Source organism: Hyperoodon ampullatus (genome assembly GCF_949752795.1).
Source record: "Hyperoodon ampullatus genome assembly, chromosome: 20".
NCBI classification, from domain to species: domain Eukaryota; kingdom Metazoa; phylum Chordata; class Mammalia; order Artiodactyla; family Ziphiidae; genus Hyperoodon; species Hyperoodon ampullatus.
The window spans coordinates 29,986,476-30,110,023 of record NC_136933.1 but is presented as its reverse complement, the minus strand read 5'-3'; the positions used below and the strand labels follow the sequence as shown (position 1 = coordinate 30,110,023).

At 46.2% G+C, this 123,548-nt stretch overlaps 2 protein-coding genes across 2 annotated transcripts; both read right to left on the bottom strand.

Annotated features, from left to right (window-relative positions):
- Nucleotides 1–42,570: 42,570 nt before the first annotated feature.
- XKR5 (XK related 5) lies at nt 42,571–64,386 on the bottom strand (the record flags this gene model as incomplete). The annotated part of the gene is made up of 7 exons (XM_079726549.1): nt 42,571–43,700; nt 47,634–47,745; nt 51,999–52,168; nt 53,951–54,160; nt 54,949–55,133; nt 62,012–62,195; nt 64,329–64,386. 7 exons carry the CDS (start codon nt 64,384–64,386, stop codon nt 42,571–42,573), a joined length of 2,049 nt encoding a protein of 682 aa, XP_079582675.1.
- A 15,287-nt stretch (nt 64,387–79,673) lies between these two features.
- Nucleotides 79,674–94,908, bottom strand: LOC307068596 (putative protein FAM90A23; the record flags this gene model as incomplete). Its single annotated transcript, XM_079726548.1, has 6 exons — nt 79,674–80,375; nt 80,974–81,079; nt 81,519–81,718; nt 88,967–89,034; nt 93,111–93,237; nt 94,897–94,908. The coding sequence occupies 6 exons, from the start codon at nt 94,906–94,908 to the stop codon at nt 79,674–79,676; spliced, it is 1,215 nt and encodes a 404-aa protein (XP_079582674.1).
- Nucleotides 94,909–123,548: the final 28,640 nt, after the last annotated feature.

Genomic DNA, 123,548 nt, shown 5'->3' with positions numbered 1-123,548 from the left:
GCGCTGTGTCGCCAGCCAGCGTTGGTCCTGATGCGGAGTTGAGCCAGTTAAGCTCTCGTGAGCAGCCCACCATCCACAGCAAAGGCATTTTGCATTCGTCTTATGTCAAGAAATCACCTTCCTCAAGCCAGTGAAGTACAGACTTAATCCATCAGGACGGAGTGAATTTGTTTCATTCTCATTGGTGTTAATGGGGCCACACAATTCATCTGTATCACCTGAAAAGAAGAGCTTTGTTTCAGGAACCAAATCACACAATTTTCAGTCATGGAACAATAAATCCCCTAGAAGAGGACCTTTTTTAAAGTGTGATCTGCTCGATTTTTAATGTTACGATTCAAGCTTGATTGCCTGCTGGTCATTTAAGATACCAATTCTGCTTCCGAGTTATGGATTTTTATCACCATTTAAATCATGATAAACAAAATGGAAACAAAAATTAAGGGAAATTTGGTCTGATTTTCCAGAACCAGAGTAAGCCATTTCAAGTAACCCCTCTGAGGAGTTGGGTGGTATGAATTGGCTTGTGTATGTTAGTGTGGGTATGTATCGATACACACATTCCCACAGGATACAGCTGGCCTCATTATGAATGGGGGTGCAGGTAAAACTTTTGTTCTCATGCCAAATTGCAATTTTCTCTTACCCTGTAAAGTGCAATTTAGATCAATCCCATGTCTTCGTTAAATAGTCTTTTTAACAGTCCTAAACTTAGAAACTATTTCTAATTAGATCACAATAAATGTAAGTTGTGTAACTTACTTTGAATGTCATGGATGTGTTCTCAATTTAAATTTTAAGAAGCAATACCATTGGAATCATGTTGATTATAACGGATTTGGAGAAGGCCAAGTGAACTGCATACGGTCACTTGAACAGCATGTTTCTTGTAACTATCCTTATATTCTTCTCACAAAAGGTCTATAAAATATTTTAAAATTTTTTGTATCAAAATATTTGGAAAATTAGAAGCTTCTTTTTAACATGTATTGATATGACTTGAATTATTTTATGAAATTAAGAGCCCTGTATACCTGTAAATCTTTTCACATAATATCATTTAAGCTTTTGTTTGTGTTACTGTTGATTTACAGCTTAACTGGTATTTCATTTATCTTTTAAAAGAATGCAATCAATGTGCATGCTTTTACGTTTTTCGCAGAAGGGTATGTTTGGATGAAAGTAAAAGAAAAAATAAAATCTTTCACTGTCTCTAATGTCTGTGCTATTTTGTGACCCAAAAATTCACCAACAGACTCTTATTCCATAAAAAAGGCTTCATGGCTGGCCTTGTGTTCTGAATATATAAAACTATCATAATTTTTCTTAAGTATTGGGCAAGGTTTTTTTAATACATTAAAATCTTCAAAATAGTGAAGCAGTATATTTGGTTAACTCATCCATATACTTTATAAGATGTATGGCAAATATTAATTACTTAACAATTCTGTAATAATTAGGATACCTCACTGAAACATGTCAGATGCCTAAAATTAGCCAGGTTGGTGAGTCAAGTGTGAATCTGACTAATCCTTACATCACAAATACCAGTGATTTCTTTCATATGTATCATTTCTGTGTGATTTTTTTTTCATTTAGAGTGGTACAGTTCTCCTTTATATCCAGATTATGTAAACTTTATCATTTCCTTAGTAATATTATGGGGTTTATACTTAACGTTCACTGAATAGGTCCATGTCAATAAAATGATCTGAATAAATTGACCATTAAAACAAAGAAATAATATATAAAATTTGCCCATCAAGTATAGGCACAAAGTAACTACCAGATATACATCAGACTCCCATTTGAGAAGATAGAGCAATGTCTATCATAGGATTTCGTGTGTACAATTGCAAATTTATATAGTAAAATTAAACTGTAGCCCTAATCATATTTGTTCTTGAAGTGTCAGATGAGGAAGAGGTTTCCTTGGCCCCTATTCCAGATGTCATCTTTGCTTATAAGTAGGTTTTCTTTTTTGGATAGGGGCGTGTTTTTATTATGAATTACACATATTTTTAGATTAAAGATTGGCTAACTTGTAATATTATGTTACCATTTAGTGTAACTGGCATTATAAACACACTAACTTAACCTAACACCTAAGCATTAGACTGAAAATCAGTACTTGGCCAAACTGATAATTGGAAATATTCAGGTATTTGATGTTATACAGGTAAAATCTGCATTGACGGAATCCAAAACTTTTCATTCAGGTATTTTGGAGTGCCATGTTTGCAGTCACTAATTTATGTCAGTTTAGAGTAGTTATGATTTGACATTATCCCTAAGATTTCATTGACACCTTTTCCAATTTGTGGATGATAAAGTAAATCCATTACTTCTACCAACTGGGGGGTCATTTTTTACCTCATTCATGCCTGAGGTCAAAGAGACAGATTCCTGGTTTTTATCCTGAGCAGAAAGAAAAAAAAAAAAAAGGCTGTTTTTCAGAAGGCCACTCTAAATAGAAAGCTCAGTACCTTCTGTGTGGGAGAAAATCTGATACGGGCGGCAAACTCTCAATAAATGTTTACTGATGGGGATGAGACAGGTCAGTCATTCATCCAAATTAGTGACAATTGATGATCTTATATGTGAATGTGTAAGAAAGACATGTTCTACAATTTTATTTTTATAAATCTTTACATCTGAAAAAAAAAGTGGAAGAAGATGCTATTGATGTTCTCTGTGTGTCCAGCAGGAGAGAATATTTACTAAGAGTCTTGTCTCCTTATGGTATGTTCAGAATAAATGCTGACTTATATTCTTGGGCTTATTGGTGTTTCCTTATTTCAACAAAAAGGAAAATATAAACCTCAGAAATTATTCGGTGATATATAGGATGATAAAGGATATATTTGGTTACAGTTCCTTCATATATATGTGATACGTAGGTATGTTTTATTGACAACTGTAGCGATAGAGTACTATATATTGTTTTAAAAGCTCATTTTGCTTTTATAGTTGCCAAGACTTGTTGCATGCTTACTATGCGTTGGGCACTGTGCTTACCCACAGGCATGGTCTCTAATCCTCACAATAGATCCCGTGCAGTGGGGATCTGTTGGCCTTTGAGAGTAACAGGTCTGTAGGCGGACTGCCAGGTTTTGGGTCCTGGTTTTACCACTTGATATCTGACCTTGGGCGAGTTAAAGTTTAAAGTGTCTGTGACCCAATTTTTTCATCTGCAAAACAGCGATACTAATCGTGTTTACCTCCAAGAGTTGCTGAGGACTCAGTAGGTCAGTGCATCTGAAGCACGATATGTTGTGCATGGAATGTAGCCGGTGCTAAATAAGTCTTGTTCTTGGAAGGTTCCTCCTGCCCCCAGTTTTACAGATGAGGAAACTGAGGCTCAGAGTTTGAATAAAATAATACAAAGTCACATAACTAATACTTCAGGCAGAAAAACGTACTCCCATTCTTTTCTGCTTGATGAAGATGTAACAGTACTTGAAGCTACTTAAGTACCTTTAAAGGTGGGTGATCGTAACTATGATCATAGTTATTTAAAGATTACAGGTTTTGTTTTAAATCTAGATCAAATAATCCAGAGATCACAAAAGGAAAGATTCTCCATATTTTCATAGGAAAGTCTCATGGTCTCTCCAAACTGACTCCACCGTTGGTCCTGAGAGCCAAGGAGGTGCCTGTCCTTCAGGTTGGTAGCACAGCATCCTTCCCACGTTGGGAAAGGTGAGGTGTAACAGCAGGTTCAGAGGGCTTTCCTTACAGTGGCACAGAGGAGCGTACTGTTTGAAATTATCCCACCTAAGGCCCCTTACTAAGGGAAATCGCAAACTGTACAATAATCTGTGCTTTATCACCACGTTTATAATCTTAGAAAAATTACCTTCTCTGTTCGAGCCCTCCTTTATCTATAAAATGAAGAGAATACTTACTTACCTCACAGAGTTTAGTAAGAGTCAAATGGGATAATAGTTGTAAAAATGCATTCTTACACGGACTTCCCTGGCGGTTCAGTGGTTAAGACTCTGTGCTTCTACTACAGGGGGCCCGGGTTCAATCCCTGGTCAGGGAACTAAGATCCCGCATGCTGCACAGGGCAGGCAAAAAAAAATACATTCTTACATAAAGTTCATGAGTGAGAGATTCTTATAATTCTTCCTAACTTATTTCAGCTTTACTTACTGTATAATGTGTGAATAAATAATTATTTTCTGATGCACATAGGAAGATTTATCATTAAACATTTTTGAGTCACTCAGGATCTTATTTATGTTGTGTTCATGCATCCTGGAGTTACTTTGCATCTGCATCACAGGACAATTAGCCCGTTTTCATTTGTTCACGACTGTGTTCATTCTTTTCTCTCTCTTGCACCCATCTTTTACGAGGTCTTTGGAAGTTCATTTCAGGGAAGGTGGCAGAGAAAGTTGTGTTTTTCCCACTCCCCACCCCATCCCAGTGTCTTTATCGCTGCCCAGCATGGGAAATACCAGCAAGCGCATTTGGAGATCATTGCTTGCTGTATAATGAAAACCAGGATGAAGAAAGAAAGAACCCAACTTAGAAGGAAGAGCAGTTTCAAACTGAGGACCCGCTGAAGAGAACTAGAAGTAAAGGAGCATTTCCCTGTCGAGCTGCTGTCTATGGGGTATGGGGAGCTGACGGAGAACATTCTGGAACCCTGGAAGGTGTCTGAAAAATACGGGGCTTTGTCCTGTGCCTGCTCTGGCTGATTTGATTTTATTCTTGGTGGTGGTGGTTACAGTTTGACCTTCTAGCTGAAAGGCGATCTCAAGAGCTAGCAGCGCAGTTAACTGTCACTTAAAGATTTCGGGGGTGTGATTGTTGTTCCCCAGATTTTCTACAGCTGCAGCCAGCATTGCACGTTCACCTCACGAAATACCACGGAGCACCTGCGAGGGCTGAGCTGACACAGCTCTTTCCAAAGGAGCCCACTTAGGCTGCAAGGAGAGATGGTGAAGAATCCAGCGAAGCCAAAGACATCTTAGGAAGTAGGTGACAGTACCGGACACGGCCACCCTGCCACGCCCCTCGTTCAGGTTTTTTCAGAGCATGATGATGCTCTGAGGACCTGCACGGATGACAGCTGTTGGTGACGCCATCCATTGCTGGCGTGTTCTTCCGAGAGGCAACTCACCTGGAACCAGGAAGAGTAAAAGCAGTTGCTGCTCTGACCTCGGGGATCTTGAGGATGCTGGCACCTCGGGGGGGGTCACAGCACCCAACACCGTCAGGTACACACTTCGTGTCTCTTCAGAGAGTGGCTTTGTGTAGCTCTTTAGCATCCATTCTGTCTTTTAATGCTTTTTGTTTGGGGAGATTTGGGGAGGAGTGGGGGTGGGGGGGAGTGAGTGGAGAGGCCGGCGTAGGAGCATGGACTCCGGAGCCAGGCCACTGGGGTCTGAACCCTCCAGCTGCTCACCAGCTGGGCGGCCTTGGTCCGCTGCCTAGTCTCTGTGCCCCCGTTTCCTTACTTATAAAATGGCAATGATGAGAATGGTCCCTACCTCATACGGCGGTTGTGAGGATTAAAGAATAATTAATGATGAATGAAGTTTCTGGATGATAAAGCGCGCCTGTCACGTTCTAAGCGCTTGACGTGAGCCGTTGTCATGACTAGTGCTCTGAACATTCAGAGCCACGAGGATGGCAGCCACCCTCCTGCCCAGGAATCCCAGTATTAAATTGGTAGCGAAACTACATACAAGTCTGGTGTACCTGTGCCTTTTATTGTAAACTACCTCGAATACTTTGTCCATATATATGTCCATAACTGGTTCTGCCTTATACTAGAACTAATAGTATTCTTGGTTCAGGTTTTTGGTATGTTGGTCTAATTTGGCATGTGACAGACACACACTTCACATTGTGAAATGAAATAAAGGATATTGAAAAGGTCAACCCAAAAATGTATCCCTCTCTTCTCGTGCACTAATGTCTTTATTCTTTTTTTTTTTTTTTTTTGTCTCTGTATTCCTTCCCCATTCTCTTTCTAGAAGTTGAGATAAATAAAGGATTTTAGATCAGAAGTAAATCCAATACAGAGCATCCCTCCATGGGTCCTTTTCTCGGGTACCTCCTGGCTCTGAGGTTGTCTTTGACATACTCTTCTTCCTGCGCTCACTCTGGTTACCTGCTGGTCCTCTAACTTTATCAATTGTGGCATTTTTTTTCCAGATATATTTTATTACTGACTGCCGGCCTCACTCTAACGTGCGTATGTGTCTGGCGTTGGTTTCTATTGGACAGACTGGTCTACAAGATGACAGGGGCCGGGGCTTGTGGGTCCTGAGACCCCACCCCAGTTCCCAGCACATTAGGTACCCAGCAAGGTTTGCTAAACTCACTCAATAGGTCCACATCCGAGGCTCGACAGTTTAAGGTTAATCAGCGTGACATCAGATTGAATATCAACTGAAGGTTTTTTTTAAAGCAATTGTGTCTTAATTTTATAGTCTGAAGTCAACAAATTCTTTTTTAAAAGTAAATGGTATAACCAACATTCAGTAAGTGATAGGGAAGGTACTATTTGAAAGGCTCATCCAGGAATTGATGTTCAAGACAGGGAAGCACAACCGCGGAACAACAATCTGAGGCAAATAGGACGGTATTGAAATGTGTTCATTCTGGATTGGGCTCAGAGTGGATGCTACATCAAACCATTTTCTGTGTGGGGAGAGGGATTTTTTTTTTTTTATCCTTAAGTTTTTCCAAATTAGAAAATGTTAAATTTTATCAATACTAGGCACATAGGTTATTTTGTTTAGCAACATTATCTGAACATGATTCCATAGGGTATCATGATGACTAGTTAAATGTCAACACTTTTTCATCATTACTAATCAGTAAAGTCTTAAAATCTGCAGTAATTGAAAAAGCCTCTAAATGAATATAATGTGTATCTAAATGAATAGAATCAGTGAATGCCATGTGGTACAGTGTTTCCAAATAGTTATTGGAAGTAGGTGTGTGCTGTTGCATCGGCTTCTCATGAAGAGCTAAAATCTTGTCACTTCTGTCTGCTCCTTTCATTCTTCCCAGAGGGAATTACTTGGGATGAATTGTGTTGAAAGGCAGTGTGTTCATAATGGCCTCAGAAGACACATAAAAAATGCTGACAGCAAAAGAATGAGACTTTTTAAGAAGGTTGCAGTTAATTTCCAGAAGTGTATAGGAAACAAGATAATTCCCCCGAGTTGTTAGAAGAACAGTCTTGTAATCTCGTGAATAATGTCCCACTGTAGGTTAAGATTAATAGGTACAATATCAGATCAGTTTCTAAATAGCTCAAGGCAGTGATACAATAGGGAAGCTTGAGTTGGAAAAACCAAGGAGAGAGAGAGTCAAGCACTCTGGCTCACTTTACAGAAATGACTGTGACGACCACGGAAGCATGGGGACTGGATTCAGATCTCACAGGCAGAGGGGCGAGTGGTGATGCCAACCAGAGCCAGTCTGAACTGTAATCATCAATGTTGGTGGGACTTTATTAGGAGTATAATATGTTCAAAAGAATGTATAGGATGTAGAAACCGGAGTTCACAGTAATGAGATGTATGTGTGTATACACGTGCACATGTATAAAAAAATATGATTTACAATCGATGATCAGGATTCTCAGGCAATACTGAATGACCTCTCTTCACATCTTTAATGTTGAATCCAGAATCTTGGGGACCTTCTCTGAAGTCCTTTCACACTTTTTGAGCTGGTGACCTCCTATTCAATGGCATAATAAACTCTTTAACCAGCCTCTGCCCTGAAGCCTCCTAGTTAATTTGGAGATGCTGACTTTGTTTTGTTTTTTTTTTACATCTTTATTGGAGTATAATTGCTTTACAATGGTGTGTTAGTTTCTGCTGTATAACAAAGTGAATGTTATACATATACATATATCCCCATATCTCCTCCCTCTCGCGTCTCCCTCCCTCCCACCCTCCGTATCCCACCCCTCTAGGTGGTCACAAAGCACCGAGGTGATCTCCCTGTGCTATGCGGCTGCTTCCCACTAGCTAGCTATTTTACACATGGTAGTGTATATATGTCCATGCCACTCTCTCACTTTGTCCCAGAGACGGCTGACTTTGATACATGACTTCTTGTGTTCTCTAATATCCACCCATGCCCTGTTACTGTCTCTCTTACCTCATAGAAATCTTTCTTTACTAAAACATACTACATTTATATGTATAGTCATGCCATGTGTATCTGTCTTCGCTAAACTAGGGCAAAAATGTTTAATCAATAAAGGGTTTCACAGCTGACAAAATTCTGAAATTATCAGCCATACCCATATTCAAATAAAAGCTCCATTCATAATAATTAGAATAGCTCCGTTATTGAGTATTTACTATCTGATAGACAGCGTGCCAAGTGCTTTTCATACATTCTACTTAAATTCTCACAATAACCTTGGGAAGTAGACAGGGGTCCCTAAAATGTCCTAGTCATAAGAATGAATATTTCTTACCTTTGAAAAATCTCATCCAAAAGCAGAGCTGGGTCCTGAGAGATGCCTGACGTTTGCTCTTATGTCCATAGAGGGTGAAACAGGTATGCAGAGACAAGGCCAGCTGGCAAAACATCTCCCCTGGGCTTCCCTGGTGGTGCAGTGGTTGAGAATCTACCTGCCAATGCAGGGGACATGGGTTCGAGCCCTGGTCTGGGAAGATCCCACATGCCGCGGAGCAGCTAGCCCCGTGAGCCACAATTACTGAGCCTGCGCGTCTGGAGCCTGTGCTCCGCAACAAGAGAGGCCGCGATAATGAGAGGCCCGCGCACCGCGATGAGGAGTGGCCCCCACTTGCCGCAACTAGAGAAAGCCCTCGCACAGAAACGAAGACCCAACACAGCCATAAATAAATAAATAAAATTAAAAAAAAAAAGCAAAAGAAATCTGAATGAAGTATGGTCTTAAAAAAAAAAAGAATAAAATTAAATTTAAAAAACACATCCCCCGCCTCTGGGAGGGCAGGGGTTTACAGGGTAAAAGAAGTCACCAACAATTTCTTTTGAAACCGTAAACATGTAAGAAAAGAAATGGCCTAGTTCATAGACAGTATTGCACAATACCTTAGATTTTCACGATACAAGTTACTTTGAAGCCTACTTCCAGATACCCTGTGGGTGGTGGTGGGTTCCTCTAGGTTCATGGACTTTGGGGTAAAAGGCGGGCATCGAGTCAAGTGTAGACAGGGTGAGCGGGAGCCCCGCCCTCGGGCCTTTGTATTCCAGCCCCTTCTCCATGATTGTTCGTCCCCCCGCCTTGGTGGCCACTTGCCGCCAGGAGCCTCGGGGGAGGCATTGGCCTCGTCCTCACTCACGCTGACGTCGGGTCAGGAATGGCGGCGGCCCCGTGCCTTGGTTGGGGTGCCTTGGACAGCACCTGGGCTCCGGTTAGGTTAGGGGTGATCTCCTGCGGCCAGTGGATAGACTAGGCCGGCAAGGCTTTGGGGACCCCGCGGGGCCACCTCCGAGCCGGGCAGACGGAGTGGAGGTGCCTCTCAGGTGAGAGCCGGAGGCCACGTGGGTGAGAAGCTTCCCCGGCTCACCTCCTCCGGGGTGCCCTGGACCCCGCGTCCCTGACTGTCCTGCGCCACGTGTGCCACGGGGACGAGGGCACAGAGGCCTCAGCCTGGCCGGCAGCCGCTCAGCCCGAGGGTCCTGGACGCCAGGGTGGCAGCAGGGCCGTCCCGCTCTCCTCGGCGGCCCCGGCGGGCGGCGGGTGAGGTCCCGTGTTCCCGGCGGGAGGACTCGGCTCCCAGGCGCCGTGTGGCCCGAGCCACCCCAGGAGCGATGGGGAACGTTCGGGCGCTGAGCACAAAGCCCGGCCTTCCCGCCCTTGCGCCTCAGTCCCCGCTTTGCACCGAGCGACCAGAGGCGTGGCCGGGCTCCGGGCGGCGGGAACTCCCCGGGGCGGCAGCACCCCCGGGGCCCAGGCCCGAGGCTGTGGCCCCGCCTCCGTCCCCAGGCGGCGTTTCCGGGCTGATCTGGGCCTTCCTGTTAAACCTGGGGAGAGAGCAAGTGGGCAGACGGGGCGTTCTGCCTAATTCTCCGCGGCCCTCAGCCTCGACCTTGCCAGCGTCCCCCCGTCCCCCCGAGGCAGGACCTCAGGCACGTTCCTGAATAACAGGAGGGACAGGGTGGTGGCCCCTCACCAGACTTCAGTCCCACTGGAAGGGGGACGGACAGTGACGCCTCTGGTGACACTGCTGGAGAACGGGCTGGCGGCCCTCAAAACCCTCTAAACGTCTCTCAAAACGCAACTCAGGGGTTTGTCTCCCCCAAGCTGAAATGACTAGTCCCTTCTTTTTTTTTTTTTTTTTTTTTTTTTTTGCAGTACGCGGGCCTCTCACTGTTGTGGCCTCTCCTGTTGCGGAGCACAGGCTCCGGACGCGCAGGCTCAGCGGCCATGGCTCACGGGCCCAGCCGCTCCGCGGCATGTGGGATCTTCCCGGACCGGGGCACGAACCCGTGTCCCCTGCATCGGCAGGTGGACTCTTAACCACTGCGCCACCAGGGAAGCCCTGACTAGTCCCTTCTTAAAACTATCTCTCCGTGTTAAACCTGATGACCAGGTCACTCTGGACTGAATGTTTGTGTCCCCCCAAAATTCATATGTTAAACCCCTACCCCCCGAAATGTGATGGTATTTGGAGGTGGGGCCTTTGGGAGGTAATTAGGTTAGATGAAGTCAAGAGGGTGGGCTCTCAAAACGGAATTCGTGCCTTTAAAGGAAGAGAGCGGAGCAGGCACGCTCTCTACCCTGTGAGGATACAGCGAGAAGGCGGCCGTCTGTGAACCAGGAAGCAGGCCCTCACCAGACACCTGATCTCAGACTTCCGTTCTCCAGGCCCCGGAGAAACAAACGTGCGTTGTTTAGGCTCCCCCAAGTCTGCATTTTGTTACAGCCGCCCAGGCTGACTGAGATGGTCTACGGGGACCCCTGGTGGGGCAGGAGTCTTCCTCTCTGCATGGGGCACAGGCGTTGGATGGATTTCCATTAACACGAAGTGAATTAATGAGTCGCCAGGACTAGGGATCCCGCCCGCGAGCCTGGAGCAACCTAGGAGGTGATGTTATATAAACGTAGGGCCTCGCCGTTTCTATTCCTTTTACTTCAGAGGCAGAAGCAAACGAACTGGTGATGTTTTAGGAGGCGAGGAAAAGCCTCTATCCTCTCCGTGATGAGAAGACCACGCTCAAAGGTGATCAAGGTGAAGCTCAGGGAAGCTGGGAATGTTGCTTCTTCAGGCCTCTGCCCGGGCCTTCCTGTTGCTCCTGGGAGGGCAGCCTCCTGCGGGCGCTGACGGCCGGATGCAGGAGTCACAGCTGCCTGAGCCAGTTCCCCTGCCGCCTGCGGCTCCCAAGGGCCCTGCTCAAAAGTCACGGCCCAGAAAGGCAGTTTCCACAGGACGGGCCACAGATGTGGCAGCTTTCTGCTCATCAGGGGATGAGCCTGCCCGAGGTGCTAAGGGATTCACAACCAGCCTGGTGAACACAGGAGGCCGCGGAGCCTGTCCTGTGGACGCAGAGGCACCAACAGCTCGGGTATCCTGCAAGGGATGGAGCGGCCGGAAGGACCAGGCTGATGGGAACACAAAACCAACCGCCTGCTTCTGAGCGGAGCCCGGGAGAACCCAACTGCGGTGGAGACAGGGAGTCAGGGAGGCCCGTGGGCGGCCCCGCGGCTTCCTGGCGGTGGGGGGCCCCCGTTTCATGTAAGATTTTCACCTTTGGGGGCCTGAGACGATGCTTCCCATGGAGAGCATCCCAGCCTCTGTGACCCAGGAATTATTTTGGCTCCATACTCTTTCCCAGACGGGCTTCCAGATGCAGCACATTTGCCTTTGGCTCTTTTTTTCCCGGATGCTTTCGAAATTCTCTCCTGGATTGGACTCCCCTGCCCGGTTCTCCCCTCTAACCTGCCTTCCCAGCCAGGGTGGGCGCTGGCCCTCAGCTCCCGGCAGGCGAGGGGCAGAGATCGGGATGGGGCGCCATCTAGTGGCGAGTGGAGAGACGACTGGGTGACTTGGTCCTTTCGCCGTCTCCCTCCTGCCTCCCAGTTGCTGGGAGGACAGAACTGACCTTCTGGCAGGACAGCTCCCCAGCCCTTAGCAGTCACCCCTGCCTCGCAGTGTGGGGAGAGATGGGGTGGGTCCCGGGAGGTCTGGTCCTTAAGCTCCCAGGCCCATCCTCCAGAGACGGGGTCAGCAGGTCTGGGATAAGCCCAGAAACTCACTCTGTTCACCACCTGTCGGGCGATTCTGACACAGGTGGCCTTTGGATGTAGGAATGCGGCCCGTGGAGGAGGGGAAATGGCTCATATGATAAACGCCGTGGACAGAAGATCCCCTGTGTACTGTAGACCTCATACCTTGGGCCGGAACCTCCCACTTTCACAGTCTCGCACACCAGTAAAGCAGGGCCCGCTCTGCAGTTAGGATAGAACCCCGCCTTTGGGTGGCTGGGGGCTTCCTTCTCCCCGGAGGAGAGCTGCTGTTGCTGGTACGTGGTGGAGGCCCAGCTAACACGTGCTGGGGAGACTGGTTTTCCCTCTGTGGAGAATACCTATAAGTAGAGATGTCTGCTTTCTCTTTGGACACCAGAGGAAAGATATTCACTGCAAGCATAGAGCAAGGGGACAGCTTCCAAGAGCTGCAGAGGGGGGAATCACAGAGAGCCTGGCCTCAGAGGCCTGCGGTGCTCGGGGATTTCAGAGGCCAGGAGACACAGAGGAAACACCCCTCGGTAATTCCCCTTCCACGGACTAGTGGAAAATCGTGCCCCTAAATGCACACGGCAAGGTCTGAAGAAGGTCTTGGGAAGAAATGCATCGTGGAATGTTATTAAAATGCTTAGGGCCCCATGTCTAATCTGCAACAGATCCTAATTCTTGGGGTTACTATTGAAATGCGTTCCTTTCCAGGCTGAACGAAGCTGGCGTAGGCAGGAGGGTCATGGAGTGAGGACTTTTGCTCCCATGTCTGGTGTCCAGTGGTCATATAAGCCTGGGCCCCCTGCCCTTACTGAGTGGCTCCGGGGAAGAGTCTCTCTGAGGCCTGGTTTCCTCATTTGCAACAGCCGAAGATGACAGTTCCTTCCCCGTTGGATTGTTGGGAGAATCAGATGAAACGGTGCATCAGGGCTGGCATATAAGTGCTTGATAAATGTTTGCAATTATGACCTGAAGACAGTATAACATTCAAAGAAGTTCATGGAAATCAACGTAAATTTTAAGCTGGTGTGTTTTTCAGTGACTGGGAAGCTATCATCTTTAGGCTAAAAAAAAGAACCGTGTTATTTTTCTTTTTTGGTTTGGTTTTTCATGAAAAAAAGTTTAAAAAGCTCTCCCCAAACTTAAACGAGCCAATGAACTGAAGGAAATTTACAATTGCAGGAGCCATTACATTTCAAGGCCTCCCTGGGGGCCGGGGAGAAGCCATTGCTCCATTGCTCCAGCTCATGGAATCATTCGAGAGTGCCCTTCCCGGGACTGGACAAAATGATGCAGGCCAATTTTCCATCTGCAGTGCTGTGAGGACAGTTCCCACTGGCCGCTGACCAGTCTGAGGCCTGTGACTAGGTGATGGCTTTCTTTCCACATGGAAAAACCGCATTTAATGGGAGAGATCACATCACAGTCGTGGAATCCTTTGCATCTCACAATGGACAGAAGCATTTCCTAGTTCATTTCCCTGGAGTCCGACCGCCAGAAGGCACTGACCCCGTTGCAAACACGAAAGTCCACCTGATATAACGAGAGTTTTCCCCAAGCCACGGCCACATCTGCCTCAAGTTGGGAAGCATCCTTAACGTTATTCCTACGGGGGCTGCTGCCCAGGGTATGAACAGGAATGGCCTTCACACAGGCCGCTCGTTGAAAGAGGGCTGGATCCAGCAAATCCAGTCTTAAATCGGTTACTTACAAACTGTATGATCTTGAGAAATTCTTCCTTTTCAGCTCCTGTATATTCATCGGTAAAGGAGGTGATTAAACTATCTCACAGAATAAAACCGAGGGAAGTGGCATTTTGTTATACAACGCTCGATGCATAGATATTAGTTGACTATGAGTATGTGGGAGGGGAAGGGTTGACGTGTTGCTGAGGATCAGGTAAAGAAACCATAAGAGCAAAAGCTTGTAGAAGGTTTGTAACTAGATGTCAAAGGCATATAGTCATTTATCCAGTAAGACAGGTCAGCACCAGGCAACGTGGTCCGTATGGGTCCAGGAGGAGGAAGTCTGTTTCCTGGAGACTTCCAGAAAAGTCTCTGAAACATTAGATGCATGTTATATTATGAAAAATATGCAAGTCTTAATTGTATTTCACGTACATAACGATAAACGCACGTGCAGCAGGAAGGTGAAGTGAAGACACACAGGAGACACACACAATCCTCCACGTGAAGCCGGAGGGTTGGAGACTGGCGCCCACAAGCCAAGGGACGCCAGAGCTCACCAGCAAACCACAAGGAGGGGCTTCAGGGGGGTCGTGGCCCTGCTGACGCCTTGAGTTTGGATGTCCAGCCTCCAGAGCTGAGAGACACTGCATTTCTCCTGTTTAAGCCCCCAGTCTGTGGTTCTTGGTTATGGGAGCCCTAGGAAATGCACACAGGTTTGGGGTGGGAGGTTTAACTGATTTAGTGAGGAATTCTAACTCAGAATAAAATTAGGTGGAGAAGTTGAGATTCTCGTAGGTCTGATCAACCATTCTTATGTGCAGCAAAGTTGTTGGACCAAGCAGTTAGCCCTACTTTCAGGTGAAGTTTCCAAATGCAGATAAACATGCCAGCTGGCTGGGCAGACCAATCTCTGTGAAGGGAGAGGATTCGAACATATGTAGTTTTCTAGATGAAGTAAAACTGGTAAATTAGAAAATTATTGTTTGCTTTCAAAATGCTAGCCAGTGGGGCTTCCCTGGTGGCGCAGTGGTTGAGAGTCCGCCTGCCGATGCAGGGGACACGGGTTCGTGCCCCAGTCCGGGAAGATCCCACATGCCACGGAGCGGCTGGGCCCGTGAGCCATGGCCGCTGAGCCTGCGCATCCGGAGCCTGTGCTCCACAACGGGAGAGGCCACAATAGTGAGAGGCCTGCGTACCGCAAACAAACAAACAAACATAAGTTTGCTAAAGAATCAAGATTACCTTGTTACAAATAGTATTTTATCTATATACAATATTTGAGTTGCATGTCTAGTATATTTTTTTAACATCTTTATTGGAGTATAGTTGCTTTACAATGGTGTGTTAGTTTCTGCTTTATAACAAAGTGAATCAATTATACATATACATATGTTCCCATATCTCTTCCCTCTTGCGTCTCCCTCCCTCCCACCCTCCCTATCCCACCCCTCTAGGTGGTCACAAAGCACCGAGCTGATCTCCCTGTGCTATGTGGCTGCTTCCTACTAGCTATCTATTTTACATTTGGTAGTGTATATATGTCCATGCCACTCTCTCACTCTGTCACAGCTTACCCTTCCCCCTCCCTGTATGCTCAAGTCCATTCTCTAGTAGGTCTGTGTCTTTATTCCTGTCTTACCCCTAGGTTCTTCATGACCTTTTTTTTTTTTTTAGATTCCATATATATGTGTCAGCATACAGTATTTGTTTTTCTCTTTCTGACTTACTTCACTCTGTATGACAGACTCTAGGTCCATCCACCTCACTACAAATAACTCAATTTCGTTTCTTTTTATGGCGAGTAATATTCCATTGTATATATGTGCCACATCTTCTTTATCCCTTCAGCTGTAGATGGACACTTAAGTTGCTTCCATGTCCTGGCTATTGTAAATAGTGCTGCAATGAACACTGTGGTACATGTCTAGTATATTAAGTGCTGAATATCAGTGATTCAGTTCAGCAGGGATTTGTTGTAGCCCTCACATGTGTCTGGTGACTGTTTCACCTGCTCTCATCTAGAGAAAAAGGCAGAATTCATTCAATATGGTAACTCTAAATTTTTCTGTATCTATTAAGTGTTTATCTCAGGAAACATGTAATTGTGCCAGTTATTATGAGTACCAATAATCATAAAACTTCATTTTTAAAAGCATTTGATACAGACTGAGAAGAAATTACATTAGGACAGGCAGTAGAACTGCTTGAACTTCCAGCTGGCAAGTTGAATCCTTTCCTATAAATCGCAGAGAACAGAACGCTTTATCACTCAGTTATGACTTTTTCTGTGAAAACAGGATCCTTGTGCTAGATCAGAATTTGCCAACGTGTAGCAGGAAACCCCTCGGAAATAGCCCCCCCACCCCCAGATCGAAAGTATGCTTTGTACAGGCTGTGAAGTAGTTCCATACCTGGAGACAAAAGTGATCACGATGCATCAATTTCTTTTTAGTCTTCTAAAGCAAACTGAGGAGACTCAGCCTTGCCTGTTCTTATCTGTGTCCATGCAGAGAGAAAAGTGGAAATAGAAGATTATGAAGCCAGATGTCTCCACCTGGGTCATGTGCTGATAACTGAGCAAACACTAGGAGAGGATTTGGGGTGGAAAGCCACACTGTCTCTGCTTTGAGAAGTTGCTAATGATGTGAGTCTACTGATATGTTCACCTGACATTCATCCACTCATCCAATCATTCATCCATCCATCCATCCATCCATCCATCCATTTATCCATCCATCCATCCATAAATTTATCCATCCATTCATCCATCCGGTCATCCATCCATCCATCCATCCATCCATCCATCCATCCATCCATCCATCAATTTATCCACCCATCCATCCATCCATCCATCCAGTTGGCATTTCTTAAGCAATTTCTCTATTTTGCCTGATACTTTCTTACCATCAGATAATTTCTTTCTCTTCTTCAGCACGGAGGAAGTCCTTGCTGGGCACCTGTGGACAAGAGCAAACTGTCTTTTGGCCACTGAGTTGCCTGCCCACTCTGGACCAGCCAGCTTCAGCAGAGATGTTTTTTCCTCAAGTTCTCCACTCACCACCTTAAATAATTCTGTCTGGACGAAGAAAAATGGCACCCCTTACGGGGTCCCCCAAAGGTGTCTGGCAAGGTTCTCTAAGTGTCGGAAGAGACTTGTCAAACTGCTTCCAGGCTACTTGTCTCCCAGTGAAGGCACCAAAGGCCACAACATTTTTTATGAGGCAGCTCAGGAGGAGATTCAACTGTTATGGAAAGGTGGTCTAGAGGAAGATCAGAGAGATGGTGTCATCCTGGAGGGTGACAGGAATGCTGCTCCATGCAGGAAACTTTCTCAGAGAGAAGCTGATGGAAGCTGAGGCAAGGCTGGGGTCCAGCTCTCCTGGAAGCAGGTCTCCTGGTGTCTTGAGTGCTATAGAGACCCTGCCATGTTGCTTCCAGGAGCATTTTGTTGTGCCATTTGATGCTGCTGTTTTGACCCAAAGGAGATCATATTTTCTTATGATATAAGCCAGTGTACAGAGGATAGACTGGACTTCACACAACAGCAGAAACTTTTTTAAAAACTCATTTCTTGGGCTCCCCTGGTGGCTCAGTGGTTGGGAGTCTGCCTGCCGATGCAGGGGACGCGGGTTCGTGCCCCGGTCCGGGAGGATCCCACATGCTGTGGAGCGGCTGGGCCCGTGAGCCATGGCTGCTGAGCCTACGCGTCCGGACCCTGTGCTCCGCAACGGGAGAGGCCAAAACAGTGAGAGGCCCGCGTATCGCAAAAAAAAAAAAAAAATTCATTTCTTTAGCACTCCCCGCAGGTGGTATAGGTTATCTCATTCAATTATCTTAGTATTTGTTACTCTTTCCCCCATCGTTTTTATTTTATTACTTTATTGTTAAATAACTTTATTGACATGTCATTTACATATAAAAATTGTGTATATTTAAGGTGTACAACTTGATGTTTTGACATATGTATGAATTTTGAAAACATTCGAGATTGGCTAAATAATTTATCCATCACCTCTGCATAGTTACCGTGTGTGTGTGCACGCGTGCGTGGTGAGATGATGTAAGATCTATCCTAACCATTGTCACCGTGCTGGAGGATCTCAAGAACTCCTTCCTCCTGCATAACTGAAACTTTGTACCACTTGGCCAGCACCTCATTTCCCCCTCCCCCCATTGTTTTAAGTAAATGACATCAGAGAAGCTGTGAGAGATTAAAGACCTTGCACAGAATCACAATGTTACTAACTCTTGGAGCTGCCAAAGCGCTTTGCATTTTAGTGTAAAGGGAGGGTAAGAGGTGAAACAATTTCCCAGTTTTTACCCCAACTCACATCCAACGATATACCTAAAAGCATTTGTCCGGAGAGGGTAGTAGAAAGGACTCAGAAACCAGCGCTGCACAGATCCCAGGCAGTGGTGTGCAGAGCTGGCTAGCATCTAGTGTTTACCCTTAATAAAGCTTCCGGTGTCCCCCACTTTGCTCCGTTTCCCGGGGCGGGGAGGAATGGCTCTGTAGGGAGGAAGGGGGTTGGGAGGGGAGGAGCCACAGGGCATACACCCGCCCGGAGGGGGCGTGGTACCCAGAGCCAGGTAGAGGGTGGTGTGCGGTGAGCTGGGGCTGGTACCACTTTGAACTGTGCATGGCCTTCCGCCTGTGGTACCTGCTCGGGGAATGGGAGGAGGCCTTCCCCAAAGACCAGTAACCATGTACCTTTCTTTCCTTACTTCCTTTAAAGAAATTATGGTAAGACGTACATAACATAAAATTCACTCTGGTAACCATTTCTAAGTGTACAGCTCAGTGGCATCGGTTAGATTCGCATGGTTGTGCGACCGTCACCACCACCATCCCTCTCCGGAACCTTTTCATCTTCCCGAACAGAATCTCTGTCCCCATGAGACACGAACTCCCCTCCCCCTCCCCCAGCCCCTGGCCCCCACCACTCTGCTTCCTGTCCCTGTGCATCTGATTCCTCTAGGGACCTCTCGTAAGTAGAATCATACGGTATTTGCCCTTTTGTGTCTGGCTTATTTCATTTAGCTTAATGGCCTCGAGGTTAATCCATGTTGTAGCGTGGGTGAGAATCTTCTTCCTTTTTTTTTTTTTTTTTTTTTTTTTTGCGGTACGCGGGCCTCTCTCTGCTGTGGCCTCTCCTGTTGCGGAGCACAGGCTCCGGACGCGCAGGCTCAGCGGCCATGGCTCACGGGCCCAGCCGCTCCGTGGCATGTGGGATCTTCCCAGACCGGGGCACGAACCCGCGTCCCCTGCATCGGCAGGCGGACTCTCAACCCCTGCGCCACCAGGGAAGCCCTCTTATTTTTTTTAAGCCTCATTAATATTGCAGTGTATGGATAGACCATATTCGTTCATCTGCCCATCGTCTGGTGGACACTTGAGTTGTTTCCACCTCTTGGCTGTTGTGTAGCTTTCTTAAAGACCTCACTCACCCCAGGACCAAGTGCTCTAGGGTATGCCATCCTTTTCACAAATCATCACGTATAGTCAGTCACTAGTCAACTTGCCGTTTATAAACAATGCTTTTTCCTTAGAAATGACTTTAGCTCGTGAAACTAGAAACAGATGAAAAGCAAGAGAATGATAAACCCAGCATTTGTGAGTGGAGTCCTGTCTGGGGTGGGGGGGCAGTGGGATGGGTGTTAGTGGGTGGTGATGACCTAGTTCTCGGGTGAAGCAGTGGCCTCACCACGACCACTGTTATGTACACACCCTTGTTTTCTCTATCAAACACAAAAGCAGTAATATAGGAAATTTTTCTCCAGCCTAGTAATTTTCCACATTGGCTCTGAGGTGAGATGTAAATGGTACAAATTACTGGCAGACTTGGCTGAAGTTCACCTAGTTTTGCTTCGGGAAGGGACTACCCCGAGCTCAGTGGCAGGTGGGTGGAGCAGGGAGGTCTGGGGGTCTCTTCCCTCCCAGCTGTCTCTCCCTTGGGGACCGTTGAGCCTCCAGGACCCGTGTGGCCAGGTTCAGGTTCAGTCTCAGGCTGGGGTCCTCCAGAGGATCAGCTCTAATCTCTGTTGGCTCCGGAGGGTGGCCTCTGGGGTCACCAGCGCCCACCTCATGAGCGCCCACACGGCCCCGGCATCCCTCAGTGCCATCCCTCTCACCCTGTGTTCTTGGCCTCAGGAGAGAAGCGGGACCGCCACGGCCCTGGGTAGTGCTGGGACGAGCCCGTGGTCTCCAGCCCTGCCTTCCTCTGCAGCCCACGTGCCGGCCAGTGAGCAGGTGTGATGCTGGCAGGAAGTTTTCTCCTTGAGGACACCCCTGACTCCTGCTTCCAGCTCCTTGTACAGCGATGCCTCCTGCTTGCTCCAACTTTCCCGTATCTGCGGGCTGTTAGCACATGCCCTGCCCTCTCAGTCCCAGTGCAGTGAAGTTCTGCAGATCTAGTCACTCCGCCTTCCTTCAAAAATCAGTCCCTCGGGCTTCCCAGGTGGCGCAGTGGTTGGGAGTCCGCCTGCCAATGCAGGGGACACGGGTTCATGCCCCGGTCCGGGAAGATCCCACATGCCGCGGAGCGGCTGGGCCCGTGAGCCATGGCCGCTGAGCCTGTGCGTCTGGAGCCCGTGCTCTGCAATGGGAGAGTCCACAAGAGTGAGAGGCCCGCGTACCGCAAAAAAACAAACAAACAAAAAAATCAGTCCCTCCTTAGATAAGGACTGACACATACACACTACTATATACAAAATAGATGACTAATAAGGACCTGCTATAGAGCACAGGGAACTCTACTCAATACTCTGTAATGACCTATATGGGAATAGAATTTTAAAAAGAGCGGATATATGTATATGTATAACTGATTCATTTTGCCGTATACCTGAAACTAACACAACATTGTAAATCAACTACACTCCAATAAATTTAAAAAAATTAAAATTCAGGGCTTCCCTGGTGGCGCAGTGGTTGAGAGTCCACCTGCCGATGCAGGGGACACGGGTTCGTGCCCCGGTCCGGGAAGATCCCACATGCCGCTGAGCGGCTGGGCCCGTGAGCCATGGCCGCTGAGCCTGCATGTCCGGAGCCTGTGCTCCGCAACGGGAGAGGCCAAAGCAGTGAGAGGTCCACGTACCGCAAATAATAATAATAATAATAATAATAATAATAATAATAATAAATAAATAAATAATAAAAATTTAAAAAAAATCAGTCCCTCCTTGTTGGTTATGTAGCACAGGGGACTCTGCTCAATATTCTGTAATAACCTAAATGGCAAAAGAATCTGAAAAAGAATAGATCCATGTATATGTATAACTGAATCACCTTGCTATACACCTGAAACTAACACAACATTGTTAATCACCTCTATCCCAATATAAAATAAAAGTTAAAAAAAAATCAGTCCCTCCTGTTCACTCATCGTTGGACTGTGTTTTGGTCTATCTCCACCACGCGCACTCACACACACACACACACACACACACACTCTCTCTCATGCACACACTAACATGTACACACACAGACACACTCCCAGTCACTCTCAAACCCCGTGGGGCATGCACTATCCATTATCTCACTTCTTCACACACTCTTCTCTCCCTGTTTCAGAGTCAACACAGGTCCCTCACCAGCCGAGAAAACTGTGATTTGCCAATTCCACTAGACTTCTTCTCATCAAACAGATTTTTAAAACCACAATTCAGTCTGATGCCTTAACTCCTTTATTCTCACAGATGCTGTCATCATTAGGACGAAATAGTTATTCTTAGTGACTAATTGGTGATGCTGGGGGTCATAAGAGGTTATCGGACAGCTTATCATTAGCCTGGGAAAAGACTACAATTCAAAATACAAGGTGCGGTTTGTGCTGAATATCTATGGCTGTTGCATCATCGTAAAGTCAAAAACTTTTAAGTAGAGTTGGGTACCATCTTTGTACATATCTATAGATAGAAAGATAGATAAGTTTCTTTCTCCATTCATCCGCTGACGGACACTTAGGTTGTTTCCATGTCTTGAATGTTGCAATGAACATGGGGGTGCGTGTATCTTTTCAAGGTCGTGTTTTCCTTTCCTTGGGATAAGTACCCAGAAGTGGGATTGCTGGTATATGTGGTGTTGTATTTAGTTTTTTGAGGGAACTCCATACCGTTCTCCATAGTGGATGCACCAATTTACTTTCCCACCAACAGCGTACAAGGTTCGCTTTTCTACACATCCTCACCAATGCTTGTTATCCCTTGTCTCTTTGATGATGGCTATTCTGACAGGTGTGAGATGATATCATTGTGAATTTGATTTGCATTTCCCTGATGATTAGTGATGTTGAGCACCTTTTTTATACCTGTTGGATATCTGTATGTCTTCATTGGAAAAATGTCTATTCAGGTCCTCTGCCCATTTTAAAAATCAGATTGTCTGGTTTTTTTTGCTATTGGGCTCAGCGAGTTCCGAGTGGTTGCTTCCTCATTTCTCCTGCCGTAAGTTTTTTTTTTTTTTTAACATCTTTATTGGAGTATAATTGCTTTACAATGTTGTGTTAGTTTCTGCTATATAACACAGTGAATCAGCTATACATATACATATATCCCCATGTCCCCTCCCTCTTGCGTCTCCCTACCACCCTCCCTATCCCACCCCTCTAGGTGGTCACAAAGCACGGAGCCCGATCTCCCTGTGCTGTGTGGCTGCTTCCCACTAGGTATCTATTTTACATTTGGTAGCATATATATGTCCATGCCACTCTCTCACTTGGCCTCAGCTTACCCTTCCCCCGCCCCGTGTCCTCAAGTCTGTTCTCTACGTCTGTGTCTTTATTCCTGTCCTGCCCCTGGGTTCATCAGAGCCATTTGTTTCTTTAATTCCATATATATGTGTTAGCATACGGTATTTGTTTTTCTCTTTCTGACTTACTTCACTCTGTATGACAGACTCTAGGTCCATCCACCTCACTACAAATAACTCAATTTCGTTCCTTTTTATGGCTGAGTAATATTTCATTGTATATATGTGCCACATCTTCTTTATCTATTCATCTGTTGATGGACACTTAGGTTGCTTCCATGTCCTGGCTATGGTAAATAGAGCTGCAATGAATATTGTGGTACATGACTCTTTTTGAATTATGGTTTTCTCAGCGTATATGCCCAGTAGTGGGATTGCTGGTCATATGGTAGTTCTATTTTTAGTTTTTTAAGGAACCTCCATACTGTTCTCCATAGTGGCTGTATCCATTTACATTCCCACCCACAGTGCAAGAGGGTTCCCTTTTCTCCACACCCTCTCCAGCATTTCTTGTTTGTAGGTTTTTTGATGATGGCCATTCTGACTGGTGTGAGGTGGTACCTCATTGTAGTTTTGATTTGCATTTCTCTAATGATTAGTGATGTTGAGCATTCTTTCATGTGTTTGTTGGTCATCTGTATATCTTCTTTGGAGAAATGTCTCTTTAGATCTTCTGCCCGTCTTTGGATTGGGTTGTTTGTTTTTTTGATGTTGAGCTGCATGAGCTGCTTGTATGTTTTGGGGATTAATCCTTTGTCAGTTGCTTTGTTTGCAAATAGTTTCTCCCATTCTGAGGGCTGTCTTTTCAGTTTTTTTATAGTTTCCTTTGCTGTGCAAAAGTTTTAAGTTTCCTTAGGTCCCATTTGTTTATTTTTGTTTTTATTTCCCTTTCTTTAGGAGGTGGGTCAAAAAGGATCTTGCTGTGATTTGTGTCATAGAGTGTTCTGCCTGTGTTTTCCTCTAAGAGTTTTATAGTGTCTGGCCTTACATTTAGGTCTTTAATCCATTTTGAGTTTATTTTTGTGTATGGTGTTAGGGAGTGTTCTAATTTCATTCTTTTACATGTAGCAGTCCAGTTTCCCCAGCACCACTTACTGAAGAGGCAGTCTTTTCACCATTGTATACTCTTACCTCCTTTGTCAAAGATAAGGTGACCATATGTGCATGGGTTTATCTCTGGGACTTTTATCCTGTTCCATTGATCTATATTTGTTTTTGTGCCAGTACCATACTGTCTTGATTACTGTAGCTTTGTTGTATACTCTGAAGTCAGGGAGCCTGCTTCCTCCAGCTCTGTTTTTCTTTCTCAAGATTGCTTTGGCTATTCAGGGTCTTTTGTGTTTCCATACAAATTGTGAAATTTTTTGTTCTAGTTCTGTGAAAAATGCCATTGGTAGTTGCATAGGGATTGCATTGAATCTGTAGATTGCTTTGGGTAGTAGAGTCATTTTCATAATATTGATTCTTCCAATCCAAGAACATGGTATATCTCTCTATCTGTCTGTATCATCTTTAATTTCTTTCATCAGTGTTGTATAGTTTTCTGCATACAGGTCTTTTGCCTCCTTAGGTAGGTTTATTCCTAGGTATTGTATTCTTTTTGTTGCAATGGTAAATGGGAGTGTTTCCTTAATTTCCTTTTCAGAATTTTTATCATAAGTGTATAGGAATGCAAGAGATTTCTGTGCATTAATTTTGTATCCTGCTACTCTACCAAATTCACTGATCAGCTCTAGTAGTTTTCTGATAGCATCTTTAGGATTCTCTATGTATAGTATCATGTCATCTGCAAACAGTGACCGTTTTACTTCTGTTCCGATTTGGATTCCTTTTATTTCTTTTTCTTCTCAATTGCTGTAGCAAAAACTTCCAAAACTATGTTGAATAATAATGGTGAGAGTGGGCAACCTTGTCTTGTTCCTGATCTTAGAGGAAATGGTTTCAGTTTTCCACCATTGAGAATGATGTTGGCTGTGGGTTTGTCATATATGGCCTTTATTATGTTGAGGTAGTTTCCCTCTATGCCTACTTTAGGATTCTGCAGTATACCTGGATCAATCAATGTGATACACTGTATTAACATATTGAAGGATAAAAACCATATGATAATCTCAGTAGATGCATAAAAAGCTTTTGACAAAACTCAACACCCATTTATGATAAAAACTGCTGTAAGGTTTTAATACAGGCAACGCGACAGCCCCTCCAGCTGATGCCATTCTTCCTAGAAGCTGCCATGGTTCCAGCTCATGCAGGGCTGTGCTCCAGCAGACACCCAGACCCCCACCAGCAGGAATTTTTGGTTAGGTTTTGTGAGGGGAATTCAAAGGCCTGTCTGTGTGGTTCTCTGGCAAAGGTCCCAGGCCCCAGGGAGGCCTTTTAAACTGGGGACCTGGCGGGAAATGAAGCACTGAAAGCAATTACCTACTGGCAGAGAGTGAGACCAGTTGATTAGAGAACCGAACATACAAATCCATTTACACCTGGTCTTGACGCTGACCAGGTGGGGCTTCAGCAGTCAGGGCCGCTGGGGCAGGCATCACTGTGGAAGCTGTGTTTTGCAGCAAGCGTCTGGCTGGGGTGAGGGACAAGTTAAAACCCAACCAGACAGGGCAGACTTTTCCTGCAGTGTAGGACGGGGCGACAGGAGCTGGTGGCGGTGAGGGCGGGGGACGTGGAACCAAGTTAAGGGCTGACAATCCAGAGAGAGGAAGAAACTAACATCGCGGAGGTTTACTGCTACAGTATTTCAATTTAGGTTCTCTCTTTCTTCCTTTTTTTGGTAATTAGTATGTATTGCGAACCCCACATGCCAAACACCATGGTAGGCCCGTTCCTTGTGTGACCTCAAAACGGCTTACAACCTCCCTGCAAAACAGGCGCTAGCGTTCAGCCCACTTCCTGGAGCAGCAGACTGAGGCAGGAGGCAGGGACCCCGGCCGAGGTCACGGCGGGCCCGCTTGACACAAAGCCAAGCACTGCCCTTTGCATTTGCCTGCCCCTTGTGGAGGTCCAGGTCCTGCTGCTCAGTGATGCATTTATTTTCCACCCTGAGTTTATAGATGTTGTGTACATTTTCAGATAAAAATAGAATCTTTCTGGGAGATGGCCAAAGCATGATGAGAAAGTATCTTGAAAATTGCCAAGTGTTACAAAGAAGGTATTTTAAACAACCTCATTATACATTTCTGCACAAAGTGTTATTGTTTCTATTATTAGGGTGCAGTGGACAAGTCTTAGAATTCTTCTTTCTTTTTTTTCCAGCAGGACTGTCTTGGGGATATCTGGGGAGGGAAAGGAAAAAAAAATTTCCCTGACTAGCTCTCTAAACAGAGGATGTCTACGTCTTATGCAGCAGGTACGGTGGTGCTGCATCCAGCATATCTTCTACCGGACAAACGTACGGTGGTGCTTTAACTCAGGACTTTAACTCAGACAGATGCGAAAAGAATTTGTTGAGGATGTAAATCTGCCCTCTGGAAAGAGAACTATATTCTGTTGAAAGGAAATTATGAAGATATTCACATTTAACAAACTGATCATTGGATAGTAAATTATTTTAAAATGTCTTTTGCCTCAACCCTTTTCCCCACTGTCCAAGGAACACGGGCTCTGTCTGTTTACACTGTCTTCATCATTATTGCAGAAACGCAAGGAGATGGGAGAGACTCCCCACCTCAAGAGCAGAGCCTGGAGAAGTAAATGCAGAGATCTGGTTCCCTGTGTTGAATCACAGGAGGAGAGAAGCGCTGGCATCAGATTGAAGTGGAGGGTTGGAAGGGCTGGCTAACGGGGAGCTTGGGGGTTAGGGTTAGGGTTAGTGTCCAGATGGCAGCATCTGTGGGTCAGTGGGGAAGGGGTGGGCAGGGAGGGAGCCAGCCCAAGCAGGAGCCTTCGGAGAGGCAGGAAGAGAAGCCGGTGAGCTGTGGAGCGGGAAGTCAGCTGTGCTGAAACGTGCGTGGTCCCGGGGTGGGGAGCTGAGTGGGAGTGCAGAGTGCTGTGAACGGAAAAGGGGGTGTCAGGGTCCGGATCCTGAGTCCACCTGAACGCCTGCGACTCTGCGCCAGTCATGTCACCTCGGTTGTCTTTCAGCCTTGAAAGGAGAGGGTCAGGTTCCATGGCCCCTGAGACTTCTTCGAGACCAAATACATTCTCTGTGTCACCTGGAGGCCATGCATCGGGTTAGGGTTAGGGTTAGGGTTATAGGGTTAGGGTTAGGGTTAGGGTCACGGTTAGCCTCAGGGAGAGCCCGAGGATGGGGGCAGCCTCAGGGGCTGAGCTGGACTTGGGGACGCAGCAGGGAAAGGAGAGAAGGTGGCCTGAGGAGGCAGCAGGGCCGGGGAAGGGTTAGGAGCAACATTTCTTTGTGTGGACACTCGGGTGTGTTTCGAGTCTTAGCAGAAACATCTAGAGAGAGAGGTGGTGAGGATAACTCATGGAGGAGGTCGGGGCAAGCAGGAAGGGATGGAGGTGCCAGGGTGGGAGACAGGGTCTTATAAGGAAGAGGACAGGAGATAGAAGAGAGGGTGCGTGAAACTCCCAACCCCTTTCCAGGGGAAAACATGGGAAGTCAAGAGGGCTCCGCTCGACGGGGTCCATCTTCCCAGCTCGGTTAGACTGAAGCACAGAGGAGGGTGTCAGTCTCGGTGCCGGGGGTGACGTCGCAGGGAATAAGGGAGGTGGATCAAGCATTTCCGAAGCAGCAGCACAGGGAGCCCCGCTCAGAGTGAAGCGGGGGGATTGATGGTGAAGCTGGCTTCCTGCTTTGCGGGTTTTCCCCCAGAGCCTAGATAACGGCCGTCAGTGTCGGAGGGTGAGTTAAAGTTGCCATCAAATCTCTCCAACCTCTGGGCCACGGTCTGGCCTGTGGGGACCAGGGGGAGGTGGGGAGGGTCTGGGGTCCCTCAGCAGCTGCACACGCATCCTCTGGAGAGGGGAGCACAGGGGCCCCTCGACAGCTGCTGCCGAGGGCCTCGTCTCCTCAGGCCCTGGAGAGGCCCTCACTCCAGACTCACCACGCCAAAGGGGACCAGCTGGGGCCTCCCTGCTATTTCACTGCACAGACAAAGACATCGAAAGGTCATTTATTCAATAAATGCATATCGAGTAGTTAAGGTATTAGAACCAGGCAGGGTCCTAAGCCCCGGGGTGCAGTGCGGGGCGAAGCCACCCCGGGCCCACGTCTGATGGGAGAGATCAGAGGCCACGGTCACCACCTGTGCAGGGAAACAGCTCGCGGGAAGGAGGACCTCCAGCGGATCTCCTTCACCCGCTGCGCCCCCCGGCCCTGCACTGAGAGGTGGTTACAGATCCCTGTGCCGCAGGAACAGATTCCAGGAGGCCAGCGGGTCCTGCCTCGCTCACCAGCTGGGCTCTGGCCAGGCTCTGCTCGCCCCCCAGACGAAGCTGTTTTCCGTCGGGTGAGGCTCCCGATCGTGCCCGTGCAGCGGCTTTGCCCTGCGTCCTGCTCTCAGCTCAGCCTTGTAGGTGAGGACGACAGGCAGGGGGTGGGTCACAGCTGTTGGAACAGACACGCCACCGAGGGTGTCAACAGCTTCCCTTGAAGAAAGGGGGCCACTGCCCAGCCCCAGTGCCTTTGCTTCGGGCGCAGAGCCTTTCCAAATGTTGGGGAACTCTCCGGAGGAGGAAAGAAAGGAAGACACCAGGCACCCTCATCACCATCACCCCTGACAGGGCAATTGGTTAAAAGCAGGAGACAGTGGACAGGGGGTCACCTTCCCGCCCAGACTGGAGCAGTGCTTTGGGGACGGGCCACAGCGAGAGCACCAGTGGAGGCCGGTTTGGAATCTCAACTGTGATGCCCGAGACCCCTTTGCCTGGGCAGGAGCAGCGCCATCCAAGCTGGGAGCGGGGACAGGGGGTAAGCTGCAGCCTCAGCTGGGGCCACTTGGACTTATCATGTTTTCCTCTAACCCCACTGTGGTCCCCACCCCCGGAAGCCTCTAATCTGGAGGCTGTGCTCTCTGGAGCAGCTCCCAGGAGACCGAGCTTTCTCCCAGGGCTGGAAGACTTTCCTCTGTGTGTGATGCTGGAAACATCCCAACTGAGGCGGGAGGAGTCCCCCCCAGGGCCCGTTGGTCCTTCCTTGCAGACCCGTGGAGAGTGTGGTCCCTCGATACCTGCCACCCGGGCCCTCAGGCCTCTGAGGAAGGAGGGAGGAGAGACCATCTGCAGTGCTGGCTGAGAACAAAGCGTTTCCTGTGCACTTTGCTGGGCATGTTCTGTGAGACTGGTTTGTATTCAGTGGGTATTTTCCTTGGCTCCTCTCCAAAACACAGCTTGCCTGGAGGTGGAAGAAACCAATTTGTTAACAATTCTCAGAAAAAAAGAGGCCAGGGCAGATAGCGGAGGAATCTAGAGGCAAAATCCCAGGGCAAAGACCACAGCCAGACGAGTGAGAGGCCCTGGTCCAGGCCCGGCTTTTGCCTCCTATCCAGCCATGGGCCCTCATGCCCTGCAAGGCCTCCTCCACCAGGAAGCCTTCCTGCCAGTCTCCATCTTGTGACCAACACCCTTTGCCCTGCAGGATGCGTCCTCCACAGCAATGAGCCGGATTGCTCATTCTGATTTGCTTTTATGCTTGTTACGATGGTGCAACCCTGCTTCAGGGTGCCTGCTCTCAGGCCACTGGGGTCAACGTTCCCTGAGTCCAGGGCATCTCTGATCATTTATTTTTGTTTTTCTTAATAGTCTTTATTTTTTGAGAGCAGTTTTAAGTTCACAGCAAAATTGAGTGGAAGGTGCAGAGATTGCCCATAGATCCCCTACCCCCGCCACACACAGCCTTTCTCACCAGCCACATCCTGAACCAGGTGCTACACTTGTTTCAATCAATGAGCCTCCACTGGCAGATAGATCACCGTCTCCCAGAGTCCGTAGTTTACATTAGGCTTCACTCTCGGGGTTGTACCTCCTATAGGTTTGGACAAATAGATAACGATGCGTATCCACCGCTATAGCATCCTACAGAGTATTTTCATTCTCCTAAAAAGCCTCTATGTTTCACCCCTTCATCCTTTCCAACCCCCAACCTGTGAGGACCACTGATCTTTACCATCTCTATACTTTGGCCTTTTCCAGAATGTCATAGAGGTGGAATCATACAGTATGAACCCTTTTCAGATTGGCTTCTTTCACTTTGTCCTATGCATTTAAGGTTCCCCATGCCTTTTCATGGCTTGACAGCTCATTTCTTTTTTTCTTTTTTTTTAAAATAAATTTATTTATTTTTATTTATTATTTGGCTGCGTTGGGTTTTCATTGCTGTGTGTGGGCTTTCTCTAGTTGCGGCGAGCGGGGGCTACTCTTCGTTGCGGTGCGCGGGCTTCTCATTGCGGTGGTTTCTCTTGTTGTGGAGCACGGGCTGTAGGCACGTGGGCTTCAGTAGTTGTAGCACATGGGCTCAGTAGTTGTGTCTCGCAGGCTGTAGAGCGCAGGCTCAGTGGCTGTGGCACACGGGCTCAGTTGCTCCGCGGCATGTGGGATCTTCCCGGACCAGGGCTCGAACCCGTGTCCCCTGCATTGGCAGGCAGATTCCCAACCACTAGCACCACCAGGGAAGTCCCTCATTTCTTTTTATCACTAAATAATATCCCATTGTCTGGATGGACCACGGTTTATTTATCCATTCACATACTGAGAGACATCTTGGTTGCTTCCAAGTTTTGGCAACTATGAATAAAGCTGATATAAACATCTATGTGCAGATTTTTGGGTGGATGTAAGTTTTCAACTACTTTGGGTAGATACCAAGGAGCGTGATTGCTGGATCACGTGGTAAGAGTGTGTTTAATTTGTAAGAAAGTGCCAAAGTGGCTGCACCATTTTGCATTCCCACCAGCAATGAATGAGAGTTCCTGCTGCTTCACATCCCCATCAGCATTTGGTGATGTCAGTGTCTGGATCTGGCCATTTTCATAGGTGTGTGGGGTATCTCACTTCCCATATGATGTGCAAAGCATCTTCTTTCATGTGCTTATTTGCCATCAGAGCATCGTTTCTCCCACACAATGACAGCATCGTACTGGACAGTCATTGGGATCTGAGCACTGGCCTTGGTCTCATGTTCCTTATTCCTGAAATTAGGAAGAGAGCTTACTGAGGGCAGAGTCTACGTCTCCTAGGTCGGAGCTTGGTCCCGAAGAATCTGGGCACCTCAGGGCGAGTAAGAGCATGTCTGCTTGTGTGATCAAGGAGAAGCTGCTTCACCCACCTGAGCCTGGGAGAAGCCTAGGACCTTCTTTTTTTTCCCTTTTTTTTGCTGCATTGGGTGATCGTTGCTGCGCACGGGCTTTCTCTAGTTGCGGTAAGCGGGGGCTACTCTTTGTTGAGGTGCATGGGCTTCTCATTGCGGTGGCTTCTCTTGTTGCAGAGCATGGGCTCTAGGCACACGGGCTTCAGTAGTTGTGGGTCGCGCACTCTAGAGCGCAGGCTCAGTAGTTGTTGCACACGGGCTTAGTTGCTCTGCGGCATGTGGGATCTTCCCAGACCAGGGCTCGAACCTGTGCCCCCTGCACTGTCAGGCTGATTCTTAACCACTGTGCCACCAGGGAAACCCCAGGGCCTTCTTTAGAGGGTTGTTTCCAGTGGTAAACCTGCTGATGTATGTAGCGTAGCTCAGAGCCTGGCACATGGGCGACCCTAGGAAAGATTAGTGGATGGTGATGAGGATTGTTCAGTTTGCATTTTGGAGGAATGACCAGATTCCATTAATCCAAATAATAGCTGAGCTGCGATAAGGGAGCTGAAATCATTTTCCAGGAAATCTGAAGCCAGCAACCAGGGTGCCTTCTTGTGTTGTTTCATTGTGAATATTTTGTTCTAAAATGGGTGCCTAGGAGTTTGGGGGTGATGAGTAGATAGAAAAGGTTAAAACAAAGCAACTATGCCGTGGCCACAGCTCAGTAAACTCCAACTCCTGAAGCACATATTTGGATGGAAAAACACAGTTATGACTTGAGAATTAAAACTAGAGATTAAGAGAAATTACCTATTGGGGACTTCACCCAGGAGTCAAGCTCAGATATCAGCAAAGGGGCAAATAGAAGGGGTTAATAGCTGGTTAATAGAAGACTAGTTCCCGCATCCCTGGCTCACTTTCTTGACTCCAGCCAAGGCCAGTCCTGGCCTGGCGTCTTTCCTCACACCATCAACACACAATTAATGAAATGCTGGAACAGGCCCAGACAAAAACTTGTTTAGAACACTTCCTCCCCACTTCACCAGTACAAACATCTATTCTGGGTTTGGGCTATTTTCCAAGTTAGGTTACATGATAATAAACAAGTTTTTTTTTTTTTTTTTTTTGGTGAGTGAAACTTTAACTGGGTACTTTGCAAAACACAATTTAAAAAATTATTTGGAGAAACTATTAAGTGGAAAAGTTCGAGACGTAAAGAATTGCATGCAGTTATAAAAATGTTTTTCTCTAAGCTCTGTTTATTCCTTGGCATTTGGAAAGACCTGCTTGGACATACTTCTGACCAGGAATATGTGTTTCCCATAGATGCTGGGACTTTCTTATATAGGCTATCAATAATTACCTATCTTATTTTAAGGATAAAAATGGGAATTGAAAAGTTCAAAAAATCAACGAGCTGGCTTAAAGTTGATGAAAAGTTCAGAATTCATGACTGAAATTTACAAAGTAAATCAACACACTGCAAAGAAGTAAATTAACCCAGAATGACAAAATGAAAGGATGGTTCCCATGTAACCTCATAAATTTCCTGCTTGATGCATTTCAAGTCTCTGATTTCTAATAAAATTCTCATGAGAACATAGTATTGCTCCATAAAAACTCCTGAACTCTCCCCATGAGAACCGGCTGGTTTATAAGGGCACATGGGTTCAAGCCTGTGGTTTATTTATTAAAAATTTCTCAGTAAATATATCATGGTCCACTGGAGAGCACACCACGGTTATGGGACGGCCGTGTGTCATTTCTGCTGTCCCCAAGTATGAAGAAAAACAAGAAGAAGCACGTCAAAAGCTCTGAACCATGAAAAAATTGTAATCTTTCTTTTCCCCCTAAAGAAAGTTCTATGTGAGCTACTCCTGGCCTTTATCTCTGGCCCAAAAGACCCTGTAGGAGTTTCACCCTTGCCTTATGAGAGTCTGAATGGTTGACAGCAAGCCCGCAAGGCACAGGGTGGAGTCTTGGTGTCCTTTCCCTACCATGGGGCATCCCTCGTGGGCCACCCCTCCTGGGGCATCCCTCCTGGGTCACCTCTCCTAGGGCTTCTCTCCTGAGGCATCCCTCCAGGGCACCCCTCCTGGGAGCACACGGTAGACAAAGTCTGCCAAGTGGGTATTGCACATTTCTAGGGATTTCAAACGTCTCAGAGAAAAGATATAGTTTTAAATGTAGGCAAGAAAATAATGAGTTCCACTCTCCCCACATGCCTACCACCTGGGAAAGTAATCTTTAATAACCTTGTGTTTTTCATCTGTGCCAAATACTTGGCCACAAGCTTTACGGGTCTTACCCCACTCGATTCTACACATGATCCTTTAACACGGGCTGTTCCTATCACCCTTGTTTCAGAGTGAGGGAAACTTCACACAGAAAGGTTAAGTTGCAGGGATCACATGCTCTCTGGGATGGAGAAGGGACTAGAACCCAGCTAGGCTGACTGCAACACTGACCGCTAACTACCAGGCTGGACTTGGAGGGGATGCCCACCAGGGAAAGGGCATGACTCCTGGGAGACTTTCCAGGTTTTATCTGACTCGCCCCAAGATCCTCTTTAAACAAACTGGCAGGTTTTCAGATCTAACATTTGCAAAGCATCTGTAATCGGTTACAAATTTTGCTGACCTATCCACGGGTGGGCTGCGTCTGATGCTCACAGCCAGCAAAGGAGACAAGCCCTCCACCTTTTTTGTGACCCTCTTCGCCTGACTCCAGTACTCGATCACTGGACCTCGTGTTTCCAGCACGTGGTGGAGGGCCTGACACATGAAGGTACTTGATGAAACGTTTGGAGAGATAAAAATAGGTTCTGCTTCATGGCTGAGAAGAGAGAATAATTAAGAATTTTTAAAATATAGACTTCGAGAGATGGACTGGGAGGTCGGGGTCAGCAGATGTCAGCTTTTATATATGGAATGGATAAATGACAAGGTCCTACTGTAGAGCACAGGGCACTATATTCAATATCCTATGATAAACCATCATGGAAAAGAATGTAAAGAAAGAATGTCTATGTATGTATAACTGAATCACTTTGCTGTACAGTAGAAATTAATGCAACATTGTAAATCAACTTTTGTAGATAAAAAATATTAAAACTGGGGCTTCCCTGGTGGCACAGTGGTTGAGAGTCCGCCTGCCGATGCAGGGGACGCGGGTTCGTGCCCCAGTCCGGGAAGATCCCACATGCTGCAGAGCGGCTGGGCCCGTGAGCCATGGCCGCTGAGCCTGCGCATCCGGAGCCTGTGCTCCACAACGGGAGAGGCCACAACAGTGAGAGCCCCGCGTACCGCAAAAAAAAAAAAAAGAAAAAAAAAATTAAAACTGAAAAAGATAGACTTCTTTTAAAGAGCAGTTTTAGATTCACAACAAAATTGAGAAGAAGGTATAGAGAGTTCCTATTTAACTCCGGCCCCCGCCCATGTACAGCCCCCCGTTATCAACATCCCCACCAGATGGTATGTTTGTTACAACTGATGAACCTACATGGGCACATCATAATCAGCCAAAGTCTATAGTTTCCATTAGGGTTCGCTCTTGGTCTTGTACATTCTATGGATTTGGACAAATGTATAGTGACGTGTATCCATCATTATGATGTCATGCAGAATAGTTTCACTGCCCTAAAAATCCTCTGTGCTTCACCTATCCATCCCTTCCTCTGCCCCCATCCCTCGGCAACCACTGATCTCCATAGTTTTACTGTCTCCATAGTTTTGCCTTTTCGAGAATGTCACGTAGTTGGAATCACACAGTCTGTACCCTTTTCAGGTTGGCTTCTTTCACTTAGTCATATGCATTTAAGGTTCCTCCATGTCTTTCCATGGCCTGATAGCTCATTTCTTTTTAGTGCTGAATAGTATTCCATTGCCTGAGAAAAGCATACTTTTCACTGCATAGAAATGAAAAGCCCTTTCTAGGTCCATGGGATTTAGCCTGAACCTGGGAGCTGGGGACACCTCAGAACCGATGGCACATCACAGAACTCACTGTCCCTGAAGGGACACAGAAATGACTTCTTTTTCCTTAATGACCGTAGCAATGGGAGCCTGACTCATGGGTCCCCATAATAAAAAAAATCACCCCTTTGGCCCTGTTATATGAAATGCGGGTGAGGAATTGTGTACGTCTGTCCCATGAATGAACTCCATGAATAAGTCATTTCGTAAGTGCTGACTTCTAAGTTAAGGGCACTTGCTATTGACAATGGACATTTATTGTACTCCTTCTATGGGAAATGGCTCTGCCCTTAACACTTAATTATCTCAATAAACCCTCAAGCCTACAACTTACAAGGGCAGGGCCTCAGCCGGCTGGGAAATGCAAAGGTCCTGCACAGCCTTTCAGAGCTGCTGGTACCATCCACGCGGGGGGGTTGTGTGCCTCACTGAAAGCAATGGATTAAAAAATCAACCAACTAAACTTATACTTAAGGGACGAAAGATGAAGCATTAAACAGAACAGGGTCTCCAGGCCAGGATGCGGGTTGATGGAGGGACAAGGGCGCCACCTACTGAGCCCGCGCTGCCCTGCAGGTGCGGGGAGCCAGCCTGCAGCTGCAGTTAACAGTCCTCTGTCCGCTGCCCCATCTACCTAGGGATGAGGATCATGTGAGATCACGAGAGCGTTCACTCTTAAAACAGAACATGGACGTACAGTATGCTTCAATCCATAACATACACCTATTGAAACAGCCCGGCACAGCACGTGGTCATTGCAAAAGTCAGTAAGATCTATGGGCGCTTAATGCATTAACATGTCATGGGATGTTGATCTCTGCATAGAACGGGATTCTTGCAACTTAGAATTATGGCTAAGGCTTGTCATGAATTAAGTGAGAGAAGAAGGCAGTTGGCCATTTATTTCAAACCCAAGTCAAAACTAAGCCAAATTAAGCTTTTTAGCTGATAGTTATTTAAAATAAATGACCCAAATCCTGAAAGTTTTTATAACCTTACAAAATGCCACTTGGACCTTTGTCCACCTAACTCCATTACTCAGATTAATCACATTGCTTCCTGATTGCTGGGAAAAAAAATATTGACCTCCAAATTCTTCAGATGTTTGAGAAAGGAAGGTGGGGTCTGAATATCTAAGGAAAACTTTATCATTCACTTCGAAATGGCTGTGATTTAAAGCAAACACAGGATTGGCAGCCAGAATCAATCTCTTTCCCTCCCGTATTCCTAGAAGTTCTGGGGTTATAAGAGGGGAAGGCTGGGACCTAACATTTTGGGAATTCCTGTTTTGTTTGTTAGTCGTTTCCTAAGGGCCATTTTATCATTGGTCCTGACGATAACCCTATGAGCCTACAAGGCCTGAGAAGGGTCTCGGCCCCTGCCCAGCAGGACTCTGTGGAGGAAATTTTTGCCCCTTGTGCCTTGCAAGGTCACAAAACCGTGGCAAGATGCCCCGAGATGAGTTTATGGCTTTGGAGCAAGTACCGCAAAACTTTTTAGTAAAAACAAGCTTAAGCTTCCATCAGGATCCAGGATGCATTGGCTCTGGGGTAACTCAGTATCCCAGGGGTGGTGGTGTCTCCCTCCTTCCACGGTCTGAGGGACAGAGAACCTCCACCCACACAGGGTGACTCAGGCTCCACTCTCTCTGGAGGGTGGCTGGGACACTTGGCTTGGGAAATGGGACAAACAAACAGAAGAACCCTGTCCCTTGGGTAAGAGAGTTCATCTCCCATGGGCTTTGAGGCCATACACAAGAACTCTGTAACTTAGCCAGACCAACAGACAGTATCCCCGATTTACAGAAGAGGAACCTGAGACTCAGAACGATGAATTGATTTCCATACAGTCAGAGAGTTAGCTGGAAAGAGAGCTGGAAGAGGACCCAGGTCTCATGCCCCGCACCATCTCCCCAGCTCAATGCTTCCTCAAAGGCACAGTTGGCCAAAGCTCGTCTCTTCAGCGACTGACCAAACTTCAGGTATAAGAAAAAAAAAAAAAAAGCAAATCTCTATTCTCTCATCGAATGCTCCATCTTTTAAAGTGAATTAAAGACAAAATGTCACCTTGAAATCCAGAATTTTCGGATCTGGATGACATCCTCAGTTGACACTGGTTGGTTATTTTCTTGCTGGTCTCTGTTCTCCTAGTTTCAGCTTAAAGGACACACTAAGAACAAAAATCCATATTGCTTATTCTGATCCTCTCTCTCCCTTCCCCTATCCCCAGGCAATTTGTAAACAAATCAGAAAAATCCCCAATGGGCTGGAAACCTGTCCACGGTTTGCTCCAGCTAGAATGAATTGCGTTCCACCAAGATTTAGACCCCATTGATAATGGAAACCCTGATGGGCAGTGCTGTAATTATAGTCTTGCCATAATGAAGCCGTCAAAGTCATGGATTTTTCCATAGTATTTTTCCACTGGAGGTTTCCTTCCTGAGAGATGTTAAATTAAAATCTGGATTATAGCTTTGACTTCAGAGCAGGACCTCTCCTGGCATTGGTAGAGATTAAAGTTGACCATTATGTTGGCTTTGGTAGTCATGATTAGCAAGGGGGACAGTAGTCAAACGGATTTTTGCAAGATTGATCGGGGTGTGGGTTAGGGGTTTGGTGCTGGAGGACCTTACTTCGGGAAACTTGCACTGTCGCCCAGATTTTTAACCAGGGAATGTTTTCTCTGCTCTCTGAGTGGCTACATAAAACAGAAAAAGTGACTAGGGTGAACAGGTATCAGGGTGACCAGCCGTCCTGATCAGCCTGGGACTATCGGGTTTTAGCCCTAAAATCTCAGATCCCAGGAAACCCCCTGTCTTAGGGAAACAAGGGTGGTTGGTCATCTTTAAAAGTATGAAAATTGAATCAAACTCTGGAGGACAGAAAAGTTAACAGTCTATTTTATTTTTTAACTCTTTAATTTTTTCGCTGCGCCGCGCAGCATGTGGGATCTTAGTCCCGCAACCAAGGAACGAGCCCTAACCCCCTGCAGTGGAAGGGTGGAGTTTTAACCACTGGACAGCCAGGGAAGTCCCTATAGTCTATTTGAAAGAGAACAACCAGACTGAGTTTTAAGTAAAGTCCTTTCTTGGTGCTTAAAAGAACTTAACCGCCTGGAGGGGTGGGATAAGGAGGGTGGGAGGGAGACGCAAGAGGGAGGGGATATGGGGATACATGTATACGTATAGCTGATTCACTTTGTTACACAGCAGAAACTAACACACCATTGTAAAGCAATTATACTCCAATAAAGATGTTTAAAAAAACAAAAGTATAAACCATAAAAAGATAAAAATAAAAACTTCAGTGTCATCAGCCTTTAGCTTGAGAACGGATTCAGGGCAGTCTCAGAAGGAATGTAGAAATCTCACGCTTGGCATAGCAGAATATAATCTGAAAAACCAAAGACACTGCTGCTCTGCCTAGCAATTTCTTACGCTAGTTTACCCTCCGGCCTCTGGAGGCGTGAACAGAACAAGGCAGTTCTTGGTGTGCAGGCCTTCCCAGGAGCTGCTGCCAGGGCCCCTCTCCTTCAAGCCTGTCCTGCAGGCCCTCGACTGCTTGGCAAACACCCTTCTCTCTGCTGGGAGACAAAAAGGATGCAGGAGAGAAGGAGCGCAGGGGCCAAGATGTGAGCTGGGGTGACAGTGCCCTGCCCCAGAGGGTGGCTTTCTAGGTCTTCTCTTAGGTCACTCTGATGGCCATCAGAGTGGAAACCTCCGACTTTTAGGAACTGGTAGGCTGACTGCGATAGGAAGAAAGGAAGGAGTATGGAATCAAAACGAAGGCAAAAATGGCCAACACGAAACCCCCAAACATTAGACACTTCTGCATAGGGGTGAGAGGAAATGTGCATCAAAGCTCTTTTGGACTTGTAAAAACAGATGTCTCAGGGCACGAATATTAAATCCATCTTTGGAGTTATAAATGCCGCGACTTCTATGAATAGAAGCTGTTTCTGGATTTCTAATTTCAGAGCCTTTGGTAGGTGTGTGTTAACTCTTTCTGCTGTTACAGATTCTGTAGCTATGAGGTCCAGGATCGTGAGATGGAGAAACAGGACAGGAGTGTAGGGAGGATGTTGACCTACTGCGGAGATGGCTACTCAACCCTCGCCCTACAGAACTGGGGCTTGGCCGTGTGGCCTGTTGAGGCCCTGCCCCTCTGGGAGTTCCTGGCTGGTGTGCCCACTGCCCCTCAACCCCAGGATGTGGAGCACACATGACCTTGACCTGCAGCCTGAATGGGGGACCCATAGATGACCCACAGACCTGAATGAAAGATAAGCGCTTGTTGTTTTATGCCACTGAGATGTTATGCTGTTTGCTTTGCATCCAAAGCTGACGAATACACCTGCTTTTAAAGAAGGTGTCGCCACGGGCTTCCCTGGTGGCGCAGTGGTTGAGAGTCCGCCTGCCGATGCAGGGGACACGGGTTCGTGCCCCGGTCCGGGAAGATCCCACATGCCGCAGAGCAGCTGGGCCTGTGAGCCATGGCCACTGGGCCTGAGCGTCCGGAGCCTGTGCTCCGCAACGGGAGAGGCCACAACAGTGAGAGGCCCGCGTACTGCAAACAAAAAAAAAAAAAAAAAAGAAGGTGTCGCCTCATTACGTCACATCTGATTCTCTTCCCCTTGGACCAGTCCATGTGTGTCAGGTCTTCAAAGTTGCCTTCATTCTAGGGTCTCTTCTAATGTCAGAGGTGGCAGGAGATGTAAAGCTTCCATTCTTAGTTTTCTGCTTCTGTTTTTTTTATTGACGTATAATTGACATATAGCGTTACATTCGTTTCAGGTGTACAACATAATGATTCGCTATTTGTACATATTGCAAGATGGTCACCACAATGACACCACCCATCACCGTACACAGTTCCACATTTTTCTCCTACTTATGAACAGAAGAACTTGCAATGAACTTTGTCACTGTGCCTGCAAAGGCCCTAGAAAGATATTAAGCAGCAATCCAGAATCTAAGTAAACTAGACATATAAAAATAAATTGTTTTATTTTCCTTTTGCATGAGGAGTGAGGAGAACAGCGAAACGCAGACGCACATTGAAGATGGCCACGTCACAGCGCGGGGGTGCGGGGCTTAGAGGCAGGTGCTCGACAGCTTGTGAAAGAAGCTGAGGGCATTGCTGTGGGCAATCGGGCGGTTATGGTCGGTGCCCCCCAAGGCTGGCCTCCCTCTCTGCCGGGATAGGGGCCCCCACTTTTAGAGACTGCACGGAGAGCCCGAGTCCTCTGCCTGCCCGGTGGGTCCGGCTCTGGCAGTGCCAGTGGAGAGTGGGGACGGGGCCTTCGCCCCTTTGGCCTCCTCCTGCTCGGTCACTGCAGGTCGGCATTGGTCCTCACCTACAGCACAGCAGACCCAGGACCCCACTGCGGCTACAGGTCCCCCCTGGATCTGGTGGCACACCCCTCTCTTGCCCTGAGGGACAGCAACAGAAAGCTGGGGCGCCCTGCAATCCCTCCTTGGTTCCTGGAACTCCACCCACAATGCCGCCAACAGTCCCCTTGTCAGACTGACAATCACCCTGTGAGCGGGACACAGAGGCCCTCAGGTTCTGAGATCTCAGAGGCCTCTGCTAAAAAGGCAGGCATGCGCAACTGTTTTACAAAGACCCACTCCCCAAGTGGTTATTAAGATGCTGTGCTTATGAGAGGGAAAATCCCTCGTCATTCAGAAAAATCTAGAATTGCAATTCCACTTACGCGTGTTTACTGAGTGTTTGCTGTGAGCTGTCCGTCAGCCAGGCCTCACCAGGCAACAGCTGAAGAAAATAGGCTGCCGCAAGGAGGGAAAAATCACTATAGAAACATTCATGGAAACCAGCCCTAATTTCCTGCAGGTTCTGGCTAGCCGGCTTTCCCCCTTTTGTGTCAATGGCCTGGAGGGGACATGCAGACAGCCTGTAGCACTGAAGGATACTAGGAGTCCTTTTGTTGCTTCCTAGGTAGCTTCATGGGAGAAGAAGGGAGTGAGGTAGCCGTAAAAAAAAATTAAGAAAAGCAGGTGTGACAACAAATATAAGATAAACGCCCTTAGAGTAAGTACCATGGGGGTAGCAGACACTTTTGAAGTTCTGGGTGAAGGCCACTTACTGAGGCAGTAACATCAATAGGATAGATCTGACATAATGACACTTAGCCTAACAAACAGCTATTCTGAGGGAGAACAGAGCAGCCCCTGACATCTGGGGACTCATCTGATGCTCCCAGCCAGGCCATGTGTTCTGTGGGACACAGAGCCTCTCGCAGGATATCAGCCTCAGAAGAGGCCACGTGGAAATGGTGATAGAGACAAAAGCAAGGTCACCTCGCATTCCACACCCCCTTCTACCCAAAGGGGCAATGGCTGCTGTTACCAAACAGGGCTTCCTTCTCACGCTGGTCCCCGCCCTCTCTGCAGGTAAGAAGGATGCTGATGCTCAGTCACAGAATTGCACCCAATCCAGAGTGAGCCCCGGCTCCCCGAGGTCCTGAGACGCCCCGTGGGTGCATTCTCCCTCGCTGTGATGTCCTAAAGCCAACTGGTCCAAGTTCAGTGGGTTCCCGGTGGTCACTGGCACTGCCATCTCCAAATGTCACACTTGTGCTCCGAGGGTCCCGGCCATGGAGATTCAGACAAGGAGTAATGTAGATGCTTCATTCCATAACCCTTTTCTCAAGGTTGCAGTGAGCATGCAGTTCCTGGTGAGCCTTTGGCGTGGAGGGGAAAGGCCAGACGTCCTGGTGAGACAAGGCTCTTCTCCTGCCCTGGTCAGAGCCACTGATGCCGTTCTCCACGTCCTCCTGACAGAGTCTCTCCTTGACCAAACCCTGCTCAGGCTCCCTTGAACTTTTCAACCAAGTCTACTTCCACATTCCTCCCTGCATTGTCCAATTTTAGCAGGAATCCTCTTAAGTCCATTTTAACCAGAAACCCTCACCCTCAATATCTGATTACCTTCCATATCTGATCAGGTTCCTCACCCCTTTCCACCCCGCAGGTGATGTCTGACCTCCCTGGCCTGCCTTCAGCGAGAATCTGTTAGGTCAGTTTAGCAAGAATCCCCCTTTACCCCGCTGCTGCTTCTTAGTAATTTCCATCCACTAAGCTCCACCTGCTCCTTGGCTATAAACCCCCACTTGTCCACGGTGAGTTCAGAGTTGTGCTGGTTTTATACTGAGGTCTCTTTCCTATTGCAATAGCTCCTGAATAAAATCTGTTTTCACCACTTTAACTCTGTCCAGCTCTGGTTTTTCTCTGGCTCTGCTTCCACTGGGCAGAGGCCTGAGATGTCCTGAAGTTTACCAAGGAATTTCATAAAATAATGCAGTTAAAATACATTTAAAAAAACTGGATTAATAACCAGTGTCAGGAGCTAGCTGTATCATGAAAACCCAGAACAAAATAGGACTCTGGGTTTTACCTTTGAGTTTCCTAGGAACCACAGTGGGGGACACAAAAGGATCATAGAGTTTGTAAATGGAAGCAGTCAATTTTGATTGGAAGCCTTATCTCTACCACCTTCTACACTGTGTTAGAGAATGACTCCTATGTATATGTGTGGCATGTGGTGTTTGCAGGGGATCTTATCTAATCTAATCTGGTTCTCTCATTCTGTAGCTGTGTGGACAGAGGTCCAGAGGGGATGTGATGTACGCAAGGGTGTAGGTGTCAGAAGTGGGATTCCTCCTCTCCCGACACCAATGACCAGCTCGATTCGCTGGCCTGTTGCTTCACCTCACAGTGACTGTGGTCAGATGAAGAAACTTGTCTCGGTCTTCAGCCTTTCCCCCCCGCTGCTGTCCCTGTGGGTGGACTCAGACTTGGGGGTGGACGTGAGGCAGGGCTCCACAGCGGGCCTCGGGCTCACCTTCGGCCATGGCATCTGTGTGCCGGCAGTGGCAGGATGGTTCCGGTCCCTCGTGGATTCCTGCTGCTCCCCATGCCCTGAGCCACCCAGGGCTCTGCCACTAGGGTGGAAGCTTCTACCTGGGCCGGTGCCTAAGATGGGGCTGATGTTGGCCATGGTGGCGGGAAAGGGCTTGGTGGCCAGCAGAGGTGAGGCAGGCCGGGCAGGGCTGCCCTCCCCCAATCTCCTCCCAGAGAGGGACATCGTCAGAGTTGCCCTCCCACCGTCTTGGTGTGAGGACATGGCCCCTTCAGTGGTGGCACTGAAGTAGAGTGTGGAGCTCTCCTGTCCTTCCCCTCCACCCAGCCACCCACCTGCACCCCTCCCCTGCACCCCAGAAGCAGCCCCGTCTCCTTCCTTTGGGCTGCCGTCCTGCTGCACAGCTGACGGCTTCTGGGCAGGAGTTTTGTCATGATGATCGCTGGCAAAAGAGACATAATTTGAAGTTTCGTCAGCCTCTGCTCTGGGGACAACTCGAAGCTCAGAGCCTTCCTCTGAGGTTAGGGGGTTGTGGGGTGACGACGGGGGCTCTTGCTGGGAGGATGGGGGCTTCCTCTCCTGGTTGCAGTGTTGGCTCAACCCCCATGGAGGGGAACAAAAGAAGCCAGGGTTGTCTTCTCCAAAGAGTGCGTTGATCTTTGACACATTTCCCGTCTTCAGGGCAAGCTTCACCAATAGCCAGTGATGATGGCTGAGAAAAGAGGCCTCCCCAGCCACCTGGCTTTCCATCCCAGCCTGTGGGGGACCCCACTGTGGGCTGGGGGGCTTCCCCGGGCTTGTTAGCACATCACTTTCCTCTTGGCAGGTCCCCAGGCTCTCCGGCCCCTCCCCAGCTGGCCCCGAGGCCCGGGGAGGAGAGTCTCCCTCTGCTTTATCGCCCCCTGCAATGCCACAGGACTTCCTCACAAAGCCCTGCCAGATGTCTGTGGATTTAGGATGTAGCAGGCTGTAATAAATGACCAGCGAGACACTGCCTGAAAAAGAAGAAGAAAAAGAGCACAAGGTTATCTTCTTTGAAGTCCTGCGTCCTCGCTGTGGTTTGCAGAATTCCAGGTTCTGGAATTTGGGATCCAGAACAGGACTCATTGGAGCATCAGAACTGGGTATTTGGGGGGGCGGAATTTAAGTCTTTTCCAGCTCCCATAAGCTGCAAATGTGTCTACACTTGAAAATCTAAGAACAAAGTCTAAGTCCGGTGGATTCTATGACTTCTTCCTTGAGGGATGCTCCAACTGAGTCCTCTGGAGGTGTGTGTGTATGTGTGAGAGACAGACAGAGAGAGGTTTGGTAGAAATGATCATTTTGCTTTCAGAAAACGGGGTCAGATACTCAGAAGTCAACCATCTACTCACCGGTTGATGGATTCCAAAGCAAGGGGAGGGGGAGGTAAGGACTCATTTCAAACACAAGACCGAAGCAGAGGTTAAACATACGCATCAAAAACCTCGTATCAAGGAACCTCCACGAACAGCAACAATACTTCCTTTGTGCATAAACATCTTAATCACATTGTTGTCAGGTTCATTTATTGTGATCAGACGTGTTGGCTGCGGCAATAATTCATTTAACAGAGCTTTCCAGTAATCCTCCCACGTTATTTCCAGCTTCCTGTTGTACTGGACCAAGCGCCTGGTTTCAGGGCGCCCGGTATAAACAGCATGAAACCTGACATAGGCGGGGCACGAGGGGGGAGAGCATCGGAGGGGCCGGGAAACCGCAGCAAGGATGGAGCTAGAAGGAACCTGCCAGACGTCCCCTTGCATCCTCTCAGAGTATCTTTGGGGGAATGGAGACAGCATTCCTATGGGATGTGACCGAGTGTTGTTTCTGCAGGGGGCACGGCTCCGGCCGTTCCTATACATTGTTCCAAGTTCTCCCAGTCAGCGTGAGGGAGGTACTGTCACTCTCCTTCTACAGTGAGTCACCCGAGGCCAAGGAATGGGAGCTGACCCCCGTTCCCTCCATCCTGCAAGTCCCAGGTACATGTGTTCAGCGAAGGTAGACTTTCCTTGAGGCTGCGTGTTTCACCGGGTTCTTGGTTGCAGCCCCAGGCTGGTATGCAGTAGGTACTCAATAAATGCTTATCAAGGGAGCTCAAGATGGCAGCCAGAGCTGCTGCTTTAAAGTCTGTGCTCCGCTGACTATAATTCATGCCCCATGTTCCCACTGAGGACTCCCTCCAGCACCACAGGGGAATCAGGAGTTCAGGCTGCCCCGGGAAGCCGGGGAGAAGGACCAGCAGGCTGGGCTCTGTCTGAGCCCCTCGGGTCTTCTGAGCCCTGGGTGCCGAGCCTCGGACCTGGCTCCCGGCTCCCTGTGGCCTGGGTCAACACCCAGAGAATGAAAACATCTTCTCCTTGGAGCAGCACTGGGTGGGTACCCAGCATGGCAGCTCCCAGGAGCCCCACACATTTTAGGAATGGTGTCAGACATCTCTTTTCCAACTGGAGTGTAAAGCAGATTGGGCGGGGAGGACCTTTTTACTTTTGACCCCGCTGTGCTCAGAGGACTCAGTGAGAACTGGAAAATCCGAATGAGTGGTTGGGTTGCCCAGCTTCACCGTCCCTTCATCCCAAGTGTCATGGTGCCCACGCCCCCAGGAAGGATTGCTTGAGCAGTGCCAGGAGCACCAGACCCAGTGCCATGTGAGAGAGCCCGGCCGCTTCATGCCTGGGCACTGTGGGCACTTACCTGCACCCTAGCGCCTGGCATATATATTATTACTTTAAAGAGGACCAACCAGCTGTCCTACAATGGCCAATGGTTGCCACACTGAGCTTCGTCCAAACCACGGACCAGTCCTCAGCAACAAAGGAAGGGACATTGATACATACTAGGGCCCAGAAGAGCTGCCAGGGGATGGTGCTCAGTGCACCAAACCAATGCCCAAAGCCACACATTGTACAATTCCAGTTGCATAACATCGTTGCAGTGACCAAATTATAGAAATGGAGGACAGGTTAGCGGTCGCCGGGGGTTACAGAGGAGGTGGAGATAAGAGGAAGTGGATATGGTTTTAACCCTTCTGGTCCTTATGGCCACGGAAGAGTTCTCTCTGCATCTTGAATGTGTCACGTCAGCATCCTGGTTCTGCTGTTCTGCTTGTAGTTTTGCGGGAAGCCACCACTGGGGGGACTGGGGAGGGATGCAGGGACCTCTCTGCGTTCTTTTTTCCCCTCCCTCCGTCCCTCCCTGCTACCTTTCCTTCCTTCCTTCCTTCTATTCTTTACTCTCTCTTTCAAACTCCCTCTTTCATGCACAATTTTGAAAATTTTCCCTGTTCTTTACCGTAATACCTTCCATCCATCCTCCTAGATCCGACTCTCAAGTTATCTTCTCGGTGAATTATTTTCATGCCTCTCCAGTCACATTAGCCATCCTTGAATCATTTCTCACTTTACACTCTTTAAAATGTATTTTATTTTATTTTTTTTGCGGTACGCGGGCCTCTCACTGTTGTGGCCTCTGCCGTTGCGGAGCACAGGCTCCGGACGCGCAGGCTCAGGGGCCATGGCTCACGGGCCCAGCCGCTCCGCGGCATGTGGGATCTTCCCGGACCGGGGCACGAACCCGTGTCCCCTGCATCGGCAGGCGGACTCTCAACCACTGCGCCAGCAGGGAAGCCCCTAAAATGTTTTTTAAAAAACATTTATTGATGTGGAGATCTCTGTATTATTTCTGAAAACTTCAATCATCTCAAAGGTAAAAGTTTAATTTGAAAGAGAAGGGCTGACTTGGCCACCGGCATCTCTAACGAGCCTTGGTTCCTGACAACGGAGGGGGTCGAGCTTAAAGGCCACCGCTGGTTCGTGGCCCTCGAATACTTGTTTTATGGCCACGTTTATGAATCTGCTCCGTCCCTGGAAGAGTCTCTTCACGTCTGCAAAGGCTGGAAGCTCCGGGGCGTTTCCTCTCCCTGGTCAGTGCTACCCCGACGGGCCAGTCCAAGCCCTGGCTGCTGGCCAGTAAAAGGACCCTACTCCCAGCCACCCATCTTCCTGCGTCAGGGGTCAGGGCTGCCCGGTGGTGCCCCGACTCCCACGCGCTCCGCCCGGGACGTGGGTGGTCAGAGGCAAGGCCTTGGGGCGCGCGCAGGAGCTCGGGCCCCGAGTTGCTGCGAACAGCAGGAGAAGCCTCTGCCCTGGACCGTGTTTCAGAAGCGCAAGGACCCGCATGGAACCTTCGGGTGCTGTCCTGGAAGCTCTGGCAAAGGCTGCAGAACGAGGCGCCGCCATCACCGGGCCAGCGCGTGCTGGGGCAGGAGTGCGGGGAGGAGGCCGCCGGCAGGGGTGCGTCTTCTGTTATTTTCCAAGCGCAGGAGAGGAGCTCACACCCGATCTGCTGAGCCGGGTCAGCGTGGTGGGCACAGCGTGGACCTTGGAGCCGTTCCCTCATCACGAGCCGTAACGGATCATCTTCAACCGCCAGGCCCCGTGGCTCTGCCGCGCCCAGACCGCCTGACCTCGCAGCATCGCTTTACCTCGCCTGTGCCTCACCCCAGGCTGGGGGAGGCTCACCCCTCTCCTAGGGTTCTTGTCGAGATACCGCACGTGTGTGGAGTCAGGAAGGTCCCTGCTCTGCCCGCTCTGAACCCAGTGCCTCGATGCCGGGAAAAGAGCCGGAGCTTACGGCCTTGACCCCTGCCAGCGCGCCAGAGAGGGTCCCACCCCCGAGGCAGCCCCTGCCTCACCAGCAGCTCCTCTGAGCACAGCCAAGCAAGGCAGACGGAGGCTGATCCGGTGTCTCGTGCCCCGATGGGAGCGGCCTTGCCGCCCGCAGGGCAGGGAGCTTCCCTGGTCTCCATCCAGTTGCTTCTGAGCACCGTTTCCTGCCCTCGGAGAAGCTTATTGTAAAGAAGCAAGTTGGGGGAGGGAGGGAGGGGCTAGGAAGGAGACGTGGGGTCTTACCGATCAGAAATCCAGACAAGACTCCGGCTACAGTCCACAGGCTGGTCCACGACGCTCCCTGGAGAAAATCCGTGGCCAGCAGCACGAGGACCATGTTCTCAAGCAGCATTACCTAGGGCAGCAGCGGGAGAGTCAGCACACTTGGCCGGGTGCAGGCGGCCTCGGCACGCTCCCGGCCTGCGATCTGCTGCAGCTCCCTTCAGGGCTGGGGGCTCTGTCTTCGTGCCCACGGGGGCTCCCACTGCTGACGGGGCCCTCCTGGAAGCAGGCTCAGGGGCGAGTGAGCCTCTCTAGCAACGGGGGGCTCTCCCTGTTCTCGTGCAGCTCATTAAAATGTCTGCAGAATCATAAACGCACCGGAAATGTAAGGGCACAGCTCCCAAGGCTGGGGGTTTCCCTTTGGTGAGTCAGGTTGGGCTGACAGAGACTTTTATTTCCTACTTTATATGTTCCACAGTCTCATGTATGCACCTGTTGGCTTTACCATGCAGTAATTAAAAGTATCTGCAGAGCTCACAGTGACACTGAATTCCAGTAAGCCAGACTCAACACACTTCCGTAACAGCTTCAGCACTTTTTTTCCGAATATTTACCTCTTTAAAGGTAAATCTGGACCCCGGCCACCAGGTGGCAGCAGGGGAGGTATGCGTGCTGGCTGAGCAGGGAGCCTTGCTCCCTGGCCTGAAATAAGGGCAGCTCTTACAGAAGGCTCTCCCTCCGTACCTCCCGTCCAGGCAGGCTTGTTAGCTAAGGTTTCCAAAGCTAATAATTTTAAATATAAATATAAATTAATATAAAAATATTTTAATATAAAATATATCAATATAATACAAAATATATTTCTTAAAATAAGTAAATAAACGGGATGTAATTCAAAGATGATGTATTTAAACACTGTGTAGGAGGCATTTTTTAAAAACCCTGAATTGTCATACTATTATGCTAAAAGTCTTCCAAGGTCTGCCATAGCCATTCACTGACATCATTTTAACTCTAGAAAGGTCAAATAAGGAGAGAATAAAAAATAATATTAGGGGCTGCTTAAAAATCCTAAGAATACCCACCTCCCCGTGCCTTAGGCTCTGGGCAGCTGTGTTTCAAGGGTCCAGCAGGTGTTATTTCGGTTCTAAATGGCACTGCCCAGCAGCCCAGCCTGCAAAGCTTGGAGGTGCCCTCTCTCCTTAAATCAACCACAGCTCATCAGCTGTCTGGCCCTCTTGACATATACAAACTCTTAAGTTTGTATATGTCAAAACAAAACAAAACAAAAAAACTGGTAGTGCACACTGTGGAAAAAAAAATCCGTCTCCTTTTTCCTGTCCTTACCGCCATTTCACAGTTCTGAACTTGCTACTTCCTGTCAGGGTTCTACTGCAGTCTCTCCCCCCCACCATTGTCGGGGTGACCAGTTTCACCTGCAGATCAGGCCTTGCCATCCACCCTAACACACCCGGAAACAGCCCCACCTCCACCCAGGGTCGAGTGTCCACCCCTTGACAACGCAGCGGTCCTCTTGACAGTGTGTCCTGACTCTCCGGTCCAGGGTCATCTTCCTACAGGCTGCCCCCAAAAGGACTGTGACTGCTGATGTTATGTGTCTACTTGACTGGGTCAAGGGATGCTCAGATGCTGGTAACACATTACTTCTGGGTGTATCCCGTGAGGGTGTTTTGGGAAGAGATTAGCATCTGAATCAGTAGTCTGAGTAAAGATCACCTTCACCCATGCAGGTGGGCTCCGTCCAATCTGTTGAGGGTCCGAATAGAACAAAAAAGAGGAAGAGGGAATTCTCCTTCTCTTCCTGAGCTGAGACATCCATCTTCTCCTGTCCTTGGACACCGACCTCCTGGTTCTTGGTCTTCTGGACTTGGACTAAATTACCACGGGCTCTCCTGGTTCTCCAGCTTGCGATGGCAGACCGTGGGACTTCTCAGCTTCCATAATTGCATGAGTGAATTCCTATAATAAATCTGCTCTTACGTTTCCATACATTGGTTCTGTTTGTCTGGAGAACACTGACAAATGCAATGACTTTCCACTGACAAAGACCCTCTTCTTGACCAAACGACTCAGACAGGCTCCCCTAAGCCCTCTTCTGGACGAGGCCTCAGCCTTGGCCTATAAAAACTGCAGACTCGTAGCGGAAACGATCTTGCCCACCTCTGCACATTAAGAGACCTGAACCAACACTACCATAGTTTCTAACAGCTCAAGGCTGCACCCCTAGCATGCTGACCCCAGCCACAATTAAGTCCCTGCCTAAGAAAGCTCAGCGCTGCCAGGAGAATGTACTGTTCATTCCAGCCAAAATCTGGTAATAGGCAGATAGGCCCCGAACCTCCTCTTAGGGGGCGCTACCTTAGAAAGTGTGCGATTATAAATCCTTTCTCTGTCCCTTTGAAATGTACATCTTTTACCCCCCAGAGCTGTCTTCTCCAGGACCTGAGGACCATCTCTCTGAAATCCACACATCCCAGGAGACGACTCTCCCGGCCCGTGAGCTCCTTGCTCTAAGGTGTGTAAACACTGCCTCCCGTCGTGCAGAGACAGGAAGTGTGTCTCTCATTCCGAAATTGCCAGCTAACACCCCAGATGGTGGGGTCCCACTGACCACACCCCTTCACTCCCAGACTCTGCGCGAGCCCACGCCGTCCCACGCCATTCTCCCTTTAAAATATGCAGTCGCCTCTGCAAAATTGAGGTCGGGGTCCGTCCAGGCTGGACCCCTTTCCTTGTTGCGACCGACTTAATAGAACCTGTTTTCATCGCCGTCAACTGGCGTCCGGGGTGTGTTTAACTCGGTACTGTCCACGCTGGCTTTCCCATGGCCTCCCCGCACCCCGTGGCCTGCATTGTGCTTCTGCATCTTTGCGACTCCACGCTCAAAACTTCCGTAGCGTCTAATTTCTGTCTTTTCCTATTCAGTTACTCCGAACTCAGTGGGCCGGTGACTGGAACAGCTGCAAAGAATTAAGCATTTGTTTCCCTTCCTTATGTAACAGCCCCTAGAACTCCTGGGACAAGGGTGTGAACGTGACAAAAACAAAGAAAGAAAAGCAGCAACTGTGAAACGTCTCCTTACGTAGCACTGCTTCTCAGGGCGCCCATGGGCATCGGCACGTGAACACGCTGCTCTGGCAAACGGAGGATGGAAAAGTGACCCTCAGGTTTATTCACGGTGCGTGGGGGCGGGGCCCTGCCACACACTCAGCCCTCACCCCCCCGCAGTGAGATGGGCCTTGTTACTCCCGGTTTCCAGATGTGGAAACTGAGGCTTGGTGGGGCTCTGTGACTCGTTCAACATCACAGGTCCTCTTTGGTCTGTGGGCCCCGTGGCCTATGGGGTCACCAAGCTCTACGGCGCTCTCCTAAAACCAGGAGGTGACCAATGCCGCCCACCTGCTGCTGGACAGGAGCTGCACCTCCAGGCTCTTCCCTTTGCTCCACCCTGGAGCGCCTGCACCCCTGAAAGTCTCTTCAACTTTTTGTATTAGTCACAGCCACTATTTGTTGGTTATTTCAGCCCAAGTTGTTTATTATTTAATCTTCTCAGGGACCCTGAAAAGCAGGTAGGTCTTACATCACTGTCACAGGGACACCGAGAGGTGGGTGGCTATGTCCTGATGTGCTGATGAAAAAATAGGTCCAGAGAGTTTAAATTCTTGGCCACGTCATTTGGTGACAGTTAGTGGCACAGCCAGGGTCCCACGTCAGCCCGTCTGATTCCAAAGCCTGTGCTCCGAAGCCCTGGCTGGTCCTCTCTCCTTTGCCGTTTGCAATGCAGTTCAACTTCCCCCTTCTCATCAAAAGTGTCCCTGGTCATCCCAGTGGGAAGTGACACTCCTGTGAGATTCAGACGCTGCTTTCTCTGCCAGCATTTGTCCACGTTCTGCCTCTTTTTAAAACTTGTTTGGGTAGAAGTTTATCTCCTCCAGGGGAGCAGAAGCAGCCTGCAGACAGGCATTACGTCATCTTTGTGTTTCTCACACTATCTAGGACCACAGCTGTAACTCAGTGATTGAGCTGATTAACAAGGGCATCACGTATATGACACAGAATAGAACTGTGATTGTATTTTGCAGATGGGCCGATGTAGAGAGTGGCTGAAAAACATCGCCAAAGGCGCCACAGTAACCACGGGGAAACGACTGGACGTCAGGTTGCTATTTTCAGAGCCCATCATCTCTGTTCAAGACTATAATTCCCTTTAGAAATTTTCCTAAAATTAAGCTATTCCTTCTTAATAGATATGTGTGCGCAAGTGCACACATGCACACACACACACACACACACACACGCATGCATGCACACGTTCTACGTATACAGTAAAAGCTGGGATTCAGCAAGCCCGTCATCACCACTTGCCGTGTAGAACGTGGCCATCCGGCTTCGGGAAGGGCTGTCCCAGAAGTTGAGGTAGCAGAGGATGTACATGGCACCCATGAGCAGGTTGAACAGCCTCCAGTGGCAGGTGCTGTCCACGATGTCACTCTGCTGAGCCACGAGCCAGAACGTCATCACCAGCCAGTGGGCACCTGCAGAGAGCGGCCTCGGAAGTCAGGGTCCTCGGGGTGGGGGTGGGGGGCTGAGGGAGGAGATGGGTGCGGGGAGGGCAGGAACTCGGAAACCAGGGCCTGTAGCCCTCCTCTCTGTTCTGACTGCATCTGACTCGGCACCCAAGAAAACAAATGAAAGCCCAGAAGAGATTCAAGGGGCACAGGAAACCCACACTTTTCGTTTTTGCAAGTATTATCTCACTGGATCCTCATAAAGGGTAGCTGACCTGATCTGGGGATGAGCAAACAAAAATTAGCTTCAGTAACACTCACTAAATATTGCCTACTTAGGCCTTTTTAGTTCCAGAAACTGTTTAAAGAGCCAGTGACAAAACGGATCGCTCACTGTTTTTTTAATCCCTGCTCGAAGGGCTAAAAACCTCCACATCCAAAAGAAGCATCTGTATGCAGTCCAGCTGTAATAGTTGTTCCTATAGTTTAGGAGGAATAACGTCATACTGGAGTTTGAACTGAAATTTTTTAAAAAAACGAATTCAAAAAAGCTAACATCTCATTAGGAACACAATTTCTTTCACAGATTTCTGCTTTCTGCCAATAAATGTATCCCTGCTTGTTCTAGGCTCAAGTCTAAATATCTCTCAGTGCTTCTGGTTCCTTCTTGTAGAGGGTGTTCCCTGATGACCGGAAGAGATTCCTCACGGGGCAGGGACACACAGGCCCCCTGCAGGCATCCTGCATCGTCAGACAGACTCCCTGTCATCACTGGTCAAATCAGGCGCGGCTAGACTGAGGGCTGAGGGGGGGCTTGGGATTCAGTGGAGATGTCCTGTTTGAAACAGAGAAGATGGCCAAAACTCAGCACTTGAATAACATGGAGGGCTTTGGGAGGCTATGAGCAACAGCACAGTATGTCCCGCACATTTCTCTATTGTGTCAGGGCACGTGGGACCCTGTGCCTCCCTCCCGTTTCAGTGTCAGTTTTACTAAGGATTTTCAGCCCACGATACAGAATGTGGAGCCCTCACAGCAGCTAAAGCTGCGCTCTGGGGTGGCTGGTCCTTTGAGGGCTGGGCTCTCTGAGCTGTGGATGCGTATCTCCAAAGAGACCCTCCATGCATTCCTCCTCTACCTGGACACTCAAGGGCTCAATCTATTCCTCCACATTCTTGAACTTGGGCTGGCCGAGACCGCTTTGCCAGGCAGAATACGGCAGAAGCCATGTTGGTCCAGTTCCGGGCCAGGTTGAGGAGGACTGGCAGTTTCCACCCCCTTTTTTCTCTTGGAATGCTCAGCTGACACGTCCAAATCCAGATGGCTTTGCTGAAGAGAAAGGGTGGAGGAGCCCTGGGTGCCAGACGTCTGTACAGCCAGCCCAGTGGAGCCTCCCTATGGATCCAGACACCTGCTAACCTACTGCGATGGTGCCAGGATGCCCTGTCCCAGGCAAGAACCCCCAGCGGAGCCCAGTCAGCCCTCAGAACCGGGGCTGTTGATCATGAATGGTTCTTTTTTTTTTTTTTTTTTTTTGCGGTGCGCGGGCCTCTCACTGTTGTGGCCTCTCCCGTTGCGGAGCACAGGCTCCGGACGCGCAGGCTCAGCGGCCATGGCTCACGGGCCCAGCCGCTCCGCGGCATGTGGGATCTTCCTGGACCGGGGCACGAACCCGTGTCCCCTGCATCGGCAGGCAGACTCCCAACCACTGCGCCACCAGGGAAGCCCCATGAATGGTTCTTTTAAGGCATTAAGTTCGGGGTGGCTTGTCAGGCAGCAAGAGACAGTCGGAACGTACGCTCAGCTCACCTGCAATAACCAGAACCCAGACGCGGTAAACTTGGAAGAACAGAACCAGACTCAGAACGCGGGCTCCCACCATGCCCATCCTCCAGAGCAGCTGGCAGCCGAGGGCCGTCCACGGCATGGAGAGGTGACCCGGCTTCACGGAGCCCATGGCACGAGCATAGCACACCAGGGCCCAGGACAGCACGGACCAGGAGCACAGAGCACTGATCCCTGCGAGCGAAGCGGACAGGACAACCTCGTGTTTACAGGACGTCTAACCCCTAACAAAACCTGACTTCTCAGAGGGCATCGTCACCTCCGGGCACACACGCACGTCTTTCTCCGCTCTGAAGAAATGAGGACGTGCAGGAGAGGTGTCCTCTGCTTAGCCCATGGATGCTTGTGCCCTCAGGTGGGCTGGGCTCTCCGTGTTCACCCTTTAAGAAAAGCATCCCAGTCACTGCTCCTCAAGCACCTCTGGCTTATGACGAAGCAGATCCTAACGGCCTGAACGTGCTATTTCATCCCAAACGCACTTTGCCATTCAATCCACATAAAGGAGGTTTCATCAGAGAAATGAGACCAGGACATCAAATGGTTCCAGGCCCACAGGAGAGAGCCTGCACCCCGGAGTGAGAGCCGGCAGAAGATGCACGACTGCTGGGGCCTGAGCTGCTCTGTTTCCATGGCTCTCGAGGTGTGAGGCTCAGGCTGCACAGTTAGTCCCGTGAGAAACAGACACACTGATTTCGCAAGAGGCAGCACGTGGTACCTTCCCAAGGTGCTTTCAGGGTCATCTGACTATCTGCAATTTCTGTCCCATGGACTGAGCCCCATGAAGGAAGCCGACCCCCGGGAACTCAGCGCCCCAAACAAAAGCCAGTATTAACCATGCCCTTGGCTGTCCTAATTCTCCCAAACAGGAAATCTTAGGTTGCCGGGTTTTGCTAAATAAGGCGTTTCTTTCTGTCCCCCTTGAGAAGTCGGACGGTCTGAGGTCAGTGGTAGGAGACACTCACCCGGCACGATACCAGTGAAGTCCGAGGCGAGAAAGACGTATGTTTGAACCAGCAGGTGGGGCCCGACCTGCAGCAGGGCTTCCAGGAGGCGCAGGGCCGACAGGTCGGCCTCCTGCATCCGCAGCTGGCCCCAGGGGGAGGCCTCCCCTTTCTTCCGGAGAACAGGGGCCACGGCGTCCCAGTGCCTGAGGAAGAGGAGAGCCCAGGACTCAGAACCACACCGTGATAGCTTAAACAGGAACCCCCTTCTCTGGCTTATCGCGTAGAGACCGATAGCTTTCCAGGGGTTAACCGATCGCATCTACACCCCAAGTCCCTGAGCTCTGACTCCAGAGTGAAGGTGGCACGTCTGACCCAAGTGCTGCAGCAGGTGACCTTGCCCAGCAAGGCCCGGCCAGCGGAACACACTCTGGCCACACGTGGAAGGGGTGCTAGGCCGGGAGCCTGGGCCACACAGGTTTGCTGCGGGCTCTCTCTGAGCCCTGCAAAGTTTAGAGCTAACCCTGAACTACCTCCCCGGCCCCAGGGCCTCTCGGGATGGGAATGAATCCACTTCCGCTGGACAGCAGGAAGGTCAGGGTGCCCTTGTGGGGTGTGCAAGGACGGGCTGCCCTGGCTGCAGGGACACACATCCAGGAAAGGGAGTCAGTGCAACAGAAGAAAAAGGAGGAAATGCGCCTGTTTCATTCTACTTCCCCCAAAACCCACCCTAGAAACCTTTCTGATGCTTCCATCTTATGAAAGCCGTCTGGAGGTGCCACGGGTCGCTGTCCCGCGTCCCCAGGAGGGTCGTGCACGTATAAAAACGACACCGTTCCCCAGGCACGTGTGGGCTCTGGGGACTTCGGGTTTTCACAGCAGTTTCCCACTCACGCGCCCAGAAGCAGGAACACGGTGACCCCTACACCTGCCTGCAGCAGGGGCTGGCGTGCCTGCCAAGTCCGTGTGCAATTGTGAACTTCTGTCCTGTTCAAGTTCAGAAAAACTGGGAATTGTTTTAATTTACCGACTCCTGAAAGAGAGCTGGGTGCGCCTTTCAAGTTACCCCGAACGCACCCCGCTCTGATCTCCAGCCAACATTTCTACGGCCAGAGCAGAAGGGGGTCCTCTTTGAAATGGCTTTGTTCAGGGTACACAGGGCCCAGGAAAGACACGTAAGAAAGACAGCTTTCCTCTTTCATGATTTGGATCCTGGAGTGAACTGATTTCTTACTGAGTCTTTGAAGCCGTGATCTCTGACCCAAATATAATGTTAAGAAAAAGCATATGGGGCTTCCCTGGTGGCGCAGTGGTTAAGAATCCGCCTGCCAAGGCAGGGGACACGGGTTCGAGCCCTGGTCCCGGAGGGTCCCACATGCTGCGGAGCAGCTAAGCCCGTGCGCCACAACTACTGAGCCTGAGCTCTAGAGCCCGCGAGCCACAACTGCTGAGCCCATGTGCCACAACTACTGAAGCCCGTGTGCCTAGAGCCCGTGCTCTGCAACAAGAGAAGCCACTGAAATGAGAAGCCCGCGCACTGCAACGAAGAGTAGCCCCCGCTTGCCGTGACTAGAGAAAGCCTGCATGCAGCAACGAAGACCCAATGCAGCCAAAAATAAATAAATTTATTAAAAAAAAAAAAGCATATGAAGCTGAATATGGTAGCTTCCCTTTCAGTCCTGAATCCTCCATTCTGGGACGTGCCTATCTCCCTTCCTACCCTCCCAGCCTCCTCCATTCATTTCATGTGCATCTTTATTGGGCTGCTCCCACCTGCTGGAGACTGCAGAGGCTGCAAACGAAATTGAAGACCTTCTCCGGAAGCCCAAGATTCAGTTGTGGAAAGAAAGCCATACACACGCGAAAAGTTTTAAGCAGGAAGAAAGACGTGTGAAAACGAGCGGGGCGGAAGGGGTCCCGGGGAGAGAGGAAAACATATTCAGGGAAAGGAGGGACGGACATACTCAGGACAGGGACAAAGCCTGAGGGAGCACGGCAGCGTCGGTGGGGGCAGGAGAAGGTGGTCCTTCCTGGGGCTGGACAGCGGAGGCCTCTTCTGGCCCAGCTGAGGAGTTGGGTGTCCCTTCTGGACCAGTGGGAAACGGAGAACCAGTGGGAATGCGATTCACCTGGTTTTCTGAATCGTGTTTCTGGAACCTGCTGCAGGGGGAGGGACTCAGGCTGAGATCCCTGGTTAGGGGGGTTCGGGGGGCCCAGGTGAAAGCGGAGGTACGGGGCGGGGAGTCGGGGGAGGAGGGCGGAGGTGGGAATGGATGCTCTCCTTCCAGGTCCTCACCAGCTCCTGCCCGGATTTCTGGCCTTGACCCTTGGACTCTTCCTTCTCAGTTCCTTTCCTGTGCTGTCTCTAAGAACCTTATCTGACCAGGTTACTCCTTTACTTAAACCTTTCCGGTGGCTCTCAAACCCCTTACCTGGTGGACAAGTTCCTTCATGGTCCAGCCCAATCTGTCTCCATCCACATTGCTCTTGTCCAGAAAATCCTTACCCTGCACTCACAGCACAACAGACTTCTAGTTTTCCAAAACCACCACTTCCAGCACTTCTTTCTGCAGCGGCTTTGCTGTTGCCTGGGTCAGAAGTGCCTCCCCCTCCCACGTGCATCCAAGTCCACCTCATCCTTCAGCCCTCACACGACGGCCCCTGTGTCCGGACGGCGGTTCCAAACGTGAGCAGCGTCAGAGTCACCAGGTGGGCTGTTTAAAGACATGTTGCCCGGCCCCAGGCCTAGAATTTCTGATTAAACAGACGCGTTTGGAGAATTATGAGGAGTTTGCCGTGATGTCATGTGGGTCCCGGTGAAGCTTGAGAATTTGCATTTTTAACGAGTTTCGGGTGATGAAGACGTCGCTGGTCCAGGGGTGCACCGTGGCAAACCTGGGGCCTCCCAGCATCCTGTGAACTTCTCTCTCTTCTTCTAATTCACTGTTCCAGCTTTGTTCCCAATTTGGCCTCCGACTGTGTCTTAATCACGTGTCTCCAGACCCTTTGGTCACACAAGGTTAGTAAACATGAACGAATAAATACCGAGCATACTGAGCTGTGCTGATGATGATCTAAGATTTCTAGTTGCACTAAGAGCAACATGCACTAAAAATTGACGTTTGTTTAACACGTTTAATTAAACTAACTTGGTCTTTGGGATGATGTTTCACAGCAAGCTCCACTGAACAGCTTAAATAAGAAACCAGACTTATCTGCTTCACCCGGAATAGTCTATCGTAGCCCCACAAGGTGAAGAATTAGTGATACTTCTCTCCATCTTAACACTTTATGGTGACGTGAAAGCTGAGACAGTGAACAGTTGAGGTTTCCGCTAGGACTGTACATTTTTTTCAACTTTTAAAAATTGCGGTAAAATGCACATAACATAAAACGTACCATCTTTACCGTTTTATGAGTACAGTTCAGTGACATTAATAATTTAAATTCATAATTTAATAGATTATTGACAATTTGCAATAATTCATAATGGTGTGCAACCATCACCACCATCGTGCTCTGTAACTCTTTTCATCTTGTAAAACTGAAACTCTGTCCCCATTAATCAATAAGTCCCCGTTCCCTCCTCCCCCGGCCCCTGGCACCCCCCGCCTCCTACTTTCTGTCTCCATGAACTTGACTCTATGAACTTGACTACTCTAGGTGCCGCATGTAAGTGGAATTATATATTTGTCTTATTGCATGGCTTACTGCATCATGTCCTCCAGATTCATCCACGTTGTAGCATATTACAGAATTTCATTCTTTTTTTCCATTGTATGTACAGACCACATCTTGCTTATCCATTCATCTGTTAATAGACACTTGGGTTGCTTCATGTTTTGGCTACTGTGAGTAATGCTGCTGGGAACATGGGTGTACAAAGATCTCTTCCAGACCCTGCTTTCAACTTGTTTGGATATATACCCAGAAGTGGAATTGCTGGATTATATGGTACTTCCATGTTTAATTTTTTGAGGGACTACCATTCTGTTTTCCACAGTGGCTGCACCATTTTACATTTCTACCGACAGTGTGCAAGGGTTCCAATTTCTCCACATCCTTGCCAACACTTGTTTCCTGGGGTTTTTTTGGGGTTTTAAAAAAAATTATTTATTTTTGGCTGTGTTGGGTCTTCGTTGCTGCCCAGGGGCTTTCTCTAGTTGCTGTGAGCAGGGGCTGCTCTTCCTTGCATTGCACGGGCTTCTCATTGCAGTGGCTTCTCTTGTGGAGCACGGACTCTAGGCGTGCGGGCTCAGTAGTCGTGGCTCGTGGGCTCTAGAGAGCAGGCTCAGTAGTTGTGGCTTGTGGGCTCACTAGTTGTGGCTCGTGGGCTCGAGAGCGCAGGCTCAGTAGTTGTGGCGCACGGGCTTAGTTGTAGTTGCACCACAGCATGTGGGATCTTCCCGGACCAGGGCTCGAACCCCTGTCCCCTGAACTGGCAGGCGGATTCTCAAGCACTGCGCCACCAGGGAAGCCCTACGTTTATGTTTTAAGTCCTTGCATTTTTTACAATGCCATTTCATGAGGTTTGCGTTTAATTGGTTTTTTTGTTGTCAGTAGATTCTTCTGCATTACGTTACGCCCTCTCTTTTATTTTTTATTTTTTTTGCGGTACGCGGGCCTCTCACTGCTGTGGCCTCTCCCGTTGCGGAGCACAGGCTCCGGACGCGCAGGCTCAGCGGCCATGGCTCACGGGCCCAGCCGCTCCGCGGCACGTGGGATCTTCCCGGACCGGGGCACAAACCCGTGTGCCCTGCATCGGCAGGCGGACTCTCAACCACTGTGCCACCAGGAAAGCCCACGACCCCTTTTTTAAAATGCTATTTGTATAGGGCTGTGCAAACAGAATTGTTTTGGCTCCTCCTACGGGTGCTTTCGCTGAACTGCAGTTTTCTGAGCGGCTTCTTTGCTGGCCCTGACTGGGAATCAGTCTTGCAAAGTTCCGTGGGGATGTGCTGAAAGACACTCCATTACCCAGTGTCTTCTTTGTGAAAGCCCAGTAAGCTGGTTGCAGGATAAGGAATAGATTTCTTGTTTTCTACTTTAACTTTCAAAGTTTTCTTCTAAGGAAGCAGATTTCCATTTGTTTGGTTTATTTTCTATCACAGAAGCATTGCAAACCATGTAGCTTCTTATGCTTGTTACAAAACTGAGAGACAAATTTGTGGTTCACGGTGAGCAAGAGTAATTGTGCGTTTTCTGGCGTTATCTTCTTTTCCGACATTCCCTTCCGTTTCCTGGCTTTTCTCACTTCTTTTCTTTTTTCTTGCCCTTTTTTTTTGTCCTTTTAAATTATACATGTATATTTTTAGTCACCTTAACTTTTTTTTTTTTTTTTTTTTGGCCGCACAGAGCAGCATATGGAATCTTAGTTCCCTTACCAGGGATCAAACCTGTGTCCCCAGCAGTGGGAGCGCAGTCTTAAACACTGGACTGCCAGGGAAGTCCCACTAACTTCTTTTTTTAACTAAGAAGAGATATAGATGACTAGTTGTTTTTCCTAATTTCTAATTTTCCGTCTCTCTTCATTTACCCATTTTAGTTTTTAAAAGAAAATATATTTAGTAGTCATGGCATCATCTGAGAAATTTGGGGAAGATGAGTGGGGGTCAGTGTTGGACACCAGCATGGAAGTGGATACATGCGAGCCTGACGCTGCCCCATCTCTGAAGAAGGCACTGGATCAAATGGGACCAAGGGTCCCCACGGAGCCCCAGAAGACAGATTTATCTGACAGTTATTCAGGAGGCTTCTCTCAAGTGACTGACCCTGACTTCAATCTTCTTTTGAGCTATGACACGTTTGCTTAGGGGAGAGTTGATTCCTTCTTTTTCAATGAGGTCGCAAACTTGATGACTATGACGTACCACGTGGTCCCTGGAAGGACCTGAGCCCTTAATGGTTTTCATACCAAGTTGGGCAGACAGAAGGGTCAGCACATGTGGGTAGCGCCCAGTACAGGCTCCGATCCTCCCTGAGTCCAACAGGAAAGCCACCTCTGCTCTCTTCCCACTGGTCAGAGTCCTATCGTTTCAGAGGAACCACATGGCTTGAACACAAAGGCTCAGCTTTAGGCAAAATTGCTGTAGCTGAAACTGCTTCTGGTGCCTTTAGAGATGTAGGGTTCCAGCTCCGAGGGACCCAGAGAAATTCGGGTGGTTGGGTGATGTCTTTATCAGAAGTACCCTCTGCCTCCAAGCTGAGATTCATTCCCTCCTGAGACTGGGAAATCAGAAAACTCACTTCAGCGCCTCCAAAGAAAGCCTTGGGCATGGCTTGAAGGCATAAGCCACACAGAACAGCCAGCAGCACAGCCCGAGATCTGAGACTTGGCCGTGACTCCTGATAGCCTTTGTATCCTCAGCGTCTACAAGTTCATGTGCTCTTGAGCCAGAGGCCATCACCGATCCGATCTCCCAATTTTCTCCCTTTTAAAATTCCTGGCAACTCTATGGGATTATGAGGCAGCTGAGAGCTGAAATTTGCCCCAGTGTAAGCTCACTGCCGCACCTCCCCGACCCTCCAGGAATCCAGGTATCCCAGGGAAAATAACCACTTACCTGCACTGCTGGACCAAAGGTGAGCCTGCTGAGCACTAGGCCTGTCCAGGATGCTTTTTTATGGAAACATTTGGCCCTGGCACCCAAATGGCTTCTTCTTGCAATAAAGGCTTAATGCAAATGTTACCAGGCTGACCCCACTGCTGAGTCTGCTTAAATCTATGCCACCCTCCTGGAGTCAGGGAGTAGGTGTTTACATGGACCGGCCCTAACTGAGTCACTTGCCATGGCTCTAAAGGCGAGACCAACTGAATGAAACAAGAGCACATAGGATTTGGCCCAAGTCAAGAAAAAGCTTTTGAAGGGTCACGGCTCCTTCTGGTAGGAGCCCCTTGAGGATGCTCAAGGAAGTTCAGGCTCAGTGAGGTGACCAATATCAGAGCAAATGTTCAAAGAGGTGGCTTCGAACATTCTCCCAAGCCTGCACTTTTGTGACCCTAAGGATGGAATACGTATGCTCAGAAGAACCCTCCTATCACACGTGTGAAATCACGCTTCAGGGTTGAAAGGGGCTGCCTTACCGCTTCCACACGCCAAGCTGGAGGAGGTGTAGCACCACCAACGAGCAGTGACTTTGATGTCCATCTTCTCGGAACCAAAGGTAGCTCAGGCCCTGGACCAAGAAGCCAGGCAGTAGCACAGAGAGGGCCAGCCACCCACAGAGGAGCCGCCCTGTGGTGAAGTAGTAAACCACGGTGCAGAGGCCTGGGGACCAGAGGAAGGACCAGAGGGTTAGTGGAAGGCAGGAGGGAGGGACCAGCCAACGCTGTGTCCCTACGGCCAGCAGTGCTGCCTGCTACACCTGGCTTGGAGTGGGCAGAGCCTGCGGGCAGTCTAGACCAGAATGAGGTCGAATGAAAGCGCCAGAGCTTCCCGAAGGATCCCAAAGGCCCAGACACCATGGTTGTACAAAGGGACTGTTGGATCGCATGCAAAAAAAAAAAAAAAGACACCTGGCACTTAGTATGGGCTCAAAAATGTAAAACCTCCTCTCTGGGGACGGCTTCATTTATTTTATTTTTGAGGGTTGTAGGATAGGGTCAGGGAATGGAAACGGCTTGATAAATCTAGGTTAGGATCTGCCCTCCCTGATGAATGACAGTAGAGGTGGGTGCTTACCTCCGTACTAGTAGGTGCTCGGGACTCACAGTAATTGTTTTACAGGCCTACTGCTTGGGTTTCCCAGTGTTAGAGTTTAACATGGATTTATGGGCACATAAAGCTGTGAACTGCAGCGGTAAGAGAGCGCTGCCCCAGGTACAGACGGGAACCCTGCAGGTTCCCCGAGAAGCCGGGGCTTGGGCAGCCATTCCTTGGTACCCAGGCTTTGTCTCTTGCTCTAATCACCCGGCACACAAGGCAAACCAGGAGCCCCAAGCACCAGAAGCCTCTGGGGGAGTCACCGCCCTGACCAGTCTGAGGAACGCTGAGGCCCAGGCGTTCCGAGCTGGGAGGGAAGGAGGAACCCACGTCCGCGGGGCCACCTGCGGTGGGTGCTGAGACCCGGGGTCCTGTCTCATCTTAGCCCTGCTCAGTGGCGGCGCTGGACCCCGGAGCTTTGGAGCCGATCTCAACCTGGGACCTCCTCTGGGCGCCTCTGAAACCTCATGGCGGGGACGACCCCGGGGGGCCTTCGTGGACCGCGGTTCAAACAAGGGACCCTCCGACGCGGCGCGGAGGGGGCAACTCCCTCCCAGGATAAAGTGTAGAGCCAGCGCCCGCCGGGGTCCCCAAGTGCCTGCGAGCTGGGGAGTGGCGAGGAACGCTGGGGGGTCTGGATGCTGAAGCCCCATTCATTCCACTCCCCCCACCCCTCCCCCCATCTGCGGGGGCCCCGCGAGGAAGAAGCGGCTGCAGGGAGCCTGGCGGCAGCGGGCGGAGGCCTCCGCTCCGGCACCGAAGGAGTTACAAGTTCAAACTGGAAAAGCGCTGAACCGCTCCGCCCTCTGGCCCCGCCTCGGCCGGCGGACCGCTCTCCCTACGCGACCAGGGCGTCCCGCGCCCGCCGCCTCCGGCCCGGCTGTAGACGGTCCTCCCTCTAGAGCTCCGCGGAAGCCGAGCCCAGTCCCACCACAACCTGGCCCCAAGCGGCTTCCCCCGCCGCCCAGACTCCCAGGCCGGCCGGGTAGTGGGGAGAGCAGGGCGCCCCCAGCCCCGCGTGCAGCGCCTCGGGCACCTGCAGCACTTTGCCGAGTCCTGGAGGCCTTTCTGGAGGGAAAGGGGGTGGGGGCACGTGTGCCGCGACTCCTGCAGAGGATCCCGCACCCGCTGGAGGGGCAGGAGGGAGGGTCGTGCACCCGCCGCGGAGGGGCCTCGGATACACGGGGACCATGCATGCGAGGGGGAGGGGGCAGGATCGTGCACCCGCCGCGGAGGGGCCTCGGATACACGGGGACCATGCATGCGAGGGGGAGGGGGCAGGATCGTGCACCCGCCGCGGAGGGGCCTCGGATACACGGGGACCATGCATGCGAGGGGGAGGGGGCAGGATCGTGCACCCGCCGCGGAGGGGCCTCGGATACACGGGGACCATGCATGCGAGGGGGAGGGGGCAGGATCGTGCACCCGCCGCGGAGGGGCCTCGGATACACGGGGACCATGCATGCGGGGGCGGAGGGGGCGCGGCATTCATCCTCGGGGGCAATCACGCATCCCCGGGAGGGTCGTGCATTCGCGGGGATCTACCAGGGACTGGGCAGCTGGGGTGCCACCATGCGTGCACTGGCGCGCAGTGCTGGGCGCAGGCGGGGAGAGGCCGCCGCCGTGGCCGGGGTGGCGTGTGGGTCCCCGGGCGTCAGGGTGGGTCGGAGGGGTGAGCATGGCCTGCCCGGCACTCACGCGCGCTCTGCTCGGCCGCCAGCAGCAGGGCGGAGAGGCCCAGGACCCCCGCGTGCATCCTCCGCGCCCGCCGCGCCGCTGGCCTGCCTCCCGGGCCCCCGCCCCTTCCCCTCCGGCCGCCCCGAGTCGGGGAGGGTTCCGGCCAGAGACCCGACTGCAGGATGCATTTCGGCGGAGCCTTTAGGCGCGGAGCGTCTCGTCCTGGGTTTTCCCGAGTAACTAGACGGGTCGGAGGGAGGCAGGGAGCGGGGCAGAGTTGCGCTGCCTGCTTCCTAAGCAAGGAAAGTACCGATTACACCCGGCCTCTAGATGTGCGCAGAAGCGGTTCCTCTGCCGTCCCCCAACCTTGTAACGGGCCCTGGAAAAGTACTACGTGAACCTTAGGACCGCAGGTCGGTGGTCAGCAGGAAGTTAAATTGGCCACCGCCTCCGGAGCCGCTGAAAGGCAGTCTGGTCAACCACTAGGCAGAGAGCACATGTAGGTCTATGGAAGGAGTTGAGTTAGAACCGTTCATTAGTCTTTTCAAAATCTTAGAGGGCATGTAAACTGGTATCTTCTCCTGTATCTCACCCTCAACTCCATCCCGATCTCTGTCCTCACAAAAGGTTTTTTTCCACATGGGCTTGAGGGTTAATCAAGATTCCCACGCGCAAGAAGTAAAACTGCCCACTGGAAAACTTTCTTCCAGGACATACATCTATCTATCATCTATCTATCAATCTATCTATCTATCCATCTATCTATCTAACTATGGTGGAAAGGAGAAGTGGTATTTAGTCATGGTGATGCTGAGATGAAGTTGGGGTCTTTAACTTTTAAAGCAGGCAATTATCCAAACTATTCCTCCTTTTTATTTGGGGGGAGTTTTCCACCTCCATCAAGGATTTGCCACGTCCAAACAATCTTGCTGCGCTGATCCCACTGGTTTAATGAGATGGAGTACCTCCTCCTTCCCTACAAAAGCCCTGCAGTAGAAAGAGCCACAGTTGAAGAACTTACATCTTGAAGGAAAAATATAGAGTTGGGTGACCCTACAAATCAAGTGAAGCTACAAAACTCATGATTATTTTCCATTTACCAAAGTAAAACCTCAAAGTCAGACATCTTTGGCTCTTCCCTGCATTTTCGATGTGATTCTTACAAAATGCTTTATTTCATTGAAGGTAATGTTTATTTATCCTAAGAGGCTTCCTTCCCTCCCCCACGACCAATTTTCCACTCACTTTTCAATGCATTTCTGGTTTTCTGGTCAGAACTTTGAACTCTGATCTTCTATGTCTCTCCCCATTTCAGAGTCTCAGTTCTGTGATACAGATGACCAAACCCCCTGTAAACCTTTTGGGTCTCTTCCCTCTAAATCAATACAAGGGAGCAGGTTTAAGGTCTGGGTTTCCATACCTTCAGCTTCATACCTCATTGTTAAGAGGCCCACTGCCTCTGGTGTACTACAGCCTCCATTTTTATTGACTTCCAGTCCCCAGATCCTCTTTTCCTGGTTGTCCTGCAAAGGGAGTATGTCATAATGTGGACACACTGGGAGAAGGACCCTCCTCCACTAGTAAAGGAATAGAAAATGGAAGTCACGTACAGAAATTGTGATTGAGAGTAAAGGGAATTGTTGTGGTATTCCATACTTTGCTCAAAGTTTCAAGTTTTAGAAAAAAATGTTTCCTGAATTCCTAGTGATTTTTTTTTTTTTTTTTTTGGTACGCAGGCCTCTCACTGTTGTGGCCTCTCCCGTCGCAGAGCACAGGCTCCAGACGCGCAGGCTCAGCGGCCAAGGCTCACGGGCCCAGCCGCTCCGCAGCATGTGGGATCTTCCCGGACCGGGGCACGAACCCGTGTCCCCTGCATTGGCAGGCGGACTCTCAACCACTGCGCCACCGGGGAAGCCCCCTAGGTATTTTTGAAGAATAAACATGTATCCCATTTTCATATGTTAAAAAAGAACCCAGTGATTTAAAGGTTAGGAGGAGGGTCTTTCTCCTGGGACAGCAGCAGTTTGAATAGGAGCTACAGTCAATGTCTTCTGCCTCGAAGCTATGGGAGGGTTTTTGGAAGGAAAGTTAGAAAATAGAAAACTTCATGGAGAAAGGGGTTTATACTGTCCCAGGAGAATAGCCTCAGCTCAGAAAATAGTGGTTCCCACTCTACATCACAGCCATGGGATGAAAGAGATTGTGATGCGGTGTGAGGGGGTGAGAGGGAGGGTTCTGCAGAAATCTCGGAAACTAGAGAATCATGTATCACTGCAGTGTAAACCCCTGACCCCATATCTAAGCCTTTTGAGTTAGACTGAAACAAATCACAGATTCCTTCCACCTTCTCGGGCCCACGGCTCTGCTGTGTGACTTTGCCGCTTCTCTCGTTAAGGGCTGGACCTTTTTCTTCACCCCCAGAATTTGGCCAGCCTGGGATTTGCCCTGAGCAACAGAATGTGGGAGAAGTATTGTGGTAGGAGTTCTAAGCCGAGCCCAGTGGCCCTGCAACTGCTTCTCCGTCTCTGTCTCCCTCTCTCTGGGAGTTTCTCTCTTTGTTTCTCTGCTTCTGCCTGTCACTTTGTCTCTGTGGGCCTGTCACTCTCAGCACCCGAGCCTGTGAAGAAGCCTGAGTCAGCCCGACCAAGAGAGCCCTGAGTTCCCCCCAGTGACTAAGCTTCAGAGAGGTTTCTTCCCGACTCCAGGCCCCTCTGCCACTCAGACAAGCTGCCAAGGTGCCCCCCAAACACACCTCCTTGTGAGATGCTGCCCCCCTGTGGTCACCATTGTAGTAGGGGAACAGCTCTGAAATCCCTTGTCTAGCTAGGAATGCCCAGCACAGGCACATGCATAGGTCAGTGTAGATAAATCCCAGTGGGACGTGCACTCCTCTGGGAAGGGAGTGTGCACATCACCATTCCTGGGGGTCCCAGAACCTGCACAGGCCTCACCCCCAGCAGCACCGGGCCCTTCCCTCCTGGAGACACACTGGGGCAGAAGAGGGCATTCCTGGCTAAGCCACCACATAGGTCTCAGATAAGGTGGTTGCCCATAATTACAGCTAAATTCGAATACAGCTTGTGGGTAAAACACGTTTTTTCTTAGGCTGACAATAGAATTGGTTGCTCATCCTCCTCACACAGGATGTGTTTTTCCACCCTGACTGTCCCCCAGGATCCCTTGTGGAGAATTGCAAAAGTAATGATGGATCAGTATCATCCTTGTATGTGTTCCTGTAAGGGGACTCGGGCCTGTGGTTTGGGAATTGTGCTACTTTGTGCTACAAGAACACAAGTCATCCCAGTAGATATCCTGGAAGAATTTCCCTCGAGATTTAGGTTCAATATTGATGTGTGTCAAAGGATAACACTCTAAGTCCTTCAGACAAAGTAGGGAGATCTGCTTTGTGAGAATATTCATTTTTTCTTGGCAAAAAGTATATTGCACTAATTATTTTAAAAACTGGAATGTGTTATCGCTGATAGTTTCATTCCTGGAGATTTATTCCATGAGCTTATGCAGGGGTATATGTTTCTCTTTAGTTAGACTGCTGGGTGCATAATTCAGGAATCAGTGAATAATATAGTACGATTATAGAAGGAACTCTTCATCCACTTAGCTCAATTCAGAGGTTTTGGGACAAAATAAGAGATTTCTGAGGTCTGGGAGGGCAGAGATGCCTGTCTCTTTAGCCCCCGGTGGTTTCCATCTGCAGAAATATGTTGAGGGGACTCAAAAAGTGTAGGACTAGATAGATGTCTTTGAGACTTTCCCATAACCTTGCCTGACCAGGGTCGTGACATTCTAGGAAACATGGAAGTGGAGCTGAAGATCAGAGCTGTGTCACCACCAGGGCCTGAAAGGGTAGGTGGGGTTAGGGGGACGTTGGAATGAGTGGAGCTGAGTTGTATGGAAAGAGCTGTGGAGAAAGGGGACACTCAGAGAGTGGGGCTGAGTCTCTGCCCACTTTCCGAGGGTGCAGACCTGAATCCCTATGTTTACAGGGGCACAAAGAGAACCAGACACCAATACTTAGCTCCTTTAGCTACAGACTTTATTGTTTGAATATTTGCAACTATTATTCTATACACAAATTTTGATTTCTTCCAAACTCTACATTCTATATTGCTAGATCACTTCACTCTCCATTTTATGCCACATTTTAATGAAGAGATATTTCCGCAAATCACAATTTGCCTGAATGTATGTTAAAGGATTATTTTAGAGGCTCTCCCTCACACTCAGAGGGTCAGTTTTTTCTGATATGAAATCTAGTTGTAGCTCCACTTTTATTTTTAGGATTGCTACATCCTCAGTGTGAGAATTTAATGTTGACTAAGAAATAAGTGATCACTGAAGACTTTCCTTCCTTCACAGCACAGAGGGTGTGTTGTACAGTCTGAGCACACGTGTTCCAGAGAGGTTGCTCTATGAAGAAAGAATCTCTCATGACTTTACATTGATTCACTTCTCCAGGATGAATTATTTATAAGTATGCTTTGGTGTTGCTCAACATACTTGGGTATTTCTCAAGAGTTTACATCTTTGTTCTTGTTTTAGTGTTTATTTTTTTTTTTTGCTGAGTTTCTCGTGCACATCAAGCCTGGTGATCAGCTGAATGTTTGTTAACAGTCATTACAGTCTTAGTGGTTCTCCAACTGGAGTTCGCTCGTGTTGAACAATAATTATCAAAGAAGGACTAGGGGTTGGTTATCCTCTGCTCAAGTCCTCTGGGGTCTTTAGATTTGGGAGCTGTTGCTGAAAACAGTATTTACAGAGTGAGTTCTGCTAAGTTACCTGAGGTCAGGCCAATGACTAAAGGCTTTGCCACAGAGACAGGGCGCATATGGATCCACGTCCACAGGTGATGCCCTTCTGGACGGAGGAGTGTGATGCCTGAAGAAGCATCCATATTGATTACAGACAGAGTTTCTTTACTGGGTGTGAACCTTGGTGTGGTTAAATGCTAAAGCTATGGCTGGTGTTCCATCCACATTCCTCACATGTATGACACCATGTCATCTCAGGTCAGGACATCTACTGAGGGCCCTTCTGACTTTCTCTCCAGTGCTGATTTGCCTCATGTCGTCTAAGGGAAGAGCCTCGACTGAAGCATTTCCCACACCGCTGACATTCATAGGGCCTCTCTCCAGTGTGGGTTCTCTCATGTTCTCTCAGTTTAGTATGTCCACTGAAGGCCTTACCACACAGAGGGCATACATGTGGTTTCTCTCCAGTGTGGATTCTCTTGTGTGAACTAAGCCCTGAACTGTGACTGAAGGCCTTCCCACACTCAAGACATATGTGTGGTTTCTCTCCAGTGTGGATTTTCTTGTGAGAACTAAGGCCAGAGCTTTGAAGAAAGGCTTTCCCACACTGATGACATTCATAGCACTTCTCTCCTGTGTGAGTTTTCTCATGTTGTTTCAAGGAGGAACTTTGATTGAAGACTTTCCCGCACAGATTGCATTTGAATGGTTTCTCTCCAGTGTGAATCATCTTGTGTCTGCTGAGTGTAGAGCATCTACTAAAGACTTTCCTACATAGAGGACATTCATACAATTTAGCTCTAGTGTGAATGTGATCCTGTCCGTCAAGGAATGACCCTTGACTAAGTGATTTTCCATGCTGTTTGTTGACATTACTTTGCCTTCTTAAGGGAATTGGTGAATGTTGAGGTGAAGATCTAGGAGTAAATTCATCACTCAAATCAGTCCATCCAACAGGATCCCCTTGTGTGTGAGAAACCTGCTTTGCGAAAGAGATAGGAGGCTGTTCCCGGTTGCCCACGTCTATGCAGACACTCATTCCTCTAGATTTACACCCTAGAGGATCAGTCAGTTATAGTCTCCTGTTAAAATGTTTCCAGTGTCACTTGCATACACATGTTGTGTTACTCCCCTACAGTCACAAACATTCTCTTTTATAGTCTCCCTGCCCAGATATCAGATTAATTTTGAAGACTTCAGTTTGTTCTAAAGACTAGGAGATGAGCAATGTTTGTGCAACTGACTTTTTCTTAGGTCTCATGTTGTGGTTTTGAGCTCATATTAATTTTTTAACTGACTTCAGCCTATCCAAAAATATTCCCAGAAAGAGCTCAATCTCCACTTAATTACATACAGGCAATTGTGCTCAATTACCAACTTATCTCACTGCCAGGTCTTTCGTTTGGATGACTGGTGTTCCACCCATGAAACTTACCATTGGCATGGCGTGAGGTTTGTGCGTCCTGTAGACTTGTTGCATGAGTATCATTTCTTGTTGTATAAGTGGCCTTTTACTGCCTAAAGAAATGGAAAAAATATAGATTTTAGAATGAAATTAGGGAAATAGAAATGTAAACAAACACCAAGGTCCATGTGAGTATCTTTCAAAAATTGGCACTCTGATGGAGAGACCGTGTATAATAAAGAAATACTCAAGGTAGTAGAAATACTTTAAAAGTCATTGTCTATTAGATAAAAACAGGATTAAAATATAAAATTGTAATGTGGTGGAGAGACATTGGGTCAGCAAATGATGGAAAACACAGTAAATGGGAGGATCAGGACAAGAATCACTAAGTGAAAGTTTAACTGCAGTAAGTCCACAAGCACCCTTTTCCTTAAAGAATAGAAAATGGCAGGAAGTAATATGAATTGTGATTGGTAGATGCAGAGAATGATAACAACATGAAGAATTTCAGCCCAATGTCCTCACTTCCAGTTTAGAACATATCGCTCACTTCATCAGACTTTCATTGGTGTTTCCAAGGACTTAACACACTGACTGAAACTTTCTTGCAGTGAAGCACAGGCCCCTGATTCTTACCTGGACTCTGGTCTTGGAGGCATCCTGTTGCTTCACTCCACAGCTCTTTTCCTTGTTGTAGCTGGAAAATCACATCTGATTTGCTGATCTGATACCCTGTTTGATTTGAAAAAGAAAAAAAAATGTTGGATTTTGAGTCTGGGCTAATTACCCTTTGCTGTGCTCAAGTCCAGGGTAAGGGAAAGAGGAAAGTAAAGAGATAATTGAAGGTCAGTGCAGGCAACAACATCTTCAACAGACAAAACAGTGAAGGTCCTTCAGCAGACCAGGAGGAAATCCAGAGCAGCAGCAAACACAGTGAGCCCCTCTAGCGGCTGATGCCTGTGCCCAAGTTCAAAGAGAGATTACAGAATCCTCAGTGTTTTCCAAATGGGAAAGATTAAAAGACTCTACAGTGGGCTGAATATTACTTTCAAACAGGAGCCAGTAAGGATACACCTTACAGGAATCATCAAAATTATGTCATATACACGACTCTGGTCTCAAGCCTTCATGGAGTGACTAGAACGGAAGAATCATTTTTAAAATATTTGATCCATTTACTTATGCATTAAAATATCCATTGAATCCCCAGTTCTGTTCTGAGTGTAAACACTGAGTAGCAACAGAGGTATGAAATATTGCCAAGATTACCTTCCGGTGTAGTAAAGAAAAGTGCCATGAAAAGAAATGTCTTCCTCTTAAGTAGTTATGAGGACTATCAAAGAATCAGGAAAGACTTGGAGTGGGACACGGGGAAGCTGATCTAAATGCCTGTTCAGTGAGTGAATGAATGGATTGGATACAGGTGCACATACATCCGTGTTGACAGACTCACCTACGGAGACCAGGTGGGTGATGTTTTCCAGCATCACGTTTCTGAACAGGGTTTTCTGGGCTGTGTCTAGCAGGGTCCACTCTTCCTGGGTGAAGTTGATCGCTACATCTTCAAATGTCACTGATTCCTAAAACATCAGGGATATTCTGGTTTAGACAGAGAAGTCCCTACCACTGTCCAGGGTGGGAGGGTCGAGATGAGGAAGTGAGGGGGTCTGGATGGATAAAGGATCACGCTCTGTGTGGGGTTCCCCTCAGTTCTCTGCCAGCGCTGAGCTGGTGTCTGCCTTTCATGTCCATTCACGAAAACCTACATACTCTGACGTCATGAAGCTTTAATTTATAGAAATATCACTTGAAGTGTGTTATAATACATTGTGGAAGTTTTCCAATAACCTGGAAATTAGGACTTCCAGTCAGTTGATAGTAAAAGATTCACTTGCATATTCATAACTCAATCTCTCTTCCCTATTAATTTCAAGGAACTGTACAGATTCATGACAAGACAAACAATAACCATGATGGGCTACTTTGAAAGCATGACTATTGGTTTAAATTATGTCCCTAGAGGAACCTTTGACTCTCCAAAAATAAACTGCTTCCATTATTTGTTATGCGTGTTGAAATCATCAAATATATAATTGTATGAAGTGTTTCTGTTCTAGCAAACCTACGCTAAATACAAAACACTATTCTACTAATCATGCAATTGTCAGAGGATCATGAAGAAATGCCTAGCATTCCTCAGAACTGAGCAAGGTTCATGCAGAACTTGGTACCAGGAGGTGTCCTCTCTCTTAACACTACAGGACTCAGGTGTTCATAACAAACTCTGAGGTCAGATGGTTCAGAAGCATAAGCCGGGGACTCAGGTGGCTGGAGGGAAGGACAGACCTAGCCTGACCATCGCTGTGGCGTGAGGACTCCCAGTCAACATTTTCAGGGACCTTGACCTTAGTTATCGCTGTTTCTCTTGTAATCTAATCTCATCTCCATGCTGAGGGATGAAAGAAGCCTAGTGATTGGTTTTGTTTTCTCCAATTTTTCAAAAATCTATGAGAGAACCTAATTTTATTCTACCTACTGTACTGTTTCTCCTTTCTGTGCAGCACAGTTAAGAAAATACTCCTCCCTACACATTCCTCCCAGTTATCGAATATGAATAAAAGCTTAATTACTAAGAGGTGGAAGGTGTGAATGAGGGGTCGATTGCTAATGGCACTCCGGGTGTAGCTTCAGGAGAAGGAGGCGTCGCTACTCACCAGAGGCTCCATTGTCAACAACTCAGTTGCCAGCAGTCTTTCTCGGGATTTCACTCACAGCCAATCCAAGCACTGAGCACGCAAACCTGAGGATGGAGAAGAAGCCATGAGACTCCAGTCCTGTGCACAACTTCCAGAAGAAGCCGTGAGACTCCAGTTCTGTGCAGAACTTCCAGACCCACCTGAATTGGAGCCCCCCACCTCCACCTGGGTGTGACCCCAGCCCAGCAAACGGAAACCAGTGGTGCATCCTAAGAACACGGTGCAGTCTCTCCTCTCCCAGTTCCCATGTAAGAAGCTAGAGCTGTGGTTGCTAATACAAAAAGTCAAAGTTCAGAGAGTTTGCAAATAAGAATGTGTTAAGCATTGACTTTGTGTGTTCAGCAGCCTAGGCCATCCAGAAGCATTCAATGTCCTCCTTGATTCCAACCCTCGGGAACCCTGACTCATGCCAGAGTAGAGTTTGGCTTCCTCCTGTAGGAAACACTGGAAATCCCCAGATCACTCTCTTCCCTTATGCACCCACAATGGTCCTCCAACACCCCTGGCAGCCCTCTGGAGCCTCACTGCCTTCCAGCTCTCCCTCAACCCTGACCTTTAGTTCTGTCCCCCATCTACATGGATATTAATCAGCCAAGGACCTATTTCAGGACGCAGTTAAACCAAGGACTTATTCCACTTGGAGGAACCATGGCACCCACCCTTCCGGTCTAGTCCTTAACATCTGCTGCTCCAGAAGGTAGCAGGGGTACACGAGTCATAGTGTTACGGTCATGGACTGTCTCAACCCTCTGTGTCAAGGATGCTCAGAAATATGGAATGGCTTAGGTTTAGCAGGAAATTGGTTTATTTACCAATGACATTCAGAGGTTCCAAAAACTTGAGTATATGACAGAGTTACACATCTAGAAGAAGGATCAGCTGTCATTTAATTTTGTTCAGTCTGTGTCCTGTGCTCAAATTCCTTTAGGGTAACAAAGATCACCTAGGTTTTACTTGTAATATGACCGCTAACATTAACAATCAGAAGAAGCTCCCTGTTATTTATGTCTTCATTTTTATCGCCCAGTTTTGGGGGAAACCTCTCCGTCTGATGCACAATGGATCCCCTCATTACATCCTGTCTATCTTGAAACAGAAATATCTTCTAAAGGTATTTGCTCTCAAGTTCCTTCTCTCCTGAACTCCCTTCACAATCAAAGTGAAAGTGCAGTGATCATTTTCTATCAGAAATAAAGGGAAGCCTTGGGTTAATGCCAGCATCTGCTTATTGTGGATAGGAATCAAGTATCCAGGACAATTCACAATGCCCAAAAAACACTCAAGAAAAAGTTTAGTGCTTGGATTATCCAGAGCACCTGGGAAATCCAAGGTGGGAGGGACTACCTAGGAAAACCAATTAAGAGTTGGCCATGGATTGCCTTTGGTTTTGCCTTCAAGGCAAATTTGAAGGTGAAATGAAATGTCTTTTTTTACATTTAGAGTTTTTCTTCTATTGATAATAGGAATATGTAAATCCCTATGATATCCAGGGAAACACGAGGCATATGCAAAACAGCAGCCTTACAAGTAGAAAGAAGATGGAACCTAGGCAACCCTGTCTATGTCCAGATTACAAGTCAGAGGAATCAAAGGGGTTTAATATATATTAATTTGGGGGAAAAATTAAAATAAATATCTCAAGAGATTTATTTTACCTTGAGATAATTATTTCAACATAAAAATCTATCCCAGGACACGTAAGAAATGAAGAAAATCACTTGATGAAACCCATAAAAGAAAAATAATTCAGAGAGGCAGAAAATGAAGTATTTAGAAACAAATTAGTAAAAACATCAGATGTAGATCAACAGCCAATAGAACTTTCCAAGACGAAGAACATGCTCTACATATGCATTGTATGATACAGAAACTGCCACAAACATGTGGTGACAGAACACTTGAAATCTGGCTGGCACTACCAAGGATGTAAAGTTTAGCTATTTAATTGCATTAATTTAAATGTTCTAGCCACATGCAGCTGGTCATCACTGTATTGGGAGAGCACAAGGCTACAATCTTAGGTTAGGCAGATAAAACAACTAAATAGATTCAAGACAACAGTGTTGGAGTTGAAAAAAAGGACATGTACAGTCAAGAGTAGGAAATGATGGTGGCAAAGTAAATGTTGACACAATATGATTCAGAGACCATAAGAGGCTGCTTTGATAGGGCAAAAGTGTAAAGACAGATAGGACTTACAACATTTTCATGGAATGAAGCCAAGGCACATCTCACAGTTTGGAGGACTCACCAAAACCCCAAATTGGAGGAGCTGGTGAAGCCAAATAGATTCTGAGGTAAGTTCCACAGCAAGCAGCCAATTTCTCTTCCTCCAAAGCCCCAAACTGTCCAGCTTCTTCTTCTCTGGACAAATGCATCCCTTTGCCCGTCTGACTTTCCTTTATACCTGGATAACAGTTTATAACCCAATCTGGGCTACATTCCAGGATCCACCCTCTCAGAAGGTTACTGACCCTAATAGGGTTTCAGTCTGTGAGCCACACCCTGTTCAATTTGATTGGATTTTCCAGACTAATAGGAAATTGTAATCCTCACACAGTGTTGGAGAGCAAAGATGTAAGGTCATTGTCCAGGGATAGTGAGAAGATCCATTCATTCCCTTCTTCATCTGTAAACACTGTTGAGTGCATTCTCTATACTGGGAACCATTCTATGTCTTCAGAATGACAGGGCATCAGACACACTGGGAATCTATGGAAATGAAGCTGGGATTCCCTGGGAGAAATACGGAATTAAAAATAAAATGCAAGATGAGGAACTGTGAAAACGTGAAATATAAATAATGAGGCGACAAAATAAGATATATTGCTGGGATGCAGAACATGGCTCTTAAGGCACTGGCCAAATAGTACTTTCAAGAACATGTTAAGAATCTATTAACTATGCAAAGAAAATGGGAAGACAATTTTATAATTTATTTCTTGGTTAGTGGGGAAATCCATACAAATGTTCCTACATAGTAAACTATTGTAGATAATTTTTCTTCCATGTCATTCACAGTTGATTTATACATTTGAGTGGCAGTCTTACGGGTGTGGAGATGGCTGTTTAAGTTTAAAATTCCTGGTTCCCAAATGGAAAAAATTAAACCAGGGGACATGGTGAATATTTCATTGTATCTGAGGACATTTTGCTTGTACCTCATACAATGACTGGCAATCCTATTATCTCGTGCATTTCAATTCCATCTCCCATACACATTAAAGAATATTTCACCTGAAGCTAGTACATTAAGGTAAATCAACTATACTTCAATTTATTTTTTTTTAAAAAAGAGTATTTCAAACCTTATCCATTACCCCTCAATCTCCAAGGACCCATCCTTTTCTCCTACATCCCTCAGATTATATATAACCTATTTCCCAAAAGAAATAGATGTTTTTGGATGTAGGTACTTTCCACCATAAGATTTAAAGAACTCTGTACTGTCATTCATTACTCATACCATCTCCTGTATAAAAGGAAAGAAATAAAGATGTTAAAAAACTAAAATAAAATAATAGTAAATCCATTAAAAAAAAAAAAGGGAAGGAATTGCCTTTCCTCTCAGCTCAGGAATTTATTTCTAGATTTGTGCCCTTTTCTATTCTTTCCTGCCACGTCAGAATGTATGTTATAATTTAAATCAAATACACTTTATTTTATTTTCATTTATCTTTTAAAGTATAGTTGATGTACAATATTATATTCGTTTCAGATATACAACATAGTGATACCATATTTTTTATAGATTATACTCCATTTAAAGTTATTGTAAAATATAATTTGGATTCCCTGTGTTGTACCATATATCCTTGTAGCTTATTTACTTATTTTATACATGGCAGTTTGTATCAATACCTCTTTTTTTTTAATTTATTATTTTTTTTTTGGCTGCATTGGGTCTTTGTTGCTGTGTGTGGGTTTCCTCTAGTTGTGGTGAGCAGGGGCTACTCTTTGTTGCAGTGCGTGGACTTCTTAGAAGTAGGAGAAGAGACCAGGGGTCTGAGCAAGAGGAAAGGCCATGTGAGGACAGCAAGTCAGCTCCCCTCGGCTCGACATGGACGGAGGCCTTGGGGAGGAACAAACCCATCTATACCTGGATCTGGGAAATTCTGGCTCCAGGACTGTGCTGCTTCCAGCAATTAGAAACCTTTGTTTAAATGGAAACTAATGGGAAACTCCTTCTCGGCCTGGAAGGAATGCACTGTTTCACACTAAAGACTTCAGAACGTATTTTCCATGTCTTTTGTCCATTCCCTCAGGAGGCAGAGACTCCACACAGGGCTCAGCTCCGGGACCTCACAGGGCCAGGATGTGGTCAGTGAGGCTGGAGGGCTTAGGAATTCCTTGAAAAGAACACATGCTACTGTATATATCTAATATCTACACAATATCACCTGTATATATTCTTTATTTGTCACATATTCTATTTCACAGATCTTGAGATAAGTTATAAATTCAAATACCTTTTAAAAAATCTGGATGGTATCTCATACTTTTCACTTTTTCTAAATATATTGTCATTTCACATTTTTCATTATCTTTCTTCCCTGGACAATTTGAAAGATTATTTTTATTTTGAAAGTAGGAGATTATTGAACCCATTTTTGCTTACTCTGAATATTTTGGGTCGAGTATGGATAATGAGCTGTGTGCCATCACCTGGGCAGACGGAAGGAACACCATCTTCTCAAAACTGACAACACGTGTTTCTATTGAGCCCCAGATCAATGCTGTCTCACTAAACCCATCCTGTGTCCGGAAACCCTGTCCCCTGTATTTGCAGGTCCAAGAAAACTGAGCCAATCCTAACAATTCCAATCCCAGATGGCTAATATGACAGACTCCTCTTTAATCTTGTGATGTTCAGAGGATTCCATAAAATAGAACATTTGTCAGGGCCTGTTCAGACCCTTTGAAATGCCAGAAGTAAGGATCAATGGTGTTTTGTTTTGTGAGAATCTCTAAGAAAGTACTGGGACAGGATTGAGGTCATGAGATAAGGGAGTATAAGGAATAGGCTTAGACCCAGGTCACAAAGAGAAAGGTCATTTCAGAAGTTCCAGTAGGTGTGGGCATGGCCCCGAGTGTGCCAGCTCCATTTTCCCGATATTTTAACAACCTTGTGCCTTCAACCAGCAGCTTGCTGTCCTTGAGGTACAGGCTTCTACAGAATGAAGATGCTGTCCCCAGACAGTTGTTCTGTGTGGAGGTAGGAACGTGGTTTGCTCTTCCCAGGAAGCCCTCTCTACGCAGCTCAGTGAATTTTCTTGGACCTGCTCAGGTCTCCTCCTGTTAGAGAACAGAGGCAGCATGTGACGTAGGTGACATCACTGCCACCACCTCCAGTGGTTCTCCAACCAGATGATATAATCACCTCCAGAGCAGTTATAATCCCAATGCCCAGGCCTCAAAACAGACAACATAAACTTGTACCTTTTGAAGTAGGATTCAGGCTTATGCACCTATTAAGATTCACCAACTGAGTCCAATGTGGCCCAGTGTGAGAATAAGGCAGCCTACACGTTATCACATCGTCCATGCAGGGGATTGACACGGTGCCTTGTTAATGTGCATATGTTGACCCGTGGATCTGGGAGGGCCGGAGGTTCTGTATGTTTAATAAGCCTTAGGTCCTCCCAAGCTCCTCTTTCCCCTCAGTTACAAAATCAATCTTACTTTTTCTGTTTTGTGTTTTGGCCGCACAGCATGTGGGATCTTACTTCCCTGACCAGGACTCAAACCCGCGACCTGTGCATTGGAAGCAGGGAGTCTTAACCACTGGCCTACCAGGGAAGTCTCCACAAAACCTATCTTGAGTAAAAATATACGTTAAGATGATCTTCAAGGCTTAGAGATAAAAACCACGTACAACATGTCTTATAAGGCAGAACTTTATTAAAATGGAAAGAAATTTTGAAAACAAAGCTTTATAGTAACATTTAATGAAACATAAGAAGCAGAGCCGTAGGAGAGTCCCCACCATGATTTACAGGGAAAGACTCCACAGAATCCACGAGTCTCATCTCAGGACAGGGCACTGCTGACCTGCAAAGCCCAGCGCTGGGCCCTTTAGCCAGGTTCTAAAAGTTCAGACATTTGCACCAAATACAGATTACTACCATAGCTTCCTATTTACACAATAGTTCAAAGTTACTCCTGGAATTTGTCTCAATTACTTGAAATAGATTCAGACTGACAAACAACTTGCCATTCCAGCGTGATAAGCACCCTTTGACAGGTGACTCTCGTTCCATCAGGAGAAAGTGCAGTGCGTGCACGTGTGTCGCTGGGGCTCGTCTGGGTTTCCAGCGCTGTTCGTCCACCAGGGGTGGGGACTCGCTCCTTCTCCAGGAGCAGCTGCTCTTTGTGCCTCCCCCTGCTCAGGTGCACAGTCACCTCCAGGGCACCTGGGGCTGGAGGACAAGTCTTAGTTGCCATTGGCGTGTCCCTCGCAGTCGCTGTCTTCAGAGGAAGAAGACACCTGAAGGTCATCATAGAGGACACTCCGGGGGCCAGGGGCCCAGTGTCCCTCAGGCTTCCTGCCAGTGGGAGGGTTCTGAGCAGGAGGGGCCGACTGCTCAGGACGAGGCAAGGAGGGAGGCGCCACGTCCCTGCAGCTCCACCGGCCTTCGTCTACTCTCACGAAGAGCATCCTGAGAGGCTGCACTGGAGCATGGCTGATGGGTGGAGGATGGTGTCTGGTGCAGGCTTGGACACTATCGGGGCCAGATCTGTCCAGTGGAGGTTTGAGGGTAAGGCTTTGCCCCTGGGCAGGTGTCTTCCTGCTGACTTGGGGGGTCCCTGTGGGTCCAGTTGTACTGGGTGGAGGAGGGAGATTCTGGAAAGCCTCCAGATCTGCTGTCAGAGTGCTCCTCTGGGGAGTCTGGATGGGGCTGAGTCTAGGTTTCTTTGGGGGGTTCAGACATGTCTGGATGGGGATCTGGGCAGACCTCTTGCCTGGGGTCTTGATGCTGCTTTTGGAGTCCTGGACCCAACTTCTGCTGATGAGAGACACTGCAGGGTGGGTGGATTTCCTGTCATCTTTCCTGACAGGTGACCTACTTGGGAGATCTGGATCCCGGAGGGGTTTCCTCTTGGATGCCTGGATGAGCGTGGGCATGTTTGGATGCTGTAGGAGAAGACCAAACAGAAAGGCCAGACATGAGAATCTCCTCTCCATCCAGGAAAAATTAAAATTAACCAAAAACCATCTCATAGGAACTAATTGTATGTGATGAGACACTCAACCTCAGTGGTGCTCATGAAAAAGAAAATTACAAAATCACCTTGAGACATTTATACATCAAATAGGCAAATAGAAAGAGTTTAACAATGTCTCTTGTTAAGTAAGTGGAAACAAGCTTTTTGTATACCCCCTTCCTAGGGCTGCACACAACTTGGTGTTTTGCAGGCACTTTGATGGCAAAATAAGTTTGGATGGCCAGTTTTGGAGGATGAATCACAACTGACAGATTCGCGTTCTCACTTAAAGGATTCTGCTTATGGAATGCTGCTGATAAAATCACTTCCATTTACCAAACAGCATATCTTGCCAGCCATGCAAGTAAGAATGCAAAGTCAAAGAAACCGGGGAAAATGGCCTCTGAAAAGGACTCTAAAGGATCACGTTGGTTGGAAAAGAATGTGACCCGCTCCCTCCCACAAAAGGGGACTGAGGCCAATTGTGTTACCCCAGAAGGAGGAAGAGCGGGAACCAGGAGACTGACCCTCAGGTAGGGGCAGGATCCTGTCGCCTCCTTCCAGTACTGCTGCCGCCACCCTTGGGGTTTCCTGGGGAATCTCTGGAGTAGCTTCCTCTGCTGCTCGTCTCTCCTGCAAAACAAACCACATTAAGGGGCAGAAACTCAATTTCCTTGTCACCATTGGGACCAACGGTGCTGTGGCCCAGACCCTTTCCAAGTCTAGGGGTGACACCGGACCTGAAACCCTGTGCTTTGTGCAGACTCCTCCCCCGCTCATATCCTTCCCCCTGACTCCAGGGTTCCCTCCTGGGTTTCCCAGGAAGTCCTGTCTATTTGTCCCTATGGCCTTGGGGCCTGTCAGGTGCAAAATTGCATGTGTTCTCCACACCCCTCAGTGACTTCAAGGCATATTCTGAGCTCCTGAGTGTGGCCCCCTCGGGACATGGCTCCTGTTTCCCCATTTTCCCTGTCACTTCTAGAGATGGCTCGGCACCCAGTGTAGAGAAGGACGGGAACCGTCTCCAGCGATTTCAGCCCGAAGCTTGGGTACCACCCACCCCACTGCTCACCTTTGCCTTTCAGCCTTCTCTCTCTCAGCCGTGTTAGGGGTCCCGGGGGTCTGCAGGTCCTGCAGCTTCCGTGGTTCCAGGTTCTCTTTGCCGAGTTTGGAGCCCAAGGGCTGGGGGGCCAGGGCCCCATGCCAGCGCTTCATGGGGCACCTGAGGCTCCTCGCTTTGTGCCCAAAGGCTCCGCAGTCCCTACACTTCACCTGTGGGTGGAGGGCAACAAGGTGAGTGAGTCAGCAGAACTCACAGGCGCATGTGCAAAGCGAACACAAGGACAGATTGAGAGAGATGAACACTGGTTCTGGAGAAAGGACAGCAGCACACGGCCCCTTAGCTGCCAGGATATCTATGATACTGTGGGGCTTCCCAAAGCCTTTGCCAGAGAGCATCAAAGGAGGAAGGGCTGGTGCTCTAAGCGTGCACAGCGAGACCCCGATTGAAGGATTTGCATAAAAGCAGGCCAGACATCACACTAAGGAGGGGTCAGGTGGCCCCCGTCTCTGAACGGCTCTATCTCCCTGGGGATGAGGTCCCAAGGCAGCTGTCTTTGGATGGGGCTGGGCAAGGGAGTTATGAACCCAGGTATTCCAGGCCCAAACCCTGTTTCCGGAGTCCATGCCTCCACTTACCCTGGGGTCTTCGTCCTTTGGTTGGGGAGCCACCTGCCTCCTTGCACCCGGGTTTTGCTGCCTCACTTGCTGGGCTTGAGAGAGTTTGCAGGGACCCAGCTGTCTGCAGCGACCGGCCATGTTCCCTGCCTCCTCGGTGCTTCTCACCAATCTTACTTTTTGGATTTCCTCTGTAAAAAGAAAGAGAAAACTGTCATATTCATACAATTCACCCCTGCCCCCTCCACACAAATGGGGTCATGAAACCTCACGACCACTAAGGAAATCCAGGTTTCTGATACTTTGACTTCTCTGCCCAGACATTTTTCCATTCTCTCCAGATACCTACCCACAGATGAGGACCCTGACTTGGTTAGAAGTTTTAGGCAGAACTGTGAATTTGGATTTGCATCTTTGAAAGACTAAAGTTAGAGACTTTGGTTACATGTATCACAGTCTGACAGATAAGAGTGAGAAAAGATTTCCCCACACGTACAGAAATACTTATGCTATGGAAAGGCCACATTTAATACTGACGCCCAGGCATCTGAAAACCAAACATAAGTTTGATAACTCCTTGAGAATTGGGCTCTCCCATCGGACATCAGAGAAGGCAATTCTCAAATACAGACTCACGTAACACAATTATTTTCTCCTCTGCTAGCTTAGACGGGGCACAACGCAGGGTCTGAACTGTTTTCTGAATCCTTCACCCTCAGTGTCTCACTTTTACCTAGTTAATAAAATGTGAAATACATGTTTCAACTGAGGGTGAATGAATAATTTTTTAGGCTTTCAATGCCTACAGACAATCCTACCAAGTTTTCACAACTGCTCATCCAGTGCCCCACATCAATCAGAAAGCTAGGATGCTAAATTCCTTAGAATTTGAATCTTCACGTAATAAGAGCATTTAGAGGATATATTTTTTCAGCCTCTGTTCTCAAAACTGCTACTGAAGTTAAATGATCTAGATCATTATCTGGCACCATACTTAAAACTCAACTCAAAATCGATGAAAGATTTGAAGATAAGACCTGAAATTGTAAAACTCCTAGAAGAAAACAAAAGATATATGCTCCTTGACATAGTTCCCAATCAACGGAAAAAGGGATAAGGAAACAATAGTATGTATATTCTATGGAAATCTATTCAGCCGTAAAAAAAGTTGAAATCCTGTTATTTTCCAGAACATGGATAGAACTTATTCTTATGATGCTAAAGAAGAAAGTCAGAGGCTGAAGGTGAATGCCAAAGGACTTCACTCATGAGTAGGATAGTAAGAAAAAACAAAAAGGAAATAAACCAACAGATTGGGGAACAAACCAAATGACAAAAACAAACATATAGATTCACAGAACAGAGTAGTGGATACCAAGGAGGAAACCTCAGGGGCCAAGGCACAATGGTAAAAGTGGTCAAATGTGTAGTGACAGTGGGAGAGGAAAATTTTGGTGGTGAGCCTGTGTTAAGGTTTACAACATTTGAAATGTAATACTGTACAAATGAAACATCTAATATTGACACCCACTGTTAATGCAATTTAAAAAATAAAATTATAAAAATAAAGACACCTTGGGACTTCCGTGGTGGTGTAGTGGTTAAGAATCCACCTGCCAGTGCAGGGGACATGGGTTCGAGCCCTGGTCTAGGAAGATCCCACATGCTGCAGAGCAAGTAAGCCCGTGAGCCACAACTACTGAGCCGGAGCTCTAGAGCCCATGAGCCACAACTACTGAAGCCCGTGTGCCACAACTACTGAAGCCCGCATGCCTAGAGCTGGTGCTCCACAACAAGAGAAGCCACCGCAATGAGAAGCCCGCTCACTGCAATGAAGAGTAGCCCCGGCTCGCCGCAGTTAGAGAAAGCCCACACACAGCAAAAAAGACCCAACACAGCCAAAAATAAATTAATTAATTAAAAAAAAAGACATCTTACCCTATTGCCAAGCCAAATCACTACATATCTTCACTATGGACTTCTTGTTCTGAGGGATTTGCTGAACACAAATTTAAAGCAAACTCTCCTAAAGTCCAGCTGTGCTCCTCCTCTCTGTCAGGAGAGTGTCAGGGAGGTGGGTGGAGGAATGCAGCTTTGAAGGGGGCTGAGGACGGGTCAAGGGGGAATTTCCTTTCCCAGCTGACCTGATACTGCTCCAAGGTCACATGACCTTGTTAAGGGTTGCTTAACCAATCAACATCATCTGTCTCCTTTGGTCTAACCACGTCTGAAGACATGTTAAGAGAAAGAAATAATTCGTGATTTCACTCATGTGTGGAATATAAAAACTTAACAAACAAAAAGAAAATAAGTAAAAACAACTTTAAGGAAGAAAAAAGTTGACACGATAACAAATACAAAGATACACAGACCTGAGTAGTGGAAATTAGAGGAGAAGCCACAGGCAGAGGCAAAATGGACAAAATGGGGCAGCTAGATGGTGACAGAGGAAAACTGCATTTTTGGTGCTGAGAAGGTGTATGGTACACAGAAACTGAAATGTATTGCTGTGCACATAAAACTTACGAATATTATAATGGAATGATATCTAAGTTTTAAAAATTTTTAATTAAATTAAAAAGAAATTAAAGAATCAATACTCAACTGCCTAAAACCACATCACTATGTAATTTTATTCTTGTCCTGTTTCCTTGAGGGACTAGCTGAACACCAAATTTAAATCACACAACATGAAACTCAGCTGGATACCTCTTCTCTGTCAGTAGATGCTCAGAATGGTGGGTGCTGGATGCTCTCCACTTGAGAAGATGCAGCTTTATGGGTGGCTGAGGAAGGAATTTCCCTTTCATGCTGACTTTATACTTCTGTAAGGTCACAAGACCTTGATGAGGTTTTTTTTAACCAATCAACATTATGTATCGCCTTGTATTTATCAATGTCTTGAAGACACATTTAGAAAAGAGAAATATCTTATGAATTCACTTATATGTGGAACACTAAACACAAATACAAAAAGCAAATAAGTAAAAAAGATTAAAGAGGAAAACAAATGACACAAAAACAAACACATATATTGACAGAACAGAGCAGTGGATATCAGAGGGTAGGATCAGGGCGGTGGCCAATGAGTAAAATGGGTCCACAGGATGGCAAAGAAAAAACTTAAGGTTTTGGTGCTAAGCAAGTTAATGGTATACTGGTATTGAAATATATTTTTGTGCACATAAAACTTATCTAACACTTTGACTGAATGATGCCTTACAAAAATAATTAAATTAAAAGATTAAAGCATCTGCACCCCATTGCTTAAACCACATCAGTACATATTTTGTCTACTGTCGGATTTCTCTGACAGACAAGCTGAACGCCAAATTTAAATCAAACAACCTGAATCTCACCTGTGTACCTCGTATCTGTCAGTAGATGCTCAGAATGGTGGGTGCTGGATACTCTGTGCACCTTTGAAGGGGGCTGAGGACAGGTCAGTGGGGGAATTTCACTTTCAAGCTGCCTTTGAGTCTGCTCCCAGGTCACATGACCTTGATGAGGTTTTTCTTAACCAATCAAGGTTATGTATCACCTTTAATAATGTCTTGAAGACACATTTAGAAAAGACAAATACCTTACGACTTCACTCATACATGGAACACTGTATAGAAAGAAAAAGCAAATGAGTAAAAAAAATTAAAGAAGAAAGCAAATGACACAAAAACAAACACATATATTCACACAACAGAGTAGTGGGTATCAGAGGGTAGCAGCAGGGGGATGGCCAATGAGTAAAATGGGTCCACAGGATGGCAAAGAAAAAACCTAAGTTTTTGGTGCTGATCAGTTTTATGGCATACTGGAGTTGAAATATATTCTTATACATATAAAACATGTAATATCATAACCCAATGATACCGTAGAAAAATAAATAATTACATTAAAAATTAAATTATCCATGACTCATTGCATAAAGCCACATCTATACATATTTTGTCTAGAGTCCTGTTTCTCTAGGGGATACGCTGAACACCAAATAAAATCAAACAACCTGAAATCCAGCCTGGTACAGGAGTTGAAATATATTGTCATACACAAAAAACTTATCTAATATTATAACCAAAAAATGCCTCATTAAAGAAGTCTACTGAACAATAAATTGAAAAGAAATGAAAGAATCCATATCTTTTGCCCATAACCACATCATTATTTTTACCACTGCCCTGTTACCTGAAGAACAAGATGAACACCAAATATACAGCAAATCAACCTGAAATCCAGCAGGGTACTTCCTGTTGGTAGATCATCAGAAATATGTGTGCTGGACAAACCCCAGTGGACACAGTGTGGGTTCCAAGGTGCCTGAGGAAGGGTCCATGGGAGAAGGGTCCTTTTCTTGCTTACTGTTATACTACTCCAGGTCACGTGACCCTGTTAAGACATTTGTAGCCAAGGAAAGATATCTATCCCTTTTTTTCTTACCCTGTCTCTAAGGAAGGTTTATACGTTGTGATTTATTGTTATCATGCATTTTAAAACTAGAGGGACACCTGTACTTACTTTTAAGAATAATTATGATCTGAAAGAAAACTAAACATTTTTGCATATGCTTATTTTTTCTGAGAATCACAATTTTTACTGTGGCAAAACATGCATGGCATAAAATTTACTGTTTAATCACAGTGAGGTGTCAAGTCCTATGGCATCAAGTGCACTCATGTTATCCTGCAGCCACCAGCACCATCCATGTCCTGATAAAAAAGACAGGAGAAAGAAAGACAACATTTCCCCACATGGAACAAATAATTACGCAATGAGAAAGCTGCATTTAATATTGTGGTACATGCATTTGAAAATCAAAGGAAACTATGCTTACTTCTTGAAAATTCGACTTTCCCATCGCACATCAGAGCAGGCCGTTTTCAAGTACAACTTCACTCAGGAAAAATATTTTCCCCTCTATTAAACTAGAAGCTTCACAGCTGAGCTTTAAATCTTTTCTCTTCACTGTTCCTTTTTTATCTAGTTTCTGTTAATGGAAGACAAAGAGGTTTCAGCTAAGAATGAACAAATCCATTATTTAGGCTTTCAATGCCTATAGAAAATCCCACCTTGTTTTGATAACTGCTGTTTCAGTTCCCCACATAAATCAGAATGCTGATTTACATGCCCTCTGAATTTTCATCTTCTTGTAATAAATAGTGTGAAGAACGATGTATTGTATCAGTTTCTGTTTTCAGAATTACCCTTAAAAATAAAGAATCAAGGCCACAAACTCATGCCATACACAAATGTGAACTCAAAACTCATGAAATACTTGAATATAAGACCTGAAACTGTAAAAATGCTAGAAGAAAACAGTGACAGTACACTCCTTGAGATAGGTGGTCATCAATGGAAAAACGGATAAAGAAGAGGTGGTAGTTATTTAATGGAACACTATTCAGTCATAAAACACATGAAATTTGCCATTTTCCACAACATGGTGGGACCTGGAGGGTATCATGCTAACAACGTAAGACAGGCAGAAAAGACAAACACCTTATGACTTTACCCATATGTGGAATACAAAAAAATTACAAGAAAAAATAAAGAAAGAAAAAAATTAATGATGAAACCAAAGGGCACCAAAACAAACACATAGATGCACAAGATAGAATACTGGAAACCAGAAGGGAAGTGGCAGGTGGAAGGCCCAATTTGTAAAATGCCACAAGATGGGAAAAGACAGAAACTAAGTTTTTTGTCCTGAGCAGGTGCATGGTATGCAGGAGTTGAAATATATTGTTGTAAACATAAAACTTATCTAATATTATAACTGAATGATACCTCAGTAAAAAAAAGAAAACAATTGAAATGTAAATTTTTAAAAATTAAAGAATCTTTACCCCATTGCCTAAAGCCATATCACTACATATTTTGACCACTGCCCTATTTCTCTGGGGGATTAACTGAACACCAAATTTACTTCAAACCAACCTGAAATCCAGCTGTGCTCCTCCTGTCAGTAGAATCTCAGAAAAGTGGGTGCTGGACAAACCCCACTGGTTGAGATGCAGCTTCCAAGGTGGCTGAGGAAGGGTCCATGGGGACAGTTTTCTTTCCGAGCTGACTTTTATGCTGCTCCAAGCTCACAGGACCTTGTTAAGCCTTTTGTACCCAAGGAAAGAAATCTGTCACAATAGATAGACAATAGAATTGGTTGCTCATCCTCCTCACACAAGATTGTTTTTCACCCTGACTGTTCCCCAGAATCCCTTGTGGAGATTTGAAAAGTAATGACGGATCAGTATCATCCTTGTATGTGCTCCTGAAAGTGAACTCAGGCCTGTGGTTTGGGAATTGTGCTACTTTGTGTTACAAGAATACAAGTAATCCCAGTGGATATCCTGGAAGAATTTCCCTTGAGATTTATGTTCAATATTGGTTTGTGTTGAAGGATAAATTCCAAGTCCTGCAGACAAAGTGGGGAGATCTGCTTTGTGAGAACATTCATTTTTTTCTTGGGGAAAAGTACATTGCACTAATTATTTTAAAAACTGGCTTGCATGATGGCTCACAGTTTCAGGCATTTTATAATCCTGGAGGTTTATTCCATGAGCTTATGCGGGGGTAACAAGGCTGGGTTCCTCTTTAGTGAGACTGCTGGGTGCATAATTCAGGAATCAGCTGAATAAAAGAGACAGTACGATCCTGGAAGGAACTCTTCATCCACTTAGCTCAATTCAGAGGTTTTGGGACAAAATAACAAAAGAGATTTCTGAGGTCTGGGAGGGCAGAGATGCCTGTCTCTTTAGCCCCCGGTGGTTTCCATCTGCAGAAATATGTTGAGAGGCCTCAAAAAGTGTAGGACTAGATAGATGTCTTTGAGACTTCCTCATGACCTTGCCTGACCAGGTTGGTGGCATTCTGGGAAACCTGGCCAGTGAAGCTGAAGATCAGAGCTGTGTCACCACCAGGGCCTGAAAGGGTAGACAGGGTTGAGGGACGTTGAAATGAGTGGAGCTGAGTTGTGTGGAAAGAGCCGTGGAGAAAGGGGACACTCAGAGAGTGGGGCTGAGTCTCTGCCCACTTTCCAGGAGTGCAGACCTGAATCCCTGTGTTTACAGGGGCACAAAGAAAACCAGACACCAACACTTGGCTCCTTTAGCCACAGACTTTATTGTTTGAATATTTGCAACTATTATTCTATACACAAATTTTAATTTCTTCCAAACTCTATATTCTATATTGCTAGATCACTTCACTCTCCATTTTATGCCACATTTTCACGAAGAGGTATTTCCGCAAATCACAATTTGCCTGAATGTGTGTTAAAGGATTCTTTTAGAGGCTCTCCCTCCCACTCAGAGGGTCAGTTTTTTCTGATATGAAATCTAGCTGTTGCTCCACTTTGATTTTTAGGATTGCTGAATCCTCAGTGCAAGAATTTAATGTTGACTAAGAAATAAGTGATCACTGAAGACTTTCCTTCCTTCACAGCACGGAGGGTGTGTTGTACAGTCTGAGCACACGTGTTCCAGAGAGGTTGCTCTATGAAGAAAGAATTTCTCATGACTTTACATTGATTCACTTCTCCAGGATGAATTATTTATAAGTATGCTTTGGTGTTGCTCAACATACTTGGGTATTTCTCAAGAGTTTACATCTTCGTTCTTGTTTTAGTGTTTATTTTTTTTGCTGAGTTTCTCGTGCGCATCAAGCCTGGTGATCAACTGAGTGTTTGTTAACAGTCATTACAGTCTTAGTGGTTCTCCACCTGGAGTTGGCTCATGTTGAACAATAATTATCAAAGAAGGACTAGGGGTTGGTTATCCTCTGCTCAAGTCTCTAGGGCAGGGGTCCCCAACACCTGGTCCACGGCCTGTCAGGTACGCGGCCGCACAGCAGGAGGTGAGTGGCAGGAGAACGAGCCAAGCTTCATCTGCTGCCCCCCATCACGCGCATTACCGCCTGGACAATCCCCCATGCCACCCCACACCCCTCTGCCTGTGGAAAAATTGTCTTCTACGAAACCAGTCCCTGGTGCCAAAAATGTTGGGGACCACTGCTCTAGGGTCTTTAGAGTGGGGAGCTGTTGCTGAAAACACCCATATTATATTTATAGAGTGAGTTCTACTAAGTTACCTAAAATTAGACCAATGACTAAAGGCTTTGCCACAGAGACAGGGCACACACGTATGGATCCACATCCACAGGTGATGCCTGTCTGGACTGAGGAGTGCGATGCCTGAACAAGTGTCCATATTGATTACAGACAGAGTTTCTTTAGTGGGTGTGAACCTTGGTGTGGTTAAATGCCAAAGCTATGGCTGGTGTTCCATCCACATTCCTCACATGTACGACGCCATGTCATCTCAGGTCAGAACGTCTACTGAGGGCCCTCCTGACTTTCTCTCCAGTGCTGGGTTCCCTCATGTCGTCTCAGGGAAGAGCCACGACTGAAGCATTTCCCACACCGCTGACATTCATAGGGCCTCTCTCCAGTGTGGGTTCTCTCATGGCATCTCAGGTTTGCACGCTGACTGAAGGCATTCCCACACCGCTGACATTCATAGGGTTTCTCTCCTGTGTGGGTCCTTTTGTGCCGAGTCAGTTCAGAAATTTGTTTGAAGGCCTTCCCACACAGAAGACATACATGTGGTTTCTCTCCAGTGTGGGTTTTCTTGTGCGTGCAAAGTCTAGAACTTTGACTAAAGGTTTTCCCACACAGATGACATCCAAAGGGCTTCTCTCTGGGATGGATTTTCTCATGTTTTCTAAGGTAAGAGATTTGACTGAAAGTTTTCTTACATAGACGGCATTTATATGGCTTCTCTCCTGTGTGAGTTTTCTCATGTCGTTTCACGTGGGAACTTTGATTGAAGACTTTCCCACACACTTGACATTTATATGGTTTCTCTCCAGTGTGAATCATCTTGTGTTGCCTGAGCCTAAAGCAAGTACTAAGGGCTTTCCCACATAGAGGACATTCATACGATTTAGCTCTAGTGTGAATGTGACCCTGTCCATCAAGGAATGACCCTTGACTAAGTGATTTTCCATGCTGTTTGTTGACATTACTTTTCCTTCTTAAGGGAATTGGTGAATGTTGAGGTGAAGATCTAGGAGTAAATTCATCACTCAAATCAGTCCATCCAACAGGATCCCCTTGTGTGTGAGAAACCTGCTTTGGGAAAGAGATATGAGGCTGTTACTGGTTCACCCACATCCATGCAGACACTCATGCCTCTACATTTACACCCTAGAGCATCAGTCAGTTGTAGTCTCCTGTTAAAATGTTTCCAGTGTCAGTTGCATACACATGTTGTGTTACTCCCTTGCAGGCACAAACGTTCTCTTTTATAGTTTCCCAACCCAGATATCAGATTAATTTTGAAGACTTCAGTCTGTTGTAAAGACTAGGAGATGAGCAATGTTTGTGCAACTGCCTTTTTTCCTTAGGTCTCATGTTGTCGTTTTGAGCTCATATTAATTTCTTAACTAATTTAAGCCTATCCAAAAATATTCCCAGAAAGAGCTCAATCTCCCCACTTAATTACATACCAGCAATTGTGCTCAACTGCCAACTTATCTCACTGCCAGGTGCTTCATTTGGATGACTGGTGTTCCACCCATGAAACTTACCATTGGCATGGTGGCAGATATGTGCTTCCTGTAGACACTTTGCATGAATATCATTTCTTGTCTAAGCGGACTTTCACCGTCTAAAGAAATGGAAAAAATATAGATTTTAGAATGGCATTAGGGAAATAGAAATGTAAACAAACACCAAGGTTCATGTGAGTATCTTTCAAAAGTTGGCACTTAGTTGGAGAAACAATGTATAATAAATACTCAAGGTAGTAGAAATACTTTAAAAGTCATTGTCTATTAGAAAAAAACAGGATTAAAATAGAAAAATGTAATGTGGTGGAGAGACATTGGGTCAGCAAATGATGGAAAACACAGTAAATGGTGTGATCAGGACAAGAATCACTAAGTGAAAGCTTAACTGCAGTAAGTCCACAAGCACCCTTTCCTTAAAGAATAGAAAATGGCAGGAAGTAATATGAATTGTGATTGGTAGATGCAAAAAATGATAACAACATGAAGAATTTCAGTCCAGTGTCCTCACTTCCAGTTTAGAATACTCACTTCATCAAACTTTCATTGGTGTTTCCAAGGACTTAACACACTGACTGAAACTTTCTTGCAGTGAAGCACAGGCCCCTGATTCTTACCTGGACTCTGGTCTTGGAGGCATCCTGTTGCTTCACTCCACAGCTCTTTTCCTTGTTGTAGCTGGAAAATCACATCTGATTTGCTGATCTGATACCCTGTTTGATTTGAAAAAGAAAAAAATGTTGGATTTTGAGTCTGGGCTAATTACCCTTTGCTGTGCTCAAGTCCAGGGTAAGGGAAGGAGGAAAGTAAAGAGATAATTGAAGGTCAGTGCAGGCAACAACATCTTCAACAGACAAAACAGTGAAGGTCCTTCAGCAGACCAGGAGGAAATCCAGAGCAGCAGCAAACACAGTGAGCCCCTCTAGCGGCTGATGCCTGTGCCCAAGTTCAAAGAGAGATTACAGAATCCTCAGTGTTTTCCAAATGGGAAAGATTAAAAGACTCTACAGTGGGCTGAATATTGCTTTCAAACAGGAGCCAGTAAGGATACACCTTAGAGGAATCATCAAAATTATGTCATATACACGACTCTGGTCTCAAGCCTTCATGGAGTGACTAGAACAGAAGAATCATTTTTAAAATATTTGATCCATTTACTTATGCATTAAAATATCCATTGAATCCCCAGTTCTGTTCTGAGTGTAAACACTGAGTAGCCACAGAGATATGAAATGTGGCCAAGATTACTTTCCAGTGTAGTAATGAAAAGTGCCATGAAATGAAACGTCTTCGTTTTAAGTAGTTATGAGGACTATCAAAGAATCAGGAAAGACTTGGAGTGGAACACAGGGAAGCTGATCTAAATGCTTGTTCAGTGAGTGAATGAATGGAGTGAACACACGTGCACATACATCCGTGTTGACAGACTCACCTACGGAGACCAGGTGGGTGATGTTTTCCAGCATCACGTTTCTGAACAGAGTTTTCTGGGATGTGTCCAGCAGGGCCCACTCTTCCTGGGTGAAGTTGATCGCTACATCTTCAAACGTCACTGATTCCTAAAATATCAGAGATATTCTGGTTTAGACAGAGCAGTCCCTACCACTGTCCAGGGTGGGAGGGTTGAGATGAGGAGGTGATGGTGTCTGGGTGGATAAAGGATCACACTCTGTGTGGGGTTCCCTTCAGTTCTCTGTCAGCACTGAGCTGGTGTCTGCCTTTCAGGTACATTCACAGACACCTACACACTGTGACATCATGAAGCTTTTATTTCACAGAAATATCACTTGAAGTGTGTTATAATACAACATGGACATTTTTTAATAACCTGGGAATTAGGACTTCCAGACAGGTGATTATAAAATATTCACTTGCAAATTCATAACTCAATTTCTGTTCCCTAATAATTTCAAGGAACTATACAGATTCATGACAAGACAAACAATAATCTTGATGGGCTACTTTGAAAACATGACTTTTGTCTTAAGTTATTTCCCTAGGGGAACCTTTCAGTCCCCAAATATGAACTGCTTTAATAACTTGTTGTGGGCTTTAAAACATCCAAAGTATTTTTCTATTAAGTGGTTCCTGTCTAGCAAACCTACAAGAAATACATTATTCTATCAATCAAGACCTATGAAGGAATGCCTAGCATTCCTCAGAAGTGAACAAGATTCATACAGAACTTGGTAGCAGGAGGTGTTTCCTCTTAACGCTACAGGACACAGGTGTTCATAACAAACTCTGAGGTCAGATGGTTCAGAAGCATAAGCTGGGGACTCGGGTGGCTGGAGGGAAGGACAGACCTGGCCTGACCGTCGCTGTGATGGGAGGACTCCCACTCTCTACATTCTCAGGGACCTAGACCTTAGTTATCACAGTTTCTCTTGTAATCTAATCTTGTCTCCATGCTGAAGGATGAAAGAAGCCTAGTTATTGGTTTTGTTTTCTCCAGTTTTAAAAAAATCTATAAAAGAACCTAATTTTATTCTACCTACTCTAGTCTTTCTCCTTTCTTTTTAGAACAATTAAGAAAATACTCCTCCCTACACATTCCTCCCAGTTATCAAATATGAATAAAAGGTTAAGTACTAACAGGTATATAAAATGTGTGATTTGGGGAAAGAATGCTAATGATAGTTTGGTGACTTTTTCCGAAATCTTCAGTAGTGCATATATACTGAATAATTGTGAAAGGCTTCAAATGGAGAAAAAGTAAAATGATTGCCCTTTAGTTCTAAACCTGTGTTCTGCTCTTGTCAACACTGAACAGCCTCACACCAGGTGGTGTAACACTGGATTTGTTACATCACAGGCTGTAAGCTCTGACTCTCCAGGGACTGGAAGGTCTGCTCCTTCCTCAGCTCTGCTACCTTCCATCACCAGCTCCTAAGCCCAGCACATCCGAAAATGGTCAACAAGTTAATCTTTGTTTGCCAATCAGGACAAGGGTTGAACCAGTTAAAAGAAGTTTTCTTATCTCTTCTGTAAATACTATGATTAGTGACGGCTCTCATAAGTTTAATTAAAGAATGAGATTAGTTTCTGATTAGTCCTGACCCATGATAACTATCCCAGAGTCCTAGAGCAAAGTAATTTGAGCTCAGATGACTGAACACTGCCTGACTACACTTAGAACATACAAGCCAGTTTGAAAAACTCATCCATCTAATGGCACTCGGGGTGTAGCTTCAGGAGAAGGAGGTGTCACTACTTACCAGAGGCTCCATTGTCAACAACTCGGTCGCCAGGAGTCTTTCTCGGGATTTCACTCACAGCCAATCCAAGCACTGAGCATGCAAATCTGAGGATGGAGAAGAAGCCATGAGACTCCAGTCCTGTGCAGAACTTCCAGACCCACCTGAAATGGAGCCCAAAACTGTCACCTGGGCGTGACCCCCAGCCCCTCAAACCAAAATAATTGATGCACTCTAAGAATCTTCTCTGCAGGGTAACATGTTAGAAGGCTACAGACGTGGATGCTAATAAAGAAGGTCAAACTACAGACCTCTTACAAATAAGCCATGAGTTTTGTGTGTTCAGCAGCCTAGGGCATCCAGAATGATTCAATGTCCTCCTTGATTCAAACTCTCAGGAATTGTGACTCATGCCACGTGTAGACTGTGGTTTCCTCCTGTAGGGAAACACTCTGCAACTCCTCAGATCATTCTCTTACCTCATGCACCCACAGGTAAACTACATATTATGACCAAGTAACTCATTTACCCAGGACAATTCACTATGCCTAAGGGACCCCCAGGAAATACTGTGTAGGATTTGGATTAGCCAGAGAACATGGGAGTGTTCAAGGAGGGAAGGAAGATCTAGGAAAACTAATTCAGACTTGGCCGTGTATTATGTTTGGTTTTGACGTCAAGGCAAATTCAGAGTGAAATGGACTGTTATTTTTTACTCTCAGGTTATTTACTCTATAGATAGATAGGAATATGTAAGTCCCTATCTGGTATGCAGGAAATCCCCAGGCATGTGCAACAGGGCACCCCTATAAGCAGAAAGAACCAATATACCTAGGAATCCCTGTGCAACTCCATCTCTCAAGTAATAAGAATCAAAGGTTAATATTTATTAATTTTTAAAAATAATTAAAATAAATACCTCAAGAGATTTATTTTATCTTGAGATACTTAAAACATGTAATAAATAAAGCGTAATAAGTAAATAAATGAAGAAAATCGCTTGATGAAACCCATAAAAGGAAATTAATCCAAAAAGGCAGGAAATGAAGTATTTACAACAACAAAAAATAACGCATAAGTTACAGATCAATGTGCCAATAGAACTTTGCAAGGTGAAGGAAGTGATCTGTATCTGCATTGTACAATACAGTAACTGCCACACATGTGTGGTTATGGAATACTTGAAATTTAAGTAACACTACAGAGGTAGTGAAATATAGCTATTTAATTTTATTAATTTAAATTTTATAGCCACATGTGGCTGGTAGTGACTGTATTGTTGGGACCAAAAAACAACAAAAAAAGACACAAATAGTCAAATCTAGAATTATGAGAGTGATAAAATAAATCTTGGCACAATAAAATGTAAAGACCATAAGAAGCAGCTCTGATAGGACAAAAGTCTAAAGACAGATACGACTTAGACAATTTTAAGGGAATGAAGCCACCTCACAACTCACTGTTTGGAGAATTTACCAGAACCTAAAATCAGAGGAGCTAGTGAAGCTAAAATAGATTCAGAGGCAAGTTCCACTGCAAGCAGCCAATTCCTCTTCCTCCACCATCCCAAACTGCTCCTGTTCTGTTTCTTCTTCTTGGGACAAATGCCTCCTCTGTTTGACTTTCCTTTTACTGGAATCCTAATCTGGCTACATTCCAGGGACACACCCTAACTAGACTCTAATAGGGCTTCAGTCTGTGAGCCACACACCCTGTTCAACTGGATTGGATTTTCCAGACTGATATAAAATTATAACCCTCACACACAGTTGGAGAGCAAAGATGAAAGGACATTGTAAAAGGATATTAGGAAAATCCATTTAACCTTTTTCATCCATAAATACTTTTGAGTGCATTCTATGTGTGGGGAAACATTCTGTATCTTGGAAATAAAGCAGGACATCAGACATAATGGAATTCTATGTATGTGAAGCTGGAGTTCCCTGGAGGAAACATGTACTTACAAATAAAATGAAAGATGAGAAAATATGAAAAACTGAAATGTAAATAATGAGGTGACAATATAAGTTATATTACTGGGATGGAGAACTTGACTCTTAAAGCACTGGCTGCGTAGAACTTTCAAGAACATGTTAATAATTTATTAATTGTCCAAAGAAAATGGGAAGACAATTTTATACTTTATTTCTTGGTTAATGGAAGAATCAATAAAAAATGTCCCTACATAGTAAAATATAGTAAATAAATTTACTTCCAGGTCATTCACAGTTGATTTATACATTTTATAACAGGGAAGAACAAAATTTGACTCCATGTTGGATCTGTTTCCTTTACTTTAACCTTTGCTCTCCATTGCTTTTGTTACTATCTGTCTGTAGCTATAAGCATACATAATGGCCTGCCTCTGGGAACCCTGTCCCTCTGCCTGAATGATAAACTAAAGTGCCTTTGTTCAGCTCACAGGGAGAAATTCTGACCCTGCCCACCAGTGAACGGCTGCAAGAAAGAAGAAATTAACACACCCCCTCCACAGGCTGGCCAAACCAGGGGTTTTGCAAGACTTATGGCCCTTCTTACTTTACTTCCTCACCTCCTCCCCCTCTGTGTTCTATAAAAGAAACTAGTATCCAGACCCCGATAGGATGGTACTCTAGGACACTAGTCTGCCATCTTCTTGGATGCCGGGCTTTCCGAATAAAGTCACTATTCCTTTCCTCAACACGTCATCTCCAATTTATTGGCCTGTCATGTGGCGAGCAGAGTGAGCTTGGACTCGGTAACAAATTTGGCTTAGCCAGCCAAGAGCCTTGCTGATCATGGCTAGCCGGCCGCGGTCAGGAATTTTGAGACAAGGCCCTAGCAGCTTCTGGGACTATTTCTCCTGAGGATCTTCCCTTCAAAATTCCCTGAAGTGGCACCGGCTACCCCAGCACTTGGCAGTTGGAGCAAGGAATCCACAGACTTCTGCGAGACTCGCTCTTTGTAGGGCATGTAGCTCTGGTACTACTGTGAACGAATTCCCCCCTCAATCTGTTTGGCATTTGGTTGGGCTACCCTGTTGGGGAGGGGAATTGTTCTTGGACTCTACCTGATTTGGGAAGCTGTTCATTTGCCTGCATCGATGTTGGAATTTGTTTGCGTCTTTTGTGTTTTGGTGTTATCAAACATAAAAAATGGGAAATATTCCATCTATCCCAAAGGAGAGCCCTTTGGGGCGTATATTAGATAAATGGGCAAAACATAGCCATGAGCCTATGACTAAGAAAGAGGTGATATACTATTGTAATAGGGTGTGGACCCAATATATGTTAGGATCAGAGGACAAATGGCTCCTGAATGGCTCCCTCAGTTACTGTATGATCTCGCAGTTAGAAGTATTTTTCAAAAGAGCAGGGGAAGGGCTTCCCTGGTGGCGCAGTGGTTGAGAGTCCGCCTGCCGAGGCAGGGGACACGAGTTTGTGCCCGGGTCCGGGAGGATCCCACATGCCGCGGAGCGGCTGGGCCCGTGAGCCATGGCCGCTGAGCCTGCGCGTCCAGAGCCTGTGCTCCGCAACGGGAGAGGCCACAACAGTGAGAGGCCCGCGTACTGCAAAAAAAAAAAAAAAAAAAAAAAAAAAAGAGCAGGGGAAAGAGAGGAGATTCCACATGTAGAAGCATTTATGCTATTGCCTCAGGATGAAAGGAGTCAGAGGGCTGCCCCCTTATGGTGCAGCGGTCGAAAGGAAACCCAAGGGCAGACCTAGACAAAAGAGCTTTAACAAAATTCAGGAGATAAAACAAAAACCAAATGAGGATCCATCGGAGTTTCTAGAAAAGATTTATCAAGGTTATAGGCACTACACAGATACAGACCCTGAGAACGTAAGGATGCGCCTTCATCGGGCAAAGCACCCCACATATAAGAAGATTACAGAAGTTACATGGTGTATGTGGAATGAACCCTTCTCAATTAGTAGATGTTGCTTTTAAAGGATTCAACAACAGGGAATGAACCAGAAGCAGGAAGATGCAAAATGGAAGGCAGCTTTTCTGGCAGCAGCACTGAATTCCTGGAAGGCGAGTAACCTAAAGGACGGTAAGCAACCATTGGGGAAGGAAAAATGTGCTTACTTCAAGGAGGAAGGGCATTGGAAAAAAGATTGCCCTGGACTAAAGAATAAGAAGGAGAATCATAAAAAGGAGACAGGAGCCTCTCATATGGGGGAAAGAGAGGAACACTCTGATAATGAATGAAGAGGCCAGGGGACTCCCTTGGACTTGAGGCATCCGATTCTAATTTCTCCACTGGAGGCCCGGGTAACTTTGACAAGTGGGGAGCAAGTTGATGGACTTTCTAGTAGATACGGGTGCCACAGGCTCTGTGGTAAATACTAAGGTTGCACAGAACACACCTCAGTCTATCGTGGTCATGGGAGTTTCTGGAGAAGTACAAAACTGTTTGTTCTTACAACCTCTAGAATGCCAACTAGGGGACCTCACCCTGAAACATAGCTTCTTATATATGCCAGAGTGTCCAATCCCCTCTTTGGGATGAGATCTCCTTTGCAAAAGGGATGCTGGGACACCTAATCTAAAATAATATACTGAGACAAGAGGCCCCAAAGGGAATTCAGCCAATTCTGGAAAAGTTTTCGAAAGCAGGACGGATTAAACCTGGCAGGTCCCCATATAACACCCCTATCCTCCCAGTCAAAAGGCCTAACTCAGCAGAGTATTGCTTTGTCCAAGATTTGAGAGCTATTAATGAAGTAGTCCAAGACTTACACCCTGTGGTGCCTAATCCATACACTCTGCTCACAACTATTCCGGGAGAATACGGCTGGTTCTCAGTCCTAGACTTAAGAGATGCTTTTATCTGCATCTGATTGCAGAAGAATCACAGCAGCTAAAAGTAAAACATCCCAGCATAGGTAAATGGGTATGTCAGTCCTCCCATATCATTGAGGTAGCCACCCAATTCTTAGAAAAAAAGAAAATAACTGTCCTTGTTTTACAAATCTAGTCTTTACAGGACCAGAGGTGTGGCTCCAAAAATAATCCAGAGCCCACCAATCCTTTCACCACTCCCCAAAGTTTCCTTACTTATCTTACAAAGTCATCCTAGGAGAAACTTGCCTGTATCTTTGAGATGCAAATGTCCTATCTGGTCTTGTCAGGAACCCTTATCTCTGCCATCCTTTTTTTTTTTTTTTTTTTTTTTTTTTGCGTTACGCGGGCCTCTCTCTGTTGTGGCCTCTCCCGTTGCGGAGCACAGGTTCCGGACGCTCAGGCTCAGCAGCCATGGCTCACGGGCCCAACCGCTCCGCGGCACATGGGATCCTCCCGGACCGGGGCACGAACCCGTGTCCCCTGCATCGGCAGGCGGGCTCTCAACCACTGCGCCACCAGGGAAGCCCTCTGCCATCCTTTTAAAAGAGGGCAAGGTATAAATAGGAATCCTAAGTGTCTTTTCTGTAAATATTAGTAAAAAGATTTAGCGTCTAGACAAGCGAGCTTGATTTGTTCCGTCTGCCAGAAACCCAATTTTAATCCAACCTCTTTTGTAAACTGATGGGTTTTACGTTGCTGTACCTGACTCAGGGCTGAAATTTTGAAATGAGAACTATGAGGTCTGTTTGTGTGTTTGTATGTGTCTATGTGTGTTGTAGATGTATGGTATTACCAAAATTAATTCGTAAAAGAGTTCTACTTAATTGACTAAAAAAGAAAAACAAAACTAAGTGCTTATATACTCAGGAGTACACAACTGGCCAGGATGAATTTTGGGCTCATGTAACCTAGAAAATATTCAGCATCAAACTGATATCTGGTATTAAAGGTGGCTTAAGCTTGTTGATCTAATTAATATAGACCTGTCTTTAGAGTCATCATTATTGAGTATATACTTTCACTGCCCCTAGTGTTCCCAGTGAATTTCAGGTTCTTTCTTTGTCATGAAAGAATTTGGAGATGAAGTGATAGGTAAGAATCAGATTTATTTAGAGAGAAACACACTCCACAGACAGAGTGTGGGCCACCGAAGGCAAGAGACTTTGAAACATGGCATGGTTAGTTTTTTTGTTGTTGGTTTTTTCTGTTTTGTTTTGTTTATTTTATTTTATTTTTGGCTGCATTGGGGTCCTCCCGGACCAGGGCTCGAACCCATGTTCCCTGCATTGGCAGGTGGCTTCTTAACCACAGCACCACCAGGGAAGCCCCACAATAAAAGATTTTAAAGGCAAATACATAACAGATCACTTAAAAGGTAAAGAACTTAAAACATGTTACCAAAGGCAGTTTAACATTTTAAGAAAATTGGTCCTTTTAACAGAGAGAAAGGCCAAATTCAGGTTTTGCACCAGCTTACATTTAAAATTCAGTTACTCAATTAAATGTATTCTAAACCTAGTCAGTCCTGACCATGCACAAAACTCTTTTCTCAGGGTTCACTTTCCACAAAACTTCCATCACTTTCTGTATCCACTGTAAGGTCGGATCCTAACAAACGGCACCGCGAAACAGAGGAAAGTTTCAAGTGAGCTTTATTAGGGGGCGCTCCCGGGCGAGGTTCACTGGTCCGAGAGAAAGGGGCCAGAGAAGTCGCACCCGGGCGCGGGCTGGGCAAGATTTTATAGGGGAAGAAGGGAAAGGGGCGTGGTGAATCTGGGAGGGCGCAGGGTATTCCTTATCTGGTGGTCTCTTCGGGTATCGTGGTGCCGGTTACATCAGACTTGGGACCGCTAGTCCCACCCCTCGAAAGGGAAGGCTGGGCCGGGAGGGAGGTCCCCAGGTCAGTTTCTGGAACTGGGTGGTCCGGAGAGTTTCGGTCTGATGCAACCTGTGAATCTGATTGCGTTCCCCTGCCTCGGGCCAGTTGGCCTTACATCCACAGCATTATTTTTTTCCATCCAAAACCATCCAGACTTACTTTCTTTTCCCTTAATAAAATGCAGTTCCATTCCTCATACCTTCTTTACTAAAAACACACACCTTACTTTCCTTAAAAGTTTTTTTCACATCGAGTTACTTTTCTCATTGACAAATTTTAGCTGATAGGATGAGGTCTTATTTCACCTCTAGTAAACCTAGGTACAACAGAAATATTATACTTAACATGGATGACTCGAAAGACATGTCTATATTCACTACACCAACGAGCTTAAGCCATCTTCAATTCCAGATATTAATTTAGTATTGAATATTTTCCAGGTGACATAAACCTGAAATTCATTCTGGCCAGATCATATTTCTGAGTATTTATATAAGCTATAAGTACTTAATTTCCTTTAAGCCAATTAAATAGAGCTCTTTTACGAATTAATTTTGGCAATACCATGCTCCTACAACACACATAGATGCATACGAACACACAAACAGAGACTTCATAGATCCCATTTCAAAATTTCAGCTCTGTCAGGTACAACGTAAAACCCATCAGTTTCAAGGGGTTGGATTCAAACTGGGCTTCTGGCAGATGGAAAAATCAACGTCACCTGTCTAGATGGCTAAACCCTTCTTACTAATGTTTACAGAAGACACTTAGGATTTCTAAGTGTCCTTTATCCTTCACAAGTTAAGTTCTAAATTGCTTTACCCTCTTTGAAATTTGCATTTTGTTTTATTTAAAAAAATTTTTTGGCTGAGTTGGGTCTTTGTTGCTGCTCGAGGGCTTTCTCTAGTTGCAGCGAGCAGGGGCTACTCTTCGTTGCGGTGCGCAGGCTTTTCATTGCGGTGGCTTCTCTTGTTGCAGAGCACGGGCTCTAGGCACATGGGCTTCAGTAGTTGCAGGACGCAGTCTCAGTAGTTGTGGTGCATGGACTTAGTTGCTCCGCGGCATGTGGGATCTTCCTGGACCAGGGCTCGAACCCATGTCCCCTGCATTGGCAGGCAGATTCTTAACCACTGTGCTACCAGGAAAGTCTGAAATTGCATTTTAAAAGGATGATGGAGATAAGGGTTCCTGGAAAAGGCCAGGTAGGGCTGGAGTATTACAGGGAGATTGGCATGGCACCAAAAGCCTGTATTTAACGAATTTTGAGATTAGGGGTTGGAGGCCTTGTTGAGCCTCTGGTTTTATAGGGTATTGGCACCTGGAAGGGAAGTTACTAGTTTCCTTTAAGGTGATTTTTACAGGAGTGACAAACTTTGCTTTCTCTGGGATTCCCTGATCCCAGACCTGCGGATCTATACGTTTTTTAATTTGGGGAGGAATATTTTGGGTTGGGCTGTCCATGTCTTGTGTAATACATAGTCCAGCCAAAACCATTCCTTGGCTTTGGTTTTCGGAGACTAAGAGTTGACCACAGGCTGAGAGAAAACCCCTTCCCAATAGCGAGCTGGGGCATTCAGGCATGACAAGAAACTTGGGAGTTATAAGGCTTTTTCTCCAGGTGCAGGTTAGAGGGGTTTTGGTTTTGGCTTTCCTTCGACCCGAACAACAGAGCAGATTACAGGGGCAAGGAGCCCAGCGTGAGAGGTCAGGACAGAGTTAGTAGCTCCTGTGTCCACTAGAAATTGGACAAGCTCACCTGCCATGTCAATGGTCACCCGCGGTTCCTCCCGTGTGATGATGGCTGCCTTCTCGCGAGCCTTGGGAGGTCCCAGGTCCTGTCAATCAGCCACTGCCAGGACTGACAGGGAGGAATTTCCTCGCTCCCTTCGGAGCTGGGGGCAGTCCCTCTTCCAGGGGCCCATCTTCTTGCAGAGTGGGCATGGCATTTGGGGTTTAGGCTGGGACCTGTTTCCTGGGCATTCCTTGTTCCAGTGTTTGGGACTCCCACAGCTGAACAGGCTCCCTTCCCTGGCGGAGGTCTTCTGGGAGTCCTTTTGGGGTGACCAGGAGGTGGGTTAGGTCTTGTCATCACAGCTGCCCAAAGCCTGGCTTGCCGTCGCCCCTTCCTTAAGTCACACTGTTCCTTCTTTTCCTCCTCAGCCTGGTCTCTGTTGTTAAAGACGCTGAAATCTTTGTCAATAAGGTTAAGAGGGGTTTGGAGGCCCATGGCAAGCTTCAGAAGATTCCGACGGATGTGGGGGGCTGATTGGCTGATGAAGTGGGTTGCACATACAATGTGTCCCTCGAAAGTATTTGGATCTTCTGTCTGGGGCTCCTTTTCTTCCAGGGGTGCCACTAGAGAGGGCTTTTGTGTAGCCCAATGGGTCCCAACCGGCAAGGTTCCCTAACATAGGACTGTACCGCGCCCGGCCGCCGGCAGAGGGCGCAGGAGCGTCATGCGGCGTGACGCACCTAGGGCGCATGCGCTTTCTGCCCGCGGACCTCGAGGACGCCGCCTGCCCCTTACAGTTGGCGGTTAGTTTCCTCAGGACAGACCCTACCTGGAGGTACATATTTATCTCAAAGAGTGGGAAAGTGCTTTCCATTTTGTGGACTTTTCCAGGTGTTTTATTCTTCACTGTCTCGTGCAGTGATTTAGCAAGACTTATTTTACAGAAGTATGCGTTCAGTGAGGGGTTTGGGGTGAAAATCACAGCACGCTGTCACATTTTTTACGGGTTCAAGATCATTTCTGAGGGGAAATTCTGCTACAGATTTGGAGGAAGGGACCCGTGTGGACGCCGGTGGAAGCACCACGACGAGCCGGGGTGTTTGGTTGAGTGACCTGGGGACACGGGAAGGGCCTGGTCAACACGCGCCCGGTCCCCAGAGGAAAGGGAAGTAGTGTTTGCAATGCTACACGTGTTTATTACTTTCTAGAGGGTAGTTTTTCTATAAAGTGAAAGTGGTTGAAAAAACATTGAAAAATTGAAGAGTAGGTGTAATTAAAACTCCCAACCATGTTTAAATGTTGATATTTTATTCACATCCAAATCAGAATTTATTATGATTTCACTTTGCAGGCTTTAAAGGAAGTTGCCTTCTCTCTCATATATTTAAAATAATGCTTCTCAGTGTATCTCGTTTTCAAGTTGAATTATTACCATGATTAACTTTTTTTGTGTGACCCAATGACAGCCCTAGATACTTTTGAATTAATTTCATCTTATGACAGGTCTTCTGCAGGACCTCAGTGTGACAGGAATTGTTGAAATAAACCGAGGGCACTCCCAAATGTATAAAATTGTCATAAAAAGACATGGAGGGAAAATATTGCTTTGGAAACAAAAGCTTATACTCAAAATGACAGTAGATTGTTTTTAAATGGTTTTTCAGAATCTTATATTCTTCTTTCTTGCACCAGTAGCCTGAGACATCTGAATTCTAAGTTTTATTTATTTATTTATTTATAAATTTTATTATTTTATTTTATTTATTGTTTCTGGCTGCATTGGGTCTTCGTTGCTGCGCGCGGGCTTTTCTCTAGTTGTGGTGAGCGGGGGCTACTCTTCGTTACTGTGCATGGTCTTCTCATTGCGGTGGCTTCTCTTGTTGCGGAGCATGGGCTCTAGGCGCACGGGCTTCAGTAGTTGTGGTATGCAGGCTCAGTAGTTGTGGCTTGCGGGCTCTAGAGCTCAGGCTCAGTAGGTGTGGTGCACGGGCTTCGTTGCTCTGTGGCATGTGGGATCTTCCCGGACCAGGGCTCAAACCCGTGTCCCCTGCATTAAAAAATTAGTTAAAACACATTTTATTTATACTCAAATCACTTATAAGTTGTGGCTCAGTTATTCTGAAAGGTCCTAATATTTTTAAACTTTGTAGTAGTGATTTACATACTTAGGATATAGCTAAATATTCTTGGAGAGATGCAAACTGGTTGGCTTTTCTTAATTTGTATTAACACATGAACTCTCCATAACCCCCAGTATGTTTGCTTCTTGGCAGTGTCGCCAGTGTGTTTTTATCTGAAATGTTTTTTAACAAGTTCAAATCAGGCAACAGGAGGCAAGCTAAAAGCTCAGAGGGGCTATATAAAGATGATCACTTTTTGTTTTACTTTTTTTTTTTTTTGGTATGCGGGCCTCTCACTGCCATGGCCTCTCCCGTTGTGGAGCACAGGCTCCGGACACGCAGGCTCAGAGGCCATGGCTCACGGGCCCAGCCGCTCCACGGCATGTGGGATCTTCCCGGACCGGGGCACGAACCCGTGTCCCCTGCATCGGCAGGCGGACTCTCAACCACTGCGCCACCAGGGAAGCCCTAGAATATTTTAAAGACAGGAATTTGAGCCGTCAGATAATCCTAGGAGAGAGAAAGTTCCCAAAAGGAGATCGTGCTTTGGTTCCAAGTAAAAGGTTGAGAAACATTCATTGCATTTAATTATGGGGGAATAACTGTGATCTTATCAAAATTTATTAACGAGATCATTAATGATTTTTACAAGTGAGGGAGTGTGAGGAAACTGTGACCAAGTGTGTACTGTTTTTCAGTTTTATTTTGAAGGGGAAAGGTCACGTGGCAGGGACAAGATGTAAATTGGCTTAGAGCTGGTTTTTATTTCAAGAGTGTAGAGACTAAATGAGTTTAAGGAGATGGATGGGGAAGTGATGAAGGGGTTGGTGGTACAATAAGTTCAGTTTCTAATCTATAATATGAAATATTTGAGGCAGTAGGTGAAAAAGGGGTACAACTGGAGAAGTTGGATTTAGTTAGGAATAGAGATGACTTTTCAGTTTTTACATGAGCAGACACACTGGTGAGTTGGAATTCAGGAATAAGTATAGATTTCATGCCAGTGAGCAGAACTGTTTCTTCAAATTATCTAATTCATCTCTGCAGTAGGAAGTGAAGCCATTTTTGAAAAGAGGAAAAGAGAATTTGTGAGATTTGAAAGGTACAGAGAATATTGACATATTAATGAAGCATGGCAGAGTGATTAGTAAGCCATAGTAAGATGCCAGATATTTAGAAAAAGCTTTTGGGAGATATATGACACTGTAATTAGACCAGATCAGTACCTAAACCTGAACTGTGACAGATGCAGCCATGGGAAGAGGAGATATTTGGGGTCATATGGGACTGGCAACTCAGTCAGCGGATATGGGGAAGGACTAAGGGGCATTAGACTTGTTGGTCTTGGTGTATATATGCTGAAATGAGTAATTGTGTGTTACACTGATCAGTAAAAATGAGGAGAGGTGAGGGCTGGGTTTGGAAATTGAGGTCAGTGAACTGGAGGTTCCCATGTAGTAGGAGAACCTGGGCACGGGCGGTGTTTGTAGGAACAGGCTGAAAGGAGGAGGTTTGTGAGGGAGAGGTCTCTGGTCATGGATCTAACTGGTGACATATACAGGTAAAACCTGGTTTTGGTGTCTACCCACAAGATTAGAATATTTAGTTATTTGATATTCAGAGATGGGCAGAGCTCATTTTAAATTCTTATTCTGTCGATTTCTAACCATGCAATTTTGTCATATAAATAAAGCTTCCTGAACCTAGCACACAACAGTTGATAAATGTGTGACTAGGGCTTCCCTGGTGGCGCAGTGGTTAAGAATCCGCCTGCCAATGCCGGGGACACGGGTTCGTGCCCCGGTCTGGGAAGATCCTGCGTGCCGCGGAGCAGCTGGGCCCGTGAGCCATGGCCGCTGAGCCTGCGCGTCCGGAGCCTGTGCTCTGCAACGGGAGAGGCCACAACAGTGAGAGGCCCGCGTACCGCAAAAAAAAAAAAAAAAAAAAAAAAAAATCCGTCTGCCAACGCCGGGGACACGGGTTCGAGCACTGGTCCGGGAAGATCCCACATGCCGCGGAGCAAGGAAGCATAGCGCCTGCTCGCCTCAACTAGAGAAAGCCCGCGCACAGCAACAAAGACCCAACTCAGCCAAAAATAAATAAATAAGGGCTTCCCTGGTGGCGCAGTGGTTGAGAGTCCGCCTGCCAATGCCGGACACACGGGTTCGAGCCCTGGTCTGGGAAGATCCCACATGCCACGGAGCAGCTGGCCCCGTGAGCCACAATTACTGAGCCTGCGCGTCTGGAGCCTGTGCTCCGCAACAAGAGAGGCCGCGATAGTGAGAGGCCGGCACACCGCGATGAAGAGTGGCCCCCGCTTGCCACAACTAGAGAAAGCCCTCGCACAGAAACGAAGACCCAACACAGCCATTAAAAAAAAAAAAAAAAAAAAAAAAAGCTGGTGACACGTACGTGCGCCGAGACAGCGCAAATTGGAGAAAAAAAAAAAAAACCTCAATAGGTTACCAGAGTAATTCAAGGTAAACTACAAAAAAAAAAAAAAAGGATAATTGAGACAGCACCCAATTTAAAATAAATAAATAAATAAATAAATAAATAAATTTATTAAAAAAAAGAAAAATGTGTGATAATCCATAAAGGCAGGGTTGTTGTCTTAAATGCAACAACATGTGTATGTAAGCAAATACATGTGAATTCCACTCAGAGTCTCATTTAATACCAGCGGATTTTTTTTTTTCTGTTTCCAGGTCCTCAGCATCAAAGGGTTTTAATCATTGCTGTTGACACAGTATCAGTATTTGGTGATGTAATATATTTAATTGTAAACTTTGAGGTAGTACTTGAGAGTTGACAGATTCTTTCATATCCTTAAATTATAAAATGAAGGGATAATCTTGTTCATAAAAATAACTAGAATTCCAGACACCATTTCACTGAGATATCCCAGTCAATAAATTTCCTCCAGAACAAAACCCCTTCACTATATTTTATGAGCCTGTCTGCCTTATGGGGCTTGTGCAGCAAAACTGTAGCATTATGACATTTGTACTCCTGCTTGTTTCTGTGCAAGGGGTTGTATGTGCTAGACTTGCATGATGACAATCATTGAGCACTTGAGCAAGGGATTGGTCTCTGAATTGTTTCTGCTCAGCATGAAAGAGATTCCAGACTTGCTTGGTCACATAGCCAAGGCCCTGAAGTATACAGCTAGGGTTGAGACACTGACATTGCCTGAATTCCACGTGTGGAGGAGCCAGATGACTAAAGGCAAGTTATCTTGAGCGAGAGTACGAGACACTGAGCTGAGATGGTTGGTGCAAACCAACACTAGTGGACCTCACCAAGATTTATAAAATCAGCAACTCCGGAATGGCGTCCTGGGTTATGGATACGAGAATCTCCATATGGCAGGAGTCAGGTTCTCTTAGGATTTGGTGCCAGGGATGGAATTAAATAATACATCGGAACGCCACGTCTAATTAAACTGTAAAGCCCCATACTTGTGTTTTGTTATCTATGTAGTGAGGATGTTAATATCTGCAGTATGAGCCTCAAGAGCCCAAGACTTATAGTTGACCCTTGGAGAGGAGAGCCCCCTCCCCATTTGTCCTTGTCCCCGCTGCAGACACGTGTGGGTTGGACTGTGGTAAGGGGTCACTACCATGTGAAGGTTTGCAGATTCAAGACGGTGGGCATGTCTGGGAATGTTAGAAAAGACTGGATTCTCATGGCTTCTTTCTCTTTCCTCAGCTTTGTCTGCTTCGTTTTTGAACTGTCCTTTGGTGAGAATACACAGGAAGACAGGGCGACTGAGTTCCAGACAATGCAACCCCAGGTGAGTAGGACTTGCTCTTTCTTGTGAATTGATACCTGTTTTTTCAGGGGAGGAGTGCGTTTCCCTTCCTGGCCTGGATCTCCTGTGTGGCCCCGTGAAATTAAATTACTGTCTGTCATATTTCCTCAGGACTCTGGGAGGCTTACGGCAGGTCGGGGACCGATCAAGAAATAATCCCCTACCCAATATTTACACTACTTTATTCCATTCCCCACCCCCTTAATCATGTCCTTGAAGAAAAGGTGAAAAGTTGTTTCTGCTAATTTATCCCATGTTAGTGTCCGCTTTGGGCTTAGGCATGTGGTGGACGCAGGTGATGAAAATGAGTAAGAGCAAACGTTTATAGTCCTATAGGGAGGCAGATGTTTCTTCAGGTGAGTTCAGTCCATCCAGTGGTTCAGATGCTGCAGAGGAGGGCTGTGCAGCATTGAGACTGGGGTAGCGGGGAGGAGAGCAATGAGGAATAATTGATTTATTTTTGCCAATTTTAAATTTATTCAAGTGTTTATAGAACACACTTGAACATTTAAATAACTTGAAAAAAGAAAACAATTCTCCTTACCCCTCTTGCTCCCCAAACCCCAGTTCCCTTCTTTGTAATTAAACTTTGTTCAAATTTGAAAACAGAAAGAAATGTCTGGAATCGTTTTCTTAATTCGGGCTGTGCACTGCGAAGAAGGATTGTAACAGAATAAACCTAGGGTCTTGTAGCAGTTTTTGAAGGGCTGGAAAGATCAGGTTCAGCTGAGGGGCCTCTATGTCCCGTCAACATATAGACAGGGCTGTGATAACAGGAAGAGTAACGACAACCCCTGCTTGAAGGTCCCAGAGAAAATGGAAACGCAAAGCCTCACCACAGGAGGGTCAGGCCAGGACACTCCTTCTGTACAGCAGTCTCAGGGCCCCTTGGGGTTTGCTTCTGAACTGTACGACTTATTCTCTGTCGTGAACATGTGAGTTGTGTAGAGATGAGAGAGGCCACCCCTGATTATCCACATTCTCTAGGAGGACGTTCAGTCCTGCAGAATTTGGCCATTATCTGTGCCCAGGCTATTTCCACCACAGTTATCTCACTCATGTTTATAATGATGTTATGTTTTCAAAGTGGGTGGATATTTCTGTCTGTGTGAAAGACACACGACATGTCACCATAAACATTTGACTGGAACCCCAAACAGGGTTGGGCTTTCTCTTATACAGCAACTCAGCCACAGCACTGCCGTGTCCAGTATCTTCCCGTGGCCCTTTGTAGGGAAGGCCCTGGGTGCACAAAATGTCCATGATGTTTTAGGAATTAGTGACCTTCAAGGATATAGCTGTGGACTTCACCCAGGAAGAGTGGGCCCTACTGGACACATCCCAGAGAAACCTGTTCAGAGATGTGACGCTGGAGAACATCAGTCATCTGCTGTCTGTGGGTGAGTCGGTCAACACTGATATATTTTTAACAAGTCCAGAACAGCTTCCACATATCCCCCTCCCTTCTCAACCCTCATTCACATTCTTTCATGGTTCTTAAAACTACTTGAAGCTAATTCATTTATTTATTTACTTACACCTGTTTAGTCAGCCCAAAAGAATACAGTTCTCCTGACCACTCTTCCCTTTCTCTCTTCTTTATCTTTAACAATCAGGAATTCAATGAGTATTTTTAAATGAATAAAAGTAATAAATTTTTACTAAATAACTGTCCTGCTCTGTATACTCACCTGATGGTTAAAAATTCATTCTTGAAAATGATACCAGTGATCTATTTCCAAAGAGAAATTAGATTGTTCTGGTGGAGCTTCTGTGTTTCGGATTCTTTTTTAAAATGTAAAAAGTTCATCCTACTGCGGGAACATTTAATTTCTCCGTTGAAAACGCTGAGGATTCTTCACTCTGGCATTGACCTTGGGCCTGCACAGCAACAACGAGAAGAGCTCCCCGTGTTGTCACAGTGGCAGTGTTTCAGCGTTGGGGGCGCTCTTCCCTGGGCTGTCCTCCAGTGTTCACCTTGTCCCTCCTTGGTGTCCTGCCCTCAAATTAAAGGACATGCATGGTTCTCAGCAGAAAATGCAAAACCAATGTATCCTTCCCCCCCCAACAAACAGGGTATCAACTCCGCAAGTCAGACGTGACTTCCCAGTTGGAGCAGGGAGTGGAGCCGAGGAAGGAAGGAAAAGGAGTTCACCAGTGCCTGAGTCCAGGTGAGCTCCAGGCTCATGTGTGCTCAGCACGAGGAAGATCCTGATATTGGGAGAGCAGAAGCTGGGAAATGGCCGCTGCAGATTTTGTTTCTTTTTTTAATATTTATTTATTCATTTATTCATTTTTTTAGGCTGCGTTGGGTCTTCGTTGCTGTGCGTGGGCTTTCTCTAGTTGAGGCAAGCGGGGACTACTCTTCGTTGTGGTGCATGGGCTTCTCATTGTGGTGGCTTCTCTTGTTGCGGAGCACGGGCTCTAGGCACACAGGCTTCAGTAGTTGTGGCACACGGGCTCAGTGGTTGTGGCTCATGGGCTCTAGAGCACAGACTCAGTAGTTGTGGTGCACAGGCTTCATTGCTCCATGGCATGTGGGATCTTCCCAGACCAGGGCTCGAACCCGTGTCTCCTGCATTGGCAGGTGGATTCTTAACCACTGTGCCACCAGGGAAGTCCTCACTGAAGATTTTCTTGAGTGAGTTATGTTTTTAGGAAAGCAGTAGAGGCCACGGGGGCCTATACTCTCTTTTGCACTTTCTTTTGGCCTCAGAAAGGGACTGTTCATGTCCTCTTAGAGTTAAAGTTTCACATAGTGTCCTTTGTCCTGTTCCCTTCCCTTAGACAATTTTCCTTCTCTTTACCGATCTTGATTTTATTTTTTCTCTCATTTCAATCCTGAAAATACTTCCTAATTTTCAGTTTTCTGAAATGTGTTTCAACTCACTTTACCTCCTTTTCACATTCCTGCTCTGTGTCAGGGTCAGTATTTGAAACATACTCACACAGGCCTTGCATGCTTTCAGCAGGTTTCTTTCTCCAATGCCACACTAGCATTTTTTAACAGTATTTTAGATAGGAAAAGTGGCCTTATGGGAGAAGAAATAATATTCGTACAAGATATCTGCAGAAAGGACCCATCTAATTGCATGTCAGTGGTGAGTTTCAAGGGGGTAAACCCTTTCCTCCATATTAAAGTCATGGGAACTGAAAGGCTTTAGAATGCAGGACACGATGGCTATTTGAGTTGGACGTAAATGCTGCCCCAGCAGGAGGTTGTGGGTAGTTTCAATTTAGGGAAAAATTAATGTGTGCTCAAAACCATAACCTGAGTTCTTATAAAAGAACAATTGCTTAAACGTGGCTCATACTTGAAGTCTTTGAAACTAGTGAAATCTTTAACAAGTTTGATAGCCCTGCAGTTGAAATGTTATGAAACAGGAAATCTCTTTGTGTTTGGAAGATAGCACGCAATGCATATGTAAATAACATGGGGAAGATTTCAGCAGGAGACACTCACATCATGGTCAAAGTAGAAGTCATGGGGCTTCCCTGGTGGCGCAGTGGTTGAGAGTCCGCCTGCCGATGCAGGGGACACAGGTTCGTGCCCCGGTCCGGAAAGATCCCACATGCCGTGGAGCGGCTGGGCCCGTGAGCCATGGCCGCTGAGCCTGTGCGTCCGGAGCCTGTGCTCTGCAACAGGAGGGGCCACAGCAGTGAGAGGCCCGCGTACTGCAAAAAAAAAAAAAAAAAAGTAGAAGTCATGTGTACAGAAACGAATTAATGAACGTCTGTGAGAAATTCTTTAACAGCCTCTCATCTCCTTCCAACCACAGAGATTTCACACTGGAGAGGATGCCTGTGGATATAATGAGTATGGGGAAGTTTTCACTAACAGATCCACAGTGACGCACCATGTGCTAACTCACGTTGGGAAAAAAACCTATAAAGTAATGAATGTGGGAAAGAATTCCACCAGAGCACTCAGCTTTCTGTACACAAAAGGACACACACTGGAGAAAAACCCTATAAACATAACGAATGTGGGAAATGCTTCAGCCAAAAGGCTAATGTTTGCTCACACCGAAGAATTCACACAGGAGAGAAAACCTACAAATGCAATGTGTGTGGCAAAGAATTCCATCGGAGCCCTCAGCTTTGTATACACCAAAGAACACACACTGGAGAGAAGCCCTATAAGTGTCATGAATATGGGAAACACTTCAATCAAAAGGCTAACTTAGATTCACACAAAAAAAGTCACATGGGAGAGAATTCCTATGTTTACAATAAATGTGGAAAAGCTTTTTATCATCCTTCATCCTTTAGTCAACATAAGAGAATTCACACTGGAGAAAAACCGTAGGAACACTTTGGTCAAAACTCTGGCTTTAGCATAAGAGAGTTCACACTAGAGAGGAACCCTGTATATGAAATGAATACGGCCAGAATTCCAGGCATACGTCCTATCCTTAAAATAACCACGTGTAATGGAAAAGCCTTCAAATGGTTCTCTAACCCTAATTGATGTGAAAGAACCCACACTATAAATGTAATGAAGAACTGTCTTCATCCTCAGGTACGCGGGCCTCTCACTGTTGTGGCCTCTCCCGTTGCGGAGCACAGGCTCCAGACGCGCAGGCTTAGCGGCCATGGCTCACGGGCCCAGCCGCTCCGTGGCATGTGGGATCTTCCCGGACTGGGGCATGAACCTGTGTCCCCTGCATCGGCAGGTGGACTCTCAACCACTGCGCCACCAGGGAAGCCCATTCTCTAGCTTTTTAATTTGATTAAGGAGAAGAATAACAAGGAACCATATGAGTAATTACTAAGTACTTTTGAATGATCCCTCTAACATAGTACAGGAATATGATGCTGTTTTGTTATTGCCGCTATTAAATCTGGATTATCACATTTGGAATATATATTAAAAGTTAATTTATTTATTTTTTATTCATTTATTTTTTCCATGCTGCATGGCTTGCGGGACCTTAGTTCCCCGACCAAGGATTGAACCCCGGCCACGGCAGTGAAAGCCACTGGACCACCAGGGAATACCCAGAAGTTGATTTTAGAAATCTACTACAGCTTGTTTTTTAGAGAATCAGCAGAGTGGAAAAATTAAAGTGTCTTTTTAGTTATGCATGATGTACATTGCTGATTCCTGTGATAATATGTGGATTCTTATGTTCCAGGCATATAAAGACTGAAATAATGTCTCTTTTACATTCTATCTTAGGGTCTGTCATCTAGCAACATATCATGCTAGGCTCATTCACACACTACAGCACTGTTGATGTACAGAAGAAACTCTTCCAAAATAATTGAAATAAAAAAATTATGTAAAATGAAAAATGTACATTGAAATATAACCAACTGTTATGAAATTTAAAATCAGTAGTATTAACAAATATTTTTATAGCACTTGTCAGATATTGTAGATTAAGGCAGTCTAGTTAATAGTCATGTGAACGTTCAAATAAAGCGCTCTTTACCAGGAAATGATATATTTAAAGTATGCCAGAGTGTGACTCACTTAACATTACAGATGAGAACATTAACCAATACTGGGAATCCTTCATAAATATAAGGGGGTAATCATTTCATTATGTGAAAAATTACAAGACATTAAACTATAACTTCAGATAACCCATTCTTTTGCAAATATACACTTTTTAAAAAGTTAATCAGCACAGAGGATTTTTAGGGCAGTGAAAATACTCTGTATGACATTATAATGATGATAAATGTCATTATACATTTGTCCAAACCCACAGAATGTACAACTCCCGGAGTGAACTGTAAACTCTGCACAGTGGGTGATTATGATGCATCCGTGTAGGTTCATCCTTAGTGAAAAATGTACCATCTGGTAGTAGTGTCGATAATGCAGGAGGCCATGCGTGGGTGGAGACAGAGGGAAATGGGAGATCTTTGTACCTTCTCAATTTTGTTGTAAACCTAAAACTGCTCTAAAAAACTGTCTTTAAAAATTTTATCAACATCACGTATCTTTCAAATTCTAACATAATATTAGTCATGTAAACTAGAATATATTAACAGTATTCATAATTTGATACTAAAGTATCATTACTTTTAATCACTGCATAATTCAGTATCAGTAGTATAAGCACAGGTTATATAAATATGTTAATGAAATTGAAATTTATGTTTACCATTAAAATATTCTGCTATGACTTAATATTTTCATTAATTACTGTATCATCAATACTGCAATGATTATTATTTTAATTCACCCTTCTACTCAAAATCTCATTGGTTTTTCCTTGGAATTCCAGATAGGACTGCAAGTCCACCTATCATAGAATCCTGCTGTTCTAAAATCTGAGGGCTCTGACTGCCTGGGTGCTGCAGGAAGAAATGTAACTTTGTTTTCACCTCAGTCGTATTTGATTTCTAACATTTTAATTAAAACAACTTTTAAAATGTGAAAACCCCTAAGAATAGTCTCTTTATTAAATGCAGTGGAACTTGAATTTAACTATAGTTCTTCTCATTCAATTCAAAGATGCCTTTCAGAACGCTTCCATATGCATGTGATCGTGAATCACCTGTTGGTTAACCTTTCTCGGGGCTAGTTTTCCCCAAAGGGCAGCTGTACAGTTTGTCTTCAGGAACTAATAAACTGAGTGAGGGATACCTTTGAATATTAAATGTAGTGGGGATATTAATCTTCTAAATACAGCACAGTTATCACCCAGAGGTTGCCTTCCCATATGGAGAAGACTAGAAACCGGCTGATGGTTCTCCTTGCTGCAGTTATGGCTGATTTACTCAGAGGACTGTGGCTGGGCTCTGGGTACTGTGATGAGGAGGGTCACAGAGCAGTGGATAAGGGGAGACCCACGCACGCGAATGGCTTTTTCTCTGATTTGGCAACACTAGAACCAGTTTTAGAGACAGTTCTGCATGTCATTCAATATCTTATATATTTAAACTTAGGAATCTCCAGGTCTTAACGCATGTCTTATGGAGGAACTTCTCAAAGGATTTGAGGACCTGCTTTCTTATCTGGGAGGTATTGTCCCTGTATAACCGTTGTGTGAGGTGATGGAATACACCAGGGGTAGAAAAACCTGGTTCCCATGCACCATCTGGGGACACAGAGGTAGGTGACAGAGAGGGTGGTTTTCATGTCCTGTATGGAAAACAGCAGTGAGAGGCCTACCTAGAAATAAGGTGCATACACGTTCATCGTGATAGACATTTGTTTTATTGCTGTTACATGAACTACTGCCTCTCAAAAATGTTTTAAGATGATACAGGCTTGCCTTGGAGACACTGTGGGATCAGCTCCAGACAAGAGCAAAAAGTGAACATTGCAATAAAGCAAGTCACATGAAAGTTTTGGTTTCCCAGTGCATATAAAAATGCCGTTTACACTATGCTGCAGCCTCTTAAGTGTGCAGTAGCATTATGTCTGTCTGAACAATGTACAGACCTTAGTTAAAAATGCTTTATTGCTAAAGAATGCCAAACATCATCTGAGACTTCAGTGAGTCTTGCAGTAACATCAAGGTCACTGATCACAGAGCACCATAACCAATATAATAATAATGAAAAAGTTTGAAATATTGCAAGAATTGCCAAAATGTGACACAGAGACATTAAGTGAGAAGACACTGTTGAAAAAATGGCACCAATAGACTTGATCGATGCACAGCGTTGCCATAAACCTTCAAATGCTGAGTGAAAAACTCAGCATTTGTGAAGCGAATAAAGTGAAGTCCAGTAAAATGAGTAGGCCTGTGTTTCAAACATTTTCATGTCAGATAAACCTGACTGGTTCTTCTGAAGACTGTCAAAAGTCATCACAAATAAAAAAGTCTGAGAAAACGTCACAGCCGAGAGAAGCTTTAGGAGCCATTCTGAATAAACGTGATGTGGTCTACTGGATGGGATTCTGAAACAGTAAGGGTGAACCTAGGGAAATCTGAATAACATGTGGGCATTAGTTAATAATGTATCAGTATTCACGAATCGTGTCAAATATGGCACAGTGGTGCAAGATGGTAAGAGCGTAAGTGGTGCAAGCAGCAAGTGAAGGGTGAGGCAGTTGTAAAGTGCCTTGCGAAGCTTTCAGAAAAGCACCACCCCAGAGAAGATTTGCTAAGACTGGCAGAGTATTCTGTGTGTGTGGGTTTTTTATTTGTTTGGTTTTGGTTTTGGTTTTTTTGGCTCCAGTGTTTAAGGAGATACTTCTCAAATCACAAGGTGACCATTAAGCTAATAGAACAGAGACCTCAGTGGCATTCATGACAAAACCTTTTACAGGAAGAGTTCAGAAAATCAGTAAATAAACAACTAAGCCCAGACCACATAAAGTGTCAACAACAAATCCCAGGAAGGTAGGAGAATCTGATTTCCAGGCACATTATAATATTCAAAGTATCCAGTATTCAACAAAAAATTGAGTCATGCAAAGAAACAAGAAAGTACAACCCATCCTCAGGGAGAAGAAAAAGAAAATTAACAGATACTGTACCTGAGGGAGTACAGACATTGGACTTGACGAGACAGAGGCTTTACACAACTGTCTCAATGATGCTCAAAGAACGAAAGGAAAGCAGGCAAATGATGCTTCACCCAATCAAGAGTTTTGATAAAGAGATAGAAATTATAAAATGGAGTCAAATAGGAATTCTGGAGTTGAAAATTGCTATGGGTTTTCACCTCTATGTTTTATATTATATAAAATACTAACAGAGGGTTGCAACATCAGATTTGAGCAGGCAAAATAAATAACCAGTGAATATGAAGGAAAAAATCCGTTGAAATGATCAAGTAGTGTTTTATAAATGAGTCCAAGATGGTCCTTGTATATTGGGCCTGTTGTTTATGTCTTCACAAGAGACCAGGCCCATTAGCTCAAAAGCCCACCAGTGCCAAATTTAAATTTTTATATACTGAATTGTTTTAAACATAGCTCACATTAGATTTTTAACCATTTAGAGCCTGCCTGCTGTGCATCCCCTGTGAAAATGCACCCAACATTTGCTGACCATAGATAAGGTAAACCATGGACTATACAAGTCTCTAAGCTGCTGCTGGCCTTTTATAGTTCTCTGACCAAGAGACTCCCCATCTTTGGGCTGAGAGACTTCATCTGGACAATGAAACCACCACCCCTTTCCAAACTCCTTCTCCCCCAGGTGTTCCCTTGTTATCTTCCCTTTCCTGGTGGTGGTCCCACACTCTAGCTTCTGGAAGGAGTTATCCTTGATAGGGAAGCTGCACCTTTGTGCCACCCAATACCTCTCATTTTGTGATGCTACCCCTCTGTGGTCATGACTTTATGTGATCAGTCCGGAAATCCCTTGATCTCACTGAAAATGCCCAGCACACTCACATGCATAGGTCAGTGTAGAGAGATTCCAGTGGGACATGAGCTCCTCTGAGAAGGGAGTGTGCACGTCATTCCTGGGGGCCCCAGCACCTACACAGGCCCTGCCCCCAGCAGCACCAGGCCCTTCCCTCCTGGAGACACAGGCAGAGGAGGTGATTTCTGACTAAGCCACCAAATAAGTCTCAAATTCATTTGTGGCCCAGGATCACAGCTAAAGTCAACTATAGCTTTAGGGTAAATTATGTATGTCCTAAGCAGATTAAATGTAGTCGTAATACAAATCTATTATATTTTTAGGTGATATGTAATATTTCAATATAAGAATGAGGTAAGGAAGAATGGTGTTTCCAGATCTCAATATATAAAAAATATTCTCTATTTGCAAACACAAAGTGCCTACTACCTGCAGTAACAACTTGGTGTATACAGTTATCAACTCAGTAGTACTCATTACAACTCTAAGATAGAGGCACTAAGCTTCCTTCTACCTTAGAATGGAGGAAACTGAACCACAGAAAGGTTCAGTAACAAGGTCTCATGGGCTGTGACAGTGGAAATAACCCATGGGGTCTGTCTTCCAGATCTGAACTTCTCACTAGTTTGTTCCACTTAACCCTTGTTCACACTTCCATGTGTCGCTGCCTGATCACAGCCAATACCCCTCCAGCCAGAGCACCAAGATGTTGAATTTTGGTTGCTCATCATCCTCGCACACGACTGTTTCCACCCTAGCTGAACAGTAGAATCACTTTTTTTTAAAAAAATGATGTGTAAGTTTCAACCCGAGATGTGCTTATTTAATCAGCCCGTCAAGCTATGATTTGGGGATTTTGCTGGTTTGCAAAGAGCACAAATCGGCCAAGTTATCTCTTGAGAACACTTCCCTTGAGGTTTAGGTTCAGTATGGAAGTTTGTTGAAGGTCAACACATTTCCAAGCCCTAGGCACAAAGCAGGAGAGACCTGCTTTGAGAGAACTTTCATTTTGCTTGGGGAAAAGAACATTAAGTTAATAAGACAGGCTTGTGTGGTGTGATAGGTTAGGGGATATATTGCTGGGGTCTTCTTTTCAGGGCTGCTGTGTGCGTGTGTGTTGGCGGGGAGGGCACAATAGTGGCTCCGTTGGTGAAGCAAGCAGGTGTGTAACTCAGGACTCACCTGAATAAGATGTGGGATGGCGTCGTACGATGAGCTCCTGCCCCCAGCTAGCTCAACTCAGGGGCTTCACGGAAAAATCCCAGGAGTGTTCTTGGCCTCGAACAGCAGAGCTGCCCGTCTCTCTGACCCCGTGGAGCTGCCCAGGGGCAGAGACAGGCTGGGGACTACCCCGTGGTTTACACTAGACATCCATGCTACTGTCCACCTGGTAGGCCAGGGTCATGGCACATTGAGAAACCAGCCAGTGGGGTGAAGGCCCCTGTTGTGTCACCACCAGTGCATAGATGAGACAGCTGATGTTGGTGGGAAGCTGGAATGAGTGGAGGTGAGCTGTGTGGAAGGGGCTGTGGAGAAAGGGAAGACAGAGAATCGGGCCGAGTCTCCCCAACACGCCATGGAGTGCAGACCCGGATCTGTGTGTTTGCAGCTGCTTGGAGAAAACTACAACTTCACCAACAGACTACACTTTTCAGCAACCGACTTTATTGTTTAAATATTTACAAACAATCTATTGGAAAAAGTTTAATTTCTTACAAAATTCTGCATTCAGTATTCCCAGATCACTTTACTGTTTGCATTTATATGTCAGGTTTTTCCCCATAGTTCTCTCAAAGTTCTGAATTATTTGCTGAATTGTATGTTAAAGCCTCTTTTAAAGGGTTTTTCACCCCCTCAACTTAGCTTTTCTGAACGTGAAGTCTAGATGAAGTTTTCGCCACATTGATTTTAGGACTGCTGTCTCCTCAGTGTGAGAACCTTGACGTTGATGATGAAATGAGAGATCACTGAAGTGTCGTCCTTCTTTCATGACACTGAGCATGTTTTGTACAGTCTGAATCCACACAGGTGCCACAAGTGTGGCTCTATGAATAAAGGATTTCTCATGATTTTACACTGAATCACTTCTCCTGGATGAATGACTTGGTATTCCTTAGGAGCCTTCATCTTCTTACTTCCTGTTGTAGTGGTTATTCATTCCTTCACTGAGTTTTCTCGTGCACATCAAGACTGTGCTTGGCTGAATGTTTGTTCACAGTGATTAGACCTAGGGGCTCTCCCAAATGGAGTTTGCTCATGTTGTTTAACCATGAATTATAAATGAAAGCATTTTCGCATTGATGGCAGACCTGGATCCTCCCTGATGCAAGTCCCCTAGTGTGTTTAAAGTTTAGAGCTGTTGTTATTATTGACAGTATGCGTTCTCTCATGTCATCTATGGTCAGACCACTGACTGAAGGTTTTGCCACAAAAATATCACACATATGCACTCTCTTCCCTATAAGTTTGCGTATGTCAAGTTGAATAAGGATAACCGAAGGATCTTCCCCGTTGATTACGGCGTTTTCTTCGATGTGAGTCCTCTGGTGTGTTTAAATGTTAAAGCTATGGTTGAAGTCTTGTCCACGTTTGTTACATTTATAATACCATGTCATCTGAGGTCAGAATACTTACTGAAGGCATTCATAATTTCCTCTCCATTGTGGGTTCCCTCATGTCGTCTAAGGGCAGAACACTGGCTGAAGGATTTTCCACAAAGATGACACTCATACGGTTTCTCTCCAGTGTGAGTTCTCTCATGTCGTCTAAGAGCAGAACACTTACTGAACGCTTTCCCACAGAGCTGACATTCATACGGCTGCTCTCCAGTGTGCGTCCTCTCATGCTGTCTGAGGTTAGAGGACTGACTAAAGGCCTTCCCACAGAGATGACATTCATATGGTTTCTCTCCGGTGTGAGTTAGATTGTGTTTTCTAAGGTCAGAGCTTTGGATAAAGGCATTCCCACAGATATGGCATTCATACGGTTTCTCTCCAGTGTGAGTCATCTCATGTCTTCTAAGGCTAGAGCAATTACTGAAGGCTTTCCCGCATAGATGGCACTCACACGATTTACCTCTAGTGTGGATCTGCTTATGTTGATTAAGGTATGATTGGTCACTAAGGGATTTTTTACACTGTTTGTTGATATAGGGTGTCTTTTCCATGTGAGTTAACAAATGTTGACTCAGTGTGGAGCTATGAGTGAAATCTTCTCCCAAATCATTACATTCGAAGGGATCCTCTGGAGCGTGAGATACCTGCTTTTGGGAAGGAGATAAAAGGCTATTAACGGTTTGTCCACATACATACATTCTTTTCTCTACACGTGAATCTAAAACAAAGCATTCAGTGAGAGTCTCCATTTAAAATCCTTCCGATATGACCTGCATACGCCTGATGTGTTACTCCCTACATACACAAAGGCTTTCTCTTTATAGCCTCCCAGCTGCAGAGGTTATAGGTTAATTTTGAAGACTGCAATATGTTTCAAAGACTAGGCATATGAGCAATGTTTATGCAGTTGACCCTTTTTTTTTTAAGATCTGAGGTTATGGTTTTGAGCTCAGGTTAATTTCTGCACTAAATTCAAACCACCCATAACGTTTTGCTCAGACATAGCTTAATCCCAACTTAATGTAAATCAGGCTATTGTGCTCAATTACTAACATTCCATTGCCAGGTCTTTAATTTGGATGACCAGGGTTAACACTCAGGAAACTTACCAGTGGGATGATTGTAGATGTGTCTTTCCTGCTGATATGCTGTGTGGCTAACATTTCTTTAAGGGCACTTTCCCTGCCTAAAATAATTGGAAAAAAAAATTAGAATGCCATTGGGGAATGAAAATGTTGAAAAGCTCCAAGACCTTTATGAGTATGTTTCAAAAATTGGTACTTCAATAGGGAATACTCTAGGAAACAGAAACACATTATAGGGCATTGACAATTAGTAAAGATTTTCAGGACTGAAATATGAAAATATTAAAATGGAGATGAGATGTTGGGTAGAGAGAGGGAAAACCTTCAAAGGGGAGGATGAGAACAAGAGTTATTATGTGAAAGTTTAACTTTCCCTAAAGCCAAAAAATGATAATGGCAGGAGTACACGTGAATGTGACTGAAATATGTAAGGAATAATAACATCTAAAGAATTTTGCCCCAATGTCGTTCACCTATGTTTTAGAAAACCTCACTCACTTAACAAAATCTTCAGTTGATGTTTCTAAGTACATACTCACTCACTGACTAGGCATCTCCTCATACTGAAGCACAGGCTGCTGCTGCATACCTGGACTGTGGCTTTGGAAAAATCCTCTTCCTTCAATCCACAGCTCTTCACCTTGGTCCAGCTGGAAAATCACATCTGATTTGCAATGCTGATACCCTGTTCATGGAAAAAAGGTGGATTTTGAGTTCTGTGCTAATAAAAGGGCATTATCATCAATTTCAGGACACGCTACTGAGGAAGAACAAGGAGACCACTGAAGTTCAGCCCAGGCAACAACACCATGAGCAGAGGAAACACTGAAGTATAGATCATGTGACCAAAATAGTGAAGACCTCTGGATGCGGATGTCCATGGCCAAGTTCGAAGACAGAACACAGAATCCTCAGTCTTTAAAAAAATGGAGAAATTAAATGTCTCCACAGTCGGTTGAATATTATTTTCAAACAGACACCAGTAAACATAAGTTCCACAAGAATAATCAAGGTTTTGCTATTTTCTCTAGTCTGCTGTCAAGCCTCAGCATAGTGACTAGAGCAGAATATTTAGAAAATATTTATTCAATTTATTTATGCATTCAGAAACATTCATTGAGTTCCTGGGTCTGTTCTGAGTGTTAGAGATTGAGTAGCAAGGAAGACATTAAATTGTGGTCAAGACTACACTTTAGTTGGGTGACAAACTAGATGTAAGTAATATATTAACTTTCTCTCATGTAGTTATAAGGTCTATGAAAGAATCAGGACAGGGAGTGGAGTGAGTACGCAGAAGCTGTTCTAGATACT